The sequence below is a fragment of the Arabidopsis lyrata genome (assembly GCF_000004255.2).
Source record: "Arabidopsis lyrata subsp. lyrata unplaced genomic scaffold ARALYscaffold_4, whole genome shotgun sequence".
NCBI classification, from domain to species: domain Eukaryota; kingdom Viridiplantae; phylum Streptophyta; class Magnoliopsida; order Brassicales; family Brassicaceae; genus Arabidopsis; species Arabidopsis lyrata.
Window position 1 is genome coordinate 4,585,590 of NW_003302552.1, and position 140,881 is coordinate 4,726,470.

At 38.8% G+C, this 140,881-nt stretch overlaps 15 protein-coding genes, 1 long non-coding RNA gene and 2 pseudogenes across 21 annotated transcripts; 13 read left to right on the plus strand and 5 right to left on the minus strand.

Annotated features, from left to right (window-relative positions):
• Positions 1–357: 357 nt before the first annotated feature.
• Positions 358–2,148, plus strand: LOC9314936 (beta-glucosidase 14). Its single transcript, XM_021029551.1, is given in 2 exon segments — positions 358–1,146; positions 1,149–2,148. Coding segments are annotated over 2 exon segments (1,527 nt in total). The 3' UTR covers positions 1,887–2,148.
• Positions 2,149–9,961: 7,813 nt separating this feature from the next.
• On the minus strand, positions 9,962–12,118 carry LOC9314937. Of its 4 annotated transcripts, none has more exons than XM_021028625.1 (4): positions 11,946–12,118; positions 10,698–11,837; positions 10,322–10,619; positions 9,962–10,170 (listed from the first exon to the last, which is right to left on the minus strand). In XM_021028625.1, exons 2-4 carry the CDS (start codon positions 10,728–10,730, stop codon positions 10,028–10,030), a joined length of 474 nt encoding a protein of 157 aa, XP_020884284.1. In that variant the 5' UTR covers positions 10,731–11,837; positions 11,946–12,118; the 3' UTR covers positions 9,962–10,027. The 4 variants fall into 4 exon arrangements, with proteins under 4 accessions (XP_020884284.1, XP_020884283.1, XP_020884285.1 ...); XM_021028624.1 differs by lacking the exon at positions 11,946–12,118 and having other exon boundaries at positions 10,698–11,390; positions 11,481–11,939; XM_021028626.1 differs by lacking the exon at positions 11,946–12,118 and having other exon boundaries at positions 10,334–10,619; positions 10,698–11,939.
• Positions 12,119–12,483: 365 nt separating this feature from the next.
• On the plus strand, positions 12,484–16,398 carry LOC9316759. The gene is made up of 5 exons (XM_021028622.1): positions 12,484–12,725; positions 12,826–14,610; positions 14,958–15,078; positions 15,264–15,323; positions 15,584–16,398. The coding sequence occupies exons 2-5, from the start codon at positions 12,857–12,859 to the stop codon at positions 16,217–16,219; spliced, it is 2,571 nt and encodes an 856-aa protein (XP_020884281.1). The 5' UTR covers positions 12,484–12,725; positions 12,826–12,856; the 3' UTR covers positions 16,220–16,398.
• Positions 16,399–23,986: 7,588 nt separating this feature from the next.
• On the plus strand, positions 23,987–25,422 carry LOC9314938 (GLABROUS1 enhancer-binding protein-like 1). Its single transcript, XM_021028683.1, has 2 exons — positions 23,987–24,368; positions 24,441–25,422. Exons 1-2 carry the CDS (start codon positions 24,126–24,128, stop codon positions 25,230–25,232), a joined length of 1,035 nt encoding a protein of 344 aa, XP_020884342.1. The 5' UTR covers positions 23,987–24,125; the 3' UTR covers positions 25,233–25,422.
• A 25-nt stretch (positions 25,423–25,447) lies between these two features.
• LOC9314939 lies at positions 25,448–27,668 on the minus strand. The gene is made up of 6 exons (XM_021028684.1): positions 27,469–27,668; positions 26,942–27,198; positions 26,595–26,833; positions 26,291–26,482; positions 25,927–26,199; positions 25,448–25,816 (listed from the first exon to the last, which is right to left on the minus strand). Exons 2-6 carry the CDS (start codon positions 26,961–26,963, stop codon positions 25,670–25,672), a joined length of 873 nt encoding a protein of 290 aa, XP_020884343.1. The 5' UTR covers positions 26,964–27,198; positions 27,469–27,668; the 3' UTR covers positions 25,448–25,669.
• Positions 27,669–28,569: 901 nt separating this feature from the next.
• On the plus strand, positions 28,570–39,910 carry LOC110228966 (annotated as a pseudogene).
• Positions 39,911–41,341: 1,431 nt separating this feature from the next.
• On the plus strand, positions 41,342–41,807 carry LOC110229075. Its single transcript, XM_021027908.1, has one exon. The coding sequence runs from the start codon at positions 41,367–41,369 to the stop codon at positions 41,805–41,807; it is 441 nt and encodes a 146-aa protein (XP_020883567.1). The 5' UTR covers positions 41,342–41,366.
• An 18,535-nt stretch (positions 41,808–60,342) lies between these two features.
• Positions 60,343–67,445, minus strand: LOC9316760. Its single transcript, XM_021027909.1, has 7 exons — positions 67,309–67,445; positions 66,715–66,990; positions 66,508–66,532; positions 61,893–61,933; positions 61,600–61,731; positions 60,736–61,408; positions 60,343–60,377 (listed from the first exon to the last, which is right to left on the minus strand). The coding sequence occupies exons 2-7, from the start codon at positions 66,868–66,870 to the stop codon at positions 60,343–60,345; spliced, it is 1,062 nt and encodes a 353-aa protein (XP_020883568.1). The 5' UTR covers positions 66,871–66,990; positions 67,309–67,445.
• Positions 67,446–67,533: 88 nt separating this feature from the next.
• Positions 67,534–70,170, minus strand: LOC9316761 (UPF0725 protein At4g29550). Of its 2 annotated transcripts, XM_021029209.1 has the most exons (7): positions 69,946–70,170; positions 69,686–69,796; positions 69,401–69,605; positions 69,168–69,289; positions 69,000–69,077; positions 68,633–68,892; positions 67,534–68,100 (listed from the first exon to the last, which is right to left on the minus strand). In XM_021029209.1, exons 3-6 carry the CDS (start codon positions 69,480–69,482, stop codon positions 68,635–68,637), a joined length of 540 nt encoding a protein of 179 aa, XP_020884868.1. In that variant the 5' UTR covers positions 69,483–69,605; positions 69,686–69,796; positions 69,946–70,170; the 3' UTR covers positions 67,534–68,100; positions 68,633–68,634. The 2 variants fall into 2 exon arrangements, with proteins under 2 accessions (XP_020884868.1, XP_020884869.1); XM_021029210.1 differs by lacking the exon at positions 67,534–68,100 and having other exon boundaries at positions 68,408–68,892; positions 69,686–70,169.
• Positions 70,171–71,765: 1,595 nt separating this feature from the next.
• LOC9316762 (nudix hydrolase 15, mitochondrial) lies at positions 71,766–77,885 on the plus strand. The gene is made up of 6 exons (XM_021027910.1): positions 71,766–71,868; positions 72,684–72,774; positions 73,399–73,478; positions 73,567–73,709; positions 74,174–74,251; positions 77,406–77,885. The coding sequence occupies exons 1-6, from the start codon at positions 71,766–71,768 to the stop codon at positions 77,868–77,870; spliced, it is 960 nt and encodes a 319-aa protein (XP_020883569.1). The 3' UTR covers positions 77,871–77,885.
• LOC110229517 lies at positions 74,386–75,312 on the plus strand. Its single transcript, XR_002332909.1, has 3 exons — positions 74,386–74,472; positions 74,559–74,740; positions 74,934–75,312. It is a non-coding gene; the product is annotated as an uncharacterized LOC110229517 (long non-coding RNA).
• Positions 77,886–78,331: 446 nt separating the features above from the next.
• LOC110229076 lies at positions 78,332–80,716 on the plus strand. The gene is made up of 11 exons (XM_021027911.1): positions 78,332–78,640; positions 78,733–78,990; positions 79,124–79,246; positions 79,331–79,390; positions 79,469–79,606; positions 79,688–79,777; positions 79,866–80,030; positions 80,111–80,149; positions 80,221–80,311; positions 80,426–80,469; positions 80,627–80,716. Exons 1-11 carry the CDS (start codon positions 78,629–78,631, stop codon positions 80,714–80,716), a joined length of 1,110 nt encoding a protein of 369 aa, XP_020883570.1. The 5' UTR covers positions 78,332–78,628.
• Positions 80,717–80,766: 50 nt separating this feature from the next.
• Positions 80,767–81,949, plus strand: LOC9314940 (UPF0725 protein At4g29550). Its single transcript, XM_002878827.2, has 4 exons — positions 80,767–80,997; positions 81,109–81,230; positions 81,321–81,398; positions 81,506–81,949. The coding sequence occupies exons 1-4, from the start codon at positions 80,916–80,918 to the stop codon at positions 81,761–81,763; spliced, it is 540 nt and encodes a 179-aa protein (XP_002878873.2). The 5' UTR covers positions 80,767–80,915; the 3' UTR covers positions 81,764–81,949.
• Positions 81,950–82,549: 600 nt separating this feature from the next.
• On the plus strand, positions 82,550–83,269 carry LOC9314941 (annotated as a pseudogene).
• A 17,726-nt stretch (positions 83,270–100,995) lies between these two features.
• On the plus strand, positions 100,996–103,823 carry LOC9314942. 2 transcript variants are annotated; one of them, XM_021029796.1, is made up of 6 exons: positions 100,996–101,197; positions 101,689–101,809; positions 101,919–102,555; positions 102,736–103,032; positions 103,119–103,469; positions 103,573–103,823. In XM_021029796.1, the coding sequence occupies exons 3-6, from the start codon at positions 102,292–102,294 to the stop codon at positions 103,807–103,809; spliced, it is 1,149 nt and encodes a 382-aa protein (XP_020885455.1). In that variant the 5' UTR covers positions 100,996–101,197; positions 101,689–101,809; positions 101,919–102,291; the 3' UTR covers positions 103,810–103,823. The 2 variants fall into 2 exon arrangements, with proteins under 2 accessions (XP_020885455.1, XP_020885453.1); XM_021029794.1 differs by having other exon boundaries at positions 101,689–102,555.
• Positions 103,824–103,828: 5 nt separating this feature from the next.
• On the plus strand, positions 103,829–105,604 carry LOC110229485. The gene is made up of 3 exons (XM_021029797.1): positions 103,829–104,562; positions 104,644–104,749; positions 104,954–105,604. Exons 1-3 carry the CDS (start codon positions 104,288–104,290, stop codon positions 105,404–105,406), a joined length of 834 nt encoding a protein of 277 aa, XP_020885456.1. The 5' UTR covers positions 103,829–104,287; the 3' UTR covers positions 105,407–105,604.
• Positions 105,605–108,781: 3,177 nt separating this feature from the next.
• On the minus strand, positions 108,782–120,143 carry LOC9316763. The gene is made up of 23 exons (XM_002880650.2): positions 118,005–120,143; positions 117,589–117,787; positions 117,448–117,507; positions 116,995–117,099; positions 116,628–116,768; positions 116,365–116,427; positions 115,990–116,220; positions 115,820–115,903; positions 114,940–115,097; positions 114,316–114,820; positions 113,813–113,983; positions 113,648–113,707; positions 113,200–113,322; positions 112,625–112,900; positions 112,391–112,456; positions 112,118–112,249; positions 111,097–111,903; positions 110,683–110,963; positions 110,221–110,477; positions 109,871–110,109; positions 109,569–109,760; positions 109,212–109,484; positions 108,782–109,126 (listed from the first exon to the last, which is right to left on the minus strand). The coding sequence occupies exons 1-23, from the start codon at positions 119,837–119,839 to the stop codon at positions 108,980–108,982; spliced, it is 6,405 nt and encodes a 2,134-aa protein (XP_002880696.1). The 5' UTR covers positions 119,840–120,143; the 3' UTR covers positions 108,782–108,979.
• Positions 120,144–127,985: 7,842 nt separating this feature from the next.
• LOC110229077 lies at positions 127,986–128,584 on the plus strand. The gene is made up of 2 exons (XM_021027915.1): positions 127,986–128,135; positions 128,201–128,584. The coding sequence occupies exons 1-2, from the start codon at positions 127,986–127,988 to the stop codon at positions 128,582–128,584; spliced, it is 534 nt and encodes a 177-aa protein (XP_020883574.1).
• Positions 128,585–140,881: the final 12,297 nt, after the last annotated feature.

Genomic DNA, 140,881 nt, shown 5'->3' on the forward strand with positions numbered 1-140,881 from the left:
TTCATAATGATCTTATCTCGTATTTATGATTTAAGTCTTGAGAGAGTTACTTGAAATATTGTGGACATGATTTACAAAATTGTTGTTAAAAATAAATAAATAATCGATACAAGAAAAAAAAGAAAACATTTACAAATGTTTTTCTATTTGTACCCTATTAGAAAGATAACTAGATAAGATCATTTGAATATATAGTACTAATTATGAAGAAGTAAAATTTAAAAGATTTGTTACACTATTTTCTATTTATAGATTCACATACCCAATAAAAAAAACAAATCTCTTGCCTATATAAATCTAAACTTAATTCATTTTCTTACAACAAAACAAGATTCAATTATCAAAAGAAATTTAAGAATGACAAATAAATATTTTTGTTTACTAGTGTTCATTGTCTTGGCTTCCAATGAAGTTGTTGCCAAGAGACACTCTTCAACACCTAAATTAAGAAAATATGATTTCCCAGAAGATTTCATTTTCGGAGCTGCAACCTCTGCGTACCAGGTCGAAGGAGCTGCTCATGAAGATGGTAGAGGACCTAGTATATGGGATACGTTCTCTGAAAAATACCCACAAAAGATAAAAGATGGTAGCAACGGATCTATTGCAGATGACTCTTACCATCTTTACAAGGAAGATGTGGGTTTACTGCATCAAATTGGGTTCAATGCCTATAGATTCTCCATCTCGTGGTCGCGGATTTTGCCTCGTGGGAATCTCAAAGGAGGAATCAACCAAGCTGGTATTGACTATTACAACAACTTGATCAATGAGCTTTTGTCCAAAGGAATTTAGCCTTTCGCCACCATTTTCCATTGGGACACACCACAAGACCTTGAAGATGCTTACGGAGGATTCCGTGGGGCTGAAATTGTGAATGATTTCCGCGATTATGCGGATATTTGTTTCAAGAATTTTGGCGATCGAGTGAAACATTGGATGACATTGAACGAACCATTAACTGTGGTGCAACAAGGATATGTTGCTGGTGTTATGGCTCCAGAAAGGTGTTCAAAATTTACAAACCCTAATTGCACCTCCGGAAATGGAGCCACCGAGCCTTATATCGTTGGTCACAACCTCATTCTTGCTCACGGAGAAGCAGTCAAAGTCTATAGAAAAAAATATAAGGCTACTCAAAAAGGTCAAGTACTCAAGTCGGTATTGCTTTGAATGCAGGTTGGAACTTACCTTATACAGAATCATCTAAGGATAGGTTAGCCGCGGCACGAGCCATGGCTTTCACATTCGACTATTTTATGGAGCCGCTCGTGACCGGTAAATACCCGGTTGACATGGTTAACAACGTAAAAGGCGGTCGCTTACCTACATTTACTACAAAACAATCTAAGATGCTTAAGGGATCATATGATTTCATTGGAATAAATTATTACTCGTCTTCTTATGCAAAAGATGTTCCTTGCTCAAGCGAAAACGTTACAATGTTCTCTGATCCTTGTTCTAGCGTCACAGGGGAAAGAGAAGGAGTTCCCATCGGTCCAAAGGCTGCATCAGATTGGCTTTTGATATATCCAAAGGGAATTCGTGATCTTATCCTCTATGCAAAATACAAGTTCAAGGATCCTGTCATGTACATAACCGAGAACGGGAGAGATGAAGCTAGTACCGGTAAAATCGACCTTAAAGATAGTGAGAGGATCGATTACTACGCTCGACATCTCAAGATGGTTCAAGACGCTATCTCGATTGGAGCCAACGTAAAAGGATTTTTTGCATGGTCTTTGCTAGATAACTTTGAATGGGCATCGGGATACACGGTGCGATTTGGACTTGTTTACGTGGATTTCAACGATGGACGTAAGAGATATCTTAAGAAATCGGCTCACTGGTTCAGACATTTATTGAATGGAAAGAAAAATAATTGATGAGATATGTAGCATTCCATTATGTTATTAACTATCTAGGTTAATACTTACGCAATGCGTGGTTTTAATAACATTTATTGTTGATATACAAATAAGGTTTGATTTGTATTATATCAAACTTAAATCTCAAAATAGCGGTTTCAATATAAATTTGAGTGTGCTAAATGAAATGAAATAGTTTGAATGTTAAACATTTTCAAGCTATATATTTTCTTTCTTGTTTGGGCCTTCTAAAATTAATTAATTAGTGAAATTAGTTGTAATTATTGTTTGTTGTCAATAATGGTAATTTATTAGTAATATAAAAATCCAATATTTTTGAAGAAAATTGATGATATAACACTCTATATTTAATATTAAACAAAAATGGTTAAAATTATATAAATTTAGTTCATATTGGTAATTTGGTATCACTCTAATAGTCTAATTCATTTCAAAATGTTTTTGGTTAGTTAAATATTAAAACAAATTTTCATATTTAATTAACCAGTACAGCGTACCGACATCAGATTTCTTTCGTAACGGAGACGCGCTGGATGAAACCTCAAGTTGGATATAGCAAGTATAACACGAGCTTATCTTTGTAATGACCTTAATCATATTCGAGAAGCTTTTACTCCTACCCCATGCATGTCAGGTTACAACGGAGTTACATTGTTAAGGGCTCTGAGAGCATCTCCAATGGGGGAGCTCTTTCCATGAGCTTTCTCAAATTTTATATTATAAATTTTGAGAAAATGTTAGATGAGAACTTTTGTTTTTTTTTTTAAATTTTTCTGTGTCCATGTTAATCAAGAAGACATTTAACACTAACTAAGTCATAGTTAAGGGTTAAATGTAAGTTGCTTGGGTTACTCGGGTTACAGGTTACATGGGTTACTCGGGTTACATGTTACTTGGGTTACTCGGGTTACTCGGGTTACTCGGGTTACAAGGCTGAATGAGGGTGTTTTTGGTCTTTGTGCACAACCCATCTCAGACCTAGATTATGTTCTCTATATAAACGTGTGTGCCTCCTTGTTGTGTTTCACACATCTTTCATCAATACATTTCTGCTTCTCTCCAATCTTAAATCATGGTTTCATCAATCTTTCCTACTTAAATATTAACATGGTATCAGAGCAAGATCCTCATTCTAAACTCTAAATCCTTTCTATTCTCCTTTCTATTTCTCTTTAAATCTCTGGCCTTGAATCTCTGATTTTCGAATCTCTGTTCATTTGTTCTCTAAACTCAAACCTGTTTCACTAAATCTATTTCTCTTGTATCCGCTGTGCACTCATGGAGAATTTCTCACACTTCAAAAGGATAGTGATTCCGGTTACACTCAACGGTGAAAACTACCTCTTATGGGCTCGCTCGGCGAAGAATAACTTGGGTAGCTGTGGATTATGGAACCACATTGAAGCCATCAAAGGGAAGAAAGATCCCTCGATTGAAATCGAAGAAGAAGACGGAAAAGAAGAGAAAGAACTCACTCCCGAAGAGGAGAAGTGGGCTCAAGAAGACCAAGTAGCGCTTGTGGCCCTTCAAAATTCTCTTGAGACGTCTATACTACAAGCTTACTCCTACTGCGAGAGAGCTAAAGAACTATGGGATACACTCAAGAATGTGTATGGCGATGTCTCAAACTTGACTCGGGTGTTTGAAGTCAAGAGAGCAATCAACAACTTACACATGGAGGATCTCGACTTCAAGAAGTACTTTGGAAAGTACCGATCTCTCCTAGCTGAGCTCGAAATGCTAAGACCTCCAACAATCAAACCAAAAGAGCTAGCCATGAGGCGAGAGCAAGACAATGTTTTTGGCTTGCTTTTAGGTCTAAGTCCAAATCTCAACGGACTAGTTCAACATATCCTAAGAGGAGATGAACTACCAACTCTAGATGGGGCATGTTCCCAAATCCAAAAGGAGATTGGTGGTCTTGGCTTGTTCTACAGGGGAGATCTACCCACGGCCAACAAAGGAACTCTTCAAGGGAAAGAGGAAACACCGGTGGCAAGCAAAGGAGTGTTTAAACCAAATGAAGATCGAAGAAACTTGGTGTGTGAGCATTGTAAACGAAAGGGTCATATTAAAGAAAAATGTTGGATACTTCATCCTCATCTAAAGCCAAGCAAATTCAAGTTCAAGGAACCAAGAGCTCACATGGCCGAAGGTTCTAGCTCGGGTCAAGGGGAGAGTGGTAACAAGGGAGTCTCAGGTCAAGAGCTAGCTTTGGTTCCAACTACACATATCTCTCAAGGAGATATAGTGATGAAAAAGGCGGACTTGGAAGCATTATTTCAAGCCATGGCCTCTAAGCTCAACGCTAATAATGGTATCTCTCTCTATTCTAGTATTTCGAGCACTTCTAATGATCACTATGTTGTTGATTCGGGTGCCTCTCACCATATGGTTAAAAATGCTAAGTTACTTGAGAATATAAAATCCACTAGTGGTCATGTTGCTACCGCCAATGGCAATAGAGTAAACATAGAAGGCATAGGTCAAATTAACTTATTTGATAAGAAATCCGAAGCTTTCTATATGCCCCAATTCACTAGTAAACTCCTTTCGGTGAAAAAGGTAACAAAAGACTTGAATTGTTATGTAAAATTTGGACCTAACGATGTGCATTTTCAGGATATTAAGAGTGGGAAACTACTTGGAAAGGGAGACACTACGGATGATCTTTATATGCTTAAGGCGTATCCATTACAAAGTACTTCAAGTGTTTCGGTCTTAAATCAAGTTCCTTTATCTATGAATGCCACACTAGAAGATTTATGGCATTATCGTTTAGGTCATCCTCATTCGAGGGCTTTAAGTTTAATTTTCCCAAATGTTGTTTTTGATAACTCTAGATGTGAGGCTTGTATCCTTGGCAAACATTGCAAGGCTGTTTTTCCAAACTCTAAAACTATTTATGAAAAATGTTTTGATTTAGTTCATTCGGATGTATGGACCGCACCTTGTATCTCAAGGGACCATAACAAGTATTTTGTGACTTTCATTGATGAAAAATCAAAATATACTTGGCTCACTTTGCTCCCTTCTAAAGACCGTGTACTTGATGCGTTCCAAAACTTCCAAAATCATATAACTAACCAATATAATGCTAAGATCAAAGTGTTTAGGTCGGATAATGGAGGAGAGTATACAAGTCAAGCATTCAAAGATCATCTCACAAGACATGGGATCATTCATCAAACAAGTTGTCCATATACACCACAACAAAATGGTGTGGCCGAGAGGAAGAATCGACATTTGATGGAAGTGGCGAGATCCATGATGTTTCATCATAATGTACCAAAACGTTTTTGGGGAGACGCGGTGTTATCCGCGTGCTATCTAATCAACCGGATCCCTACAAAGATCCTACAAAATGCATCACCATTTGAGGTAATTAATAAGTCTAAGCCTTCTCTAGATCACTTACGTGTTTTTGGGAGTGTTTGCTTTGTTCTAGTTCCCGGAGATCAAAGAAACAAGCTTGAACCGAAAAGCACAAAGTGTATGTTTCTCGGCTACTCTACTACTCAAAAGGGATACAAGTGCTTCAATCCTTCTACAAATAGGATGTTGGTATCAAGAGACGTTAAATTCTTCGAAGAACAAAGCTACTTTGAAACAAAGAGTTGGGACAATGTCAAAGACATCTCGGATAGTCCCTCGGATCGAGCAAAGAGCTTAGAGTTCATCATCCAACATCTTGGTAATCCGGCACCTACGGCTGAAGCGTCTTCTCCCCAACCTGCTCACGGCAGCCCTCAGCATGGTTACAATGATGATATTGTACCTACCGGAAATCAAACACCATCGGGTCCTTCTCAAAGCAATATGACCGGACAAGACTTGGAGAACTCCTCAGACCATGACAATGACAATGAAACTATTCTTCATACAGCTCCGGTTCCCCGACGAAGCACACGCCCTCGCAATCCTCCAGAAATGTGGAGAGACAATCAGTTTCATTACCCGGCTAATCAAGTCACTTACCCCATTCAACAAGTTTGCTCGATTGACCTTCTTCCTGAAGAACATAGAGCTTTTATCAGTAAGCTAGATGTGGAATTCATACCACAAAGCTATGAAGAAGCCAAGGAAAGAAAGGAATGGACTAATGCTGTGGATGATGAGGTTCATGCTATGGTTAGGAATCATACTTGGGATGAAGAAGAGCTTCCACCAGGGAAGAAGTGTGTGAGTTCAAAATGGGTTTTCACCATAAAATATAAGAATGATGGTGAAATTGAGAGATATAAGGCTAGGCTAGTGGCAAGAGGGTTTACTCAGACATATGGTGAAGACTATAGAGAAACTTTTGCGCCAGTAGCTAAGCAACACACAGTCAAGGTTGTTCTTTCTCTAGCGGTGAATTTGGATTGGGAATTGTGGCAGATGGATGTCAAGAACGCTTTTCTTCAGGGGGAGTTAGAAGAAGAAGTGTATATGACACCACCTCCGGGTTTAGAGGATACAGTGGCTCCAGGGAAGGTGTTAAGACTTCGAAAAGCTATCTATGGCCTCAAACAATCCCCAAGAGCTTGGTATCACAAGCTGAGTTCAACCTTGCTTAGAGAAGGTTTCAAAAGGTCACATTCTGATCACATTTTGTTCACTAAACAGGATAATCAAGGAATTGTAGTAGTTTTGATCTATGTTGATGACTTGATTATCTCTGGAAGTAACAAAGCAGGTATCCAAGCTACCAAGTCTTCTTTACACTCTGCTTTTGATATTAAAGATTTGGGTGTTTTGAAGTATTTCTTAGGGATTGAGGTGTGTAGATCCAAGGAGGGACTATTTCTCTCACAAAGGAAATACGCTCTTGATCTTCTAAAACTTACAGGAAAGCTTGGAGCTAAACCAGTAGATACACCACTCGAGCAAGGGTACAAGGTCAATCGAAAGGGGGAAAAAGATGACACTCCTTATCATTGCCCCGAACAATACCGAAGACTCGTGGGTAAGCTTATCTACTTGACATATACTCGACCTGATTTATCTTTTGCTGTGAATCAGGTAGCTCAACACATGCAAGCTCCCACTGTTTATCATTGGAGTTTGGTGGAGAGAATTTTGAGATATATCAAAGGAAGTCCCGGCAAAGGCATATGGATGGGAAGAAACTCTAGCACAGAGATTGTTGGATATTGCGATGCAGATTACAATGGGGATCGCAACACAAGACAATCAACAACTGGTTTTTGTACATTCATTGGTGGGAATCTTGTGACTTGGAAGTCGAAGAAGCAGAAAGTGGTCTCTTGTTCGAGTGCTGAAGCAGAGTATAGAGCTATGAAGAAACTCACAAACGAGTTAACATGGCTAAAGGCTTTGTTAAAGGACTTTGGGATCGAGCAGAAGACTCCAATCACTTTTCATAGTGACAATCAAGCGGCCATCCACATTGCTACCAATCCCGTGTTCCACGAGAGGACCAAGCACATAGAGTCGGATTGCCACAAGACAAGAGAGAAGATAGAAGATGGTACGATTCTCCCTTGTTACACTAAGAGTTCGGACCAATTGGCCGATATCTTTACCAAGGCAGCAAGTAACCAAGTTTGCCAATTTATTCATGGTAAACTTGGTCTTGTAGACCTGACACATCCTTGAAAAATATTCTCCAACTTGTAGGGATAATACTCTTTTTCCCTAAGCTTGGTTTTGTCCCACGTGGTTTTTCAAGCTTAGGTTTTTAATGAGGTTATTCATACAAATGTCAAGTTTATACACAATTGGGCATTGTGGTATAAACTTGAGGGGGAGTGTTAATCAAGAAGACATTTAACACTAACTAAGTCATAGTTAAGGGTTAAATGTAGGTTACTTGGGTTACTCGGGTTACAGGTTACATGGGTTACTCGGGTTACAGGTTACTTGGGTTACTCGGGTTACTCGGGTTACAAGGCTGAATGAGGGTGTTTTTGGTCTTTGTGCACAACCCATCTCAGACCTAGATTATGTTCTCTATATAAACGTGTGTGCCTCCTTGTTGTGTTTCACACATCTTTCATCAATACATTTCTGCTTCTCTCCAATCTTAAATCATGGTTTCATCAATCTTTCCTACTTAAATATTAACAGTCCAATGGTAGGTTCTCTAGTGGGGTTCTTAGAAAAAGAAAAAATTATAAAAAATTGTATATCATAAAAATTAATAATTATAGCAATTCATAAAAAATTAAACACCCATTTGTTGATGCTTAAAAGGTTATATCATTACATGAATATAAACATGAAACATTGAGCATTCCTCTTCTATGATAAATCGACATATAACAATAACCAAGACCAATGATAAACTAGAAACAAGAACAATGGTATATACGAATATAAACATGCATGAAGCATTAATCGTTGACCATTCAACAGCTTAAGTCACTGGAATCATCATCAATGAATACCAAGTGCAAAGAGCCAAACTATAACTACAAGAATGTTGGCCTTGATTCTCTCGGTAACGTCATTTGTGCTTTTTAAACATGTTGTTCGATGAAAAAACATTCTGACGTGGTGGAACCGATTAAAGATGTGAAGACTTAATTATTGGTGAAACCATGTTGTAGTGTCAGCAGCTTGATCAAAGCCAAGAATATTCAGTGGTTTGGTTTCAGTCCCATTCTTGTTTTTCTTTGCCATCTTCAGCAAACACATAAGATAAGTGATAGATTAAGTCTCTATTCTTATGCCAAAAAAAAAGTTTAAGCAGGGTCGTACTCAGAGCCGTGTCTAAGATTACAGACACCAGAGGCGATGTTATAAAAAACCTCAACCCATATAAAATAATTTTTTGAAAAAAAATAATATGTGAGACCAAAGCGGGTTAATAGTCCTCTTATAAATGGGAGATCAAATTAGAGGTGCATGTTAACCATATTTTTTCGAAGGATTTAGGATTTTCTCCAAAACTAAACGCTACCTAGATATATAAAACAAAGTTTATAAACTACTAATCATCATCATTCCAAACAAATTGAGTAAGAAAACCCAAAATGTAGTTATAGTCTCTTTTATAAGTTATAATTATTTATTTATTTTGAAAAACTATAAGTTATAATTTAGTTTGTAAATCATAACTCATAATTACTAATTTAAAACGTAGTCTCATTTTCTTTGTTTATGTTTTATCAAATTTTGTATTAATAAACAAAAAGCACTAAACCAATATGAAAACAAAAGTTAGAAGCTTAGTTGATTTTTTAAAAAAATGGCCGTAGGCCAATGTTTCTATTTTTCCTTCATAGCCACGGGCCTGGTCGTACTTACCTTTTAAAAAATAAGGCACTTGCCTACGACCCCTTATTTGAAACCAAAACTTAGTTCCATTACTATAAAAATCAACTAATGGTTAATGTTTAGAGTTGGATCATTTGCTGAACATTACCCTTTTCAAAAATGTACGAATTTATTTTATGTTTTAGTTCCATATCATATCCTTCATATCTTTTTGTTTTTACATTAGTTACTATATAGAGAGTTCCATAATATATAAAGATATATTAATATATAGTTATGTGATATATAAAAATAATAATGTATGCATATTATTTTAAAAAATTAAAGGATAATTTAGTATACAATTTGTTAATCTTATAAAATTAGACTTCTTCGGAATACATGTCTATTTATATTTTTATATAGTTATATTTATTGTATTTTAAATTGCATAATTCGTAAAAAAAATTTATTAATTTTTTTTTTGTATTTTAGAAAGTCGATTTCGGCCTATTTATTATACAACGGGACGTTACAACATTTTTTTTTTTTGTAGAAACTAAGGCTCTAAATGGTAACCGCTGAATGCGGTTGAATTCGGCTGAATTGCTGAATCTGGCTGAATATATTGGTGATTTTTTGCTGAATGTAGCTGAATAATGTTAAGTTCAAATGGTAACTGCTGAATCTAGCTGAATTTTTGAAAAGTAATAATATAATTAAACTTATAAAAATATTAATTAAAGAAATTTTGGTTGTAAACAATATTAATTAAATAAATATATGCAAATATTTAATTTAAATTTGATATTTTTACTAAAACATAATTATCATACTTTTTAAAAAAAATATATTCGAAATAATTATTATTTGTTTAGTGTTTTCTTAAAATAAACTTCAAAATACATTATTCTGAAATACATATAAGAAACTCACTAATGAAAAGCATCCCATAATTGTTGTTTGATTCCCTCTCGTATTGTTTGCATATGTGCTCCATCTGTTGTTCCCTCTTGTTCATGCAAGAAACTTGCGTCTACATATACTCCACAGTCCTCGTTGGTATGAACTTGTTCTCCTGGGATTGCATTAGTATGCAAAGCATCATCAAAATCAAAATTAGGAATTTGAGAAAGACGAATGAAGTTATGCAACCCAGTAGTGGTTATGATTAATTTGTTTTGTGTCTCGACATCGTATCTTGGAAACTCTGATAATGTTTCTACCACCTCTGTTACCACCTTGCCTTGATCTTCGTTGATGTGTAGGTATCTCAATCGGCATTGACGGTGCAACGAGATGATTTTCTGTCGTTTCCTGTGTTTCTGGTACAGTTTCCGTAAAATTATCTTCATCATCTTCTTCTTCAAACCCTTGTTCTTCTTCATCGTCTTCTTCATCTATCTCATCTATTTGACTAGCTGAAATCATATGATCGTTCACAGCACAATGAGGACCGAATACTTTGTGCATCAAATCTATGCACGGCAAAGGATTTTTTTTTAACCTTGAAGCCCCTAGAGTATCCTGCAACATAGAATTATTATTAAAAAAATAAGAAATTATTATTATTAGTATTGATAAGTCTCCGGTTAAAATCTATACATTTTTTCGATCTTTCCACCATTGTTCATCCATAAGTATTCTTCCTGTGCCCTCTTCAACCACTACCGATAGACCCGTACGACTACGAAGCCTCTTCAATCACTCGACACTCGTGAATCTTGTTTAATTTTTATTTTATTATATGAGTTGTGTACAGAAAAATACAAAATATGTCGGAATATAATTGACTCACTTTGATTGTTTTGTACACAAAAATGATAAGATTCATTGTTTCAATAAAAATCATTCGATGTGGTGGGGACCATGAGTAAAAGACTCAATAATTCCACGTGAATTCCACAAGAATTCCACAAATGCAAATGATGTAGCATTCAATTTTTTCCACAACAATTCCTCAATAAATCAGCTAGTTTTTGTTACCATTTAAGGCCTAAGATTTTTATTTATGGGCTTGCCCCGAAAATGGGCCAAAAGGCCTGAAATTGGCAAAGTTACACAGATACAAAAAGAAGAAAAATTCCGGTGATAGCTCCGGTGAGGGAGATCTGATTTAGGCTGTAGCTGAGAGCAGAGAGAAGACCATTAATTTTGGCTAATACAAAGACCACAACTTTGCGGCTTGTCATTGGGACCGAACATGTTAACCGTACTGGATTATTAGGTTCTTGTCATTGTGCTGTTTCCGATGAGAAGCCTGACCCACCACGGACCTCCCAGAATGGCCCAAACCTCCTACAAATCAGAACCCTATTATTGACTCCCCTACCTAGCAAATCGATAAACACAAATCTAACCCTCAAACTCAAAAGCCGTAACCATTACCCTTCTTCGAGACCAAGCCAATTCAGAACCAGTCCGGTGAAAGCAACAACACGGAAGCTTGTGATGGACGATGGCTCAGAAATCCCTCAAAAGCCGCTACCCGCGAGAGCCAGCTCAGATATGCCGTTAATCACCATGACTAGCAACGTAACCCACCAATCCTCCGACGACTTTCGCCTCAAGCCGCAGCAGCCTTCACTGTAGTTGAGCCTGAGAAGAAATCTTCCGCGGCTCTCCTAGGAGAAGCTTCTCGACCACCGTGAAAGAGCCACAGCTGCGTCGCCGATGGATACCACACCTCGCCGTTACCGGAGAAAGGAGCCGGTCTACCTCTGCTTCACTTAGCCAATTCAGAACCTACAATGAAGATCAAGGAGAACAACTAAACTAGATCTAGATCTGTAATTTAAAGTTTTCTTCAAGAGAGAGGAAAAGGAACAATGTCAAAAGGAACGATTGTCCGACCTCGTTACAATAATTTTGTTGTCAGCATACTGACAATATTGGGGAGAACCAGAAGAACACCAATCCAAATGGACTTTAGCGACCACTGATTAAGTATGGGAAAAATAACTGAACCGAAAGAACTTCACCAAAATTGAATCGAACCGAATCCAAACTGAAATTTTAAAATAAATTTTAGAACCGAAAAATGAAATCAGAATCGAACTAAAATATTTCGGTGTCCGAAATATAATTATATATCCAAAAATTAGTTATTTTTACACCAAATAACTAAAAATACCCGAAATACCAAAATATCCAAAAAATACCTAAAATATTTAAAATATCCGAAAGAAATGATCCGAATGGAACATAAACTTCAGAACCGAAAGTATCAGAATCTGAAATGAACCAAAATTGTTTCGGTTCTTATATAGATACTAAACTATAAAACAAAAAAAAACTGGAATCGAACCAGAACCGATCCGAAGACCCGAACGCCAGGCCTACTAGAGACATTAATAATTGAGTTTAAAATTCAAAATATTGAAAAGCTAATTACGGTTACAAAGCACTTTGTGGCTATTAGAGACACTAATTAATTATATCTCCAGAATTGGCTTTTATAAGTTAATCTAATAAAGTTGTTGATAAAAAAAAAAAAAAAAATTATAGTGTTGACACACATCTCTCTCACATGCCTCTCTAAGTTCCATTTAGGGTTTTCTTCTTCACTATACACTCATGGTCTTCTCTTTCCAATCGCCGCCTCTGATCTCTCTTCCTCGCTTCTCAGATTAGGTAATTCACATTCACTCTTCTCACATTCATCATCTGAATCAATGGTTTAGATGTTGTTATGAAATCTTGACTGAATTTGTTTGTAATTTCCATTTTGCAGCTTTTTGTTTTGTTACATTGATTTGCCTGTTATGTCCAACAATCTCTCGCCTCAGCATTGTTTACAAATGGGTCAATTCATCAATGTTGACACTACTCCAGACCTGACTTCTAATCAGATCTCTGGTGGGAGGCAGGATTTTCATGTAATGTTGCCTAGTGCTGTTGGTTTAGGATCAGTTAATATGGATACAACTCTGTTATCCGGTAAGCGGAAATCTCCGTTGCAGCAATCTGTGCCAAATAAACGGATGGTACTACCTATGGAACATAGACCATGGGCGTCTGCTCCAATGCAGGTGCAGTTATCTTCTGTTTCCCCCAGGACACAGTATTTGCCTGCATCATTTGTTAGTAAGAATAGTTCTGTTTCTTGTAATAAACCCGGTAAGCAAACTGCGGCGAGAAAACAGACTTCGCAGAAACCGATGTTGCTGAAACCTCAGAGTGAATCATCTGGATCTGTTAGGTTTAAAATGAGAGAATCTTTAGCTGGTGCATTGGCAATGGTACAGTGTCATATGGAAGTTCCTAAAGAGTCGAAAAGGTTAGATAGTGAGACTGTAGGTAATCCTCTCGAAGTTCATGTTAGTGAGCCAGTGTCAGCTGCTTCTGGAGTTGATGTGATGGTATCTAATGGGAGCACAGAGATTCTGACCCTCAGTGATCCTAGTACTTTAGAAGGTGTCTCTGTTCAGACTGTGTTACCGGAGATTTTGACTATCACCAAGACAACTGATGCCCAAGAAATTATTGCACAAGAACCTGAGGCTTTAAAACCGTTTGTGCAAGACAATGTTTCATATAGTGACAATGTGTTTTCAAAAGATGATCTTTTGCAAGGGAATGACCTCTCTTGGGCTCTTGAGTCGGATATTGATTTTACTGTCAATTGTCGAAATGATATGATTGGAGCAATGGCTAATGATGGGAGTCAGGAGAAATTGTTACTGGATCCACAAGTTTTGGCATTTGAAATAGAGGCAGAACTGTTTAAGTTATTTGGTGGTGTGAATAAGAAATATAAAGAGAAAGGAAGGTCTCTCTTGTTCAATTTTAAAGATAAGAGTAATCCTAAACTCAGGGAAAAAGTTATGTATGGAGAAATTGCAGCAGAGCGATTGTGTTCCATGTCAGCAGAGGAACTTGCTTCAAAGGAACTAGCCGAGTGGCGACAAGCAAAAGCAGAAGAGATGGCTCAGATGGTTGTTCTGCAGGACACAGAGGTGGATATCAGAAGCCTGGTAAGGAAAACACACAAAGGAGAGTTCCAAGTGGAAGTTGAACCAATGGATAGTGGCTCAGTAGAGGTCTCTGTTGGAATGAGCTCGCTTAATTGGTCTCGACCAAAGAATATCAAGAAGAAAACCCCTTCCATTACTAAAACACTTGGAATCAAGAAGGAATTGAATGTCTCTGATGAGGGCAATGGCGCAATAAATGGAGTCACAATAGATGATGAGATGCAGGCTGCCACTGTATCTCTTCCTTCAATTGTGTCTCTTGATGAATTCATGTCATCCATAGATTCTGAATCTCCGTCTGTGTCAGATAATAATGATGCAGAGACGGTTTTAGTTTGTATATCACCCAAAGAAAGTGCTAATATTGATCTTGGTACATCACCAGTTAAGGCTGAGGATGGTGACATAGTAACGTTAAAGCCTGATTCTGATCTGAAATCTGAAATTATATCTGGTTTCATACCTGATGGTGAACGTGTATGGGAAGGTGCGCTCCAGCTAAGTGCTTCTACTGTGAGCTCTGTCATCGGCATTCTAAGAAGGTTTGTTATAAATGGTTTCATGAGTGGTGGCAAACCTATGTCAGTATTTTTTATTCAGTCTACATTTCCAAATTTGGGTTTGCATGCTTTAAAAGCTTTCTTTATGCTGATTAGTCAAAGACCCTTAACATGTTAATTATTTATAATATTTCAGTGTTTATCAGCTGCATAAGATGTTTTTGAATGGAAATGACTTCGTTAATTACAAGCTTTTCTGAATTTATAAGCTTCTCATTGGTTTCATGCTATCCATAAAATTCATTCGCATTATAGAACGTTTGATTTATGTCAAAGTCTGTACATCTATTGATACCACGTTTACTAATCTGATGTTTACTCTATGACAGTGGTGAAAAGACTACTACTAAAGAGTGGCCTATGTTGCTTGAGATCAAGGGTAGAGTCAGATTAGATGCATTTGAGAAATTTGTTCGAGAGCTCCCAAATTCCAGGAGCCGTGCTGTTATGGTATTATTTAACACTCCTTACTTTTTTCGTTTTCATGCACATTCATGGAAAGCTGTCTGCTTGGTTAAAAAAGAAGTCCCTGTTGTGTCTGATAATTGTTTAGAGTTTACTCTCTGTGTTTTAAGCCCCTGCGAAAACTCGTGTATTAATCATGGGTACTGATAAACCTTGATTTTGTGTTACAGGTTATGACTTTCGTCTGTAGAGAAGAGTGCTCAAAGACAGACCAAGAGATCATTTCCGAGGTATGAGCCGTGGTAGTTAAGTAAGATTCTGAGTAGATGTGTTTGATCCAAATAAACAAATCCGAACCAAAAAGAAAGAAATTAATCGATCAAAAATCAAAATCTTGATATGTTTATATTTGATTAAAAAGTTGAATCTGAACAGAAATGAACCTGTACAACTGTTAGGTTTTAGTTTGGTTCTTATTTTTCAAAAATTAAGGTTATCTAGATGCTGGATTGGTAACGAATTTGGGAAATGTGGTTTTGTTATCACACAGGTGGTGGATTCGTACGCTAAAGATGAGAGGGTGGGTTACGCAGAACCGGCTTCAGGAGTTGAGCTATACCTATGCCCAACCCGTGGGAGAACCCCAGAGATTCTAAACAAGATTGTTCCGAGAAACCAACTCGATTTCTTGAAATCTTTAAATGATGATGGTCTTATAGGTGTTGTTGTATGGAGAAGACGACAATTTAAAAAACCACCACTATCTAACAACTCTCACAAGAACCACCGTGAAATGGGTTCTTCAGTAACCACATATAATATGTCTCGTTACATTAACATGCTACAGGTCAACCATGACGATGGTGATGATGTGCCACCGGGGTTTGGTCCAACGACCATGGCTCGGGATGATGATGATGACTTGCCTGAATTTAACTATTTTTCTGGTGGAGATGTTGTCATGAACCGGATGAGCCGGTCTGTATCTGTGAGAGAGCTTATTCAAAAATATGGAAAATCTGAACCTTTGAGTAACCTAAGTTATAATGATAATGACAATGATATACTACCAGAGTGGCAGGCTCAATCGAACCGGACTCTTGGGGTTAATCATGTAAATGGTGGCTCGATGGTTAGACCATGTAGTGAGTGGTGGTCTCATCAGGATGGCAGAGGAGGATATTAATCGCTCTTTGTTTCATCACCTCAGCAATTTTGTTTTTGTTTTGCTTTTTCTGTAGCAGGCAACATAAATGCTCTTCCAAACTTTTTGATTTTATTTTCTCTCAGGTCATTGAATTTGGCATTTTGTTAGTAAGATGGGCCTTCTCGGCCCGCTAATATATTGCTCATTTGCGTTGTGTATTTCTTTAACAAATATAACTGAAAAAATAACTAACAAAATCAACCTCTATCTATCGATTATAAATGCAGAGAAAGAGGAATGACATAAACGAACAATCATAAAAATGTTCAATAAAAAGAAAAAAAAAATAGAACATAAAAGGATCATAATTTCTTTTTTTTTATAATAACATACCCAAAATATAAAAATATATCCAAAAACTATTAGTAATATTTATATTTATAATAACCAGTACCCCAAATTACATTTTTTTGGGTATTTTAGTTGAATTAGGTGATAATTTGTGTATTTTGAAGACCTTTTATAGATTCGGGTACAAAATACCCACCTGAATTGTACCCGATTTTTTTGGATTTTTACATATTCTCAATACAAACACAAGAATCGATCCTAACTTGAAAAGAACCAAACCGAATCCAAACCAAAGTTTTTAAAAAACCGAACGAGACTTAAATTTTAGGATTCAAAAATCCAAACCCGAATGGATGCGACCAGAATCCGATCCGAATAATCAAATGCTCGGTCCTAATTTTTCCAATTTGAGGCTTCAAATTGTGACAACAGTTTGAGTGATACGGTCAGTGGCGGACCCATGATTTATTTTTACCTGGGCTATAGATTTTTTAAACATGTAAAAGAACAAAAATTACGCAAAAGTGTAAGAAGGTAGAATTGAACTGGAATATAGGGGTGTCATTAATGAGGGAATTACCATTTGTGCGACTATCTCTTTAAGGATTTTTATGCATTGAAATTTATTTGTTGATTTAACCTGGGTCAACTGACCCCCTTTCTCTTTAGTGGGTCCGCAATTGGGTGCGGTCAACTGCAATTTGATGAAAAGAAACGCATCATGTGGAACAAGTGCGGTTAGTGTGAAACAAACGGTCCAGAGTATTATTTGAAGAGAAATTTCTCAAAATATTACACTTTCAAGTTTTGTTGCAAAAGATACCACTATTAGTTAATGTTCCCAAAATACCACTAAAAGTTTTGATTTTCCAAAAATACAAAAATTGATTTTCAATGGATGAGAATTGAAATTTTTTAGCTTTAGGTTGATTAACCTCACTTGTTCTGTATAGTGCATTTTTTTCCAATAAACCGAAATTACCCCGCATCTCACTATTTAATCCGCTTATCTCGCCCCGCTCGATCCACTGTCACCATTCAGAACCTTAATCACCTAATAACATATTATGGGCCTGAATGTAGAACATGTTTCATGTACCTTAAGGTGTGTTTTGCATTTTAGACTTCATTCAATACTAATTAAAATAATAAGTAAAGTGTGGTTAATAGATAATTAAAAACTTATTTGAACCGCCATTGGGAATCGTGCCTGTAAAAGTGAAGAACCACTCCATATTGTGGTTGTGCCTTATTTTCGGTGTGTTTGAGTATGGTTTATTTTATTTACTTATTTGAATATCTAAATAAAATAAGATTAAACCACTGCAGTTACATTTTTTTTTGAATAAAATAAGAGAAAAAAATTAAACCACTGCAGTACAAAAGTACTTACAAATTTAGGCATTGAATAGGAGATACGGTACAAGATGTTTAAGGTGCATAACTAAAAAAATGTTACCATTCATACACATTTTTTATTTTATTTTTAAACTTTTTTGAAAAAGAATTAAAATAAAAATAAAAGACAGAAGTGTGGTTTAATTTTTAACAAACTGCATAGTGCTTTTAGCGTATGTCTATATTGGTGTGGTTAGGATTGTAAAGTCCGGTCCACTTTTTTTTCTTTTTGTTTCTGTTTAAATTCCAAAATATTTGAAGCTTTTTATACAAATAAAAGTTATCAATTTAAACACTTTTATTCAAAAAAAAATGTTTTGATTGTCAAATTTAATAATTATTATACCCGCACTACACTTGTAATATTCACCATTCACATATTACTTCAAACTGTTTGTTTTACAACAACCGCACTTGTTCCGCATTATAGGTCTGAATGGTAACAACGTATTTGGTTGTGCGGAAAAAACGGTTTTATAGTGCGGTACGTACGAGAGAAACGTATTTGCGTGACAAGTGCGGTTAGTACAAAATAAGCGGTACGAAATAAGGTTTGATTGGTGAAAAAACTATTTGCGATACGCATTACCGATTATATATAAATATGTTAGAAATAAATATATTGATAATTACAAATTAGTGTTTTTTGTAATAAAGAAACAATTTCATATATTTATGAATTTAAATATCTAAATTGATCTAAAATAAAAGTTTTTTTTTGACATAATTTTTGCTAAAATTTTAAAAATTTTAATCTTAAAAAAAGCACAACACAATAAAAAAGGGTTAATTTGTGTAGAGACAAAAACGAGGCATCAAATTAGGTAATCGACAATATGAGGTTTTGGTCTTCAACAAAGATAAAAAGGATTGGCAAATGGGTTTGGAGTTCGGAATATTTACGGCAAAACCACTTCTTCGTTTGGCCATGCGCGTGGAGAATCTCTTTTGACTTTAAAGGAAACGAAAAACAAAATTCACAGCTATTAAATGCTCTCCTGTTAAAATGACCTAATAAATAAGCCATTTAGTTTATTGCAAAATCGTAGAACTACCAAAAAGAAAACAAAAACGTATGTTGAGTGTTATGAATATTTATATACATGTAAACATGTATGTAGAGCGTTATTAACATTTATAATGTTATAATGTTATTTTTTGAAAAGTTTAGAAAAGAATGATTTAATTTGTGTTTAAAAGTAGCTCAAGGTCTTGCTCATGATATGAATATTGATCCAATATTTCCACGTAAGCGCCGTGTCTTTAGAAGAAAAACAATTTGATGAGATTGAGCTTGATGAAGAAACATTATCCGTTCAGGATGATTTTAGAGTTAATTATTTTCTTATTGTTGTGGATATGGCAATTGGTTCGGTGAAAAATAGGTTTCAGCAAATGACTACTTTTAAAAGTGTAAATGGGTTTTTGTTTGATTCTTTGAAGTTAAAGTTACTTAATGAAAGTGAATTTAGGGAACATTGCATTAATTTCCAAAAAATATTTTCTCATGGCATTGCATCTTATGTTAATTTAAATGACTTTTATTTTGAATTGAAAGTTTTACAAATGGTTTTACTAGATGTGCCAATGACATCTAATGAAGTGCTTGAATTTGTTGAAAATATAGGACGCTATCGAAATGTTTCAATTGCATATCGACTTTTTTAATTATATCTGTAACTGTAGCATCGGCTGAGAGAAGCTTCTCAAAGTTGAAGCTATTGAAAAATTATATGAGATCTTCAATGTCTCAAGAAAGATTGAACGGTTTAGCTATTTTATATATTGAGAAAAATATGTTAGAAGACATGGATTTGGATACTATTATTCATGATTTTGCATCGACTGAAACTCGTAAAAACCGTTTTATATGATCACTTTCTCTTCTTTTTGGAATGACTACTAGGTTATATCTTTCAGATTAAAAGATTTTATCGGAGAGGAGTGGAGCATGTTAGAGGATGCAAACTTGGAGAAGATCAAGACATGAAATTTACATGCTTTTTTTCTATTGGTGTGTGTTTAAGAGAATTTTTTTGTATCTCGTCGGAGCTGTATATTTAAGCCGGAGCTATATATACATATATATATATATATAGATATTTTAATCAGTTCATGAACTTTATTTTATAATTATATACTAATACTATATATATATATATAGTATATGAAATTAAACAAATTTTTTGTCAAGATAATATAAAAGAATCTTGATTTTGAATATGTTTATTTAGTTATTAATTAAATATCTAATAAATATTTTAATACTATATAATTATTTATGTATATTAATTTATTAAATATTAGTCTGTACCGTTTGTTGTCACTATTCAAAATTTTAATAAATACTTAGTATTTATGAATCATAAATAATATATACAAATGTTTGATCATTAGTTAGAAAATAAATTAATAATTTTAATTGATAATCATATGATATTTTTTAACTATTTTCATTTATAAATATTTATCAAAAATATATTCCACACCGGTTTTTTACATTTTTACCACTCAAACATTTGAACCGCACCGCATGTTGTTTTTTTTACCATTCATATATTGTTCCGCACCACTTGTTATGTAGTAACCGCTCTTGTTATACATAATGTGTTTCTTTGAACCATACCGCAGTAAAACCGTACCGTACCTCTAAAACCGCTTGTCCCGCACCTCCAAACCACTGTCACTATTCAAAGCTTATGGTCTTGATTGGCAACATATATATTGCGGAATTTGAAAAAAAATATTGAAAAACGCATGTGGTCAGCCAATCAGCAAAAGTACTAATAATTTACGCTTTCCAAAAACAAAAAAATATTGCGGATTTAAATATCGATAAATACATTGGACCGTGTTTCTATACGCTGTCAATACTTTACCCTGAGATCCAGTACAAACACGCCGTGGATAATACTAGTTTCTTTTCTAATTAATTTTTATTGTATTTAATATAGTAATTTTTTCTATATATAGCTGTCCTACGAAAGTACATAAGCAAAAGCTACGGAAAAAGTTTCCTAAACTATCTCCTTAGTCCTTTCTAACTATTTCTACATTTAAGATAATTTTTCTGATATTTTTATCACATCATGGTATGAAGAGAACTAACCATTTCTTAAACATTACCACTATTATTGTTTTCTTGTTTATATAGTAATAATTAAATTAAGCATGTATTAATAGTTTAATTAATATATACTTATAGCTAATATATTATAGTTATATTTTACCGCTGTAGAATCTCATATGTTCATCTCATCCATTACATATGTTTTTCTCTATTTTTAGTTTCTAGTAATAGGTTATGTATTTAATTAATTTGTAACTAGATAATTATCGTTAATTATCGTTAATTATCGTTAATTATCATAGTGATCGTTAAGAAAAATATAAATCATGGAATTTGCATGTATTAGTTAAATTAGTATTATTCCTTAATTTGGAATTGGAAATTTCAACTCTTCCTATAGAAACAACAGTGTGCGTAAATTTACTTTTGCTTCTAGTTTTTTTTTTAATAAAAATAGTTATTAAATTTGACATCATAAGTAAAATTGTATTTACGAAATTTGTAGAACAAAGACAAGCACGAAACCAAATTGTGAGATATCATATGTCTCAATTCTATTATGGTCCTCTTCCAAGGAATAAACATGAACTGTTCAACCAATGCCATGTATCTTTACGTTATGTTATATATAATGTTCACATTCAAAAAGGAGTGGTAATGGCTACAGTGGGATTACATAATTTCAATAGAATTTCAAATTTCTCATATGCACATTTCGCAGAAATGACAGAAACAAATATAAACACAACAGGTATTTTGAGCATGACGTATGCAGCAGAGTTAGCAGATGGAGAATATATGACGCAAAACAAGAGACAATATTGTAAATATGTTATTAGAAAATCAAAGTAATAAATAATACTTTTTTAAAATATTATAATTTTTTTATGATTTAACAATATGTATGTTAAAAATCAAACTCTTACTTTTGATAAATTTGTTCATAAATGTATGAAAATATTTCTTTATTAACACCAAACAAATAATAATATACGATTATACTAATTATTAATATAATAATTTTTATTTCAATTTATTTATTATAATATGTAATCTGTATTGTTTTTTTTCTTTTTTACCATTTACACATTTTATAGTGTACCGCAAATAGTTTTTTTTCACTAATCAGACATTATTTTGTACCGCTTTTTCTATTAAAACTGCACTTGTCCCGTAAATACATTTCTTCCGCATGTACCGTAGTTGAACCGTACCGCACTATAAAACTACTTTTTCCGCATAATCAAATACGCTGTTACCATTTGGATCCTATGTGTTTTTCATATAAAAACCGCATCTAAACCGTACCGTACTACTTGAACTGCTTGTCCTGCACCGCCTGATACGCTCTCACTATTTAGAGTCTCAGAGTCTTATTTAAATTTTCATATTTCGATGTAGAATCGTACTTAGGCTCCGAATGGTGACGGCGGTTTAACCGATGCGGGACAAGCGGTTATAAAGTGCGGTATGGTTTTACTGCGGTGCGGTTGAAAGAAACACATCTAGCGGAACAAGTGCAGTTACTGCGAGAAAAGCGGTGCGGGACAATGTATGAATGGTGAAAAAACGATATGCGGTGCGGATATCATAGTTATTAAACTTTGATTAATTATTTTAAAAAATTATAGTTTCAAAAAAAAAATTTTCTTTTCAAAAATGTGTTATTGGGTCAAACTTATTTGTCCAAAAAATATTCATATATTTTTGAATTAAAACAAAATAAAAAATAAAATACCAGTTTTAATATTTTTATTCTAAAAATTAGTTATCTTTTCTTAAATTTTTAATATTTTCTTTAAATCAGTTTTAATTTTAACTTTATATGATTCTTAAATATTGAACACTCACAAAAATTATAAACATCAGATATTTTGTATTTATCTTTCATAAATTATACATACATTTGATCATTAATTAATCACTAAACTAATAATTTTAATTTATAATATCATTAATTTATTTTTATTTATAATATTTATCTAAAATATATATATTGCACCGCTTTTTATATTTTTACTATTCAAACATTTGAACCGCACCACATATTAGTTTTTTCACCATTCATATATTATCCCGCACCGCTTGTTACGAGTAACCACACTTGTTCCGCATAATGCGTTTCTTTGAACCGCACCGCAGTTAAACCGCACCGCACTTCTAAAACCGCTTGTCCCGCACCACTGAAACCGCCGTCACCATGACGATGTATGACCGCACCTTGCGGTTCAGTAAATTCAAGACCAAAAGTGTACCGCACTTCCTTTTTCTTTATTTTTTTTTATTATTTTCTCAAAAATCAAAAGACAAAAATTGTCTTGAATGGTAACAATACACTGCGGTTCTTCCCGTACCACACTTATACGTGTCTCCCATTCATGGTCTTAACATTTACAACTTTAATAAAGACGTACGGTTCAACTGCGGATAAAGTACAGTACAATTTTTAGGGTTCATATAAAATTTTGAAAACTAAATAAACAAAAAATAGATGTCGTCAACGACTATTAACTATTCCGAACGAAATTACCAGCGATCATAGGTCAACCATTGATCATGCTCAAGTTTGACGACTTGAAAGTTTCTTTAGAGAAAATTGATTAGTTGGAGGCTTTAATTGGGAACGGAAAAAGTTGAATGTTTTAATTGGGAAAATTTTTCAATTTAGAAGTTTTATATGGGAACAAAAAAGGTTGGAGGTTTTACTTGGGAAAATGTTTCAATTTGGAGGTTTTTTCTGGGATTTTCTCTTTTAATAATAACGAAATATATGTAAATATTTTCATAAATGTTAGAACCGCATGGCAGTGTCTCCATTCGGAACAGTTTGCTTCAATGCCATGGTAACATAAACTTAAGCAAAGTGAAGACAAGTGTTTTTTAATGCATGTACTTATTGACTTATCAAAAAATTCAGTCATGATATTTTTTTTTACTGGTTCGATTCAGAAATTTGGAAACTATAATTATTTTGCTTTTTTTTTTTTTCTCTCGGGAGTCTCTGTTATAAGATTGGGGTTCGTGAAAATTGGGAAATCATTCACTGGTCAATTTGGTGGATACGATTTCCTGATTTAGGGTTTCTCTGCATGCCCCTAGAATCAGCAGTCTTAAGCAACAATTACCATGGTGTCTCCGAAGCAGCTCGATTTCTCTTCCTCTGGTGGTGCTGGTGACTCCGACGATACCCTCTCCCGTCGAAAATCTCCACGGAATCCTCCCTCAAAGCGTGCTGCTTCCGACGCAGCAGAAGCAGACGAAGAGACTATGAAAGAGAAGAAGAAGAAGAAGATGAGGAAGAAGAAGATATTGGGTCCGCCGTTGATCGTCCGGATCTGGAACGAGGAAGATGAGCTCTCTATCTTAAAGGTAATTCTTAACACTTTCTTCATCTTCTCCATTATACTTTGATTTTCTCAAACCACATTTCAAATTGCTCAGGGATTAGTTGATTACAGAGCTAAGACAGGATTCCAATCCAAAATTGATTGGGATGCGTTTTATCATTTCCTCGGAAGTTCAATCGTTGCGAAATTCTCCAAGGAGCAGGTTTTGAGTAAGATCAGGAAATTGAAAAGGAGATTTCTTGTTCACTGGGAGAAAATCAATGAAGGGAATGATCCCAAGTTTACTAGGTCTAGTGATTCTGAAGCCTTTGGATTTTCTTCAATGATTTGGGGACAAAATGAAGCTGAATTTGGTAATCATGATGGTATGGATAAAGAACACGAGGAACCCGAAAATGGGGCAGCGGAAAACGGGACTGCTCAGAACGAGAGTGGGGAGGAGATGTTGAAGGAGCACGAGGAAACCTTAAATGAGAATGGTGCAGCGAAAATAACAGACAACAACGGGACTTCTCAAATAGCACCGCAGAGCAAGAGTGAGGAGGAGATGTTGAAGGAGCACGAGGAAGTGGTGGCTAATACTGAACCCTTATATGAGAATGGGAGAGCGAAAACAAAGAAGAACGGGACTACTGCTGGAAAGGAGAGTCATGACGATGATGATGAATTACTTGCTGTGCAGGATGCATTTGAGGCTGTGATGTCACAAGGTTTAAGTGATTATCAAAAGAAGTTGCAGCTTGAGAAGCTGATGAACCTTGGAACTGGAAAAAGAAGAGAGTTGAGCGATGAATGGAAAGCGTTATGTGTTGAGGAACGGAAATTGAATATCAAGAAGCTTAGATTTTCTGCCAAGCTTGCAGAGGCTGCAAATTATAACCAATAAGTCGTCGTTGCATTTGGTGTTGTTTAGGTTCTTAGTAGTCATAAGTTTTCGACTGTTCAGTGTAATTGTCTTTGGATGTAGCTTTGTTCGTTTGGTGCCCTACTTGGGAAAGCGTCTGTAAGATATTTTAGTTTTTTCCTTAAGTATCCAGAGCCGCCATGTCTATTGTTGGATATAATAAATTTCATAACTTTCTTGTGGCACCAATCTGTCAATGAAGTGGCAAACCATTTTATATTCCCTAACAAATGGCATTTACAATGTAATTTTTACATTTTTAACCACTGAAAAGGACCAAAGAAGTGAACAAAGAAACACCCTGACCAAATAATCAAATAATTTTTCTTGTTGGTAGTCACCAAACCCTGCAATTTCCACTTCCTTAGCAACGAACGGCTGATCCATATGAATCCGACAGAGGAAGACAAAAAGGCTTTTTAGTCTTGTGATGTAGCAGAGTATTCAAAAAGCAAACGTTTGGAAGGTGCAGATTGCAGGAGGACACGCAAGCGGCTTGTGAGCTGATAGATAAGTGTCCATTGCATCGCCATCTCAGAATCTTTCATCTGTCTTACCACAGAGGCCTGTAGATAAAAGACAGCAAGAACCGGGTGGTGCTTATTCTTCTAATAAGGTTTTGAAAAGAAATGTGGCCATATGGAGAAGAAAGAAGATTTAAATGTTTATGGCTGACCTGAAGACGTTTTCCGAGCTGCACTTCAACTTCCGTTCCAAATGATATGTTGCTTGCCAAAGACTTGAGAGGATCCACAGTTGGATCAACAGAGAGTAAACTTGGGATCTGTGGGGCATACACCAACCTCCATCTCGCCTGACCAAACTCTCCTTTTCCTTCTATCCTTGGCATTATGGTTTCAAGTGTTGCGGTTGCAAGTTTTTTGAAAGCAAGTTGTCCATCTCCTTCTAGTATTGATTCTGCTAATTGGCTCTCAAACACCTTTGCAGCCTGGGAGAGTGAGATTATAAACAGAAAATTTCATCAAGAAGAGAAACGCAACATTTCCAAATTTCAGTTAGCGTTTTGACTTTAAAATTACCTCGGAAGGTGAGAGAGCATCCTGTTCCACAGAACGAGTTGAAGTCACCACAAGTTTTTCCTGCCAATTGCTGGCACGACTTTGGACCCTAAATTGCCATTCTGAACCAACTAAGGCTAAATCTAGCAGAGGGTCTAGTCCATGTTCAGGCTCAAACTTTGCAACGTTGAGATACTCCCTCTTCAGGCGTACCTGTGTTAGAAAACAAAATAGATGATGATTACTCTTGGACAGCCTGGCTTTGCAAGAAATTATTGAATGAATGAGTCACCACAGAAAATCAAAATAGAGATTTAGACAAAACCTGAGTAGCCACAAGATTGACATCTCCATTCTCGAATGTCAGGAAACCCTTTGGTTTGATAAATTTTGGATGAGCCATGCCATCAAGTTCAAGCTCACCACTAACAGCAAAATTAAGAATTAAAGGATACACTATCCTCAGCTCTGGTCCTAAAACAAGTTTCATATCACTCAGACGGATATCCATATTTGGTTTTATTTTCACTTCCTCAATCTCCTTTTCAACAGAATTAGATTTACCTGTTGCGGGCAAAACGAGCAGAGATCATTACAAAGTTTTACTTACAAAGTCCAAATACTATAATAGAAAAAAATCATAGAAATTTTGCTAGTAAATACATAAGTTACCAGTAGACTTGGAGAATTTCATCCCTGAAGAAGCCCGTTCTGTGCCAAAAAATCGAGCAAAATAACGTGAAGAAACTGCTTGATTAATAGCAGGCACCTGGAATCCTATATTGATTGGCTGCCAGTCTATTTAAAGGGGCAGCTCCGCCACCTTATCATGAGGCAGATAAGCTTCTCCTTGGCTTAATTTAATATTTCCTGATATAGTTGGCTGCAACATTGATCCAGTAATTTGCAGCTGAGTATCAACCTGACCACTGATATGGCAACACGATCACTCTCATAAGGAGTCAGAAAATGTAATAAGCTCAGTAACATGAGTGTAGAAGTGAAAAATGGAAGAAACCTAGACGATACAGTATCTCAGCAGGCGGTCTAGAAATATAAAATTAACCAAAACTGATCCACGATAAAGTATGTACCCCTCAAGATATACCAATAGTTAAAGTAAGAAAGATAAATCAAAATTATGTACTAAAAGCTTGAAATGATTGACAGCAGCTTTGATTGCAGTCTGCAGAGTATACCTTAAAAAATTCTTTGCTCGTACTTCTAGAACTTCACATTTGAGCTCTATTCCATCACCAGTAGATGCTTCATTTGATATCAGCATTTCCTTGGAGCCAATTAGCATAAGGAGATATGGCTGTTAACAAAGTCATTCCCCCATCCTTGATGTCTGCCTCCAATCTAACTTCTCCTTCGTCTAAAATATTCGAGTATAAACCCTTGATGTGGATGTCGGATTCACACACTCAAGTATTTTTATTAAGTAGGAAAGATTACTCTTGAGGGACAAAAACGAATATGTAAAAACTTATGAATTGCTACGAAAATTGCTATAGTATTTCTTTCTCTAGAGGAAGATCCCCCTTTTACATGGTCATTGACCTTTATATTTATACATAGAGAAACGACATTAAAATGAATAATTATGTACAATTATTCCCTCTTAAATGTGTCCGTTTTGATCTTTGACTTTAATGCTCAACGTTTGAATTTGAGTTGACTCCGATCTTTATGGGCCTCGCCTTTTGGCCCAAATGTCCTTAGGACCGACTTAACCATGACTTCGTCTCCGGACTCGTGTCGAGGTGTAGTCACTTCGGACTCTCTTCACGTTGACAACCACTCCGACTGTTCTTTTGACTTGTGGGTCTAGTGGGCTTTATCCTTTATGGGTCGTTATCCTGTCTACGTGGCAATCTTTGGTTGGTCTCGGACTTCTGGTGCGGGATCCGACACCAACAATTAGCCCCCCAAGTTCTTCGAAGTGCCATTCCAATTCGGAGGACTTTAAATGCTTGAATGACCAAAGATTGCGCTCGAGAATCTTTCTGATTTCCCGCCGAAAATCTCATCACTCCTTTAATTTCGGCACTAGCCATTTTTATCCGAGTGACATCTGTCATCATTATGACCGTATATTAATTATTTACTATTAAAACGGGAAAAACCTTCCCACTTCCCACACAACTTCCGAGGCGGTTTCATCATTTAGTTTGTGTAAGGTAACTTCTTTTCACCATCATTTTCTTCTTTTACTTTTGTGCTTTAATCAAAACTTCTCTCTACTTTTCTTCGCCGAAACTTTCTTCGCCGAACCTTGAATTTTTCATTTTCCTCCGATGACTTCCGATTCTGAGAGACCTGAATCTCCGTCTTACGATGAGAGGCGTTCTAGTAATGACGAATGCACTCGTCCTAACGATATCGCCGGTCCTCATTACAAATCCACCTGTACTCTTCAATCCCTTGAGCGATTAAAGGGGCTTTGTCAAATTCCTCCTGGAATCATAGCGGAGGCACAAATAGCCGATCCTACGGAATCCCCGGAGAACCACCGTGATGTGTATTTTTTGCGTTTACGAAATTTACTTCAACGGCTGCGGATTGACCTTCCCCATTCCCGAAGCCCTAATTCGATTCCTGGCGGCTCTTGAGATTGCTTTACCTCAACTAACCCCCAATCTCCTCCGAACCATCCTCGGGATTATAACCGTTGCGGCAGAGGCTGGCTACATCATTGGAGTCCCCGAGCTGAATGAACTTCTAAGTGTGAGAAGTTCGTCAAAGAAAACGGGATACTTCTCGGCATACCCAAATGCAAATAGAAACGTCATCTCGCACCTCCCGAACAAGGATGAAAACTGGCACCATCCTTGGTTCCTGATTAAGAAAACTCCTGCTTCGATTGGGAATCTTTCCGATGTACTCCCATCGAAGTGGTCTACGAAGCCTGGTAGAGACTAGGTCGTATATTCCTTTCCTGTTCATTTTATTTTTTTTTACTGACCAAATTCGTTGTTTCACTTCACAGCTCTCATCGCTTCAACTCTCCCGACTGAAGAATTTGTCAAGTTCTTCAAAACAATCCTCGAAGGGGAAACCCTTTGGAATTCTTTCACCCTCGATCGGTTTGTCGAGGCCAACCGAAAACTCAGGATGAGTCCTCCCAATCTACTTCATCGTCTTCCGCCTCCTCCCTCAACTCAGGGAATGTCAGTTCGGGCCCTTACTGCCCAGCGTAAGAAACTCTCTAAGCCGATAGCAGAGGCTTGTGATGAAAACAAGGCGTTCCTTGCGGCCGCCATTGACAAAAAAGATTACAGCAGGACCCTGCTGGTTGATGATAATAGCTCCGAGGGCGCCAGATCCGTTGCTGCTTATAGGCTAACACCTCGTCGTGAACGTCATGACGAACGTTCTCCTCGGAGAGAGCGGTCTCCTCGTCGTGATTCTCCTCGTCCTCCCCGAGACGATTTCAGCAATGAACCACTTAAGAATTTGGTTCGTAGGAAGAGGGACAAGTCGTCCCGTAGTGACTCGTCTCCGCGAAGGGAGAAATCAAGGGCCCGAACTGACCGTTCACCTCGATCATCCCCTCCCACTGAACCAATGGGTCCTCCCCGACTTGTTGACATGTCTTCTTCTTCCCAGCCCGACAGCGAAAAGACTGCTCGGAGTGCATCCCCTAAAAAGGGAGATTCTGAATCTCGAGATGCTTCCTCGAGGTTAAAGCCTGCTCTTGTCCCTCAAGTCAAATCGCTTTCAGGTTTGGTGACTTACACATACTTAAACGTTTTTGTCTCTATTAAGATTCCAATTTTTACAACTCTTCCTTCTTCGCAGCTATGGAGAAAGAAGGCAACGTCTTCCGATGCTTCAAGACCCGATCGGGTTATATCTTGCCAGACTTCGACAAGTGGCGCCCTGCGATTTGCGAACGCTATTTGCTTCACGCTCATCATTCATCTCGGGTTAGTTCCGTTTTTTGTTTTTTTTTTTTTTTTTTTTATGTATTGCTATTCTGCAAACTGACTCGCCATCCCGGGTTTATATATAATGCTAGGCTCACAGCGAACTTAACGACATGATTGAACATTACGAAGGGTTGGTCATTGGACGGGAGAAGGAGATTGACATGTGGAAGAAGAAATTCTCAGCTCTTGAGGCTGAACTCAGTTCTTCTGCCGGCTCCAAGCACGATCTGGAGGACTGATATCTCTGTATTTTACCTCTTTTTAGCACACATTTCTTATGCATTTATCTTAGTTTACTCTCTGTTTCATTGCATTAATAGTCCTTTTTCATAAGATTTTCATCACTTAGTACGATTTGCATTGCATGGCATAGCATGTTGCATATTGGATGAGTTTTAGGTACTTTGGAGCTTATTTGGGACTTGATGGAGCAAGGAGGAACCAACACGACCTTGGAGCTAGACTTGGGATCGAATTGGAGAGGAATGAAGTCGTTCAAGATCACCCAGGAGCAGTCTCGACCTGCAGGCTCTACGACACGTCGAGTAGGACGCCAAGATGCAGACTGGGAGCAGTCTCGACCTGCAGGCTCTACGACACGTCGAGTAGGACGCCAAGAAGCAGACTGGGAGCAGACTCGACCAGACAGACTCGATGACACGTCGAGATGGACGTCAAGGCGCCACCTTTGAAGATCAGACGGTCTCGACGTGGCTGGCTCGACGTCACGTCGAGTTGGCCTCCACCGACTCTCTATTTTGTCCTGTAGCCAATTAGGGCAACCTAGTATTTCCTATAAATAGGGGTACATGCTATTGTCCAGAGGATATTCTCTTTACCCAGCAGATATTCCTTTGTTCTCTCATAAACCCTAGTTTTTGTAATCGTTTTTCCTGTTGATCCTTTGAGTTTTTGGATTTCGTTTCTTCATCAAAGTTGTAGATCTGCCTCTTATCTATAACATACTTGCTTTTTAATGATTTCTGGGTTTGAAACGTTTTCTGGGTTTTTATGCATGATGTTCTTCAGTGTTCTTGAGTAGTGGATTAGGGTTCTTGAGGATGGGATAGATTAGGTGTGGAATCCTTAGTATATTTAGGTGGTTAAGTGTAGAATTGCTTGATTTCCCTTCTGGTTTAGTAGATCTTAATGCTACTTCCTCTCTGATCAATTGGAAGTTGATCTCAGACATTTCCACACCCAAAAGGTGTTTGATGAAATGTCTGAACCAACTATTCCAGAGATTTGCATACTCTAGCCCAAGAGATTGGATGTTTAGAATGCTTATTGACTTTATTAGATTGAATCATAATGCCTGCTAGGTTATATTTCTTCAATGAGAATTGGGTATGAAAGTGATTTAGCTTGAGAATCTCTGTCACGAGAGTGGATTGATTTGTATTCGAATCTATTGTCTAGGGATAGCTTGATTGAGTTTGTTAACCACCTAGCTAGACTAAGGAGACTGCCATAATCGATTACCCCATTCCTCAGGACCTTTTATCTCTATTGATTGTTTAAATCTCGTTTCTGTTAGCTTTTGTGACCATCTCGACCTGTTAGGCCTAGATCGTTTCTCTGCATTGTTAGGTTGCTAGTTTCTTTTCCAAAGCTTATGCATGATAGTTTCTGGTCTTTAGTTTACTTCTTGCTCTTGTTTACTCGCTGTTTAGTTCTCTTTTTACGCTTTCGAATTCGGTATTTGCATGTTAAATTGGTTGCTTAGGATCAATAGAAACACACAAAACCCTTTCACAATTGGCTTGACTTATTTGCTTTCTGTTTCATATCTTGAATGCTTGCAGTCACACTGAGATTGGATTGATAACCTAATATACTACAATGGCATGTGTATTAGGGATTGATACCTGTTAGATAAAGCAAAATCTAACTATCAATTTGGCGCCGTTGCCGGTCTTGTGTTGCATTGTTCCATTTAAGATTTCAGAAACGTTTAAGATCAAGTTCTTTCTTTACCTTGGTTACTAACTCTTCATTTCATCTGCTTGTTTTTGTGCTCCAGGTACCATCTCGACCTCACGTCGAGATTGCCACATCGAGTCTGACCACCCTGCATTGTTAGGTACCATCTCGACCTCACGTCGAGCCTGCACATCGAGACTAACCACTTTGTATGCAAACTCGTTCTAAAGGCTCCAGCAACCTCATCAGCTACAAAGACAACATCAACCAGTTAGCTCGTGAGTTGAAAGAACGTAGAGCCAGAGACGGTTGTGAACTGCACAATCCAGTAGCCATGGAACCACAAGAACAAGACAATCAAGGAGTTGGGATACCAAGGAACATTGGTGCTGGGGATGCACCAAGAAGCCATCAACAGAGACAGGGCATAGTTCCACCTCCTGTCCAGAACAACAATTTCGAGATCAAGAGTGGATTGATCTCAATGATACAAGGAAACAAGTTTCATGGGTTGCCTATGGAGGATCCCTTAGACCACTTGGATAACTTTGACAGGCTCTGCAGCCTCACCAAGATAAATGGTGTTAGTGAAGACGGTTTCAAGCTGCGTCTGTTTCCCTTCTCGCTGGGAGACAAAGCACACCAATGGGAGAAGACACTACCTCCTGACTCCATAACATCTTGGGACGATTGTAAGACGGCCTTCTTGACAAAGTTCTTCTCAAATTCAAGAACTGCAAGGCTAAGGAATGAAATCTCCAGTTTCACCCAGAAACAGTCTGAATCCTTTTGTGAGGCCTGGGAGAGATTCAAAGGCTACACTACACAATGTCCACATCACGGTTTCAAGAAAGCTTCTTTGCTCAGTACACTCTACAGAGGAGCTCTGCCCAAGTTCAGAATGGTCCTGGACACTGCTTCAAATGGGAATTTCTTGAATAAGGATGTTGAAGAAGGTTGGGATTTGGTTGAGAACTTAGCTCAGTCCGACGGTAATTATAATGAAGATTTTGATCGCTCCAACAGAGGTATTGGAGATCCGGATGCAAAGCATACTAAGGAGATGATTCATGCTCTCAACGAAAAGCTGGATAAATTACTGCTTACTCAACAGAAGCCAGTCCACTATATCACTGAAGAAGAGCACTATCAAATCCAAGAGGGGGAGAATACTCAGGCTGCAGAAGTCAGCTATGTTCAGAACCAAGGTGGCTACAACAAGGGCTACAACCCCTACATGCCTGCTCATCCTAATCTATCTTACCGGAGCACGAATGTTGCAAACCCTCAAGATCAGGTTTACCCTCAGCAACAACAGAACCAGTCCAAGCCATTCATACCGTACAATCAAGGCTTTGTCCCAAAGCAGCAGTTTAGTGGCGGTTATCAACAATATAATCCACCACCCGGTTTTGCACAGCAACCCCAGCCAGCTCCACCTGCACAAGATCAAGAGATGAAACAAATGCTTCAGCAGCTTCTACAAGGTCAAGCAGCTGGTGCTATAGCTCTTGATAAGAAAATGGCTGAGATTCACAACAAAGTAGACTGCTCCTTCAATGATCTCAATATCAAGTTTGAGGCTCTAAACTCCAGGTTGAAGTACGTGGAGAGCAAAATTGCTTCTACTTCTGCGCCTACGAATCCAGGGCAACTGCCAGGGAAAGCTATTCAGAATCAGAAAGGTCATGTTAATGCTATTCACCTTCGCAGTGGTCGAGAGCTGCAAACTCGACCTAGCATAGCTCCTGTCACTGAGGACAGTGAGATTCAAGAGGGGGAGGATTTCATTCAGCATGAAACTCAAGTAGAAGACACCACTAAGCTAAACCAAGAGACTGTACCTAGGGATCAAGCTAAGAGTCCCCAAATCGAAAAACCAACTGTTGATAAGAGTAAGAAGAAAGCTTTTATCCCACCACCCTACAAGCCCAAAATACCATTCCCAGGAAGATTCAAGAGGGATATCATTGAGAAGTACAGAGCCATGTTTGCTGAACACATCAAGGAGATTGAATTAAGGATGCCTCTCATTGATGCTTTCATGCTGATTCCGGATTCTCACAAATACTTCAAAGACATGGTAATGGAGAGAATTAAGGAAGTGCAAGGGATGGAGAGTCATGAGTGTAGTGAAATCATCCAAACGAAGGTTATTCCCAAGAAATTAGGAGATCCTGGTTCGTTTACTCTACCTTGCTCTCTAGGCACTTTAGCCTTTAGTAACTGCCTCTGCGATCTAGGTGCTTTTAAAAGTCTCATGCCTCTCTCCGTGGCCAAGAGACTGGGTTTCAGCAAGTATAAACCTTGCAACATCTCCTTGATCCTGGCTGATGAGTCTGTCAGATTTCCTCATGGGTTATTAGAAGATTTGCCTATTAAGATTGGAAATGCTGAAATCCCTACAGACTTCATAGTGCTAGAAATGGATGAACCAAAAGATCCTTTAATCTTAGGAAGGCCCTTCTTAGCCACTGCTGGAGCTGTCATTGATGTTAAGAATGGGAAGATTGATCTTAATCTGGGAAATGATTTCACAATGAAGTTTGACATCAATGATGCCACGAGGAAGCCAACGATTGAAGGACAGACCTTTGTAGTTAAGGTAATGGATTGCCTAGCTGATGAACAGCTAGAGGAGGTTGCTGAGGAAGATCACCAAAAAACTTCTTTGACTAAGAATGGTGAAGCAGGATATCTTCTCACTGAAACCTTGAGATGTGGTAAGTCACTAGACTCACACAAGGAAGTAGCAGGGTCAGAGGTCTTTAAAGGCTTGACTGAGCCAGAAACAGAGGTTAAGATGGCTTATGAAGCAAGCTCAACACATGCTCAACCAACTGACTCGAGTATACATTTGAGCAAGCCTTCAACTAGTCTGGAGAACTCTAGCTCGACCGAACATCGTGATAAGCTGCTAGAGTCTAGCAATTCTACTCCAGATGGCTGGTTAGAACTCAAGGAGAGGTCCAAATGGCAGGATAAAGCCATAAGGGAGCTAACAGGCACTGTGAGAGAGCTGAAGGATCAAATCAAGAAGCTCCATGGGATAGCCAACCAAGTACCACTCCAAATCAAGGACATCCCAAATGATGAAGCGTCTACTCTGGTCAGCGCAAAGGGGAGTGAATTCACTTCAGCATGGTCTATAGAAGAAGACTATCCAGTTGCTCAACAAGAAGCTTACTGTGAGAAAAGGGCTATTGAGTACTCAACTTCAGATTTATCAAGAGAGCCTGCTAAGCCAGATGATTCATCCACCTGCAGGACAGAGGAGACCTCTCAACCTTTTGATTCTTATGACTAATATTTTGCTATGGAAAAGTCAAGCTAAAGACTTTAAACAAGCTCACTTGGGAGGAAGTTCCATGTCTATCCTTGTGAATATTAGTTATTTCCTTGTTATTTTTGATGTTTTTGCTTAAGTGTCTCAGGATAAAGCGTTTTAAGGAAGCCAAGGCGCAAAACAGAATGAGTTGCCTTGTCTCGATGTGCCCTACTCGACTACAAGTCGAGCTTGCCCCTTGGAATGACTCCAAGCAGAAAAATGAAGCCTACTCGACGTACTAGCTCGACCCAACGTCGAGTTAGCCCATGAAGCCCACCAGTACCAGGTCAATCACCTCCTTCTTCACCCATCCATGAGGTAACAACTCCAATTCACCATTGTATATACCGCATTTCATTTTTTGTCTCTGTTGGTTTGCCCTGAGTACTCTCTTCCAAATGCTTGTTACACAGAGGACTGTGTAATTTAAGTTTGGGGGAGGGCTCAGGGAGTATTTGACATTGTGTTTTGTTTTCTTATTTCAAATTTTGCATCATTGCATCTAAGGCATAGAAAAACCATAAAAATTTGAAATTTTTTGAAAATGATTTCACAAAAACAGAGTGTTCATATAGCTTGCATTGTCATTTTAGGATTGTTTTAGTATGCTTTCACTTAGGGCTGTTGCATCATGCATTTGCATTGGAGATTATGATGATTATAACCTTGTAAATATGCTTATTCACTAAGTAGAACTCAGTGCCCTGGTTGTTAGTTCTCTAATGCATAATCGACTGAACTTGAAGTAAGACCGCACCATCTTTTGAATTCAACGCTTGACTTTCTTGTTTTTATTCGAATCTCGCTTTGATCTGATGCCATTCCCTATCTATTTGAACTTGAATTTTGACTTATAATTATCATGCTGTGCATTGTGCTTTGAACTCATGGATACCTTAAAATACTTGGACTTTCTTTTACCTTTTGATCACTCTTGCTAGTCCAAGTAGCTGACTCTCATCTTTGGAGCAGTTATTCCTCACCCTTAGCCTTAACCTTCTTTCAAGCCATTTATCATTTGTGTGTGAATGTGAGGCCTTATTCCGATTGAGCTTGGTAGAAAGTGTTAGGTCTGTAACGACAAGGATAGTATCTCATGTAGTTCTGGTTCACGTTATCTGGACCAGATAGGACTAGGTGGGTGCTTAATTCTGGGTTTGGGTTGTGTTTAAAAGAAAGAAAAGGTTGTGTTCATCATTGAAAGAAAAGAAAAGGGAAAAGAGTCCTAAGGAGAAGTAGCTAAAGTAAGAGAAGTCTAGTAAATAATTTGGGTGTGCTAAAGTAAAGGAAAAAGGGTTCTGTAAATAGCTTAAAGAGTTTGGGCAAAAGCCTTGTGTTTATAAGAAGAATGAAAGGGAACCCTAGTTGTTAAAGAAACCCGATCCGCTAGACAGAGCAGTAAGAAAGCTTCTCCTAGGATAGAAAGCAAAGAAAAGAAAGGAATGATGTGAGTAAAAGTCTGCAAATGTTTGGAGTGCAAAAGGGTAGAGTTAAGTTCATGTTCTGGGATTAGAAATAGGACCTCCATATGGGTTGATATTGGTTACATTCTGGGTAGATGGGGTCTTATCCTTGTATGCATAACTTGATACTCACCTTTAGCATTCTACTAAAGCTCAATCATTCTTGAGAGATCCCTTGTTGTGATTTAAACCAGATCTTTAAGGGACCATCTTTGTCTCTAAAACCTTTACCCTTTAGCCAAATGTGTTCATATCCATTGCATAGTATGATTCACGGTTCCTACTTAATAAATGTTAAAGGGAATGTGCAGATTTGAATGCTTGTTTTGATTAAGGCAGAGGTTAGGTTGAGATGCGAAGGAGATGGCTAATGTTTTTAAGTAGGGATCAGTCAACCTTGCATTCTAGAATTAGCAACCTGGACATTGAGTTCACTTACTCTATATGCATGTTTTGGTTCTGAGTCTCCACTTTCAAACCTCTTCTCCAGCTTGGTTCTATTTGTTTGCTTGAGGGCAAGCAAGAGCTAAGTTTGGGGGAGTTGATATCTCTGTATTTTACCTCTTTTTAGCACACATTTCTTATGCATTTAGCTTAGTTTCCTCTCTGTTTCATTGCATTAATAGTCCTTTTTCATAAGATTTTCATCACTTAGTACGATTTGCATTGCATGGCATAGCATGTTGCATATTGGATGAGTTTTAGGTACTTTGGAGCTTATTTGGGACTTGATGGAGCAAGGAGGAACCAACACGACCTTGGAGCTAGACTTGGGATCGAATTGGAGAGGAATGAAGTCGTTCAAGATCACCCAGGAGCAGTCTCGACCTGCAGGCTCTACGACACGTCGAGTAGGACGCCAAGATGCAGACTGGGAGCAGTCTCGACCTGCAGGCTCTACGACACGTCGAGTAGGACGCCAAGAAGCAGACTGGGAGCAGACTCGACCAGACAGACTCGATGACACGTCGAGATGGACGTCAAGGCGCCACCTTTGAAGATCAGACGGTCTCGACGTGGCTGGCTCGACGTCACGTCGAGTTGGCCTCCACCGACTCTCTATTTTGTCCTGTAGCCAATTAGGGCAACCTTGTATTTCCTATAAATAGGGGTACATGCTATTGTCCAGAGGATATTCCTTTTACCCAGCAGATATTCTTCTTTTCTCTCATAAACCCTAGTTTTTGTAATCGTTTTTCCTGTTGATCCTTTGAGTTTTTGGATTTCGTTTCTTCATCAAAGTTGTAGATCTCCCTCTTATCTATAACATACTTGCTTTTTAATGATTTCTGGGTTTGAAACGTTTTCTGGGTTTTTATGCATGATGTTCTTCAGTGTTCTTGAGTAGTGGATTAGGGTTCTTGAGGATGGGATAGATTAGGTGTGGAATCCTTAGTATATTTAGGTGGTTAAGTGTAGAATTGCTTGATTTCCCTTCTGGTTTAGTAGATCTTAATGCTACTTCCTCTCTGATCAATTGGAAGTTGATCTCAGATATTTTCACACCCAAAAGGTGTTTGATGAAATGTCTGAACCAACTATTCCAGAGATTTGCATACTCTAGCCCAAGAGATTGGATGTTTAGAATGCTTATTGACTTTATTAGATTGAATCATAATGCCTGCTAGGTTATATTTCTTCAATGAGAATTGAGTATGAAAGTGATTTAGCTTGAGAATCTCTGTCACGAGAGTGGATTGATTTGTATTCGAATCTATTGTCTAGGGATAGCTTGATTGAGTTTGTTAACCACCTAGGTAGACTAAGGAGACTGCCATAATCGATTACCCCATTCCTCAGGACCTTTTATCTCTATTGATTGTTTAAATCTCGTTTCTGTTAACTTTTGTGACCATCTCGACCTGTTAGGCCTAGATCGTTTCTCTGCATTGTTAGGTTGCTAGTTTCTTTTCCAAAGCTTATGCATGATAGTTTCTGGTCTTTAGTTTACTTCTTGCTCTTGTTTACTTGCTGTTTAGTTCTCTTTTTACGCTTTCGAATTCGGTATTTGCATGTTAAATTGGTTGCTTAGGATCAATAGAAACACACAAAACCCTTTCACAATTGGCTTGACTTATTTGCTTTCTGTTTCATATCTTGAATGCTTGCAGTCACACTGAGATTGGATTGATAACCTAATATACTACAATGGCATGTGTATTAGGGATTGATGCTTGCAGTCAATTTATCTTTCTTATACTCAGTCATACACACCAGTCTTGTCATATTGGACTCCGCAGATAAAGGGGGAGCTGCAAGACCAGTATGACCGGAATTACAAACTCCAGGATGAACTTTCTGGTGGTCAGGGTAGACTCCATGAATCTGAATCAACCGCCGATACCCTAAACAACCAACTTATCGAGCTTAACGCGAAGTACAAGGCGTTAGCCAAGTTGCGTGATTCCGAGTTGGCAAGGTCAGCATCGAAAGCCAGAAAAGATGTTAAGGGACGCGGGATGGAGTTGATCCAGGGGGCCTTCCGCTTCATTCAAACCGAGAAGGCTAGGTCAGATCTGGAATCAGACGTCAAGGAGCACGAGAGCAATTTGATTCTGTTGGACCAAATCCATGATGCAGATTTCTCCGAGGTGCAAGAGAGGGCCGAACTGTCGACCAATCTTTCTGAAAAGCGGAGTCGTTTGGCAGCTCTTCCCGCTTCGACTTTCAACCCGCAGGACTTTGAGGAATTCTTCACAGAATCTCATCCTATAAGTGAATCGGGTCTAGACTGGGCGGGTAACTTTTGGCTCTTGATACTCATTACCGTTTCTTACCTTGTACCTTTGATTGACTGGAATTATTTTTTCTAGGCTCAAGTGAGACGGAAGACGTTGTCCCACCCGAAGTTCCTGCGGTGCCGGAGGTCACTCCGGAGGATGGTTGTACCGCGGAGGGTGGTCCGGGAGCTTCATCTGATCAAGCGCCAATTAAGGAGGCGAGTGAAACTTTGACAGCTGAGCCGGAGTCCGAGGTGGAGGTCGATCCGTAGTGGCTGTGTCCACTTTAAACTGGGGATTGTCCCATTTAGTTTAAACTTAATTTCGAACTTATTTTTGGCCTAAGGAGGCTTTATCATTTCTTTTGAACAAGATATTTGCCTGAGGAGGCTTTTAAACCTTTCTAGGTTATGACCCAAGGGGGTTTGGTTAAAATTATATGCGGGTTTGCAAAGTCCGCTTTTAACCTTTTGTGGCCTTGTGGTTATGCTTTTGGGATTTTTAGGCTGATCAGACCTTTCCCTTAAGAATGCGAGAACTGAGCTCGGCTTAAAGCGAGTTCCCCACTTCGGGTTTAGTCAACTCGATAAATTTATTGGGCTTGGGCCTTAGAAACTTTTGTAGTTAATGCGACGGTTGCTTTTTCCCTTCTTATTTCTCAAAAGTAGGGAAAACGGCTCGTCTTTAATGCAAAAACTGCCTTTTCTCGATTTTCCAAAAATGGTTTAAACCACTCGGGCACACTACCATTATTGGATTTATGGTTCCAAGACAAACCCTAAATCATTATAAATAAAGGCTTACCTATCTCTAAGATTTATTTAAATACGCTTTTAGAATCTTACTTGTAGAATATTACGAGAATGGAAAACGAAAAAGTAGCCCCCGTTGATCCCGGTAGCCCACTCTTCTTGTCCGGCGACGGCTTTGAACCGGCCGGCGTTCTCTTCCCTCACGCCGTCTTTCACTTTCCTTCAAAGGAGAAAAAAGAGGCTTGCGACTTTATTGACAAGGTTAATATCTGTCGTCTTTGATTAAAAACTTTCTGTTTCTTCTTATTCATTCATCTTTATGCTAGGTTGCCGACAAACACCGTCGCTTGTGTGAAGAGAGGCAGCGGCTAGGCCTTTAAAGGCAAACACTCGAGGCTCGCATCGCTCGGGTGGAGAGGAAAATACGGGCTTTGGAAAGTGACCCCTTTCAATGGGAATGGCGGAACTTTGATTCTGTCGCTGAGATCCCGAAGATGCTTCGGATGTATCTCCGTGCTAAAGGAGTCCCGGGTCCCGTGAATGCCCCGGTCTATACCGTTCCATCTGACAGCGAAGAAGAAGACGAGGAGGAGGCCAGCACCTGTCGGAAACGCGTTCGGGATCATCCCGAAGTGGATGCCAAGAACAAGGCGTCCACTTCAAAGACTAAACCGGCGATGAAGGAGCCTGTTCCTGAGCCTCTTCCATAAATGTCCTCCAACTTCTTCACTTATTTTGAACTCGTAACGGGCTTCGGCCCCTTTTTATTTATGGAAACATTTGCAATTTTCCTTATTTTTCAAATATTCTAGGAGATGCGTCTTTTAATGCAGGATCTGTTCGAGGGCATAAATCTCTCCGCGAATCACTCCATTCCTAGGATAGAATCCGCAGCTAACTTAGGAATATGACATTCCTATAAATTACAGTCTCAGCTTCTCTTTTCTCCTCACCATTCTCTTTCATTTTAACAGACATGGAGTTCAACCTTCGATGTTCAGAATCTATGCCCGACTTCTCCAGGATCGGAATGATAAACGAAGACGTTCCAAATGAGCCAAACAGGCAAACTCCTCCACCTCGCGGCTTCTTCAGATCTCAGATCCGAGCTCCATGTGCTTTGATCAGGGATCTCCCCATTAGAGACCAAGGAACAGCGATGGCATTCATAGAGGCACTCACGCTTCAGCATCGGAAGCTTACATTGGAAAAGAGGAGACTCCGGAAGAGAATTAACCGGATGCAACGCAGGCTTACTACGGTATCAAGAGATCTCCACATCCTTGAATCTCACCCCGGAGAATGGATAGAACTCGGAATCTCTGACTTCGCTCGAATTCCAGACTGCATGTTGTCAATCCTTGACCTTGCTGGCCAAGGAGTCGAAGTGTTCTGTTCGTCAACAAGATCTCCATAATCCGATGTGTACGATGAGGGATATTTTGCCTTATTTGCTTAAATAAACGCTCCTTTTCCAATCTCTTGTATGTTCGCATAGCCGAACTTTATTTGCTTCGCTTGTTCGCACGGTCGAACCTTTTCCTTTAATACAGAAATAAAACAAGATTTTTTATTAATAGCTGAACTCGTTTCCGAGCTGCCTACGTACCCATTTCGGGATCAAGCCACACCGTAGTTCATGTACATAAAAAATGCATGTAGCTTTAAACATAGAACTTCTTTAGGTTGATCACATTCCAAGGTCGCTTGACTGGTATGTCTTCTAAGTCTTTCAGCCTATAAACACCGTTTCGAACCACTTCGGTAACAATATAAGGTCCTTCCCAATTAATACCAAGTTTACCGGCGCCTTCTTCTTTTTTATTGTCAAAAACGCGTCTTAACACATAATCTCCCACGAAGAACGGCCTACTTTTGACTTTAGAGTTGTAATATCGGGCTGCTGCCTGCTGGTAATTCTGAATCCGAATCAAAGATTGATCACGCCTTTCATTTATGGTATCTAGTGAATCATTAAGCATTGCTGAATTTTCTTCCTCGTTTAACGGTGCTTCTGTTCGGCGAAGTCCGGGCACATTAAGTTCAGCTGGTACTACCGCCTCCATGCCATAAACCAAAGAGAATGGAGTTTCCCCTGTAGGTCGCCTAGGGGTTGTACGATAGGCCCACAGGACGGGTTGGAGTTCTTCATACCATCCTCCCTTTAGATGACTTAAGCGTTTCTTGAGATTGCTCAATATCGTCTTGTTCGCGGCTTCAGCTTGACCGTTTCCTTGCGGATATCGTGGAGTAGAATAACTAACTTTGATTCCCCACTCCGCACAAAAGGCATCAAACTCGTGTGAAATGAATTGTGGTCCATTATCAGTAACTATTTCGTACGGAACTCCATGTCGACATATAATGTTTTTCCAAATAAAGGTCTTTACCGCCGAATCCTTGATACCAACATACGCCTCAGCTTCAATCCATTTCGAAAAGTAGTCCGTGAGGACTAAAAGGTATTGTACACCTCGAGTTGATTTGTGCAACGGTCCAATGATGTCCATTGACCACCTCATAAACGGGTATGGGGCTGAAATGGAGGAGAATAATTCCGACGGTTGATGGATCAATGGTGCATGGAGTTGGCAGCGCTTACATCTTTGGGCGAACTTAACACAATCTGTAATCATAGTGGGCCAATAATATCCCATTCTCTTAACTTTAAAAGCCATAGCCCTTCCTGATGAATGACTCCCACATAATCCTTCATGCACTTCGCTCATAATGATTTCGACTTCGGGCCCAAAAATGCATAATAGGTAAGGGTCACTGACACCTCGTCTATACAATGTGTCTTTTGAAAGACAAAATTTCGCGCTAACGATTCTCATTTTTCTGGCTTGCCACTTATTCTTTGGGAGCTCGCCTGTCATAATGTAGTGCTTTATTGGCTCCCTCCAGTCAGCCCCCCAGTCTTTAGCCGGAATTTGGTCAACCTTGTGAAATACTCGTGGCTCTGGCTCGGGATGTTCGTTTGGTTCAAGAACATCCTCCTCGATTAACGGCTCGGTTTCTAATATTGTTTCTGGAATCACATCTTCAGCTAAGACAACGGGTTCCTTGTTAGATGTATTTGATCCCCTTGACTTCCTCCGTTTGTTGGGTGGCGGTTCGATCTCTGGTTCGCCACGGTCGCGTGCCGCTGCTCGAGACCTTGTAACGACGAGGGTTTCTTTGTTGTCTTGAATGCTTCGCTCCGAAATGCATTCCACTGGAATAACTCTTTTCAACTCAGGATCTGATGTTGACGCCAATGCGGCAAGTGCATCCGCAGTTGTATTCTCTCCCCGAGGTATGCGGATTAATTCGAATTTCGAGAAATTTGTAGATAGATCCTTCACCACTTCAAGGTACGCTTCCATTCTTGAGTCTTTGGCTTCATAATCTCCATTAAACTGGTTAACTACTAATTGCGAATCGCAATAAGCCAATATTTCCTTAGCTCCAACTCCTTGTGCCAATCGAAGTCCGGCAATCAGGGCTTTGTATTCTGCCTCGTTATTGGAGGCATTGAATAACAATCGGAACGATTGTTCTAGAATTTCTGATGTTGGAGACTCCAACTTGATTCCCACTCCGGATCCTTGCTTTGTTGAAGACCCATCTACATGTAATTTCCAAGTTTGGTTCTCCCGTTGCTCTATCGTTCCAGGTATTGGTAGCATGGTAGCTCGGTTAAGAAATCTGCTAAAACCTGAGCTTTCATACAGATCCGGCTTTTGAATTCTATATCGTACTCGCTTAACTCCACCGCCCATTTCGCCAAACGTCCGGACTGACTTGGACTATGAAGAATTGTTCGGAGTGGTTGGTTGGTTAATACTTCAACCGGATGGGATTGAAAATATGGGCGGAGCTTCCGAGCCGAAGTTACCACCGCGAGTGCAAGTTTTTCCATCATTGTATATCTGGTTTTCGGATCCGTCATTGACTTGCTTACGTAGTAGATTGGTTTTTGCTCCCCACGGTCTTCCCGAACCAAGACTCCACTAACCGCGTGGTTTGAAACCGACAAGTACAAATAAAGTTTTTCATCCACTTCCGGTTTGGACAGTATAGGTGGAGTGGTTAAGTATGCCTTAAGCTGCCCAAAAGCTTCTTCACACTTCTCATCCCAAAGGAATCCTTTGTTCCCTTTTAGAATTTGGTAGAAAGGTAACGACTTATCTGTCGATCTCGAAATAAAACGATTCAGAGCCGCAATACGCCCAGTCAACCGTTGTACTTCTTTGAAGTTTCTTGGAGATGGCATGTTTAGAAAGGCGTTAATTTGATTTGGATTGGCTTCAATCCCTCTTTCTGTCACGATATAGCCAAGAAATTCTCCGGATGGGACTCCAAATGTGCACTTCGCCAGATACCAAATGATACGATCCTCCGGATGGGACTCCAAATGTGCACTCCGCTCTGATACCAAATGATACGATCCTCCCAAGGATTATGCACTCTAAGGTGGTGAAAGGGATAACTTTGCATCCAAGAGACTGTGAACTCAAAAGGATCAAAGGTTGTGGAGCGAATGGTCGCACAAGAGCTGCGGAAGACTCCTGATTTACCGGTGGATCGATTCTTTGGATATTACACACCAAAGGAGATCGATAACTTGCTGGATATGACGCACCAACAAGGAATGGATAGAGAGATGGATCGAGAGACGCCACAAAGATCTGTGAAAGGATCTATGATAAGTCTGAACAAGCCATGAACATAGATATGACACACCATGAACATGGAGTTCCAAAAATTACAAGATATCACATCTTGAAAGAGAGAAACTTCTCTGATTTTTACTCAACAACAAAACTTACATTTATTCATGAATTAAGCCTCATTATAGAGAGGAGATACAACAATTTCGTCCATAACATGCAGCACAACTTGGAAATAGAAATTCAAACTCTAAAGTGCATGTAAGAGAGAGAAAAACACTTAAATAAATGCTGGTTTGAGGATGGACGAAAATCTCTCTTTTCTTCTTGTTTTTGGGCTGAATCCACTTTGATGGGCTTCTCTGATTGACCAAGATTCCAGAACAATTTGGTTTGTAGCTTAATTCAATCTGGTCTTGTCGGAATCCTTCTTTGAATGGGCGTATGTCTGAATTCGCGTAAGCTGGAGATCACCGATTTTGTAAATTGCATAACTCCTTCATCTGAACTCCGATTGATCTGATTCTTCTTCGAGGAGTTTCGTAATTGAGCTGAGCACATTCTCCAACTGGTTTCATGCATTAATTCGCCGTGGTTGATCAGATAATCTTGATTCAATGACCACATATCCTGCTGCTTCCCATTATCATATCATACTCTCCCTCTTGAAAAAGGATTTGCCCTCAAATCCGGCTACTGTTCTTCTTCTTTTTTTTTTTTTTCTTTTTTTTTTTTTTTTGAGAAAAAGAAAGGAATAAAAATAAAAAAGAAATAGAAGATGAAGAGATGAGGAGATGAATGAAAGAAGATGGAGAGATGAGAAGATGATAGAATGATAGAATGATAGACCGAGCTTAGAGTGTTGCTCTGATACCAAATGATACGATCCTCCCAAGGATTATGCACTCTAAGGTGGTGAAAGGGATAACTTTGCATCCAAGAGACTGTGAACTCAAAAGGATCAAAGGTTGTGGAGCGAATGGTCGCACAAGAGCTGCGGAAGACTCCTGATTTACCGGTGGATCGATTCTTTGGATATTACACACCAAAGGAGATCGATAACTTGCTGGATATGACGCACCAACAAGGAATGGATAGAGAGATGGATCGAGAGACGCCACAAAGATCTGTGAAAGGATCTATGATAAGTCTGAACAAGCCATGAACATAGATATGACACACCATGAACATGGAGTTCCAAAAATTACAAGATATCACATCTTGAAAGAGAGAAACTTCTCTGATTTTTACTCAACAACAAAACTTACTTTTATTCATGAATTAAGCCTCATTATAGAGAGGAGATACAACAATTTCGTCCATAACATGCAGCACAACTTGGAAATAGAAATTCAAACTCTAAAGTGCATGTAAGAGAGAGAAAAACACTTAAATAAATGCTGGTTTGAGGATGGACGAAAATCTCTCTTTTCTTCTTGTTTTTGGGCTGAATCCACTTTGATGGGCTTCTCTGATTGACCAAGATTCCAGAACAATTTGGTTTGTAGCTTAATTCAATCTGGTCTTGTCGGAATCCTTCTTTGAATGGGCGTATGTCTGAATTCGCGTAAGCTGGAGATCACCGATTTTGTAAATTGCATAACTCCTTCATCTGAACTCCGATTGATCTGATTCTTCTTCGAGGAGTTTCGTAATTGAGCTGAGCACATTCTCCAACTGGTTTCATGCATAAATTCGCCGTGGTTGATCAGATAATCTTGATTCAATGACCATATATCCTGCTGCTTCCCATTATCATATCATACTCTCCCTCTTGAAAAAGGATTTGCCCTCAAATCCGGCTACTGTTCTTCTTCTTTTTTTTTTTTTTCTTTTTTTTTTTTTTTTGAGAAAAAGAAAGGAATAAAAATAAAAAAGAAATAGAAGATGAAGAGATGAGGAGATGAATGAAAGAAGATGGAGAGATGAGAAGATGATAGAATGATAGAATGATAGACCGAGCTTAGAGTGTTGCTCTGATACCAAATGATACGATCCTCCCAAGGATTATGCACTCTAAGGTGGTGAAAGGGATAACTTTGCATCCAAGAGACTGTGAACTCAAAAGGATCAAAGGTTGTGGAGCGAATGGTCGCACAAGAGCTGCGGAAGACTCCTGATTTACCGGTGGATCGATTCTTTGGATATTACACACCAAAGGAGATCGATAACTTGCTGGATATGACGCACCAACAAGGAATGGATAGAGAGATGGATCGAGAGACGCCACAAAGATCTGTGAAAGGATCTATGATAAGTCTGAACAAGCCATGAACATAGATATGACACACCATGAACATGGAGTTCCAAAAATTACAAGATATCACATCTTGAAAGAGAGAAACTTCTCTGATTTTTACTCAACAACAAAACTTACTTTTATTCATGAATTAAGCCTCATTATAGAGAGGAGATACAACAATTTCGTCCATAACATGCAGCACAACTTGGAAATAGAAATTCAAACTCTAAAGTGCATGTAAGAGAGAGAAAAACACTTAAATAAATGCTGGTTTGAGGATGGACGAAAATCTCTCTTTTCTTCTTGTTTTTGGGCTGAATCCACTTTGATGGGCTTCTCTGATTGACCAAGATTCCAGAACAATTTGGTTTGTAGCTTAATTCAATCTGGTCTTGTCGGAATCCTTCTTTGAATGGGCGTATGTCTGAATTCGCGTAAGCTGGAGATCACCGATTTTGTAAATTGCATAACTCCTTCATCTGAACTCCGATTGATCTGATTCTTCTTCGAGGAGTTTCGTAATTGAGCTGAGCACATTCTCCAACTGGTTTCATGCATAAATTCGCCGTGGTTGATCAGATAAGCTTGATTCAATGACCACATATCCTGCTGCTTCCCATTATCATATTAGTATATCTGGTTTCCGGATCCGTCATTGACTTGCTTACGTAGTAGATTGGTTTCTGCTCCCCACGGTCTTCCCGAACCAAGACTCCACTAACCGCGTGGTTTGAAACCGACACGTACAAATAAAGTTTTTCATCCACTTCCGGTTTGGACAGTATAGGTGGAGTGGTTAAGTATGCCTTAAGCTGCCCAAAAGCTTCTTCACACTTCTCATCCCAAAGGAATCCTTTGTTCCCTTTTAGAATTTGGTAGAAAGGTAACGACTTATCTGTCGATCTCGAAATAAAACGATTAAGAGCCGCAATACGCCCAGTCAACCGTTGTACTTCTTTGAAGTTTCTTGGAGATGGCATGTTTAGAAAGGCGTTAATTTGATTTGGATTGGCTTCAATCCCTCTTTCTGTCACGATATAGCCAAGAAATTCTCCGGATGGGACTCCAAATGTGCACTTCGCCAGATACCAAATGATACGATCCTCCGGATGGGACTCCAAATGTGCACTCCGCTCTGATACCAAATGATACGATCCTCCCAAGGATTATGCACTCTAAGGTGGTGAAAGGGATAACTTTGCATCCAAGAGACTGTGAACTCAAAAGGATCAAAGGTTGTGGAGCGAATGGTCGCACAAGAGCTGCGGAAGACTCCTGATTTACCGGTGGATCGATTCTTTGGATATTACACACCAAAGGAGATCGATAACTTGCTGGATATGACGCACCAACAAGGAATGGATAGAGAGATGGATCGAGAGACGCCACAAAGATCTGTGAAAGGATCTATGATAAGTCTGAACAAGCCATGAACATAGATATGACACACCATGAACATGGAGTTCCAAAAATTACAAGATATCACATCTTGAAAGAGAGAAACTTCTCTGATTTTTACTCAACAACAAAACTTACTTTTATTCATGAATTAAGCCTCATTATAGAGAGGAGATACAACAATTTCGTCCATAACATGCAGCACAACTTGGAAATAGAAATTCAAACTCTAAAGTGCATGTAAGAGAAAGAAAAACACTTAAATAAATGCTGGTTTGAGGATGGACGAAAATCTCTCTTTTCTTCTTGTTTTTGGGCTGAATCCACTTTGATGGGCTTCTCTGATTGACCAAGATTCCAGAACAATTTGGTTTGTAGCTTAATTCAATCTGGTCTTGTCGGAATCCTTCTTTGAATGGGCGTATGTCTGAATTCGCGTAAGCTGGAGATCACCGATTTTGTAAATTGCATAACTCCTTCATCTGAACTCCGATTGATCTGATTCTTCTTTGAGGAGTTTCGTAATTCAGCTGAGAACATTCTCCAACTGGTTTCATGCATAAATTCGCCGTGGTTGATCAGATAAGCTTGATTCAATGACCACATATCCTGCTGCTTCCCATTATCATATTAGTATATCTGGTTTCCGGATCCGTCATTGACTTGCTTACGTAGTAGATTGGTTTCTGCTCCCCACGGTCTTCCCGAACCAAGACTCCACTAACCGCGTGGTTTGAAACCGACACGTACAAATAAAGTTTTTCATCCACTTCCGGTTTGGACAGTATAGGTGGAGTGGTTAAGTATGCCTTAAGCTGCCCAAAAGCTTCTTCACACTTCTCATCCCAAAGGAATCCTTTGTTCCCTTTTAGAATTTGGTAGAAAGGTAACGACTTATCTGTCGATCTCGAAATAAAACGATTAAGAGCCGCAATACGCCCAGTCAACCGTTGTACTTCTTTGAAGTTTCTTGGAGATGGCATGTTTAGAAAGGCGTTAATTTGATTTGGATTGGCTTCAATCCCTCTTTCTGTCACGATATAGCCAAGAAATTCTCCGGATGGGACTCCAAATGTGCACTTCGCCAGATACCAAATGATACGATCCTCCGGATGGGACTCCAAATGTGCACTCCGCTCTGATACCAAATGATACGATCCTCCCAAGGATTATGCACTCTAAGGTGGTGAAAGGGATAACTTTGCATCCAAGAGACTGTGAGCTCAAAAGGATCAAAGGTTGTGGAGCGAATGGTCGCACAAGAGCTGCGGAAGACTCCTGATTTACCGGTGGATCGATTCTTTGGATATTACACACCAAAGGAGATCGATAACTTGCTGGATATGACGCACCAACAAGGAATGGATAGAGAGATGGATCGAGAGACGCCACAAAGATCTGTGAAAGTTTCTATGATAAGTCTGAACAAGCCATGAACATAGATATGACACACCATGAACATGGAGTTCCAAAAATTACAAGATATCACATCTTGAAAGAGAGAAACTTCTCTGATTTTTACTCAACAACAAAACTTACTTTTATTCATGAATTAAGCCTCATTATAGAGAGGAGATACAACAATTTCGTCCATAACATGCAGCACAACTTGGAAATAGAAATTCAAACTCTAAAGTGCATGTAAGAGAGAGAAAAACACTTAAATAAATGCTGGTTTGAGGATGGACGAAAATCTCTCTTTTCTTCTTGTTTTTGGGCTGAATCCACTTTGATGGGCTTCTCTGATTGACCAAGATTCCAGAACAATTTGGTTTGTAGCTTAATTCAATCTGGTCTTGTCGGAATCCTTCTTTGAATGGGCGTATGTCTGAATTCGCGTAAGCTGGAGATCACCGATTTTGTAAATTGCATAACTCCTTCATCTGAACTCCGATTGATCTGATTCTTCTTCGAGGAGTTTCGTAATTGAGCTGAGCACATTCTCCAACTGGTTTCATGCATAAATTCGCCGTGGTTGATCAGATAAGCTTGATTCAATGACCACATATCCTGCTGCTTCCCATTATCATATTAGTATATCTGGTTTCCGGATCCGTCATTGACTTGCTTACGTAGTAGATTGGTTTCTGCTCCCCACGGTCTTCCCGAACCAAGACTCCACTAACCGCGTGGTTTGAAACCGACACGTACAAATAAAGTTTTTCATCCACTTCCGGTTTGGACAGTATAGGTGGAGTGGTTAACTATGCCTTAAGCTGCCCAAAAGCTTCTTCACACTTCTCATCCCAAAGGAATCCTTTTTTCCCTTTTAGAATTTGGTAGAAAGGTAACGACTTATCTGTCGATCTCGAAATAAAACGATTAAGAGCCGCAATACGCCCAGTCAACCGTTGTACTTCTTTGAAGTTTCTTGGAGATGGCATGTTTAGAAAGGCGTTAATTTGATTTGGATTGGCTTCAATCCCTCTTTCTGTCACGATATAGCCAAGAAATTCTCCGGATGGGACTCCAAATGTGCACTTCGCCAGATACCAAATGATACGATCCTCCGGATGGGACTCCAAATGTGCACTCCGCTCTGATACCAAATGATACGATCCTCCCAAGGATTATGCACTCTAAGGTGGTGAAAGGGATAACTTTGCATCCAAGAGACTGTGAGCTCAAAAGGATCAAAGGTTGTGGAGCGAATGGTCGCACAAGAGCTGCGGAAGACTCCTGATTTACCGGTGGATCGATTCTTTGGATATTACACACCAAAGGAGATCGATAACTTGCTGGATATGACGCACCAACAAGGAATGGATAGAGAGATGGATCGAGAGACGCCACAAAGATCTGTGAAAGGATCTATGATAAGTCTGAACAAGCCATGAACATAGATATGACACACCATGAACATGGAGTTCCAAAAATTACAAGATATCACATCTTGAAAGAGAGAAACTTCTCTGATTTTTACTCAACAACAAAACTTACTTTTATTCATGAATTAAGCCTCATTATAGAGAGGAGATACAACAATTTCGTCCATAACATGCAGCACAACTTGGAAATAGAAATTCAAACTCTAAAGTGCATGTAAGAGAGAGAAAAACACTTAAATAAATGCTGGTTTGAGGATGGACGAAAATCTCTCTTTTCTTCTTGTTTTTGGGCTGAATCCACTTTGATGGGCTTCTCTGATTGACCAAGATTCCAGAACAATTTGGTTTGTAGCTTAATTCAATATGGTCTTGTCGGAATCCTTCTTTGAATGGGCGTATGTCTGAATTCGCGTAAGCTGGAGATCACCGATTTTGTAAATTGCATAACTCCTTCATCTGAACTCCGATTGATCTGATTCTTCTTCGAGGAGTTTCGTAATTCAGCTGAGCACATTCTCCAACTGGTTTCATGCATAAATTCGCCGTGGTTGATCAGATAAGCTTGATTCAATGACCACATATCCTGCTGCTTCCCATTATCATATCATACTCTCCCTCTTGAAAAAGGATTTGCCCTCAAATCCGGCTAAGTTTCTTGGAGATGACATGTTTAGAAAGGCGTTAATTTGATTTGGATTGGCTTCAATCCCTCTTTCTGTCACGATATAGCCAAGAAATTCTCCGGATGGGACTCCAAATGTGCACTTCGCCAGATACCAAATGATACGATCCTCCGACCGAGCTTAGAGTGTTGCTCTGATACCAAATGATACGATCCTCCCAAGGATTATGCACTCTAAGGTGGTGAAAGGGATAACTTTGCATCCAAGAGACTGTGAACTCAAAAGGATCAAAGGTTGTGGAGCGAATGGTCGCACAAGAGCTGCGGAAGACTCCTGATTTACCGGTGGATCGATTCTTTGGATATTACACACCAAAGGAGATCGATAACTTGCTGGATATGACGCACCAACAAGGAATGGATAGAGAGATGGATCGAGAGATGCCACAAAGATCTGTGAAAGGATCTATGATAAGTCTGAACAAGCCATGAACATAGATATGACACACCATGAACATGGAGTTCCAAAAATTACAAGATATCACATCTTGAAAGAGAGAAACTTCTCTGATTTTTACTCAACAACAAAACTTACTTTTATTCATGAATTAAGCCTCATTATAGAGAGGAGATACAACAATTTCGTCCATAACATGCAGCACAACTTGGAAATAGAAATTCAAACTCTAAAGTGCATGTAAGAGAGAGAAAAACACTTAAATAAATGCTGGTTTGAGGATGGACGAAAATCTCTCTTTTCTTCTTGTTTTTGGGCTGAATCCACTTTGATGGGCTTCTCTGATTGACCAAGATTCCAGAACAATTTGGTTTGTAGCTTAATTCAATCTGGTCTTGTCGGAATCCTTCTTTGAATGGGCGTATGTCTGAATTCGCGTAAGCTGGAGATCACCGATTTTGTAAATTGCATAACTCCTTCATCTGAACTCCGATTGATCTGATTCTTCTTTGAGGAGTTTCGTAATTCAGCTGAGAACATTCTCCAACTGGTTTCATGCATAAATTCTCCGTGGTTGATCAGATAAGCTTGATTCAATGACCACATATCCTGCTGCTTCCCATTATCATATTAGTATATCTGGTTTCCGGATCCGTCATTGACTTGCTTACGTAGTAGATTGGTTTCTGCTCCCCACGGTCTTCCCGAACCAAGACTCCACTAACCGCGTGGTTTGAAACCGACACGTACAAATAAAGTTTTTCATCCACTTCCGGTTTGGACAGTATAGGTGGAGTGGTTAAGTATGCCTTAAGCTGCCCAAAAGCTTCTTCACACTTCTGAGTGTTGCTCTGATACCAAATGATACGATCCTCCCAAGGATTATGCACTCTAAGGTGGTGAAAGGGATAACTTTGCATCCAAGAGACTGTGAGCTCAAAAGGATCAAAGGTTGTGGAGCGAATGGTCGCACAAGAGCTGCGGAAGACTCCTGATTTACCGGTGGATCGATTCTTTGGATATTACACACCAAAGGAGATCGATAACTTGCTGGATATGACGCACCAACAAGGAATGGATAGAGAGATGGATCGAGAGACGCCACAAAGATCTGTGAAAGGATCTATGATAAGTCTGAACAAGCCATGAACATAGATATGACACACCATGAACATGGAGTTCCAAAAATTACAAGATATCACATCTTGAAAGAGAGAAACTTCTCTGATTTTTACTCAACAACAAAACTTACTTTTATTCATGAATTAAGCCTCATTATAGAGAGGAGATACAACAATTTCGTCCATAACATGCAGCACAACTTGGAAATAGAAATTCAAACTCTAAAGTGCATGTAAGAGAGAGAAAAACACTTAAATAAATGCTGGTTTGAGGATGGACGAAAATCTCTCTTTTCTTCTTGTTTTTGGGCTGAATCCACTTTGATGGGCTTCTCTGATTGACCAAGATTCCAGAACAATTTGGTTTGTAGCTTAATTCAATCTGGTCTTGTCGGAATCCTTCTTTGAATGGGCGTATGTCTGAATTCGCGTAAGCTGGAGATCACCGATTTTGTAAATTGCATAACTCCTTCATCTGAACTCCGATTGATCTGATTCTTCTTCGAGGAGTTTCGTAATTGAGCTGAGCACATTCTCCAACTGGTTTCATGCATAAATTCGCCGTGGTTGATCAGATAAGCTTGATTCAATGACCACATATCCTGCTGCTTCCCATTATCATATTAGTATATCTGGTTTCCGGATCCGTCATTGACTTGCTTACGTAGTAGATTGGTTTCTGCTCCCCACGGTCTTCCCGAACCAAGACTCCACTAACCGCGTGGTTTGAAACCGACACGTACAAATAAAGTTTTTCATCCACTTCCGGTTTGGACAGTATAGGTGGAGTGGTTAAGTATGCCTTAAGCTGCCCAAAAGCTTCTTCACACTTCTCATCCCAAAGGAATCCTTTGTTCCCTTTTAGAATTTGGTAGAAAGGTAACGACTTATCTGTCGATCTCGAAATAAAACGATTAAGAGCCGCAATACGCCCAGTCAACCGTTGTACTTCTTTGAAGTTTCTTGGAGATGGCATGTTTAGAAAGGCGTTAATTTGATTTGGATTGGCTTCAATCCCTCTTTCTGTCACGATATAGCCAAGAAATTCTCCGGATGGGACTCCAAATGTGCACTTCGCCAGATACCAAATGATACGATCCTCCGGATGGGACTCCAAATGTGCACTCCGCTCTGATACCAAATGATACGATCCTCCCAAGGATTATGCACTCTAAGGTGGTGAAAGGGATAACTTTGCATCCAAGAGACTGTGAACTCAAAAGGATCAAAGGTTGTGGAGCGAATGGTCGCACAAGAGCTGCGGAAGACTCCTGATTTACCGGTGGATCGATTCTTTGGATATTACACACCAAAGGAGATCGATAACTTGCTGGATATGACGCACCAACAAGGAATGGATAGAGAGATGGATCGAGAGACGCCACAAAGATCTGTGAAAGGATCTATGATAAGTCTGAACAAGCCATGAACATAGATATGACACACCATGAACATGGAGTTCCAAAAATTACAAGATATCACATCTTGAAAGAGAGAAACTTCTCTGATTTTTACTCAACAACAAAACTTACTTTTATTCATGAATTAAGCCTCATTATAGAGAGGAGATACAACAATTTCGTCCATAACATGCAGCACAACTTGGAAATAGAAATTCAAACTCTAAAGTGCATGTAAGAGAGAGAAAAACACTTAAATAAATGCTGGTTTGAGGATGGACGAAAATCTCTCTTTTCTTCTTGTTTTTGGGCTGAATCCACTTTGATGGGCTTCTCTGATTGACCAAGATTCCAGAACAATTTGGTTTGTAGCTTAATTCAATCTGGTCTTGTCGGAATCCTTCTTTGAATGGGCGTATGTCTGAATTCGCGTAAGCTGGAGATCACCGATTTTGTAAATTGCATAACTCCTTCATCTGAACTCCGATTGATCTGATTCTTCTTTGAGGAGTTTCGTAATTCAGCTGAGAACATTCTCCAACTGGTTTCATGCATAAATTCGCCGTGGTTGATCAGATAAGCTTGATTCAATGACCACATATCCTGCTGCTTCCCATTATCATATCATACTCTCCCTCTTGAAAAAGGATTTGCCCTCAAATCCGGCTACTGTTCTTCTTCTTTCTTTTTTTTTTCTTTTTTTTTTTTTTTTGAGAAAAAAGAAAGGAATAAAAATAAAAAAGAAATAGAAGATGAAGAGATGAGGAGATGAATGAAAGAAGATGGAGAGATGAGAAGATGATAGAATGATAGAATGATAGACCGAGCTTAGAGTGTTGCTCTGATACCAAATGATACGATCCTCCCAAGGATTATGCACTCTAAGGTGGTGAAAGGGATAACTTTGCATCCAAGAGACTGTGAACTCAAAAGGATCAAAGGTTGTTGAGCGAATGGTCGCACAAGAGCTGCGGAAGACTCCTGATTTACCGGTGGATCGATTCTTTGGATATTACACACCAAAGGAGATCGATAACTTGCTGGATATGACGCACCAACAAGGAATGGATAGAGAGATGGATCGAGAGACGCCACAAAGATCTGTGAAAGGATCTATGATAAGTCTGAACAAGCCATGAACATAGATATGACACACCATGAACATGGAGTTCCAAAAATTACAAGATATCACATCTTGAAAGAGAGAAACTTCTCTGATTTTTACTCAACAACAAAACTTACTTTTATTCATGAATTAAGCCTCATTATATAGAGGAGATACAACAATTTCGTCCATAACATGCAGCACAACTTGGAAATAGAAATTCAAACTCTAAAGTGCATGTAAGAGAGAGAAAAACACTTAAATAAATGCTGGTTTGAGGATGGACGAAAATCTCTCTTTTCTTCTTGTTTTTGGGCTGAATCCACTTTGATGGGCTTCTCTGATTGACCAAGATTCCAGAACAATTTGGTTTGTAGCTTAATTCAATCTGGTCTTGTCGGAATCCTTCTTTGAATGGGCGTATGTCTGAATTCGCGTAAGCTGGAGATCACCGATTTTGTAAATTGCATAACTCCTTCATCTGAACTCCGATTGATCTGATTCTTCTTCGAGGAGTTTCGTAATTCAGCTGAGCACATTCTCCAACTGGTTTCATGCATAAATTCGCCGTGGTTGATCAGATAAGCTTGATTCAATGACCACATATCCTGCTGCTTCCCATTATCATATTAGTATATCTGGTTTCCGGATCCGTCATTGACTTGCTTACGTAGTAGATTGGTTTCTGCTCCCCACGGTCTTCCCGAACCAAGACTCCACTAACCGCGTGGTTTGAAACCGACACGTACAAATAAAGTTTTTCATCCACTTCCGGTTTGGACAGTATAGGTGGAGTGGTTAAGTATGCCTTAAGCTGCCCAAAAGCTTCTTCACACTTCTCATCCCAAAGGAATCCTTTGTTCCCTTTTAGAATTTGGTAGAAAGGTAACGACTTATCTGTCGATCTCGAAATAAAACGATTAAGAGCCGCAATACGCCCAGTCAACCGTTGTACTTCTTTGAAGTTTCTTGGAGATGGCATGTTTAGAAAGGCGTTAATTTGATTTGGATTGGCTTCAATCCCTCTTTCTGTCACGATATAGCCAAGAAATTCTCCGGATGGGACTCCAAATGTGCACTTCGCCAGATACCAAATGATACGATCCTCCGGATGGGACTCCAAATGTGCACTCCGCTCTGATACCAAATGATACGATCCTCCAACATATCATCTATGTAGACTTCCATTGTTCTCCCGAGATGATTATGGAACATTTTGTTAACCAACCGTTGATAAGTTGCTCCTGCATTTTCAAACCAAAAGGCATTACCTTGTAACAATAGATACCCCTATCAGTGATAAATGACGTTTTTTCTTGGTCTTCGGGGTTCATCATTATTTGATTATAACCCGAGAAGGCGTCCATGAATGTTAACAGCTCGTTCCCAGCGGTGGACTCTACAAGTCGATCTATATGTGGGAGCGGGAAACTGTCTTTGGGACATGCTTTATTGAGGTCTGTGAAGTCGATGCAAACCCTATCTTTCCCATTCTTCTTCTTGACAACGATAGTGTTTGCTATCCATTCCGGATATTGCACTTCTCTTATGGACCCTATCTTCAAAAGTTTATCCACTTCGTCATTTACTATTTTTGCTCGTTCCACTCCAAGCTTTCTTCTTTTTTGTTTCACCGGTTTGAAGCTTGGATCCACATTTAGTTCATGACAAATTATACTTGGATTTATGCCAGGCATGTCCGCTGCTGACCATGCAAACGATGTTTTGTTTTTCCTTAAGAGTTCAATCAAAGCTTCTTTTATTTGGCCAGTCAAAGTTGCCCCAATTCGAATTTTCCGGTCCGGCTTGTCTTCTTCCAACACCACTTCGATTACTACATCGTCTTTCTTCTGCCCGCTAGGAAATTTTGTTCTTAGTCCCTCTTTTGCGGGCTTCGTTAATTGCTATTGAATCTTCATACGGTGGCTAGCTAGATAACACGTCCATGAAGCTTCTTGATCTCCCCGAATTGTTTCCACTCCTCTTGATGTTGGAAATTTGATACATTGATGATATGTAGAGGGGACTGCTTTCATTTGATAAATCCAGGGAGTCCCGAGGATGATGTTGTAAGCTGCGGGCTTATCGAAGACAACGAAGTCCACGATCTTCGATACCTTTTTGGCAAGGACCGGTAGCTTGATTGTCCCGAGAGACATGGCTGACTCACTTGTGAATGCAACTAATGGGGACGGAGGCCCCACTATGTCCGCCCGACTAATTCCCATTCTTTCTAAAGTACTTAAAAAGATCAAATCGACCGAACTGCCTGTATCTATAAGGATCCTTGATACTTCGAAGTTGGCAACATCAAGGGTAATGACTAGAGCATCATCATGAGGTCTTTCGAGGTACCGCGTTTCTTCTTCATTAAATGATATTGATGCACCTTGAAAATCGACTTCTTCGTTTAAGCTTGCTTTGAGTAGGACATTTCGTCTATGTTTCTTGATGGAACTTATCGAATCTCCGCAAAATTTGGAACCTCCTAGAATAACATTGATCTTACCCTTAGAATTCCTTGGTTCTTCCTCGTTGGTTAACCTTGGTCTTTTGGAATTTTGATCTTTGGAACTTTCCTTTGCTTCGTGGTATTCCTTCACAAAATCTTTTATATCGAATTTGGAAAGATCTCCACTGGCCCAAAGCTCTGCGAGGTGCCTTTTAAGAACGCTACAATCCTTGGTTAAATGTCCGGTTACTTTATGAATGTCGCAATATAGACTTTCATCACGGACCCAAGTGTTTGATCTTCCTTTCCCTTGGAATTGCTTTCCGACGGTACTGTTGAAGGGTTGCGATCCAAATTTCTTTGGTCCTTTGTTCTCCCTGGGTTCGAACTTTTTGGTAGGGACGGTGATTGCCGGCTTCTCTTGCTTATTTCTTTTGGCAAAACTTTCTTTTTCGTCTTCTACCTCCATCCAGTTGTTTGCGCGGAAGAGTGCATCCTGGATTGTGTCTGGTTTATGAAGTATTAAATCTTCTTTAAATCTTGAATCATGTCGCAATCCTTTTCGTAAGGTAGATAAAGCTGATTGTTGTGAGATTCTTGGGAGCTTTGACAGCACTCCTTTGAACTTGGTGATGAAAACTCGAAGTGATTCATTTGATCCTTGCGATAAGTTCCAAAGATCGGCATCCGAAACGCTTTTATCCATAAGGATGGAATATTGCTTTAAGAATACAGCTGATAGCTCGTCGAAATTGCTGATCGAACCCGGTTCTAATTGGGTGAACCACATTAAAACTTGGCCGCATAGATTTTCCGAAAAAAGCTTGCAGTAACCTGCATCCTCATCAGCTTCATCCAATTCGACTCTTCCAGCAGCGATCAGAAAAGCTGCGAGATAACTCTTTGGATCTTCCAACCCGCTGTAAGGGTCCAACTTGAGTTTTCGGGAATCTTTGATTCTCAAACTCGCGATTCGCGAGATGAAAGGTGTTCGCCTAGCTTCTTCAATGACTCGATTGATGTCTGGCTCCGAACTCGTAGCTTGATGGAACTTTGACTTCATTTCTTTTAGTTCTTGGCTAACCTTCCTCATAGTCTCGAACTGGTCGAGGTTTTCTTGCTCGTATTGATCTGCAAGTTGAACTTCATCTTCGAGCTGTGCCTCTCCATCCGATGGTTGAACTACATTATTAGTAGCACCAGGAGTTGTTTGTCCGCTGGTTTCATTTCGCGCAACGGAACTTGGCGAGTTGAGTATCCTCCTTCGGATTCCCACAGGATTTCCTGCACTTAAAGAGCGAACACGAGTTTGTATAGTATTGACGTTTTGACTAAGAGATACCGGGGACGTTTGCAACGTATCGTCGGCCTTTTCCACATCCGAGAACTTTTGTGATATGTCCGACATGGTTTGCTGCATAGCTTTGAGGGTTTCGGCCAATGATGTCTCAACGGCGTCTCCTCCGGACATTGTTGCTTATCTCGGAAACGTAGTAACGAAAAAATCTGACCACTCAAGAATCCTCTGTCCCCACAGACGGCGCCAAAATGTGGATGTCGGATTCACACACTCAAGTATTTTTATTAAGTAGGAAAGATTACTCTTGAGGGACAAAAACGAATATGTAAAAACTTATGAATTGCTACGAAAATTGCTATAGTATTTCTTTCTCTAGAGGAAGATCTCCCTTTTACATGGCCATTGACCTTTATATTTATACATAGAGAAACGACATTAAAATGAATAATTAAGTACAATTATTCCCTCTTAAATGTATCCGTTTTGATCTTTGACTTTAATGCTCAACGTTTGAATTTGAGTTGACTCCGATCTTTATGGGCATCGCCTTTTGGCCCAAATGTCCTTAGGACCGACTTAACCATGACTTCGTCTCCGGACTCGTGTCGAGGTGTAGTCACTTCGGACTCTCTTCACGTTGACAACCACTCCGACTGTTCTTTTGACTTGTGGGTCTAGTGGGCTTTATCCTTTATGGGTCGTTATCCTGTCTACGTGGCAATCTTTGGTTGGTCTCGGACTTCTGGTGCGGGATCCGACACCAACACTTGAGACTCTCAGCTAGTTGGCTGTCCCATCTCTCTTCGCTCCTATCCCTTGAGGTTCTCTTCTCATCATCTTCCTTTTCTTTTGCCCAACTAGGGATTTTCACTGCACCACCTCTATCTGTTTCGCTGTCTTCTCCCTCAGACAATTTTTTCTGCGAAAAGCTAACAGGAACACTTCCTTGTATATGGACATGACCATTTTGGACAAATGGTTCAAAGTTGGAGTTGAAAAGAAAACGACTGTTAGATGTAAGAGAAGCAAAAACTTCAGCTCGTCCAAGGTCTATACCACCAACAGCACCATCCAATAATCTAACTTGTACATCACATTCTGGTTTTTCAAGACTCCCTCTAAGATCCCCTTCCATGTGCAAAATGCCTTTGATTGGTGACAAGAGTTTCCTCAAAGAGTGAACAAGATCAGTAGCTGATGATTCAACAACCTCAACCAAGGTAGGTATCAAACTAACAGGGAAATTCAGAACAGCAAAATGAAGATTGGTTTTTGGCCCCAATAAGGTCCCATCTGCATGCAGTGTAGCGTTTCCTTTTTGAATAAGCATCTCCTTAAGACGTAAACCATCATCATTGCTATACGAACCAGTAGCCAGAACACGCTGTGTTTTGTAAGTCCCCCACTCCCAATCATCTCCATGGAAGTCAAATTCTGCCTGATATTAGATGTAAGAGGAAAACGTTTAAACAAGACATCACTAGAAATTCTCACGTAATTATACCACTCATAAAAAGACTTTTTTAAGACAATTGCACCCGTCACCTTGGACAAGAAAACTTACGAAAACCAATTTGGAGTCCTTAACCCTTTAATTTTAAAAACGAGATGACAGAGTTATTTATATACCAAAGTGTCTCCATTGCCTCCACCACTAGCATCAAGCGAACCATGCCAATGACCTTTGAGCTCAGCTAAACCTGGAAGACTTAGATCTTCAGGAACGACTTCACTTGGTGGAGTATAATACCCACGTATCTCCTGATTTTAAGGAACCATAAAATTCAGCATAGGAAAAAAACTAAAGGCGACTTAATGGTACCTACTCTGTTTTTTTTGTTTGTATTATAGAATCTGCTTTCTGTGTCAGAAGCCTGTTAGCTACTTCGAATGAAGGAAAGGCATAATATTTGGTGCATTACCTCGAGCAAGTCTCGAAGATTTTCAGCTTGCAGACAGAGATTTTGTTGATGTATTCTTAATGAGTTTTATATCAAGATGAAGAGAAACAGAAAGCGACATTTATAGAAGGCGAAGAGTGAAGATGAAGCTGCTGAAGTAGTCGTTGAACTAGTTCAGAGTAGTACAAGAAGTAGTTCAACAGAATAGAATTACGTGAAGCAAGTATTTGGAAATTGGTAAAGTCGGTCTATGGCGGTTGGCTGTGGATACTAGAAGCTTGGAGAAGATTCTAGAAGACTGAAGAGTTTCCTTTTCATAGGAAGAAATGGAAACATGAAGAGAAAGGACAATTTCCTTATCCTTAAGAAAAAGGAAATTGTCTATTCCTATTAGTGTTAGAATAGGAAATCGGCTTGTTGTATAGCCACGACCTATTTAGTATAAATAGGGGGCTTAGGCTTTAGAAAAGGAGAGCACAAGAGAGAAAGAGAATTCTTAGACATTAAGGTTATGGGGTTTCTTGTGAGAAAGCATAATGCTTAAGAGGGCTAAGGGATTTGTCTTTAGAGAGTTCTAGATCGGGTTGTGATCTAAGAACGAGAGATTGAGAGAATAGAAAATAGTTTAAGGAAGACCTTGTAAACGTATTTTCTATTAATCAAAAGAGTTTTAAGAAGAAATTCTTGTCTCAGCTTGTGACTCAGTTCCTGACTCAGTTTCTGTCTTATATCGTGAGCTAGTTCTCAAGTACTTAATAGCTCTTGCACTTTCAATTGGTATCAGAGCGGTCACTTGTGAGGATTGCATACAGGTGAGATCTTGTGGAGAAGATGGAGAGTTATCATGGACTTGACATCGGATCAAGAGTAATATTGAATGATGGAAACTATGGTTTTTGGAAATCAAGGATGAAGGCGGTTATAAGAGGCATTGATGTCTATGCTTGGAAAGCCATATTGGAAAAGTGGGAAGAACCAAAAATCAAGGATGAATCAGGAGCCGAGGTTGCTAAACCGGAGAAGGACTGGACTAATGATGAATTGAAAAAATCAAAGTACAACGCAAAGGCACTCACCGCTATTCACATTAATGTTGGAAGAAACCAGTTCGAACTAATTCAGGGATGTGAAACAGCAAAAGAAGCTTGGGATATCTTGCAAAATCACTTTGAAGGAACCACAAAGGTGAAGAACTCAAGGAAAGACATGTTGGCCTCAAGATTCGAAAATCTGAAGATGGAAGAACGTGATTCAATTTCTGATTTTAGTTCAAAGATAAGTTCTCTAGCTCAAGAAGCATTGACACTTGGAAAGAAGTACAAAGATAAGAAACTAGTCAAGAAGTTTCTACGATGTTTACCTTCAAGATTCATGGCATACAAAACTGCCTTAAGTGTGTCACATAACACGGAAGACCTTAGCTTTGGAGATGTGGTCGGAATGCTTCAAGCTCATGAGATGGAACTAGAGGGTGTGAAGAAAGTGAAAAATCCAAAGGATTTGGCATTAACTTCTCTTGAAAAGAAAACTCAAAAGGCAGAAGAAGATGATCCTAAAAGTTTGTTGTTTCAAAGACTTGATCAACTATTAAGGAAGGTTGAAGAAGAACAAGGACAGAGGAGGTTCAGCTCAAGCAAAAAATATCCAGAAGAAGGTAAAATTATTAAGAAGGCAAATATGCAATGTCATGAGTGCTTAGGGTATGGACACTTCAAATATGAATGTCCTACATTCAAGAAAAAGGATGTAAAGTGTTTTGGGTGCAAAGGTATTGGACATACTCAGCATGAATGTGTTAGTAATCAGAAAATAAGAAAAGAAAAATCAATACAGAGAATAGACGATGATTCAGAGGAAGAAAGTGATGTTGAAGAAGAAGTAAATCATTTTGTTACACTTTTGGGAAAAGCTGAATTTGAAGGTGGTAAAGAAGTGTTAGGGTCTGAGTCTGAAGAAGAACATGAAGTTGACTTTGCTGAATGTTATAAGGAGGTACATGAGACACTGATTAAGATTGGACAAGAAACTCAAGCCTTAGTAAAAGAAAAGCGTCGTCTTGACGAACTTGTTGAGTTACTACAGAATGAACTGAGGGATAAAACAAAAATCTGTCAAGAAAGTATGAAGGGCAAGCTGACTGTTTCTACAAGAGTAGGAAAATCTAACAGAGGTTTGGGATATACTGGACAAAAAGGATCTCAAACAGGGCAAATCATGTTTGTAGCTGAAAGTGTCTCTCCACCAAATCCAAACAAATATGAAAGTAATGCATCCAAAGGAACTGGATGTTATTTTTGTGGAAAGAATGGGCACATTAAAGCATATTGCTACAGATTCAGAGACAGAATAAGTAGACTCAAACATCAAGGGAAATTTTCCTGGAATGGATTCCGAAGTCAAATATGGGTGAAGAAATCTGATCTTTATCAGATTACATCAGAACATACGTCAGGAAGGATAGAAAGTAAGTCTGGAAAATCAAGAAGTACGTCAAGAAGTGGATATTCTCGTAATATGACTGCAACTGCTACAGAGACTGCAACTGCTACAGAAACTGCAACTGCTACAGAAACTGCAACTGCAGCAGAACCTGCAACAGAACCTACAGCAGAACCTGCAACAGAACCTGCAGTAGAACCTGCAACAGTACCTGCATTAAAACCTGCAGTAGAACTTACATTAAAACCTGCAGCAGAACCTGCATCAGAACGTGCACCAGAACCTCCAACTGTATCAGAACTTGCATCAGAAAGCTGCAACGAGGTAGAGAGTGTCAAGTACAAGATGTTATATGATCAATGGCTTAACCTAGTTGAGGAGAATTCAGTGTTAACAAGGGAAAAACTCAAGATGGAGGCAAAGGTGGCTGAAACACAAAAATATGCAATAAAGATGGAAGAAGAAGCATCACAAGCTAGAGTGCAACTTGAAGAAACTCACAAGAATTTGAGGATGCTTAATAATGGCACTAAGCAGTTGGATCATATTCTAAACATTGGCAAAACTGATCGATATGGTCTTGGATTTAAAGGAAATCTTTCAAAATCAGATACAATGTTTATCTCTGGTGGTTATTAGAGAGAGCTACATCAATGAGGAGAAGAAAGAAGAAGAGAAGATATGATATGCATCATCAAGGACAAAGTATGAAATTTCCGGATTAGTGAAGCAGAAAAACAGTTTCAAGATGCCTAATTCAAGGTAACGTTTGGAGATCTAAAAGTATTCTGATCGAGCTGAAACTTGGTGGCAAGCTTCTTGGTACTACTGTCTTAAAAATCAACGGTGGGATTGAGTTTTTGACGGTGGGTTTGGGTTTTATTCAACCTATTTTGGACAGAAGTCATATGAAGTTTCAGATTTGACCAACTTGACATTTGAAGTAGTTCAGCTGGGATTCATGTGTGTGTCAACCTATGAAAGTGTTTTTAACTTGTGTGTGCTCACAAGCAGGGGGAGAAGAATTTGGCTAAGAGAAAGATGTTGTTTTATGGGGGAGTTTTCATAAGATGGCATATGATTAAGGAGAAGTTTTGAAGATGGTTTTGCTTGTTCTTTGCTAGAACCCTATGTGGCTTGTGTGTAGCTTTATGGGTCTGCTTTACAGATGCTTGTGAGACACACAAAGTTAATAAGGGGGAGATTATTGATGCAGCCAGTTGACACACTCGATGTACCGGTGACAAAGTAGCACATGAAGTGATATAACGAAGCATGATGTTTTATCTCAACATTAAGTATGTGCTTTGGTTCTAAAACTCAGTCATCAAGGGGGAGATTGTTGGTGTTGTGAAGACCGAGTTTTAGAAGTTGCTGAGATCTTTGTTTCAAGGTTGAGAGAGAGTTTGGAGATCATCAAAGTAATAATTGAAGTTAATGATGTGTGAAGCTTGGATTATAAAACTCACTAAGAAAGGGAGAGATTGTTGATGTATTCTTAATGAGTTTTATATCAAGATGAAGAGAAACAGAAAGCGACATTTATTGAAGGCGAAGAGTGAAGATGAAGCTGCTGAAGTAGTCGTTGAACTAGTTCAGAGTAGTACAAGAAGTAGTTCAACAGAATAGAATTACGTGAAGCAAGTATTTGGAAATTGGTAAAGTCGGTCTATGGCGGTTGGCTGTGGATACTAGAAGCTTGGAGAAGATTCTAAAAGACTGAAGAGTTTCCTTTTCATAGGAAGAAATGGAAACATGAAGAGAAAGGACAATTTCCTTATCCTTAAGAAAAAGGAAATTGTCTATTCCTATTAGTGTTAGAATAGGAAATCGGCTTGTTGTATAGCCACGACCTATTTAGTATAAATAGGGGGCTTAGGCTTTAGAAAAGGAGAGCACAAGAGAGAAAGAGAATTCTTAGACATTAAGGTTATGGGGTTTCTTGTGAGAAAGCATAATGCTTAAGAGGGCTAAGGGATTTGTCTTGAGAGAGTTCTAGATCGGGTTGTGATCTAAGAACGAGAGATTGAGAGAATAGAAAATAGTTTAAGGAAGACCTTGTAAACGTATTTTCTATTAATCAAAAGAGTTTTAAGAAGAAATTCTTGTCTCAGCTTGTGACTCAGTTCCTGACTCAGTTTCTGTCTTATATCGTGAGCTAGTTCTCAAGTACTTAATAGCTCTTGCACTTTCAGATTTTGCACGCTTTGAATGAAAAGATCCTGCAATACCAACCAAGAAACCCAAACATCAGAGGCATCCAGCTCAAAGAGGAGATGAGAACATATTTTTGGAGTACACGAACATGAAAATGCTCTTGCAGGTTGTGTTTTTCTTGAACCAACATTTTAGAACATGGCTACTCACAATATAAGCATGTGATTTAGCAATAACATAAGCCAACCTTTGATCTTGAGTGAACAGCTGGATCTGTACTTCTTGAAAGAAGCCTTGCAAGAGGAAGCATCTCAGCAACCTCTGCCTTAGGCACTTCAAGTCTCATTCTCCATCTACCCATGGAGGATATAACACTTCCTAGATGACCAGTCATGGCTCTCATAAAAAAACTGCCAGCTTCCTTCTGACCAAGGTCTCTGTCACGGGAACCCGGCAATACATATTCACCTTGAAGCTCATACCGGCTATTGCTTTGTTCCAGAATAGTTTTCTCAACAGTGATCTCCAGGAAGAAAAATGAAAAGGATAAGCAGAGATACCATCATGCATATTCTCATATTGACTTCACTGCTAAACATACTTATCGATTATTCATTGTTTAATCTCACCATAACCTCTAATCCTCTGGACTACATGAAACTCTTAAAACAAGGTAATAAAACATAGAAATGAAACAGGCTTGATTTATATGGTGGCAAATGATGTACTATGAAATGTGATGAAACTAGACAACAGCGAGATCACTCTCTAGATTTCTTAGAAAACTAAACCAAACGAACAGGAACCTAGAACTCCACTAATTTTTGGCCGAAATACATACCACGTCACCGCTCCATCTGACTGCAACATCTAAAGCTTCACCTAGAACTCCACTAAATTTTGGCCGAATTACAGACAACAGGCCATGTCCTCTTCGCTTCTGAAGATTTAGTTGAATCTCTGCCTGCAAGTAATATGGAAAGTAAGATATTATTGATAATTTTATAAAGAGAGCACTCCCCTGTAGCTTCTGAAAAGCTGATTTTCTAAGTTATAAGCTTCTGAGAAATATTAAACCACATTAGAACTTCCAGTTTCATTATTCTGCTACAACTAACACATAATACTTGCAGGTTGTCATCTTAAGAACGTTTTATTAAGTCTTCATTGACACTGAACATGCAAGAAAATATCCTGAACACACTGAAGCTGATAATACTGACAATAAACTGCTCTATTTGAGACGTGGAGAAGTTGGCAGATTTCATAGAGTGTGAGCCCCGGAAGGATTATTCCGATTGGCTAAAAGGGAGAGAACGGTTTCGTAGTCAAAAGTGGAAGTCGGAGAAGATTGCCCTCCAAAGGTGGAATAAGAAGCAAAAAGCTTGGAGAGTGAACAAAAGAAAGAATGTTTAAAAGCTGACTAAGTGAGTGAATATAATCTTTCGGGTAGTCTAAAGAGTTGCTCACACTTGGATTCAGTGCATCTTGGATTAGCCAAAAGTTCGAAGCGTTCAGTGCGTTTGAAACGCATATAATTAAACTTTACGGAGGCTGCATAAATTCATCTAACAGAACTTGTCTCACAGTTTTTTTTAGCTTCACAATTCAAAGAAAAACAAACATTCGAGGACTTAGTTCGCAATCTTAATTTGGTAATTGCAATTGCAAAAAGCAAAAATATCCAACAGTTAACCCGAACAGAACCAAAGTAGATTTACTGTGAATGAGACCAAAGCATTTAAAGACGATAGCTAAGTCGCAAGGCCATTAGAGCCATTGTAGCATCGCGATTATAGGCCCCATCCCCACGACGTATACCCGTGGTGGCATACGACACGAGTCGTCCAAGCCAACATTGGACACAGTGACCACTGATATGCAAATGTCTCCGTCTCGGACAAAACTGTGATGTATAATCTCAATCAACCATTCAACTGTAAGGAGAAGATGCACTTGTGGGTGTTACTCATAATAATTATGCATTGCAAATAGAAATCCTTCAGTAGAGATTTTAAACATAGACCCCACTCCGTTCTAGTCCAAAGAGTCGAAGACATAAACACAAGCCAAAGACACACAACATCCGTGCATAGATAATAAACACTAACATGATAAAAAGTTTCCAATAGATAGCAGCTGATAGATTATATAGCAGACAAGATCCTCATGTCTCTCTGTCTTCTATTTGTTCCTTAGTGACAGCAACTTCAAGGCTCATGTGCCCTGGTTTCCCATCCATGGTTTTCCTTATTATAGCGTCGTGCTCACCAGCCCAGGGTGTTGAAGGATCAGCAATACACTTGTAACTTATGTAGAAGATTGCATTATCTGCCTTGAGCTTCTCACGGGCCTCTGTTGTGTATTCTTCTAAAGTTTGTACAACAACCTTCTTGATCTCCAAGGGTTTGCAAGCGCTTACACCCTGCAATTACATTTGTGGCAAGCGTAAAGAGGGGAAGAGACAAACAAGTTTCACTTGCTTTTATTTTTTTTGGGAGAGAACAAGAATTGCAACATTCAAGAACTTACACTCTCTGTTTTGGAGTAGAAGGCGACTTCCATGAGCAGTTGCAGCCAGTCATTCTCATGCAGCTCTGATTCTTGCACCTGCGAATGATGATGATCCACAGAAATTTATTAAAACTAGAACAAAAATTCAAAAACTCCAATGTGGACATGAAGGATGTTTCTTATTACCACGTAAACCTTTTTATCGTCACGGACCAAGGCCTCATCAGAAAACCATTTGGGCATCGGACCTTTGTAGGAATCATCTATTGCAGCCATGTCCCAAACTTCATCCACACTCTCGGTACCATCTAAAAAGTGATGTTTATAAACAGTTAGTCCTCTTTTGACAAATTCATCTCCAAAAACAGTAAGTCCCGAATAAAAACTGTTATGCTTATGGAGGTAATATAGATTCTTACGTGTTGCTTTGATTCTGGCGGCTAAGCTCGCCAACGTAAGACCGATACCCCAAGTAAGATACTGATAATCATTGCTTAACATGGTCTGAAAAGAGAAGACCGAGCCGCTGGTCGGAGCCGTTGCCTCGAAAGTTATGTAGTAGTCCTCGTATCTAGTCGAGTGAGTACCACACTTTTCCAAGCGTTTAAACTTATAGTTTGTTCCCTGTCAAAAACGTAAAAACTTATAATTTCTTTTTGACAAAAGACAGAGAGAGAGAGAATAGTGATGATGATGAGAGTTACCTTCTGAAAATTGTGGCAGTGGAGTCCAATCCTAGCAAAAAGGGCGATTTCATAATCATATTGCCAAGTAGACTGAATTTCTTCATAAGATCACCAATCCACATCAAACCCCTAACAAAATTAAACGACGCAGTCAGACTTTGGTCAGAACGGTAAGGCGCTTGTTCCGTGAGACTCTATACCCCTACGACAATCAGATCATCCAAAATCAAAATCACTACAAAACTATAAAGCTAGGAGGAATTTCGGAGAAAATTTACTAGGGCCAATCCGCAACTTCTCAAGGAGCCCCATCTTCGTTGCTGGTTTTCGAAAGTTTCAAGCTTTCGCTTTCGATTATTTTTGATTCTCTCTTGCACTGAAGATGCTTTTGTAATCCCGAGTTCACTTGATTCTTTTTCCGCCATACCCTGCAAGTAGCCAAACCCTTCAAGTCTCTCAAATCTCAATCTCAGACAATAACTTGGTTGCTTTGGGGTAGGCTGGGTATTCGGGCTATCCATTCGGGTTCGGGTAAACCCGAATACCCGGTCTACTAGAATTTGGGGTATGGCGGAAAATAAAACCTAATAGAATTTATAAGGTTTATAAGCCTATTGTAAAAGTTATTGTAAAGTTTTTTAAGGCTGTTATATGGTTTTTATATGGTTTTTGTATGGTTTATTACCTTTTATAATGCTTTTATATTGTTTTTACAAGGTTTTTATATGGTTTAATATCTTTTACAAGAATAATTCTCAGATTCTCGAAATATTAATTTTACAAAAGGTACTTCAATTTTAATAATATAGATAGATATCAATTTTAATACCACGGGATAATTTTTTTTAGTCAATCCTAAATAAATCAATTTGTTTTAATATATTTCTTATTATATTATGATGTGAAGAAAATAATAAAAAGAATAATAATTCGTGTAACGTTTGATTAATGATATTGTATATTTATATTAATATCGATCCAAACCCAACCCGTCATATAACTCCGTAATATTTTAAACTTTTTATCAGTTTAAATATTCATAATATTTTAAATTTTGATAATATGATGTTTCAAAAACGTTTTTAAAAAATCAATTAAAGATAATAGGATAATCATAATTTTAAATCTTGACAAAATCTTTTAAATATCTTCAATATTAACTATAATGTCATTCATTGTAAATAAGTCTCAACTTCAAACATACTCCACAAAAGGTACTTCAATTTTAATAATATAGATATAGATATCAATTTTAATACCGCGGGATAATTTTTTTAGTCAATGTTAAATAAATCAATTTTTTAATATATTTATTATTATAATACTAGAGATTAACCTGCGGTACACCGTGGGACAAATATTTAATTTATAATCACCTAAAATTCATAATTTATAAGTTTGATATTAAAGTTATTTATTTTGTATTAATTTTAGATTTAACCTGCAGTATACCACAGAATAATTATTTTTTCACTCAATCTTAATTAAATCAACTTGTTTTAGTGTTTTTAATATACTATAATATTAGTATTGTTGATAAAAAAAATGACTCGTATTGTAACATTTGATTAATGATATTTTATATTTATGTTAATATCGATCCAAACTCATCCCGCCATATAACCCCGTGATATTAAGAATATATAACCCTGTGATATTTAGAATTTTTTATCAGTTTAAGTATTCATAATATTTTAAACTTTTTAAAAATTTTAAATATATCGATAATAACATTTAAATTTTTTAAAATTTTTAAACTTTATTATATATGGTATAATTAAACAGTTCAATTAAATAACTGAATGAAACTGAGTATCTATATTATTGGAGAATTATAATTTAAAATCTTAACAAAATCTTTTAAATATCTATAATAAAATCTTTTAAATATCTATAATATAAATAAAGGGAGAATTACTCAAAAAACCTGTTTGAGCGACATCTTTACTAGAAAGACCCCCTCTTACTAGAAAGGCCTAAAAAAAGAGTGGAGAAATGACTTCAAAACCTGAGTATTTATTTTATATTTACAACTGATGCCATTTAGAATTAAAAAATTAAAATTATAAAAGTGTTGAAAACCTAAGATGTGCCTTTAATGGCGTCGACAAACTTTCTTGGGACCTTGGCGAGAGCAGATGGACTTCCGTACGGTAGAGATTTCGATACGCATCAACCAACCGACAAATCCGGTTACTCCGGTGACTAGAACTTTTAGGCCCCCACGACACCTAGGACGAGCCGATTTACGGAATTGTTTCTTCCAGTGAGAATCGCCGTATTTCGTGGAAGAATCGTTGAGATTCCGACGGAGGGGTTAAGACCTCCGGGAAACGTCTATCCTCTTGGGTAAGTGCCAAATTTCGTATCTTTTGTTTGAATTTCTCTGTTTGTTGGTACTTTTTACTGACCCATTTGTGGGTTTGTTCTTTCTCCGTTTGATTTCTAGTGGCTTCATTTTGTGTTCCTCTGTTATCCTACAATTCGAATTAGCCAATTGTTTTTACTCTTACAATTTTGAATTCGAATAACCAATTGTTTTTACTACCTGTAGATAGTCAGTTCTTGGGCTGAGATTATAACTAGATAGCTTGATGTCTTTGCAATTGTTGAAGTAGATTTTGGTATCATGTAATGGTGCTTTTTGTTTTTGGAATCATTGGAGCTATCGATATATGAAAGAATTATAATATTAAAAAGAGCTGAATTTTTAAATTTTGCAGGTTTGTAAAACAAGGTTATCAAGTGATTAAGTGAGGTGAAGAAACAAAGAAAGAGTAAATCTTCTAGAAAGGATTCTATATTTAGCCAGGTTTGTAAAACAAGGCTATTATCTCTGTCGTTTTCATTTATTCTACTGATGGATTTCAAGTGCTATTTGTAAATTTCTTATATTGTCGTTAAGGTCTGCTTCTCTGTCTCTCATGTGTGTTCATTCGTTCTGATTTTGTATTTCCTTTGTATGCTTCTGTTTGATTTTGGTGTCTTGATTTCGTGGTATCAGGAGCTTGATGAGATGAAGAGGAGATTGAAGGAGATGCAGGAAGAACCTGCTGCACTGCGGGAGATGAAAGCAAAAGTCGAAAAATAAATGGGAGATGTTCAAGGTCTGTGGCTCTTTCGTTTCTTTGCTCGTGTGTTTTCTAGAAATTCGATATACTGGGACTCTGTTAATTGTCTTAATTCGTTTGATTCATGTTTCTTTTTGGAAATGAGTTCTATTTTAGAATTGAGTTTTAGTAGTTGCAGGTTTCTCTTCTTGACTTGAGTTCAGTTTCAGTTTCAGATTTGACTTTGAGTAGTCGCATGTTTCTTTTTTGGAAATGAGTTGCAGGTCTCTTACTAACTTGAGTTCATTTTCAGATTTGAGTTTAACTAGTTAAGATTATGTTTTATGTTTAGTGATTGTGATATCGTTATCTCCAACGTTAATAATTTATTTGTAACATTGATTTTAATTTGTTGTGCTTGCTTGAAGAATTTAATAAATCCAAGGATAGTAATAAATTTACTATTCTGTTCTTTTTTTAATCCATCTCTGCAATTTCTCATGGAGAAAGCCTCTGTTTCGTATAGAACTTAGGCTTTAAGTTCGTGGATCACTAGGCCAATGTAGAGACTAGTTTACTGACTATTTTTAAGACTTTTTGGTACTTTTCATTTGTGGTTTCTGAAGCCTTATTGGTCGTATTGCTGTTGTTTTTGTTTTTATGGTCCTTGCTCACTTCTAGAGGCGGAAGAGATGCGTGCATACAAGGAGAACACCAGCAAATTGATCTCTCACGTTGGTTTTCAGGAACCTATGGCTCCGGTGAGGTTCATACCTAAGAAAGCGGCTGTCTTTGAGTTCATTTTCAGATTTGAGTTTAACTAGTTAAGATTATGTTTTATGTTTGCAGGAGAAATTTCTTTACCAGGTGGTAAAGCAGAAGAGAATGATAAGGATGATGGGATTACTGCAACTAGAGAGGCAGAGGAAGAGATTGGTTTAGACCCTTCGCTTGTTGATGTTGTTGCTTTCCTCGAACCATTCCTGTCTCAGGTATCAAAAGTCCTCACTGTCCCCTTCTCCTTGCTGCTATTTTTATAACAAATGCATGTTCGTATTAGGAGCCGTGTTTTGTGACACAAGAGTAACGGTTGATTATTAGGCAGATATGCGTTTTCAAGTGTCGAGGCCATATTCAACCAGTGACTGTCTTTAGGCCATTGTGATTTTCATAACTGAATTTTGAATCTTTGTTCGTAGTTCTAATACAATTTTTTCGTGTCCTAGTAGCAGAGTAATGGTAACTGCAGCGGCCCTCTATATTTTTTCTAAGATCCTGAATAAATTTTAGAAGTAGCTGAAGCCTGAATATCCTGCCTTTTAATGTTGGTTTAGTCTCTATGCAATATTTTCCCTGCCCCATACCAAGCTTTCTTTAGCTTTTATGAAGTGAGAGATGCATAGTTCTCCAACTCTGAACAATATTTTGCTTATCTGTGATTCATGTTCCAGTGCAGCATCTGCTTAGAGTAATTCCTGTAATAGGAATATTGTGGGACAGAAAAGCATTCAATCCAACGCCAAGTCCTGCAGAGGTGGAAGCCGTGTTTGATGCACCCTTTGAAATGTTTCTGAAGGTTTCTCTCGTTTCTTTTTATCGAGGATGCTTTATAGTTGCATTCTTTATTTACTCTGAAGCATTGGTGGTTGAAAAATATCTTACACAGGATGAGAACCGGAGATCCGAGGAGATTGATTGGATGGGGGAAAAGCATTTGGTCCACTTCTTTGATCTCCTCACGCTGCAATAATCTAGGTTTAAAGCTTGTCTGTGATGTTTCTTCTTCTTCTGTTTTAATGAATTTTGGGATACATTATGGATCAAATGGTTTCTTGTGATAGTTAACCTGCCACCTCCATTGTAATAGACAACCACATGCATGTAAGCAGCTGTTGGATGTCTGAAAATATAGAAATTATTTAATGAATTTCAGTTACGTAGCGACGTCGTGGTTAGCGAGTCCTCATCTTCAGACTTGTTTTTTGAATTTTAATGGATTGCCTCCAGTATTCAGCTATTGAAGGTGAGTTTTGAACTTTTTCCTATTTTTTTGCGATTTGATACACAAATTGTTACATTTTAGCTAATGAAGTCTGGTTGATACGTTTGATGTGTCAGACAACTATTTTGTGCTTCTGATGGTGGAACGATTGTATATATGTAAGACATTGAAGTAATAATCTTTACTTCTTTTGGCACTGCTTATTCTTGTCCAGGTAGTACCTGTTGTTGATGGAGTGCAGGTGTATTCAATGGTTGAAGCACACAAGCTAGACTTATCCGTTGCACCTGTCTCATCTAGTAGAACAGCCATATCGAGGAAACGTAGAATCTCATGATCTCGTTCTTCTCGCACTTTTCAATATGTCCAAGAGTTGAGAGATTACGTAAGAAAACTAAATCCAAGGGCTTACACGATCCAAGGTATATGTGTGGTGTAAATGCAGTTAATACAGCTATTGACCAGCTAGCTTTGAACAAAAGAATCATGTGATTACTTATGGTAGACCAACACAAAAAAAAGTTTAAGACAATGTGCTGTCGTCACCTTCTCATTTTCTAGTATTTTTTTTGGTAAAAGGATTTTCTAGTATTTTTGTTTTGTTTCGAACAAATTAACCCTTCAATAATTGATCAACAATGCTATTAAACAATAATTGATCAACAAGAGGACTTGTACCACACGGTTTTGTTTCCTATGATAATTTAATTTTATAGAACACTCAGATAACAGATTACTCGAGAAAAATATTATGTACTACTATTGACTAAATTGAAAAACTACAAAAGTATAACTGTGTTAAAAAGATGACGCATACATGGGAAAAGATGGCGCACGTGGGAAAATTATTGAAATTCAATCACCACTTTTGTCCGAAAAGTTTGAATCAGACGAAAAGTGAAGATGGCGATGGCGACAAGATGATTTTAATACGAAGTGCACGTGGAGTAAAAAGACAGCGCATGTAGAGATACACCCTGGTACAATTATGTTTTAATTTAAAATTTGCAACTAAAAAATTTTAAAAATTTAAATAAATCACCAATTTTTATGTTAGTGAATGCAAACATTAAGACATATCATATTTTAACATATATTACTATATTGTTACTTTTATGATTCATGTATAGTAAACATTCATTACACTTTGATTGTTACTTTGTAAATTTTAACCAAGTAATTATGTCAAATATACAAACAACATATTTTACAGATATTGTTATATGAAATTTTAGTAATTGTATTTTTATTACCTAACATCAAAAATACAACTGCAAAAAGTAAATTTAAATTAAAGTACTACTGATTATTAGATTAAAATACCAAAGTACAATTGTGTTCAGAGACATACTACTACCATCTTGAGTACAACTATGTGTAAATTTGACGGCGCCTATGTGAGTAAAAGACGGAGCACGTGGGAAAGACGGCGCACGTGACGGCTGATTTACAGAAAGACGGCGCACGTAACGGCTGAGTTACGGAAAGACGGCGTACGTGACGGCTGAGTTACGGTATACACAAATTTAAAGTTCAAAACTTATATATCCTCGAAATCATAGTTTGAATCATTATTACCCACATACTTTACAACGCTAATAAGTCTGTTAAAACGTGTGTTAAGTTGAAAATTACAAAATTCTGTCATTTTGTGTTGTTATGAAAGAATCTACACAACATATCCCTTATACTTTTAAGTCACTTTGTAAATAATGACCAACTTATGATGAAAAAGTGACGGAAATCAAAGTTTAAAACATATTAATGCATAAAATACTCCGAATTATATGTTAATTGAGCTATATCAACTATACAACTAAATAAACAAATTAAAAGTATATGTGATACTAATTAAACGGAAAACACTATTTGAAATTTTGGTACAACTACTAATACACTTGGTATAACTATCTGTAAATTTAACAGCGTCCATGTGAGTAAAAGACAGCGCACTTGGGAAAGACGGCGCACATGACGGCTGAGTTACGGAAAGACAGCGCACGTGACGGCTGAGTTACGGTATATCCCAAAAAAATGTTTCTCATTTTATATCCCCACGAATTTAAAGTTCAAAACATATATATCCCCGAAATCATAATATCAAAAGTACAACTACAAAAAGTAAATTTCAACTAAGGTACTACTGATATTAGTTTAAAATACAAAAGTACAACTGTGTTCAGACACATACAACTACCATCTTGAGTACAACTCTTTAGAAAATTTGGTAATATTTAACTATTCTTTTCAAACATGTGGTCTTTTTCCAGCAACATGTGTTTGTTTTGCCATGTTCCAATGCAGCATCTGCTTAGAGTAATTCCTGTAATAGGAATATTGTGGGACAGAAAAGCATTCAATCCAACGCCAAGTCCTGCAGAGGTGGAAGCCGTGTTTGTCTTATTTCTATGACTGTAACGTTTTGGTGATGTTAATCTGGATTTTGTTATACTTTTGCTGATTTTGATGATGTTAATTGTCTAGTTTTTGCTTATGTCTTGTTTTTCTCTTGTTTTTGTCTGGTTAATGTCTGGTTTTTGCATAAGTCTGGTTTTTGCTTATGTTTGGTTTTGAGAAGTCTGACTTATCTTTAGCATTGCTTACTAAAGCGTTTTTATTGCTTCTTATGTCTGTTTTTCTGCACCATTTTGTCTGGTTTTTTTAACGTTTCTTTTTGTTGCTTTAGTGTACCATAACAGCTGATAAGGGAAACCCTTTTGGACTTGGAAGACTTAGAGAGACTGTCAACAACAGGAAGAGAAAAGAAAGTTGTGCAAGCTCTTCATCATCCTTGTCAGAGATGCAAGAACAGTTTCAGGCTGCTCGTCGAAAGTTAGCTGAGCAAGACTTAATCAATTCTCAACGTGAGGCGGAGCAACGCATAGCTCAAAGTAGGTTCTCAAGCTTGGAGATGATTGTCTCATACTTGAAGACCAATGATCCCCAATTTGCAGACTTTTTGGCGCGTCAACCACCAATCATCCCACCTGAAACTGACCAGCCACTAGACAAGGCACTGTACCAGCCACTGGACAGGGCACTGCACCAGCCACTGCACAAGGCTCTGCACCAGCCACTGCACAAGGCTCTGCACCAGCCAAAGGATATCCCTTGTTGTTCTTCTCTTTCTTTTGTGCAGCCTGGTAATTAAGTAGTTCATATTTGCACATGGGATACGAGAAAGCCTCTAACCTACTCTAATTCTAGCGCCATGAAAGCTTGTAAAACCATGGTTCGAACAGCTCATGAGGATGATGGTCACTGGACCAAGAGTGAAGAATGCTGTCAAGTTGAGCAGAGTATCTGCTTACTGAATTCAGAACCTCCTATTGATGATATGATAGAGGATGACACCACTTTCCTTTTATATATCTCTATTACATGTATACTCTTATCATTTGTATATAAAATATTTCCAACAATATTCTTTTGTTCTCCATTTTCTTTGAAGGTGTAAAGATTACTTTCTCGGCAGAGAATCTTATAGAAATATAGATGGAAAGTGTTTCTTGATTGTGATTGTTTGTTTGTGTAACGTTTATTTATATGAGATTTGTTTGTGTAACAAGTCCGGGGTGAATACAGCAATTGACCCGATTAGGGGTTGGATTTTTAGGTACTTTACTGCAAGGTTGATGTCAGAAAATATTCGAACATCATTCAACACATGCTTGCATACCTTAACTTCATCGAGTTCCCGAGAGATAAAAAGTTCGTTATTATATTGTTCCACAGACATATGATCGATGTGGCATCCAATACCTTTCCAATCAGCTTCTACTGGAATTCCGTTATTCATTGCAAATACCATAGCTGAATAGGATGAATAACCATAACAGTAATGAGCACCTTTACTATCTTTAAATCTTCCCTGACTTGAAAATGTGAGTCATCACCCCGGACTTGGGTATGATTGAAAATGTGAGTCATTCTGTCTGATAAATTATGTATGTTGTTCTTTTGTTTTACGTTTGAATCTTTTTTAACTAAGATTTTATTTTTCCAATATTCAGGAAATTTACCGTGGGCCTACAAGGGATGATTCCATATTCAAAAGATGGCATTCCGTCTCCATTCGTTCGATAACATTTGTGAATGGGGAAGCAATTGCAGAGTGTAAAAACTCTCATGGTCCTAAGAGAGGAAATCAGGGTTATTTTAAGGCATCCCTGGATGTTATGATAAGTGACGTATATTCAAACGGATCGTTTAAATCTCCAAGTAGATTATTCAGGAATTTTGTCTATGGTGAGGTTAGGAAAGAATATGAGGTATGTTCTTTGTTTTCTTGTGGATTAATAGTTATTAATCATAGTTATTTAATTTTCTTATATCTGATGTTTTGTTTTCTTAAGTAATGTGACAAAAATTAACTTCCTTCTTAATTTTTCTTATTTTCTTTAGAAAGAAGTAGTTGAGTGTATAAGTAAAGAGTCTACATGCCCCACCACTCTCCCGAAAGATACATTACTTCGTATATTTGAAGGGATTTATCATAACACATCGGTTCGTGTGTGTCAATCTGAGGTATGTTTAAAACACTATAATTCTTTTCTATTTGATTATAGTCCTATTGAATGTAACAATTTGCATATTTTTGGGTGATCCAAGGGTAAAGAAGAAGTTATTGGAACCCCGATAGACCGAGCTCTATTTAAATGGGCTATAGAGGTTATTTTTGTAGTTTCATTTCTTTCATTATATCAATATTTGTTGTTTTGTTGTCAACTATTTTTAATGAACCTGCAGCTACAAGCGAAGATGAATATCACTTATAACAAGTCTGACTCTATCACGTTAAAAGGTCCATGTGATAAATGCCTTCCGTGTAAGAAAGGGGTTAAATCAGTGCCGAAAGTTGAAGCCAAAGGCACTGCAGTGGAGGGTGTATGAGTTATAATTTTTTCTATCAACTTCTAGTTATAAGCATTAGTTTCTAACTTCTATTTTGGTCTTTTCATTTCTCAGAAAATTCCCTCTCTAAATGGGGTACGCATCCATTGGAAAGGCAAACCTGAATTCATTCTAGAAAAATGTCTTCTCGATGGTGCTGGAAAGGTTAGCAGCAGTTATTTATTTTTTATTTTCATTTTTTGTATTCATGTATGAAAATCTGTTTGGCAAAACCTAAATTCTGTCATTTCAGGAAAGAATACTTGAAGCTATCAAGAAAATGGCTGCAAAAAATTTAATCTGTATTGCTATTTGCACTAATTCGGAGATGAATCAGTTTGTTCCAGATGAAGATAATCGCAAACAGTGGGAATTAACATGTGATCGTCTTGATTTGTTGGCTGTATTTGGTATTCAGGTTTTTTCCTGAAACTTTATCCTTTATACAATCTTGTAATATTGTTATGCTGACTTAAATATCTTATTGTACTTTTGTAGAGTCCACGTATCTTACCTAAGGATGCTCTTGAAAAGCAGGTATGTAGATATATCTCAATTGTTGTTTATGTTTTGTTTGTTTTTAGTGATATCTAATATTTTCTTGGCAGGCTCCCTTGGATTTCGACGAAGGAGATGATGATCCCAGTTTGGATTATTTGGTTGATTTGGTTGATAGCACAATATGTTCATCAATTTCAAGTAATCAGGGTTTATAAAGATTCAAGTTTCATTATTGTTCAATCACAACAAAAATTTCGTTATATTTCTGTGGAATTTTAAAGTTTTCGATTTTCTTTCCTAATATGTGATTAGGCTTCGAAGAGAATATGGAGGGGACGCCACAGGTTGAGGATGAGGTGAAACATATGTCTCCCTTGTTCCGAGTTTTCTTAAAAACATATGTAGCTCGAGCTGCTGAATTTCTTATTCATAATTGGGATCTCTCTTAGGTGGTTAGTTATTACTTCTCATTGGTTCTAATCAAATCTGATTGCGTGGTTTATTTTCTTTTAGCTTTTTGATCTGGATTGGTCTTCCTATCCGCCTACACTAGTTAAGTCTACTTGGCAATATGATTATGAAATCGCCCTTTTTGCTAGGTAACTCTCATCATCATCACTATTCTCTCTCTCTCTCTCTTTTGTCAAAAAGAAATTATAAGTTTTTACGTTTTTGACAGGGAACAAACTATAAGTTTAAACGCTTGGAAAAGTGTGGTACTCACTCGACTAGATACGAGGACTACTACATAACTTTCGAGGCAACGGCTCCGACCAGCGGCTCGGTCTTCTCTTTTCAGACCATGTTAAGCAATGATTATCAGTATCTTACTTGGGGTATCGGTCTTACGTTGGCGAGCTTAGCCGCCAGAATCAAAGCAACACGTAAGAATCTATATTACCTCCATAAGCATAACAGTTTTTATTCGGGACTTACTGTTTTTGGAGATGAATTTGTCAAAAGAGGACTAACTGTTTATAAACATCACTTTTTAGATGGTACCGAGAGTGTGGATGAAGTTTGGGACATGGCTGCAATAGATGATTCCTACAAAGGTCCGATGCCCAAATGGTTTTCTGATGAGGCCTTGGTCCGTGACGATAAAAAGGTTTACGTGGTAATAAGAAACATCCTTCATGTCCACATTGGAGTTTTTGAATTTTTGTTCTAGTTTTAATAAATTTCTGTGGATCATCATCATTCGCAGGTGCAAGAATCAGAGCTGCATGAGAATGACTGGCTGCAACTGCTCATGGAAGTCGCCTTCTACTCCAAAACAGAGAGTGTAAGTTCTTGAATGTTGCAATTCTTGTTCTCTCCCAAAAAAAATAAAAGCAAGTGAAACTTGTTTGTCTCTTCCCCTCTTTACGCTTGCCACAAATGTAATTGCAGGGTGTAAGCGCTTGCAAACCCTTGGAGATCAAGAAGGTTGTTGTACAAACTTTAGAAGAATACACAACAGAGGCCCGTGAGAAGCTCAAGGCAGATAATGCAATCTTCTACATAAGTTACAAGTGTATTGCTGATCCTTCAACACCCTGGGCTGGTGAGCACGACGCTATAATAAGGAAAACCATGGATGGGAAACCAGGGCACATGAGCCTTGAAGTTGCTGTCACTAAGGAACAAATAGAAGACAGAGAGACATGAGGATCTTGTCTGCTATATAATCTATCAGCTGCTATCTATTGGAAACTTTTTATCATGTTAGTGTTTATTATCTATGCACGGATGTTGTGTGTCTTTGGCTTGTGTTTATGTCTTCGACTCTTTGGACTAGAACGGAGTGGGGTCTATGTTTAAAATCTCTACTGAAGGATTTCTATTTGCAATGCAAAATTATTATGAGTAACACCCACAAGTGCATCTTCTCCTTACAGTTGAATGGTTGATTGAGATTATACATCACAGTTTTGTCCGAGACGGAGACATTTGAGACGGATATTATTATGAGTAATCCCGCAGCCAGGGGAGCCATGTGAAAACCCTTGACAGTAACACTCACACGTTTGTGGAGTAGTTTCTTGTTATTGCTTTTGGTTTAGTTATTCTGAATCATGAGATAACTTAATTTGTGATTTTGCAAGTTAACTTAATTTGTGATTTTGCATATTACTCATTTTTTTTTTTTTTTTTTCATATAGTAACTAAATTTTGTAGTGAATAATTACTTTGAAGTTGAGAAGTAGCTTTTATAAACATTATAATGGAAATTTGGTGTAAGTATGTGTTTTTTTCAAAAGAATTTCATTATTGTGGGATCTCTAACATAAGGTTACATGATCTAGTTCTGTGAGTGATCACAAATTGTAACGATGCATGATGACTTTTGATTGTGTTATTATAATATATGATAATGTTAGCTAGAGAGAGATAATTTATCTAGTGCTACGTTTGCGATGATATATGTCTTGGTTTTAAGGAGATTGAATCTGATTTACATTGCAGATTATTGGTAGAGGGAAGATTAAGCAGAAGATTGTTCATCTTGTGGACGAAGTTCAAAACCTTCTAGAAAATATGGAATCTAGTGACGTTGTTTTGCTTGCTAATTGGAACGATGTTAACTTTGCTTTTAAACTTGCAAGAGAGGCAGAACAGGGAGATATTTGTGTCATATGTAGTGAAGAAACCGTAGCGGAGCGCATGTTCTTTAACGACAAATGCCTTCACCGTCATTGCTTTTCTTGTGTTAAAAATCATGTGAAAGCGAAGCTGGATAGCGGAAATGTGCCCACATGTCTTGTCTATGGATGAAAGTTTGAGATTACCCTTGAAAGTTGTAGTAAGTTTTTGACACCTGAGCTGATAGAGATGTGGAAACAAAAGATGAGAGAGGACTCGATTCCAGCTGAAGAGAGAATCTATTGCCCATATCCAAAATGCTCAATCTTGATGTCTAAAACCGAGCTTTCAAGATCTGCTAATGAAGCCTCAGATCAATCCAATGTTCGGACATGTATCAAGTGTTGTGGACTCTTTTGCATTGATTGCAAAGTACCATCACATTCTGTTTTGTCGTGAGCTGATTACAAGAAACACTTCACCCTGAACTCATTGTTATATATGACTAGTGTTTTGGTTTTTGCAGCTACGACGTGCCCTTGGATGATAAATATCCTTTTTTTCATTGAGGAAGGGAGTGCTGATGATTAGAATGATGACAATTGGGATGACTGATTCTGGAGGTTTAACTGATTCTGGCAATGAAAGAGGCTTTACTCAGAATTATTCAAGAGTTATTAACTTGTTATACTCTTTAATATCTGTTTGGATTAACACAGAGATTAGAGTTGTTTTGGAACACATTCTATTGTTTTGATTTGGCATTTTCCTTGTTTATGACGTTTGAGTGAATGTTTAGATTGAGAATTTTAATGACATTTTTGGCTTTGGAATTATCTCATTATTAGTTTTTTTAGAAAGGGAAATGAAAGACAGAGCAAAGGAAGAAACAAGAGACACACGAGATTTGTAACACGGTTCAACACATCGGTATGATGGAGTCTACGTCCGGGGCCAGATCAATACTGACGATCCACTAAATGAGAAGAAGATTACAACTCAAGAACTATGAGCAAAAAAATAGATGAATGGAGAGAGGAGCTCATCAAGAATCGAATAAAGAATCGATCAAGGAAGAAGAAGCTAAGGGATTTGATTTTTAAACCCCAATTCCGTTTGTAACAGCAAAGTCTCGCTTTGAAGAAGGCGGGATTCGTCTAATGATATGTTTACGCATCAAAAAAAAAAGGCATTGAAGGGTTTAATGTTCATATTGCGGTATACACGAAAGTGTGTAGAAGTCACTGGAGCAAGCGGAGGGTTTGACTTTGAGTCAACAAGCTGAGGCACGTGAGACGTTAGACAAGCGTGTGAGGAAGAGACTTCTACAAGCAAGTATAAGGCTTTGTCTTCTTCTTTCTCATTTTGTATCTTATCCTCTTTCTTGTTGTTGTTGTTGGTTGTAACGGATTGGGAAAAGCTCACGAGTTTCGATCAAGAACAAGGTGACCTAGTGGATTCCGGCCCGACGTACGTAGGCTCCGGTTTGGAGCTGAACTCGTTAAATTCGTGTGTTGCTTCTCCCATTTTCTCTTTCTTTCAAACATACAAACGAATGAATCCAAAGTGAGTTGAGAGCGAGTTTAGATTCGGGTTGATCGCACATGCATATTAAAACGAATTTAAAATCTATATAATAAGAACAATTTGAATTCTATTTTACGGTTAAGTTTTTTTTATCATAATTTTTTTTTTCAAAAAAGATTTTCAACGGTCGCGTTTTTTTCTTTATATCCTAAAATCAATAATATTATTAATTTTCAACATTTAATTGAAATCGTTGCAACATTTAATTTGTTTAATAAGTTTTAACTTATTTTATGAACCGTTGTAACTTTTATTTCATTTAATGAATAATTGCAACATTTGGTATATTTGACATTTACGGTTGTGACTTTAGATATAACTTTAAATAAATTATTTTGTATTACTAAAATAAATCTAAATAAATTGTTACAACTATTTAGTGGAACCATTGATATTGAAAATCACATTTTTGGTATATTTTCTTATAAACTATTTTTTATTACTAAAATATAGTTAAATGAATTATTTTCCTTGTTTATTTACATTTAAACCACTTTACCATTTGGTTTATTTGACGAATTATTACCACTTTTAATTTAATATATAAATCATTGTAACCTTTAATTTATTTGACGAACCATTGCAACTTTTATATATGATATTTATGTTTGCGTCTCTCATTATAACTCTTCATAATTTTTATTTCAAAATTTTTAAATGAAATGTTGCGACTGTTTATTGAACCATTGCAACATACAGTAAAACCTCTACAAATTAATAATGTTGTGTCTACAATATTTTATTAATTTATAGTGATATTAATTTATCTATAAATTAATATTTATTAATTTATCTATAAATTAATATTTATTAATTTATTGGATAAATTAATATTTATTAATTTATTGGATAAATTAATATTTATTCATTTATAGGAATATTTTACAAAATTGAATGATATAACCGATAATTAATAAATTTACTTAAATGATATACATAAATGAAATTTATGATTAGTGGCATTAATTGTTGTATTTAAATCGTCTGTATGACTATCAAAATGAAAATGATGTATATTCAGATTTTGAAAATTTACATAAAATTTTGTTTATTTTTATGGAATATTTATATTGACGATGATAAAAAAAAAAGAGTTTTAAAACACAATATAATATTTTTTATATTAAAAATTAGTGATGAGTTAATTTTAAGAAAAAATTATTTAAAAAACACTTAACCATATATTTGTGGAAGCCCCCTTGGCCCATTGGTTGACCAAGGGTTGATTAATGCTTCTACACCAAAAAGTCTGGGGTTCGAGTCCCATGTATTGCGATTTATTAACAAATTTGCAGATTAATGGAGGCAAGTGTGCAAGAGATCTCCAGCGATGTACAATTATAGCCGTTCGCCAGGATTCTACGCAGAGAAGGAAGTGTAGCCAGGTCGTGGATCATTGAAGGTATTCATCAAGATTACGAAGAAGGAAGTGTAGTCTGTCGTGAATCTAGTAAGGGTCGGAAGGAATTGTCAGTTGTAGAATCGTCTATGTAACAGTTCTCATAATTTGCAATTAATAATAAATCTAGACGACAAAAAAAAAAAAAAAACTATATATTTATATATTATTTTTATGTATATATATATATGTAAATTTACATGATTATTAATTTTTGATATTATTGGGACCATATTTTTACATAGGAGTTTCAAAAAAATTATTATCTTATTATCTTATCGAATTTTGCCAATTTTTACACCGGCCCGACTAATATTTATTAATTTATAGTGATTATTAATTTATAGAGTATTAATTTATAGATGTTTTACTGTATTTGGTTTATTTGACAAAGATGGTCGGGCTCATGACCCTAGTTTATAGAAAAATCAATCGACACCAAAACAAGGGTTACAAATATTAAGGGGATTTTATAGCAAAGCAATTACAATATTTATTTGACAACTTCCCAAGCACGCATTACGGTTGTGGTAAGTTTGGAAGGCTAGAAACGCCAAAGTTTTCGAAAATGTGGATGAGAATCCTCAAGACGTATTACGGTTGGCTGACGCAGAAACGTTAGCATAGAAGCAGGCACATGTGGAGGAGGAGTGCACAGATCCGATTACTTCGAGATCTATGCACTGCCTTGGGCCACGAGCCAATCCACGAGACAGACTAATTAACAAAGTTGCCCTTCTGGTTGCGATGATGACTCAGATAGTTCTGAAGAGGATATGATTGATGGCGGTTACATGCACCGAAGATGGTGATCATTTGTAGTGGCGGATCCAGAAAAATATTTAGTATGGGGCACCATTTATTTTATTTGTTTTTTTCAAAATTATTATTACATCTATGAAAATATAAATTTTGTAATAAAATATATAATTCATCAATTCATATAGTTTGTTTCTTACAACCTATGTAGGTACTAAGGTACATAATGTATATAGATATACAATTTTGTAATACATTTCCATAAAAAAAAACATTTTACAAATATATCACTACATTTACTATTTTAATTAATTAAAGAAATATCAAAACATATTTAGCTGACGGAAAGAAGTTAGAACTAAATGAGGTAATAATTAAATTATTGTTTTAGGTGAAGGAATAAAAAGTGAAAATGTGACACACATGAGATTCGAACCTAGGGACGGGAGTGTTGAATTGTAGGAACACTACCAATAGTAGTACTAGGGGTTATAATTGGTCATTATTACAAACCAAAACTTTATAAATTTAGTGTGGGGCACGTGCCCCACCTTCTAACCACTTGGATCCGCCCCTGATTTGTATCTTCCTTCTTTATGACGTTTGAGTGAACGTTTAGCTTGAGAATTTTAATAACATTTTTGGCTTTTGAATTATATGACGTTATGTTTTTTTAGTATTGTCAACTATATTAGGAACTGTAATATGTGGCTCTGCAAGTACGTATGTTGGTTTATTGCAATTTCATTTTACCCATCTGAATTTCGTCTCTTCAAATTTGTCTCTCCATTTTCTTGCAATTTCATTTTACCCATCTGAATTTTGTCTCTTCAAATTTGTCTCTCCAATTTCAATAACATGCTTTTGAAAGTAATTCTTGTTGTAGACCGCATGGTCGGATGGACTCCATAACCGTGGCCCATACACATGTTCTAGAAGGTCCGGCCCTGCGGTCCGGCCCATCGTGAGAAGACAAGAGGAGGTCTAAGTGTTAATGGTTCATGGGCCTTGTATTCCTAGCCCAATTAGAATTGTAACCTCCTCATGTGTATATATATATGTTGTAACCTCCCTTCATAATCAATAAGAATTCACAAGTTCTATAACACGTTATCAGCACGATAGCCTCTAAATCTCTTAGCTAAAGATCTGACACATAAACCCTAATCTCACGATCTCTCTATCTCTTTCAAACCCCCAAAACGCAAAGAAATCTGCCTCGGAACTTCAAAGAGGTCGTTCTCTCAAATCGTGAGGACCCAGAAAACGAGCAAGATATCAAATCGAAGCCCTCGCCGAGACGAATCCATCAGTGCAAACGGCTTGTCGATCTGACCACCGACGCGCCCTCACGCACAGATACAGTGTGCGCCGATTTGTTTTGAAAACCCTAGCTCGTCCGTCTGTTTGCTTTCTCCTTTGCTCGGCGATTCCTTCCAAGGACCATACGCTCGTGACAAGTTGATAACCAAGGTCTTTAGCTCCCGGTCCTAGTCAGTACAACCCCATAAGGTGAAAGGTAACATCAAAACCCTAAAGCTAAAGAATCAACAATCGAACTTGAAAGTTAAGCAAAGAGAAACTCTAAAAAACGAACCTTGCTTGATAAGCGATTGTTATTTTCTTGGATGATCCAATTGCTTGACTCGTTTAAGTTGCTAGAAAAGTTATTATTGCTTAATCTTAAACTCGCAAATTGAAAACACTAAGCTATGGCCAAAACCTTAAAAGCTAAGAAACCCAAATCGGATCAAATCCGAAATCCCTAAAGTGTAAATCGATTGATTGAGGTTATCATAGGTTGTCTTAGATTGATTGATTGGTTGCATGCTAAATTTATAGAAATCAAAATCCTAAAATCGCATGAACCCTAGAAACCTAGAAAAGGAAGAATCCCATTGTGATGGGAAAATCCTAAAAAACCCTAAATCCTATTCTAAATAGGAAAAGCTTAATCCTAAAGAAAAAGGGGAAACCTAAGTAAGAGAAAAATTCTAAATCCTATTGAAAATAGGAAATTCTAAAAATCCCAAATCCTAATTAAATTAGGAAATTGATAAATCCTATTCAAGATAGGAAATCCTTAAGAAATAGAAAATTTCTTAAATCCTAATTAAAAGGGAAATCTTAAAAATCTTAAATCCTAAAGAAAATAGGAAATCCTTAAAAAGGAAAATTAACCCTAAGCAAAAGAGGAAAAGTTAATCCTAAAAGGATAAGGAAAAGTTAATCCTACGAGAAAGAGGAAATCTAATCCTAAAGAGAAAAGTCAAATCTTTAAAGAAAAAGGAAAATCGATTCATGGTTCGGTCTCAAATACCGCATGACACTAACGATTTGTCCGTGGCATGATTTTGACTCAAAACTTTTCCTTATAGATGTCGAATTACAACTTATATTTTACTGCCCTAAATCTCTGAGGAGATAATTATTTAAAATGGGCAATGGATACTAAGATTATCCTAAAGTCAAAAGGACTTGGTGAATGTATCACATAAGGCAATAATGCCAAAAGAAAAAGATAGATACAAGGCAATATTAATTATTAGCCACCATCTTATTGAGAGTCTAATAATCCAGGACTATAAGTCCGTGGATGAATTTATTGCTAGACGAGAAAAATAATGAGCTATTGCTCTTGAATAGTACAATGAGACCTTCCGGTTCCAGGGCGATACCGGAAGCCCACAAAGCCAAAAAGGCAAAAGAGCCTCAAGAGACCAAAGAAACCAACTACGTCCATAGCGGGTATCACGGCCGTGACCGTGGTAGAGGACGTGGTGGTCGCGGCAACTATAGCTCCAACGGCCAAGGAAACTACCATGGTGGTAGAGGCCGTGGGAACAATGGCCGCGGTAGAGCTCACGGAATATACAAACCGCAACAAAAAGCTAAGTCCACTTGCCATAGATGTGCAATGGGGAACCATTGGGCTAAGATATGTAGGACTCCCAAACATCATTGTGACCTCTATTAAAGAGAGTATAAAAGGGAAGAATCCTAAAGCCCATTTGGTCTATAACGATGGTGAACATGATCAAGATGATCTAATGGAGTATGAAACTCCCGATTGCCTAAAAGAATCAAGTTGATAAATCTGATTTTGACATCATAACCTCTATGTTTTCTTTGCCATTTTATGTGTTCATTGATTGTTATCTCCTTGAATTTATTTTATATTATTTTATGTTTAAAACATGATTCTTGTCCATATAAGAAATGGCCGAGGACAAGAACATACTTGTGGTGGATAGTGGAGCCACACAAAAGACAAGAGATATTTTTCTAAATCTCATAATGAAAATGCCAATATTAGCATCATAGCGGGTATAGCAAGTCTTATTGAGGGCTACGGCCAAACCCATATCTTATTACCAAATGGCACGCATCTTGAAATAAGCGATGCCTTGTATTCACCTAGCTCAAAGAGGAGCTTATTGAGTTTTAAAGATATAAGATTAAATGGTTTCCATATAGAAACAAAGGGTGAAGGGAACAAAGAATCCCTAAATATAAGTGAGATCACCAAAGGACATAAGAAAGTCCTAGAGACTATACCCGCATTATCCACTGGTCTCTACTATGCTAAAATCAATATGATAGAAGCTAATATGGCAATGAACAAAATGCTACAAGAGCATTTCACTTTATGGCATGATCGGCTTGGCCATCCGGGTCATTGTATGATGCGTAAGCTAATAGCTAATTCAAATGGGCACACCCTAAGAGAGAAAAAATTTATCCCAAAGAATCTCATGTGTGAAGCATGTTCACAAGGGAAACTCATTATACGGCCATCACCGGCAAAAGTTAATAAAGAGACCTTAAACTTTCTTAGAATACAAGGGGATATATGTGGACCAATACACCCACCATGTGGGACATTTAGATATTTCATGGTCCTCATTGAAGCATAGACAAGATAGTCGCATGGTTCGGTCTTAAATACCGCATGGACTAGTTTAAAATCGATCGCATGATTCGGTCTTAAATACCGCATGGCCCAGATCATAATGCCGGTGAATTCATGTCCCAAGCGTTTAATGACTACTGTATGTCCATGGGGGTAAGTGTGGAACATCCCATGGCACATGTACATACACAAAACGGATTAGCGGAATCCTTCATTAAACGAATTCAAATGATAGCTCGACCATTACTCATGAGGTCGAAGCTTCCAATAGCCGCTTGGGGACATGCTGTATTACATGCATCAGAGCTTATACGCATAAGGCCATCTAGTGAACATAAATATTCCCCAACACAATTATTAACGGGTCATGAGCCAGACATATCCCATCTAAGGACATTCGGGTGTGCCGTATATGTACCGATAGATCCACCACATAGAACAAAGATGGGACCTCAAAGGAGGATGGGGATATATGTTGGATATGATTCTCCCACCATTATAAAGTATCTAGAGTCAACTACGGGTGATCTAATTAAGGCTAGATACGCGGATTGTCATTTTAATGAATTCGAATTTCCAACTGTAGGTGGAGAGACAAACAAGCTGGGTAAAAATATAAAAGAAATATCATGGAATCAAACATCCTTAATTTGGCAAGATCCTCGGACTCTGATGTGTGATTCAGAGGTCCATAAGATAATAAATTTGTAAAAGCTAGCTAATGAATTGCCAGATTCCTTTGCTGACCCAAAGAAAGTTACTAAAGCGTACACACCAGCTTGTAATGCACCAATACGTATTGATGTCCTAAAGGGAATAAATCAAGTTGCTACAGAGTCTAGACAACGTATAAGACGTGGTAGACCAATAAAGTTCCAAAGATAAAAACCCTCGGAAATTAAAGAAAGGTGCAATAGGAATCTGAGGTTACTAAGGAAACCATCCCAGACATGGAGATAAGGCCGGCCGGCTCTAAGGTACATGTACCATATAATGTAGCTTGGGACGCCAAACTGCAAAGTATTAAAGGTCCTGACCATAATAAATCTCAATCGATTATATCATGTCTGGAACATAATGGAACATATAAGAAATGTCGACATAAGATGATTTTGCATGCAAGGTAGCACTTGAATATATGAATATAAATGAGGATCAGGAGCCCACGTCTATACTAGAGTGCACTCAAAGACATGATTGATTAAAATGGTACAAGACCATAAAACGTGGAGCTAAGAATCATTAAAGAAAAGGAATGAGTTTGGTCCGACCTTAAGGACACCATTCGAAGTAAAACCAGTAGGACGCAAATGGGTCTTTGTGAAGAAGAGAAATGAGAATAATAAAATCGTGAGATATAAGGCACGACTTATAGCACAAGGATTCTCACAAAGACCGGGGATAGATTATGAAAAACATACTCCCCTGTGGTGGATGCTAAGTCTGGCTATATAAAAGACTTGATTTGCGGCTAATGGATGTAATGCCTGCATATTTATATAGGTCCACTGGATAATGAAATAATATATGAGATTACCAGAGGGTATTGAGCTCAAAGATAAAGATAAGAAAGGGTCTCGAGACCAATACTACATAAGGCTGAACAAATCGCTTTATGGACTAAAACAAAGTGGGCGTATGTGGTACAATAGGTTGAGTGAGTACCTAGTCAAAGAAGGCTATAAGAACAACCCCATTAGTCCATGTATATTCATAAAGAAGTTTGCAAACAAAGGATTTGTGATAATAGCAGTATATGTGGATGATTTAAACATCCTGGGAACCTCTGGAGAAATCGCCCAAACAGTTGAATATCTAAAGAGAGAATTCGAAATGAAAGACCTAGGCAAGACAAAATTTTGTTTGGGATTGCAACTTGAGTACATAGATAATGGAATCCTTGTGCATCAAAAGGCATATACAGAAACAGTACTCAAGAGATTTAATATGGACAAGGCCCACCCATTGAGCAGCCCAATGGTGGTGAGAAGCCTAGGATTGGACAGTGATCCATTCGGTCCAAAGAAGGACGAGGAAGAAGTTCTCGGTCTTGAAGTGCCATACCTCAGTGCCATAGGAGCGTTAATGTACTTGGCTAGCCACACTAGACCAGACATATGCTTTGCCGTGAACTTCCTATCGAGATTTAGCTCATGTCTGACCCAAAGGCACTGGAACGGAATTAAACATATATTACGTTACCTACTGATCGTAGGTCAAATAATAAACCTAAATATGCAAACTACCGGATCAAATACGGTAATCAATTGTAGCACTTTAGGGTCGAATCCACAGGGACCGATAAGTTACACTACGAATTTATGGGATTAAAGTTAAGCTAAGACAAAATAAAATAAGATTTTGTTTCTAACAGCCTAACAAGAAATTAAACAAAGCAAATAAATAATAAAAGAATATTAGGCATAGGGAAACCATCCGGGATGTGACAAAACAATTAAATCAATTAACAAGGAATATTAAGATATGTTCTAGAACTCAATTCACAATTATAATGGTAAGTCACTCTCGCACAAATACCTACTTAGCAATACTAAATTAAAGAACCGCTCTCGCGAGAACCCTAAGTAAAGCTAGCATTAAAAACAAGATTGATTTGTTCACAAGATGCCATGGCAAGAACTTTCCTTGCCAAGCCATGGAATCTTGCTCGCCTAATGTTGATTCCAGCAACTAAACACCACTTTCGCACCTAGTTTAATCACCTAAGATCTTAGAACAAGTTAGCTACTCAAGCCCTAAGCATTAAGAACAACATTAGAAGAAGAACTATAAAATAAATTCCCAAACTAACAACCTAATAATCGGTCACATCCCTTCAGAATAACCCTAGCCTAATAAGGAAACTACTTAAGCATAGATACAAGAACAAAGATGAACACAAAAGGAAACATCTTTATTAAAGAATCTAAACTTAAAAAGAAAGCTATAAAATAAAAGAAAACAAAACTAGGGGAGAGCTACAGCTCTCAAAAGAGAGAGCCACTGCACTAAAAAGATGTGTTTTGATACAAGGTCGAGCCCTCCTTATATAGGAAAAGGGGAGAGCAACAAAAGGAAAGAAAATAAATGGAAAACTTGGAGAGGAGGCAAAAAGAGGCGGTGGACCGGTCGATCCATGGGCCGGATCGATCGGTCCTCATCTTCATGGGCTTTGGGCCGAAATCCTCACAGGATCGATCGATCCTAACATTGTACTGGTCGATCCTGACTCCCGTCCACGTCAGCTTTGTCAGCATGTTGACCTGTCTTCAGTAAATCAGCCATAACTCTTGATTGCACCGTTGGATTTCCATGAAACCACTTGGATATGAAAGCTATCTCCCTTGGCTATCTTGTGTCAAAATCTTAGCAAGATCCAACGGTGGGACGCTCTTCTTCTGAGGCCATACTTCTGACGGGTCTTCTGGACTCTGCATCTTTCAATGTATATTTGCATCCAAATTGATCCAAAACTCTTCCTTTTGCAATAAACGCTCTTTAGACCTGTAATACACTAAGTGAAGCATATAGTCCTATATTCTATCTAATATAAGTTAGTTGACTCAATATACAAACCTAAATCCTATATAGAAAACGGTAATTTTGGGACTCATCAATTCCCCCAGACTTGAATCTTTGCTTGTCCTCAAGCAAGAATAATCAGAAACACAAATCTTAAAGGAAAGGTTTGAAAACGGGAACTTACAACTTCTCGAGAATCTTCGTACATCTTCCGTAAATCCATCATTCAAAGGATTGAGCTTACAACATGTATTAACCATTGGCTTAGCAACTCTCCGTACTGATGTCCCGGGATCTCAAGGAAGCTCCAAAATCTCCATTGTTGACTCCCTACATTCATTCTTTACAAGCATGCGGTCTCAACGAGGGAGTATCGATCAAAGATCGCGTAGACGCTTACCTTCCTCTAGCTTCCAAGACATTCTTCTTATGGTTCCTTTCCTCCTCTTCCCTTTTACTCTTTTGAGATCGATTTCTCCCTTCTTTAGGGTATCTTTCTATTTTTTCTATCGATCTCTTTTTCTCTTTAGCCCGGGGTTGGTTTTCATGAGTCCGAAGTATGCAAGGGGGTAACCATGCATCCCTCAGCCCACTTCTTTGTTTACCACATCCCTTTTATTTTATTTCTTTTCTTTTTATTCTTTTTTCTTTTTCAGGAGAAGAGAGGGGAATCCATACTTGTTTTCTTTTCTTTGTTATGCGCGTCTCGGAAAGCTTTGAGTCAGAGGTCGCGTTTGATGTATACCAAGCCCCAAGTTGAGAAGATTAAGTCCAAATTAACGTCTTGTCATGGGTGGAGTCAACGCCAAGTCAATCGGATTTCCAAGAGATAGGGACTTCTGGTGAGTTGTTCGGCTATGGCGTTCCAATCTTCAGCTCTTTAAAAGGATAGTCATGACGGATAGCAGAAGATGTTAGTACGAACACACGATTCACAAAAGAAGTTCCAAGTTCCAAACCATTTTGACTCAATAAAATGACTCAAATAAAAATAAAAATGTTAGTGCAAATGGTCACATTCCTCCCCCAGACTTACTTCACACCGTCCCGGTGTGTAAGAAAAATCCAAAGGAAGAATTGAAACCGACAACAAAAGATAGTTATAATATACATAATAGAAAATCAAAAGCCAAAAGAAAAAGGAAAGAAAAACCAGTGATCAAACGTTTGGTGTGTCGAGACAATGTGGCATGAGTCCTTGTACAGCTCGGAGCAGGGGATCGATCAGTCTTCGCGAGGGACCGGTCGGTCTGGATCTTCTATGGTCTCGGACTTTGTCAATTGCCAGGGGATCGATCGATCTGTCGACAGGATCAATCGGTCTCCAGTGTCTGGAACAAAAAGTTTCGCATCCTCTGCGTTTAGTACATGTTCCTGAAAACACTCAACACCGGACGTGATTTCACCGTAATAAAATCCTAAAACAAAACCAAAAATAAAGAAAAACAAAAGATAAAGAGAAAGTATGTACAAACTCAGTGGGTTGCCTCCCATAAGCGCTTTTTTTTAAAGTCGTTAGCTTGACTGTGGTGTCAGGCAGCAAGTGGTGTGAGAATGAGAGCTCGCCGCAAAACAAGCTTTCTCCTATTGCGAATGCGGAAGTTCGGCGGAAAGATAGACTCCGAGCTCGTGTGGCAAGGTGTGGAAAGCCAAGTATGAGAGCAAAGAGACGGGTCTGTTCAGCTTGAACAGGAGACACTTCAGCTGATGCATCGTCCTCTGGGTCTGTCTCGCGTATCGGTGCTGGTGGTGGAGTGGGCTCGCGTGGAGGTGGAGATGCAACGCAGCAGAGCCATGATGCAATCCGAGTCAGCAATGAGTTCTTCTGCTCGGTCGTATTATAGACCCAATCGCTCAAACTCCAAGTTTGGCTCCTTCGGTGGCTCCATGGCGACGTACTCGCTCATATCGAAGTGCAATGGAGGCAACTGAGAGGAGGAGTAGTGCTGAAACGGTGGTGGCGCGGAAGCAGAAGGTTGAGAAAGGCCAGCCTCATCATGATGGCCGGTACGTGCTACTCTCCGGGTGCCGCTAGTCTTCGGTGTAATCGGTCTCTCGCAAAGCGCCCCAGCAGGCGGATTAAAACCAATGTTCTCGTGGGTCGCGAGAGATGTCAAATCAGTACGAGGGAGACGGATGTACATATAAAGCTCATCATGACCCTGGAAACGGTAGACTAGTGAATGGCAGATAAGGATCTCGCTAGCATACAAGTGCACCCGATCAATGAATCGCGCCGTATTCTCTGGTGGGGGATGTGCGATGGTGAAGTGGCAATGGGTGATGATGGGAGTCACCAAGCTACCAATCAGGATCACCTTCTTCGAGGAGTAAAGTGCATTGTTTTGCACCTGGATGAACTCCGGAACAAGCAACGCGGCAAAGTTGACGCGATGCGTCTATGATACCATTAAATTGGGTCTTCGTGCTCCGCGGAAAACCATAGAGGTTGCATAGCTGGCTAAGCGTGATGGTAAATGGCCGCTTGGCAAGGAAGAAGGAGATGTAATCAGCGGTGGCATCAGGGGGGGGGGTTTCGTCGGATAATGAAGTGCCACCGTAACTAGGAACTCAGCAGCGGCTTCAGGGAATAGAAGCCACCGCTTTGCAGAGAAGCTCTCGAAATCGGCATTGCGCAGGGATGCCTTGACATCATCGAGAATGCCAATGTCACGCAAAACATCGGTTTGCAGAAAACCGAGTAGGCTCGATCTTGCAGGCTCGGAGCACGACGGTGTCATCCTGATCCTTTCTCGTCCACTCTCGCTTTCCAGTAGCTGGTTTCATTCCGCCGTGTTGTCTAGGAGCCATTTCTTGGGTCGGGATCGATCGATCTCTGGTGTAGACCAGTCGATCCCGAGGCTTCTGTTCCTCGATTTAGATTCAGGTCAGACCGATCAGTCGCGTCAGCTGGATCTTCTCGGATCGCTTGTCTCTCTTCCTGACCTTCTCGGATCGCTTCTTAGAAGAATGAGTGTCTCCATCCAGGACTTCGTTGACATCATTCTCATCACCAAGGTCTCCTACCAGCATGACATCCACCGTCTTCAATTGTCTATGGTGAGACAAGAGCCATATCTTATAGCTTCACTGGTATAGGTTTCGTCATCGAAGACTTTCTCATTGATGTTAGAGAAGTCAATCGTCTTATTATGTAGATCAACAATGGCACCCACGGTTGCAAGGAAAGGTCTCCCAAAAATCAAAGGCATAACAGGACCTTTGGTCATCTCAACGACATAAAAATCGGTGGGAACCAAGCAACTTCCAACGCGGACATTAAATTCATGAATGAAGCCATCATGAGTTATGGTGGAAGCATCCGCGAACTTGATAGATACCTGAGAAGCTTTCATATCATTGATCTCCAACTTCTCTGCAATAACCTTAGACATGAGGTTCAAGCTAGATATGGAACCACAGAGGGACTTGCTGAAGACCTCTCCATCAATTGAACATGGGAAAACAAACTTCCCTGGATCTTCCAGCTTCGACACCTTAGTGAGATTCGTGGTGAGAGTATCCCTTTGTTCTCCTTGAAGTAATCGTACGTCTTAGCATCAAGTTGCGTCTTAGAGATACGCGGATAAGGACTCTTGGGCTTGTAGGGAACCACATCAGCTCTAGCAACAACTTGCGTACCAGCATCATTCGAAAACAGATCAAGCACACTCGGATCCGTCATCGGGATCGATCGATCTGTAAGGGGATCGATCGGTCCTATCTCTCTGGTCAGTAAATCATCAGCGTCGAGGAGATCGATCGGTCTAGGAGTTATATCGATCGGTCCTTCGTCGTTTTCGCTCAGGACTCGTGGGTTTGCTGCAGTATGAAGCTTCGCCTTAGCTCCAGCATGAACCGTAATAGCGGACAAGTCAGAGAAGACTCTAGGATCTCCGTTGTTGGCCTAGGCCTTTGAATGTGCAGCATGTGATGGGATCGATCGATCTACAGGATGGATCGATCGGTCTGCGGTACAGATCGGGACTGATTGCTGGATGCGTTGGATCGATCGATCGTTGTGCTGGATCGATCGGTCCTGAGCTTCTGCGAAGGCTTGTACATCGTCAATCTCACTTTGAATCGTGATTGCATTGCAGAACTCTTTAGGATTAGAGCAAGACGCAATCTAAGACATCCTCATGACAAAAGAATCAACACGAGAAGCCAAACTCTCAATTGTTTCATTGAGCTCGATGTACATGCTCTCCATCTTCTCCTTCATGTCTTGCGCCTCCACAAAACATCTCGGGCCTCCACAAAACGTCTTGGCGTCGTCAGACCTGCCCGGCGTCGCAAACTCTTTCTTTCTTCTTTTTTTCGACCTTTCACCTGCAAAAAGAGAAAAACCCTAATTAGTAAACATAATAAAAAATCTTAGACTAAACCCTAATCTTAAACTCGTAGGCAAGCGTTATTGGTCCCCGGCAACGGCGCCAATTTGAACGTAGGTCAAATAATAAACCTAAATATGCAAACTACCGGATCAAATACGGTAATCAATTGTAGCACTTTAGGGTCGAATCCACAGGGACCGATAAGTTACACTACGAATTCATGGGATTAAAGTTAAGCTAAGACAAAATAAAATAAGATTTTGTTTCTAACAGCCTAACAAGAAATTAAACAAAGCAAATAAATAATAAAAGAATATTAGGCATAGGGAAACCATCCGGGATGTGACAAAACAATTAAATCAATTAACAAGGAATATTAAGATATGTTCCAGAACTCAATTCACAATTATAATGGTAAGTCACTCTCGCACAAATACCTACTTAGCAATACTAAATTAAAGAACCGCTCTCGCGAGAACCCTAAGTAAAGCTAGCATTAAAAACAAGATTGATTTGTTCACAAGATGCCATGGCAAGAACTTTCGTTGCCAAGCCATGGAATCTTGCTCGCCTAATGTTGATTCCAGAAACTAAACACCATTTTCGCACCTAGTTTAATCACCTAAGATCTTAGAACAAGTTAGCTACTCAAGCCCTAAGCATTAAGAACAACATTAGAAGAAGAACTATAAAATAAATTCCCAAACTAACAACCTAATAATCGGTCACATCCCTTCAGAATAACCCTAGCCTAATAAGGAAACTACTTAAGCATAGAGACAAGAACAAAGATGAACACAAAAGGAAACATCTTTATTAAAGAATCTAAACTTAAAAAGAAAGCTATAAAATAAAAGAAAACAAAACTAGGGGAGAGCTACAGCTCTCAAAAGAGAGAGCCACTGCTCTAAAAAGATGTGTTTTGATACAAGGTCGAGCCCTCCTTATATAGGAAAAGGGGAGAGCAACAAAAGGAAAGAAAATAAATGGAAAACTTGGAGAGGAGGCAAAAAGAGGCGGTGGACCGGTCGATCCATGGGCCGGATCGATCGGTCCTCATCTTCATGGGCTTTGGGCCGAAATCCTCACAGGATCGATCGATCCTAACATTGTACTGGTCGATCCTGACTCCCGTCCACGTCAGCTTCGTCAGCATGTTGACCTGTCTTCAGTAAATCAGCCATAACTCTTGATTGCACCGTTGGATTTCCATGAAACCACTTGGAGATGAAAGCTAACTCCCTTGGATATCTTGTGTCAGAATCTTAGAAAGATCCAACGGTGGGACGCTCTTCGTCTGAGGCCATACTTCTGACGGGTCTTCTGGACTCTGCATCTTTCAATGTATATTTGCATCCAAATTGATCCAAAACTCTTCCTTTTGCAATAAACGCTCTTTAGACCTGTAATACACTAAGTGAAGCATATAGTCCTATATTCTATCTAATATAAGTTAGTTGACTCAATATACAAACCTAAATCCTATATAGAAAACGGTAATTTTGGGACTCATCACCTACAAGGGACGATTGATTTGGGTCTTTATTATACTAACCTTAACAAAGAAGGTTTAGTTGGTTTTGCTGATGCAGGTTATCTATCAGATCCACATAATGGTAAGTCACAAACAGGTTATGTGTTTACACACGGTGGAACCGCGATTTCGTGGCGATCAATGAAGCAAACGATTGCTGCCACTTCATCTAATCACGCGGAGATATTGGCAATACATGAGGCCAGCCGTGAATGTGTGTGGTTGAGGTCAATGACTCAACACATAAGATCAAATTGTGGAATGGAAGAGGATAAAGGACCAACGGTCATGTACGAGGACAATGCGGCCTGCATAGCACAACTTAAGGAATGTTACATCAAGGGAGATCGGACAAAGCACATTCTACCTAAGTTCTTCTTCACGCATGACCTACAAAAGGATGGTGAAGTTCAAGTGGTGCAAGTTCGTTCAAGTGACAATTCAGCCGATCTCTTCACTAAGGCACTACTAACATCAACACTAAGGAAGCTCACGCATCAAATTGGAATGCGGAGACTTAGAGATTTTCAGAGATGACCAAAATAGGGGGAGTAATGCGTGTTGTACTCTTTTTCCTTCACTATGGTTTTGTCCCAAATGGGTTTTCCTAGTAAGGTTTTAATGAGGCAGCAACCCCCAAGCGCATTACAGAGATCCTTTTGGCATCTACACGGTTATATCATCCAAGGGGGAGTGTTGTAGACCGCATGGTCGGATGGACTCGATAACCGTGGCCCATACACATGTTCTAGAAGGTCCGGCCCAGCGGTCCGGCCCATCGTGAGAAGACAAGAGGAGGTCTAAGTGTTAATGGTTCATGGGCCTTGTATTTCTAGCCCAATTAGAATTGTAACCTCCTCATGTGTATATATATATATATATATATATGTTGTAACCTCCCTTCATAATCAATAAGAATTCACAAGTTCTATAACAATTCTATATTAAAATGATCCATTTTAATTATCAATAACTCTATCAATACACTAATAAAATCCATCATAGTTATCAACAACATATAAAAAAGAAAGATTAACTTAAATGGTGTAGAAAAGTTGGTTTATTGCTAGCGTGGGATACATTTTCTAAAAATAACTCATATGTTTTTCGTCCTTGTAAAATTACTATTAACACCCTTGATTATTTTTTTTTGTTTTAACTATAAAATGATTTAAAAGAAATTAGCATAATCCACGTCATTAATTGTAATCCCACGCCGACAAAAACTTTAATTCTCAAAACAGAGGGAAGGGAAACTCAAGAGTCCATTTTTCGCAACTGTTCACGGCGAGGAAACAAAAAATTCTCTCTTCTCTTTCCGGCGATTTCAAACAGTAAACCCTAAGTCGGCCAAAGTATAGTCTTTTCCGACCGTTTCTCCGTCATATTCGTCTCAATATCAAGGAACTCAAGTGGGTTTCTTCATCTTCCACTGATTCCAAAAAAATCTCTGCTTTCATCACTCTCGGTAAGTTTGAATATCTCTATTTGGTTGAGTTTAAACCGTTATCTGAGGTATATGTAGCTTTTTATCGGTGATTATTACGGCTGATTTCTGCCGTCGTTGTGGCTGATTTGATAGATCTACTGGATTTGGTGTCTAGTTTATTACGACTGAGTTACGGGTTGTGTTAGGGCTAATTTATGGTTTATATTGGTATATATGGCTTTTTATCGGTGATTATTACGGCTGATTTCTGTCGTCATTGTGGCTGATTTGATAGATCTACTGGATCTGGTGTCTGGTTTATTACTACTGAGTTATTTTATATGTCCTGATTTTATAGATGCATCTGTGGCTGAATTTGTTTATGTCTCGGCTGAGTTAATATTTACTATACGTTGAGTTATACTATCCCAATGCATTTGTGACTGAGTTATTATTCATGTTTTTGCTGAGTCATGATTTATACTCTGTTCGATGTAACTATACTCTGTTTGATGTAATCTTCTTATCAGATGGATGAACAAAGGAATTACCCTCCAAGACTGTATGCGGAAGGGCAGTCTAATCTGGATAATAAAGATCTTAACCACAGTGTTCTACTCAGCCATATAGATGCATTCAGACATTCCGTAGGTAAAACTGTGTGGAATGAAATTAAGAAGCACCCAACTGGAATAGCAGCCAAAATCTTTGAGAGAAACATTATATGGTCTGCTAAAACTGTCCACTACCTTCTATGCAGACAGTTAAGAGTAAGGAAGAATGAGGTTTGGTTTCTCATTGGTGGTAAACCTATAAGATTTGGGTTGAATGAGTTTGAGCATGTCACGGGTTTGACCACATATCCGTTGCCTACAGAGCCATTTGACCCTGAAGTTGATTACAAAGCGTTTTTAAGAGAATTGGTGCCTGCTTCTGTAGAAGGAGGTCTCACTGTTGCTCCCACTTTATATGAGCTTCTGGATGGATTAGGTAAATGCCGAGAATGGGCACCACAAGACATTAGACGTAAATGGATGGGGCGGTTGTTCCTAATATCAATTGGTATCCATGGACTTCATCACAACTCTAGAATACCGTTGGAATCTGCTTAAAGGGTTTTTGATGATGAAGCCATGAATAATTATCCATGGGGTCGGGTAGCATTTCAGTCTCTTGTTGGGTCTATCAAGACCATTAGTCCTACCGGAAGGACGTACACCGTCAACGGTCTGGTGTACGTGTTACAAGCATGGGCTTATGAATCTATCACATGCTTTGGAGAACTTTTTGGTAACCCATCCGACGGGGATATGTGTCCTCTGTTGCGATGGAAGGGAAACCGCACACGAAAAGATTTGTGGACGGTCATTGATGAAGAAATCAAAACAAATACATCGGTAAGGTTTTGACTGAGTTATAAATTATTATGAGTAATTGACGGTTGAGTTACTGTTAATTGATAGCAGAGTTATAATTATCTGTGACTGAGTTATGGACCACAAATGACTGAGTTGTGTTTTATTGATGGCTGAGTTATGGTTTACGATGATTATTGTTTATTATATCTGATGTTGTAGGTGCGTGTGGTGCATATGGTTATTAGAAATGATGGAGTGCTATATCCTCCTGAGTGGCCTGATCAACCAGAAGACCAAGAACTTGATAATTTGATCCAAGACTTGTCGAATGGGAGGTTTGTCCCAGGCTTCTGGGATCAGAAGATGCCTGAAAAGATGATTGAGAATAAGAATAAGAAGAAGAAAAAACTAGCTGGTTTGGATGATTCTCATCATATCGCAAAGAAGCATAAAGGCTTGAAGGAGAAGGATGTTGATTTTGATGAATCTGTCGGGAATAAGAATGATGAAGCAAAGGTAATTGATATGGTATATTGTGTTGATTTAATGTTTGGTTAGTTTGGTTAGCTTGGTTATGCGTTTTTTGTGTATATGTGTTGCAGGATTTTAATGAGGAGGCAGATAATGTGTCCCTTAGAAAACTCATTATGGATATGGAGGCTAATTTCAGCTCAAGAATTGATAATCTTGCTACAAGCATGAACGGCATGTCTTCACAGCTAGAGAAGGTGGAGAGTGAATTGACAGAGTTGAACAAGTGGAAAGATTCAAACCTTTTCCGGCTCAAGGATCTGTTGGCTGTTAATTCATCCATACCCGGCGACCCATCCAATGTGGTTAAAAAATCATCTGTACCCGTCGACGCATCCACTCAGGGAAAAGGTCCCGTCGACCCATCCCCGCCTACCTTTCCACCGCCACCTATGAAATCTGCAAGTAGTCATCCTCCTCTGGTAAGCTAACAGTGCCATACCTACGACTGATTTATGATTATATCGGCTGAATTAAAAAGCCATTATGACTGAGTTATCTTATTTTATTTGTAATGTTATACAGGGGAAGAAGGATGACAAAATTCTTGAGAATGTTCAGAAGAACCTGACTACGAATATGGAAGTGGCTGATACTGATAATCTCATTGAGGTGGTTGTTGCGAAAGATGATGGTAAGAAGCATGTTGGTTTTCAGCGGTCTCCTGTAGTTTTGAGGAATAAGAGGACAAATCCAGTAAAGGCCAAAGAGTCCAAAAAAGCAAAAGCACAGGAAAAAAAAAGCAAAAGCAGATGCCAATAAAGCTTTAAAGATAAACAAGCATTGGAGGGGAAACCAGAAAAAAGGGTAGGGGAAGACCTAGAAAGACTGATAATGTGAACAAATTCATTGTCAATCCAGAGCGGAATGAAGAAGAGTTTACATCAGCTGATGATGCGCTGAATAGTTTAGCTGCTGAAGCAGTTTCTGAAAAATTTTGGAAGAAGCTGATGATACGCTGAATAGTTTAGCTGTTGAACCAGTTTCTGAAGCAGTTTCTAAAAAAGCTGATGATGCGCTGAATAATTTAGCTGGTGAATCAGTTTCTACAAAAGATGATGATGATGTAAAAGCTGGTGATGATGCGCATGAGATAATTGATGGAAAACCTGATGGTGATGATGAGCAGAAGAAACTTGATGGAAAAGCTGATGGTGATGATGCGGAGAAGAAACTTGATGGAAAAGACAATAATGATGAAGAAGTACAAGAGTCCACACTTGATGTTCTAGCGGACGACATGAGCATGATACCTGAGTCTGATGTTGATGCGGATGGACAAATAAGGCTTAAATTGATAAGTGATTTCAGGAATAAGAGTGTTAAGTTAAAAGAAAATGGGACTGATATGATTAAACTAAAAGATAAGCCACCAGGTGTTTTTCCTCATATTGGAGATGACGGATTGAAGTGCATGAGGAAGAACTGTGAACCTTTACCTGGAATATATGATCCTATGTCACCTGTTGATCCGGTTAGATTTAAGAAACTGAAGGAACTCGTATCAGGAATGAAGTATGATCTAGTTCATTAATTTGTTAATTACAGCTTCTTGTTAACAATGTTTTAACATATTGACTTGTGTTTGTCTGTCAGGATCAAATTGGGAAAGAAGAATGACGACCCTCGTGAGTTCTATAGGGTCATGATTACCCCGAGAAATATTTGGCCACACACGGAGTATGGATGGCTGGACGAAACTGTAAGTTTTACGGCTGAGTTATTCTATGACTTATTATTCATTATGGCTGAGTTATTCTATGACCTATTATTCATTATGGCTGTGTTATTCTATGACTTATTAGTCATTATGGCTGTGTTATTCTATGACTTTTTAGTCAATTATGGCTGAGTTATTCTATGACTTATTATTCATTTTGGCTGAGTTATGCGTTTTTTCTTTCAGCATATCAATGCCTACATGAGAGTTCTCAGACGTAGGTTGATTACAAAACCATGCCCATATCATAGCGAAGGCATTGCGTTTGTAGATCCGTACTTCTCCACTCATATGATCAGAGATTATCCTCAGTTCAAAATGAGACCTAAGAACTTCAAGTTTAATGGGTTAAACTATGAATCTGTAGTCAGAGGTTTGTATCCCGACGATCAAAAGACTGGTAAGATATGGGCGCTAGATGTTTGGCATGTGTATTTTGTTGTACACACCAGAGGTGATCATTGGTTGGCGCTGGACGTGGACATGATGCGTGGGCACATTGATTGCTACGATAGCATTGTGGGAACAGTGACTGAGGAGAAGAGATTACGAATTCTTGAAACGGTTAAGCCGTTTAGGATAATGATTCCGTACATGCTGAACGATATAATCCATCCCTCCCAACGATCCCCTAGCTAGAAGCAGTTTACTTTCAGATGGAAGAGTCCAAATAATGTGCCTCAAAACGATATACTAGCGGAGGAACCTGAATTTTATAAGGGATTTATTAACTAAGCAGGCAGAGAATATGAAATTTTATGTTTTAATTCTAGGAATGTTTATTTTGTGGACATTTGATATAACTCAGCCATTACGCATTATTAGTAATTCAATTAACTATATAACTCAGCCGTTACGTTAACATAAATCAGGCATGAAGCATTATTAATAAATCAATGAACAATATAACTCAGCCAAAATGAATCTATAATTAGTAGTACATTATTAGTAAACAATATGACTCAGCTGCCATGAGATAAATAAATCAGCCATGAAGCATTATTGATACATCAACAACGGAAATTTGCCGCCAAAACATTAGTTAACAAACTTTGGCGCGAAACAATAAGTTAACAAACGTAACCTTTCGCATTCCTCTCAGTTTTTTTTCTCTATTTATATTAGATAACCCTAAGTTTCATCACATGCATATTCGATCTTATTCACCCTTTCTGTTACATCTTCTTATCGACATGGAAGTTGTTCCTCAAATCAGAAGTCAGTTTCACGGAGATGTTAAAGCGATCATATACGCTGCTGATCGTGAGAATCTCTCCGTTCTAAACCCTGGTGGTGGTTTTGGTTTCAATCTTGACAAAACCTCTGACACGTTTAAAGAGTTCGATTTCAAACTATATTGCGCATTCACAGATATCCTGAGAGACAATTGGGTGCATGCGTGGCCGACTTCTCGCTGCATTCCATTCCATTATAGGAAATAATGGTTTTTAACACTCGCGGTAAGCAAGCACCGATATTTCCCTTGATATTAAGCAGACTAAAATCTTATTTTGACTCTTATGAATAATATATATATATCTTTGATGAGTAGCGTCAATACACGTGGGATCCGAGACATACTTTTACGGTGTGGAAGCAGTTTAATTTGGTGGTTCGAGAAGTATACGGAGTAGAGATTCGTTCGCTCATTTGGAAGAAACGAAATTATGCCGATAAGCCCGACTGGATGAATGAGCAAGTGTGGAAAGATTTCTATTACATTTTTATGAATTTAGGTTATTAAAAAAAAATGAAATTTTATTGTATTTTATTTTCAATTAAATGAATGATATGTCTATATTTTACCCATTTTAAGCATTCATTTGTCATAGTTTTAGTATACCTTCATCGCATATTCGTTGTGTTCTCAGTCCATTTTGCACATTTTGCACACTTAGTAGTATTTGCATTAGTATTGCAAGCATACATGCATTTGGAGTTGTTATTAGGTGTTTTGGAGCTCTCAAAGGCTAAGGAAGGATCTGATGCTATCTCTGGATCTAAACAAGAGGATTGGAAGCATCAAAAAGTGAAGAAGAAGCACTCGACCACCCCACTCGACCGTTGACACCGAGCACTCTATTGGATTCATGACAAGAAATTCAAAGATCGACTTAAATGAAGATCTTATGTTGGGATTTAGCTTCAGAGATCTGCAGAAACGTTGTGGGCAATCGAGTGAGCTTTCTAATGCCAGTAAAATCAGGCCAATCCGATACGCGGTTCAAGAGTTATGGCTAGTTTAGTGAAGCTATATACATCCTGAGCTCGACCCAGCCAGCTCGACCCCGTAGCTCACCAGCTCGATCGAGCTGTCTTCCGTTGGAATTAAGCTTGCGATCTCTTCATCAAACTTGTGGGCAATCGAGTTAGCTTTCCAATGCCTTTGGTTTCAAGTCAATCCGATATGCGGTTCGTGAGTTGTAGCTGTTTTAGTAAAGGTATATATTCGGAGCTCGACCTCACCAGCTCGATCGAGCTGTCTTCCGTTCGGATTCAGCTTCAGAGATCTTCACTGAAGTTGTTGGAAATTGAGTTAGCTTTCCAATGCCATTGGTTTCAAGTCAATCAGATATGTGGTTCGAAAGTTATAACTGTTTTAGTGAAAGTACATACATCTAGAGCTCGTGCTGCATGATCGAATTTGGGACTCGGGTTAGGACAGAGTCATGACCTTAAAACAGAGCTCGACCGAGCTGAAGCAGTGGAGGTCAAGCTGGGAGTCGAGTGCGAGATCGAGCTACGATAAATTTGGAGTCTTGAAGAGGAGCTCGATCGAGCTCATACAGAGGCGTCTGGGCTGGGACAGAGTGATCAACTTGTGCAGAATTCAAGCAAACATGTGCAGACCATAGTAACCAGCTCGATCGAGCTGTCTGAAGCAGAGAAGAGCTCGACCAAACAACTCGAGCTGGGCTTAAACTGACTTAAAATCGTTGACTTTGACTAGGGCTTTCACAAGTTTAGTATAAATATGTCTCATTTGTTTAGACTTGATCATCTTCCTTTTTAGCTATTTTTAGAACTTCTCTCAAGAACAAAAACGTGTCTAAGGCTTTGTAATTCGAATTCTCTTTTAATCTTTTAAGTTTTTATAGTTTTGTATCTCTCTTTTATGCTTTAGTTGTTATAATCTTGTTAATCTCTCTTTAATCTCTTTTCATAATGTTGCTATTTGAATTTTCTGGGTTTGTGTTCTTGAGCTTCATGATTTCTGAGTAGTGTTCTTAGAGTTCTTGAGGTTGGGTGAGATCCATGGAGTTTTCTTAGTCTTTTCTAGGGTTTTGATGTTTAGATCTTCTAGATCCCTTCTGGATTAGTGTTCTTCATGCTAGCTTCTTTCTGATCAACTCAAGCTTGATCCGAGGTATTTCCACCCGAGAGGGCTTGGTGAAATGCCTGATCTAGCTAATACCGGAGATTTGCATATCTAGCCTAAGAGATTAGTTGTCTGGATTGCTTTTTGGCATTGATAGATTGGTTCCTAAAGCCTGCCTTGTTATGTTTCTCTAAAGAGATTTAGGTTTGGAGGTGACTTGGTTTGAGGGTCTCTGTCACGAGAGTGGATTGACCTGTAGTTGAATCTTTCGTCTAGGGATAGCTTTGTTTAAAGTTTTATCGAATTTCTAAGTTAGACTAGGCGACTTCATGGATCATTGATACCCAACCTCACGAGCTCTCTTTTATCATCTGTTGCATCAGTTTATGTTTTGCTTGATTGGGAACCACCTTCCACTTTCCTGCATTGTCGGTCTCGGCAGCCAATTTCCAGCCCTCGCAGTAGGAAGCGACGGAAGAGCTAGATTCGACGGAGCTCGGGAGCTTAATGAAGGAAGGGACACGTGAAGAGATTGTTGGATTAAAGACGGCGAATAAAGCGAGGCTGAAGAAGGAAATTAAGCTGCTACGAGAAAAAGCCATTGGAGAGACTTTTTACTCAATTATTGTAGGGAATGGAACATGCAGAAGTCCCTTTTTCCATGTTTATAACTTTTAGTTGCACCAATCAGTCAATGAAGTGGCAAACCGAACCATTTTATATTTCCCTAAAAAAAGGCATTTACAATGTAATTTTTACATTTTTAACCACTAAAAAGGCCAAAAGAAACAGCCTGACCAAATAATAAAATAATTTATCTTGTCGAAAGTCACCGAACCCTTTAATCCCCAAATGCACTTGAACTTCCTTTGCAACAAACAGGCTTTGAAGGTTTAGTCTTGTGATGTAGCAGAGTATTCAAAAAGCAAACGTTTTGAAGGTGCGGATTGCAGGAGGACACGCAAGCGGCTCGTGAGTTGATAGATCAGTGTCCATTGCATCGCCATTTCAGAATCTTTCATCTGTCTTACCACAGAGGCCTGTAGATAAAAGACAGTAAGAACCGGGTGATGTTTATTTACTTGCCATACGGAGAAGAAAGAAGATTAAATGTATATGCCTGACCTGAAGACGTTTTCCGAGCTGCACTTCAACTTCGGTTCCAAATGAGATGTTGCTTGCCAGAGACTTGAGAGGATCAATAGTTGGATCAACAGAGAGTAAACTTGGGATCTGTGGGGCGTACACCAACCTCCATCTTGCTTGACCAAACTCTCCTTTCCCTTCTATCCTTGGCATTATGGTTTCAAGTGTTGCGGTTGCAAGTTTTTTGAAAGCAAGTTGTCCATCTCCTTCTAATATGGATTCTGCTAATTGGCTCTCGAAAACCTTTGCAGCCTGGATTGTAAACAGAGAATTTCATCAACACGAAAACCGTAACAACATTATTAAATTTAAACTAGCGTTTTGACGTCAAAGTACCTCGGAAGGTGAGAGAGCATCCTGTTCCACAGAACGAGTTGAAGTCACCACAAGTTTTTCCTGCCAATTGCTGGCACGACTTTGGACCCTAAATTGCCATTCTGAACCAACTAAAGCTAAATCTAGCAGAGGATCTAGTCCATGTTCAGGCTCAAATTTTGCAATGTTGAGATGCTCCCTCTTCAGACGTACCTGTGTTTAGAAAACAAAATAGAGGGTAGTTGAGGACAGCCTGTGTGAAGTTTTGCAAGAAGGAATAAATGAGTTCACGACAGAAAATCAAACAGAGATTTAGACAAAACCTGAGTAGCCACAAGATTGACATCTCCATTCTCGAACATCAGGATACCCTTTGGTTTGATATATTTGGGATGAGCCATGCCATCAAGCTCAAGCTCACCACTAACAGCAAAATTAAGAATTAAAGGATACACTATCCTCAACTCTGGTCCTAAAACAAGTTTCATATCACTCAGACGGATATCCATATTTGGTTTCATTTTCACTTCGTCAATCTCCTTTTCAACAGCATTTGATTCACCTGTGGTGGGTCAAACAAGCAGAGATCATTACAAAGTTTTACCTACAAAGTCCAACTACAACTAAAAAAGAAAACGCTCATCGAATTTTTGCTAGTAAAGACAACAGTTACCAGAAGACTGGGAGAATTTCATCCTTGAAGAAGCCGGTTCTGTACCAAAAAATCGAGCAAAATATCGTGAAGCAACTGCTTGATTAATAGCACCACCTGGAATCCTATATTGATTGGCAGCCAATCTATTGAGTGGGGCAGCTCCCCCACCCTTATCATGAGGCAAATAAGCTTCTCCCTGGCTTAATTTAATACTTCCTGATATAGTTGGCTGCAACATTGATCCAGTAATTTGCAGCTGCGTATCAACCTGACCACTATTTTGGAAACACAATCACTTTCATAAGGAATTAGAAAATGTTATAAGCTCAGTAACATGAGTCCAGAAGAAAAGAATTTAAGAAATCTAAACAGATCCAGGATAAAGTAGATACATCAACAGTTCAAGTAAGAAAGCAATTAATCAAAATTATGTACTACAAGCTTGAAATGATTGACAGCAGCGTTGATTGCAGCGTGTACCTTAAGAAATTCTTTGCTCGTACTTCAAGAACTTCACATTTGAGATCTATTCCATCGCCAGTGGCTGCTTCATTTGATCTAAGGGGAAGATTTCCTTTAACAACCAGCTTTCCTCTTCTACTTACTCTGCTTTCCAATGAGCTGATGCACAACCTGTTTGATTTAACATGTAAGGTCCCACCGAAGTTTGTAAGAGGTTTACGGAGCACAGGTGAAGATATAGATGCCCTGTTGAATGAAGCAGACCCATCAAGAACAGGATGCTCCACTGTACCTCCGACCTGCTCAGCAGATAGGGTATACGTAAATGAGTCCGACCTTCTATAATGTTTAAGGACATGAACAGATCAATTAAACTATCTTTTGATGTCAAAATAACTTAACAAGAGTACAAGCTAATATTTTTTGGCCAACCTGAAGCCGGATATCAGCATTGCCTTGTAGCCAATTAGCATAAGGAGATATGGCTGTCAACAATGTCATCCCCCCATCCTTGATGTCTGCCTCCAATCTAACTTCTCCTGCATCTAAAATATTCCAGTTCAAACCTTTGAGACTCTCAGCTAGTTGGCTGTCCCATCCCTCTTCGCCCCTATCCCTTGAGGTTCTCTTCTCATCATCTTCCTTTTCTTTTGCCCAGCTAGGGACTTTTACTGCACCACCTCTATCAGTTTCCCTGTCTTCTCCCTCAGAGATATTTTTCTGCGAAAAGCTAACAGGAACACTTCCTTGTATGTGCACATGACCATTTTGGACAAATGGTTCAAAATTGGAATTGAAAAGAAAGCGACTGTTTGATGTAAGAGAAGCAAAAACTTCAGCTCGTCCAAGGTCTATACCACCAACAGCACCATCCAATAATCTAACTTGTACATCACATTCTGGTTTTTCAAGACTCCCTCTAAGATCTCCCTCCATGTGCAAAATGCCTTTGATTGGTGACAAGAGTTTCCTCAAAGAGTGAACAAGATCAGAAGCTGATGATTCAACAACCTCAATCAGGGTAGGTATCAAACTAACAGGAAAATTTAGAACAGCAAAATGAAGATTTGTTTTTGGCCCCAATAAGGTCCCATCTGCATGCAGTGTAGCGTTTCCTTTTTGAATAAGCATCTCCTTAAGACGTAAACCATCATCATTGCTATATGAACCAGTAGCCAGAACACGCTGTGTTTTGTAAGTCCCCCACTCCCAATCATCACCATGGAAGTCAAATTCGGCCTGATATAGGATGTAAGAGGAAAACGTTATAAACGAGCATCACTAGAAATTCTCACTTAATTATCCAAATCATAAAATTATTATTGTTCAAAAGACAATTGCACCCATCCCGTTGGACTAGAAAGCTTATGAAAACCAATTTGGAGTCTTCTTTAAATGATGAAAATCTTTAACCTTCCATTTTTAAAACGAGATGACAGGGTTATTTTTATACCAAGGTGTCTCCATTGCCTCCACCACTAGCATCCAGCGAACCATGCCAACGACCTTTGAGTTCAGCTAAACCTGGAAGACTTGGATCTTCAAGAACGACTTCACTTGGTGGAGTATAATACCCACGTATCTCCTGATTTCAAGGAACCATGAAATTTAGAATAGGAAAGAAAGAAGACGAGCTTAATGGTATCTACACAGTTTTTTTGGGTCATATTATAGAATCTGCTAATTACTTTCTAATGCAAGAAAGGCACAGTATTTGGTACATTACCTCAAGTAAGTCTCGAAGATTTTCAGCTTGTAGACAGAGATTTTGCACACTTTGAATAAAAAGATCCTGCCATACCAACCAAGAAACCCACATAATCAGAGGCATCCAACTGAAAGAGGAGATGAGAACATATTTTGGAGTACACAAACATACTCATGCATGTTCTCGGACCAACATTTTAGAACATGGCAACTCAAAATATAAGCATGTGATTTAGCAATAACATTAGCCAACCTTTGATCTTGAGTGAACAGCTGGATCTGTACTTCTTGAAAGAAGCCTTGCAAGAGGAAGCATCTCAGCAACCTCTGCCTTAGGCACTTCAAGTCTCATTCTCCATCTTCCCATGGAAGATATAACACTTCCTAGATGACCCGTCATGGCTCTCATTAAGAAACTGCCAGCTTCCTTCTGACCAAAATCTCGGTCACGGGAACCCGGCAATACATATTCACCTTGAAGCTCATACCGGCTATTGCTTTGTTCCAGAATAGTTTTCTCAACTGTGATCTTCAGGAAGAAAGATGAAAAGGATAAGTAGAAATATCATCATGCATCTTTCACTGCTAAAAGTACTTATCAATTATACACTGTTTAATCTCACTATCACCTTTCGTCCGTACAACATGAAACACCTAAAACAAGGTATAAGCATAGAAATGAAAAGGCTTGATTTAGTCATGGTCTTCTATATGGTGGCAAATGATTTACTATGAAATGATTAAACTAGACAACAGCAGTGATCACTCTCTAGATTTTCTAGAAAACTAAACCAAATGAACAGAAACATGTACAGTTATACTACATACCACATCACCGCTCCATCTTACTGCAACATCTAAAGCTTCACCTAGAACCCCGCTAAATTTTGGCCGAATTACAGACAACAGGCCATGTCCCCTTCGCTTCTGAAGATTTAGCTGAATCTCTGCCTGCAAGTAATATGGAAAGTAAGATATTATTGATAAGAAACAACTCCTTAGTAGCTACTGAAAAGCTAATTCTCTAAGTTATTAGCTTCTACCAGCAGCAGTAAACCACATTTGAACTTCCATTATTCTGCTACAACTATCACATAATACTTGTAGGATGTCATCTTACGAACGTTCTATTAAGTGAGCCTATTCTTCGTTGACACAGTTGTGAACACGCAAAAAAACCAACACTGAGAAGACTACCTTTAATAAACTGTTCTATTTCTGAACCTTCACTCAGCACTAGCACAGAATGAGTTACTCGTACAACAAATGTGCTTACCCTTTGAATCACTCCTCTCAGCGAGGCCAACTCTAACTCATCAAGTGGAAAATGGCGTATCTGCGACCAGGTAGGGGGTAAAAATGTAAATTATATGTCGGCGACTCTCGTTTTCTCTTCAGATGATCACATAAAAGCATATATTCACACAATAAAAAGCAATACCTCCAAAGTAGCCGACTGTTGTGGTTGAAAACATGCGTTAGCTCTTAGTTGCCCCTTTTGAAGAGAAAAGGAGAGCAACTTTCCACTTTGTTCATTTTCATCGGAATTAGGCTGTAGAGGACCTATAAAGTCTAGTGTAAGACTTTCATCTGGCCGGCCCGCAGCATCAAGCTAGATATGCGACAATACTAAAAATATTAGTATCAACATCATGGGTTAACCTTTTTCTAACTAAAAATTTGTCCAGAACACTGTATGAGACGTACTGACACAATTTTGACAAGATAGCCTTCATGGCTTTGATAAATTGACAAAAAAAATTAAGAAAAAAGCTTCAACACTTGGAAATCTCATATCAATCACAAATCTATTACTACCAAACAAAAAAGTCAGTTGCAATCACAATTTAGAACCAGCATCACAAAGATAGCTGCTACTAGTGCCTCTTGAATTACTGATACGATGATACAACTCACTGAAGAAGCAAGAAATCATGACATTACCTTAACATGATCACGTGAAACGCTCAAAAGTCCAGATAGTTGAGGGGCCAAAATCAACTGATTCAGCTTGAGACTTGAGATAGAAATTTCACCAACGAGCCTTGAACTTGCAGCTGCATCTTCACATTTGTCTGACTCAACGTCTCCATCTTTTGTAGTGCTGGGTTGTTTTATCTTCCCCAGAAATTTGATCCTTCCTGTTGCTTTTAAATGTGTAGGTCTTGGGGAATCAAATGGATAGGAAGACACCAAGCTGAAAAACTCAAAACCACGCATGCGTAAATCCAAATCAAGCCCCTCAACAACAAACGGCATGGCCTCCCCTTGAGTGAAGTCTTGGTTAGACAAACACTGGTCTCGGTATGTGGTATCTAGTTTTGAGTATAGATCAAAAGAAATGGACGATGAATTAACAATGATATTATCATGTGATATCACAATATCTCCCCGAGCATCCGTTAAGGAGCCATCAGCTTTAGGTGCGGCCCATTTGATGTCAAACCTCCTGCATGCAAAAGTCAGATAGAGCACAATAAGACAAGCACAAACATCAGTGAACACTAAATATAGCCCAAACATCAGTGAACACTAAATATAGCCCAAAAGAATGGCAAGGAACCTTACGGTTTCAAGAGAGCCCCAGAAAGTTTTGTCTCCCCAGTTAAATCACCCAACTTCAGTGACCCGAGATTTAGATATTCAGGCATATAACGATGCAAAACCTTATCAAAAGTTACATTTCCTGAAAAGTTCACATCCAGTGCGGTATCATCTACCTCCCCCTGTAAACGTAGATACCATTTCAGCATCAAAAAGAAAGACAGAAAATGCAAAACGAAAACCAGTACTCTATAACATAGAATTTGCTAACTAAGGGATGACGAAATGAAGACATTTTTTTTGAGATGTTATATATATTGATAGTCCCTCAGATTAACCTTATAAAACAGCATGTCAAAAGTTAGTGAAAATATTATTCACGGAAATGGCAATCAACAGGTTGGGGTAAGATAAAATTGAAACTTCCATGTAACTGGCAAATAGTGCCCAGATGAGATAGGCTGGTATTTGTGAAACATAACCATTTTTCTTCAGTTGACATACCAAGTTGATTATGAACGCATACCCTATGCTCCATTCAAAAGAAAAAAAAAAACGACATAAATCTCAGAAACAGCTACCACTCCTCATGCCTACACAAATTCTACACATGCTTGATGCAGAACACAAAATCACAACCATTTATTTGGATGAAAATGAGGCTTGAGGCACTCAATATATAAACCTAACGGGCTATTCATAAAATCAGTTGGAAAGAGTAAGCATGCATCTGCAGACCCCTAAGGAGAAAACTCAAGATTGAGCCACATATCTTGGTCATATTGCCAAGCCCACTGCTTGGTGTCCCCTTTTCTCTCGCCCAGTCCTCCTCCAATTCGGATATATTAATGATGAAGGTAAATTGCCATATGATTATACAAGTAGGGAAGTACACACAACATACCTCTGGACAGATCCAAGCATTCCCTGCTCCACGAATCTCCCCACCATCAACAAGGGTAGCTCTAATACCATATAAATCAGCAACCTATACATGAAATGGACTAATTTGAAAATATCCGAAAAGGTTATACATAATTCAGGGAAATGGAAGCAGACAAAGAAAACACTTACACAGTTGTCAGTGTTAAATGTGAAATTAGCAGAAAGATAGGAAAATGGAACACGGTCAAATGCTGCAACTGCACCAGCTTCCTTGTTTTTAAGCATTGCCTCATATGCCAACGATGTAGGGAGATCTGGAGACAGATAAGCTATCTTCCTAGAGACCATGCAACTCCCCACAAAAACAGGAGCATCAAGCGGGCCTTGACAGTTGAATACTGCTGTAACAGAACCAGCTAGCTGCAGTCCAAGATGATACAATGAATTGGGACTAATAAAGGAATCACTAAGAAGCAAAAAAATAAGAAAAGAAATGAAAATACATCAAGTGCTAAATAAATGGTGAGCTTTAACAGAACATGTATAAGGCAATATAAATGATACCGGGAAAAACAAGGGCTTCATCTTGAACGTTTTCATCAAAGCATTAACTTCCACATAGGGAACCTGAAACAACATAGTTACAATCAACAGATTTGATGAGAAAACTAGAACAACAAATCAGGTAATAAGGTCATCCAATGTAACAAGATTAATCAACATAAAATCAATTTGTTGTCTATAACTGGTAATCTGACTTAAATAAAAAAAATAAAAAAGAAAAAGAAAAGGACATCTCGATCAAAGGTTCACATAACAAATGTTACCTGACACATCAGATGAAACTCCCCCTCATCAGGATGTATACCGAAATCTCCAGAAGCCTCCAAAGGAACCTTTCCAAACCAACCATTAGCATTATGAAGGAAAATGCGCTGGCCGCGGAAAGACAGGCTGGTCGAGACATCCTGCAAAAACAAAATCAGATTATATTGGGCAAAAGGTAGCCTGAGTCAGCAAGAAAACCTTGAGCTGGCATCCTGTGTTTGTAGCTAAAAGATAACGACAGGAGAAGCATTATAATTAAACAGTCACATGGAAAGGGTAAAACCTTATAGATGTATATTATAGGTCTTCAAACGCACATGAAATATATTATAAAGAGATGAGAAGGCTTAATCAGGAAAGACTTACAGAAAACGAGGAAGGTGCATCATATATTTGGAAGCCTAGTCCTGTGACATCAAGCTGGCCATGAAGGTTTGGAAATATTTCCCCTCTAGACATACACAGATGAACCTGCAATACAATAGACGGCAGTCAGGGAAACAAAACCCAAATGGCAAACCAATATTTATTTCAGAAATTTGCTTTGAACTTTTCAACTTGTAATAGAGAAGAAAGACTCCCAAAACTTGACTTTGAAGTTCTGTCACAAACTACATACATATAGACTCCAACAATAAGGTGTTCTCTAGCCAGCTTGATGACTCTGGAATGACTAAATAGTTTGACGTATTTTAATAGCACATAGAGATATTGTATTAAAAATCCAAAGGTTAAAACAAATCAGAAAATTTTAAAGCTCGTTGAAAATGATAAACATTAATTCACTAAAAGGACACACAGTGGAAATTAGAAAAGCACCTCACCAGTAGCTCTTCCCGTAGACCACTCAATTGGGATCTCTAGAATTCTTTCAAAAATCTGCAGAGATGTAAGAAAGAGATAAGTCAACCATTGCAATTGAAACTAGACATAAGTCATCTATTCCACCTGATACCTTACCGGGACAAAGAAGTTCGCGACCTTTAAATTTGCATGCCAGTTCTGCTCCACAGTATCAACAAAAACATCAACAGACAAAAGCCCACCATCTTCAGATGTTACATCTGATCTCCACATGGTACAGTTTCCACCAAGTTGCACGTAAACACGACCATAGTGATTCTGAAACTTAACATGTCCATGGACGTTCCTCATTTCTCTACATAATAAACGTTGTTATCAAAATCAGTCACTTAAAAAGACCATACTGGTCTCAAAAGATAATATAGGGTTTGATATCCACTTAAACTGATGCTAACAGTAATAATTTGATGCTACAAATTTAGATTATTGAAAGTTGGAGTTGGAGAGTAAAAGAAAGGGCATAGTAGATGGCTGATTTAAACATTACATTTACAAAGATAAATGACCCTCACCTGGGCTCTGTATCGCCATAAGCCAATAGAATAAGTGTCCCACCTTTAAACTGAACAGAGTCAAGCATAACTGGTAGTGTCTTCTCAACATAAACAGCAGGCAGCTTCTCCAGTCCATCACTCAAGTGAAGAGCATTGTCAGCAGCATTCAGATCTGACCCTCCTGTTAGCTTCTTAGACGAACCACTTAGAATATTAAACACCAGTTCCTTCAATTTTATGTTCCATGGCCAAGTAGGACGCCAATGATTTGCTACAGGTTGATGCTCATGCTTTTTGAAAGTGAAGTCACGAGGTTGATTTCGACTTCGATTACCATGTGGAACATCATCACCCACAACCTTTCTAGATATATCCCCTCTCTTACTGCTTAAAGTCTCAGATTCAGTAGAATTCACGATATCTTCAACACATGAGCTTTCTTTAGTTTGTAAGAGTGCACAGAGTCTACCAACAGTCATAAGGAATGGATCACATGATACAGTGAACTTATCTAACGTTGAAGCCTTTTTCTCAGCGATGAACCTTTTCTCCTTATCATATTGATTACTGGTTTCTTTCTCACCTTTGACTAATAGCATATCCAAACTCAACTCATCATAATCTGCGGATGATACTGAAGGCTCGTCAGGCTTTTGTTGTGATAGGCTGTAGAAATACGATAGAGCTGCTGAAGCACTGCGATCAAGAATTCGCTTCTTTGCACTAATATCAGACATTGAATTATTGTGTGATTTTGAATTCCACTTAAATTTGTACTTCCTTGGGACGTTTAACATTTTGGACAAGAACTTGAGCCCTGAACCAGGAATTTTTATGCCAAATGGTTTCTCCAATTCAGCATGCTTCACGTCATAATCAATACCTGGGTCCATGCAATGTTGGTCTGCTGAATGCATCTTTTCATCCATGCAAATAAAGGAGTTGGGATTTGCTATTTCAGTAAAATGCCTATCGTGCTTCACAACATCTTTAACTTGAGAAGAATTCTTACAAGGAACGATATAGCCCATCTCTGCAGCTTTTCTTGCATCATTATCCCTTTCTTCATCCCAACGGATCCCAGCTTCCTCCCTTGAAATTCTCCGAGTTTTGGTGCGAAAATCAATCCCTTCTTCAGAGGACAAATGGCTAGGCAAAGTAGTGTCAGATAAAGGTATCCCTAACCATGTAAAATCTTTCTTTTGTGCAACCAAAACAGTTGGATTACTTAGAATCGCATCAACCACAATCTTTCCCCTCCTAAGACTAGCAAAAGGACGGACACAAAGTTTCATAGTCGGAACTTCACCACACGAAAACTCTTCACCATGAGGACCAATAGAGCTCGCTTCAAGAGTTATACACAATGGTGAAACTCTTCTAACCTTTCCAAAATCAACCTCACGCTGAATAGTCTCACTAAGCACAGAGCAAACTGATGGCAAAAGCTTAGTCTCAACAAAAGCACGAGCCTTATTTTGTCCATACCACACCAACAAGCAAACCCCAGAGATAACAGCAAAGAAAACAGAACACCTCAAGAAAAACAAACCCTCTTCCCAAACAGGAGCCAAAGCCCTAACCAATCCCTTGCTTCGTAAAAAAGGATCTTTCAAACATTTAACCTCCATTCTACTTCTAGAATCAAGAGACTTCCTAAGCAATTGTACATTTTTCCCACAAAACTGAGAAAATTTGGCAACTTTAGCTAACCAATCATTCTGTATCTTCTCCGATGATATACTCTTTCTACGAAACGCCCTTCTAGTAACATTGATTCTCTTCTCTCTGCTAATGAAAGAACTCTGAAGCAGAGGAGTAGAAAGAAAAGGGCTTTGCAATCTCAAGCTCATTATCACGTGCTCATCTGCTGGGGACCAAGAAGTGTGACTCTTAGCCCCCGAAAGCTTCAGACTTTAAGACAACCCACTTCTGAGAATCTTGACATAGATTGAATTGGTTTCTGAATGTGTGGAGAAACTAGGGTTTTTTTTCTAGTTAGAGCAACAAACTCGAATCGATTCTGACTAATCTAGGTCAAGTTTGATTGAGAACGGGAACAAACAGGGATTATCAGTGGTCAAAGAAGAGAATCGAAGAAGCTTACGAGTTCGTTTATGCAGAGGATAGAGAAAGGAAGAAGAAGAAGAAGAAGAAGAAGAAGAAAGAAGCAATCTGCGTATAAAACTTGTGAATGGTTTACAAGTTATAAATGTGGTTCGGTTTAACCGCAATAACCACTCGCAATTTTGATAACCGCGTACCAATATCCTTAAACCGATTCACAAAGAGAACCGATATATCTTTCGGATTACCATATTTATCCGATCCAACTACGAGTATGCCCTTAAATTAATTTAAAAATATTAATTAATCCCTTGGTCTTAAGACTCTTTAACATATATGGTCCGATTCGTTATACAAAGATGTACAAGTTTTATAGAAATAAATTAGAGTGGTAAGTTTTTACAAAATAATACAAAATTGTAAGAAAGAATCGTGCATGAAAGTTATAAAAAAATAATGAGAATAATGCTTTTAGTATTGCTTTTGTGATTGGTACAGTTTTACCAATCAAAACTATAATTTACCAATCATATCGGTACAGTTTTACCAATCAAAACCATAATTTACAGTATACTACTTTTCAAAAATGCTTATTCTCTAAAACTTTTTTTTTTATCAAAGATGCTTCTCAAAATCTAAGATTTATCCAAATAGTAGGTTTATTGGTTGCATGATCGTCATGGTTTTTTGACCTAGTGAGATAAGATGACGGTAACCTTAAACCTTTTGTATAACTAGGTTATTAACCCCCACTACGCGGGGGTTTGTTATTAACAATTGTTTAAATATATTTTTGGGGTTAGTAATAATTTAAGTAGCTATAGATTGACATTAGTAATGCAAACATTTTTTTTTTTTTGGTAAGCGTAATGCAAACATAATATAATGGTTTTTTTCTAACACAAATTATCTTTTATTTATATTTTTAGTATCATTTATATTATTTAAAATTTTGGTTTAATAAGAAAGAAAAGAGTTTATAGGATAAAATTTAGTGTAAAACATATAACAAACATAATGTGTGATTTTCTCTTATTTATTTTATATTATTAAAGATTTTTCTATTAGTAAAGCAATTATATAAAATATTAAAATATTAGTAAAATATATTTGCTATTTAGGCATACATGTATTTCTCTCATCTATTAGTAAAATATATTTGCTATTAATCAAGCAATTATATAGTACTATATTTTTGACTAAAAATCCGGGTTGACACCTCCCTATTTTTACCCTTAACCGCAAGAACTAATTTGATTTTAGTGATAATTCTAGAAATTTTTTGGGTTTGGGAAAACCGCGACGTCTCAAAAAACCCATGTGCCAACCGCTGCAAAAAAAGCAAATCGTGACAAGTGAAATCTAATCAAAGACAAAATTTCGAAAAAGACATATATCTTACCGAGGAATTTTGACTTGGCCGAAAACATGGTGGCCATGTAAAACTCAAAAACATGAGAGACGTATATAAAGAGAAACGTGGCTGCTGATGAGAAGCACTGTTCTTTATCGTTCTCTCAGATCGAATCCGTCAATTTCATACTCATATCTCCATACTATTGCTGAAATCTCAAGCATCTCGCAGTCTCCTATTCCAAATCTTCATCTGCAAATTCTCCGATCGAATCTTTGTTTATGTTCACCTCTCTCGCAATCGCATGTTCCATTATCAGTTTTAAATGGCTATTTATACTTAAAAGCTACTTTAGAATTTAGAAACTTTTCTATTTTCCTTTTTGCTACTAATTATGTGGAATTTTATCTTTTGTTTTAAACTATAATTTCTTTGACGATAGTTAACTTATTTTTTCGTTGTGTTGTTAGTTGAATATATTTCTAATTTTTTTGTTTAGTCGTATTGTTCCTCATCTTTTAGTATAAACTAAAACACAGAAATTCTTATACTAACATTAACATATTTTTCTTGTTTTTAAAAATTTGAAAATTTTCCTTTAAAATATCGTTGAACGATTTAATATAAATGATTTCTTTTTACATTTAATTGTATTTAGAATTTAACATATAATCTCAGAACCATATTAACATATAATCACGTGAATGAGATAATTTTACATTTAAAATTTAGAAAATTGTCATATTATTAGCCATATATTACCACGATTTTGGAATTATAATATTTTAGTTATTGATAATTATGTATAGTTGGGAATGAAATCACTACCTTATAAGTTACAATTACCAATTCTTTTAATATAATAAAGTTAATTGATAATAGGCTTTTACGATCAATTAATCCTAAAACACTATCGTGTCGTTGTAGTATTTTAGGTGTCAATCCAATCAGGTGTGATGCAAACAAATGAGATATGATCAGAAAGCACTAAGTCAAGCCAAGCAGAAAGTGGTTGTTTTTCTAACAGTCCTAGTGATTGATGCAGAAAACAGTAAATTTGCAGAAATGGACTGCTATACTCGATCACACAGTCTCACTGCCAGAAGGGAGGGTGTGATCGAGTAAACCAGTGGTCACAGAGTAAAATTGTTAAAAACTTAAACAGCAGGTAACAAAACAGAAGCAAGTAAGTAGACAGATAAATCAATTGGATAAGAAACTCCTAAGGATGGGGTAATCGAATAGTGTGGACTCCATAATCAATTCAGATGGTTAACAATTCTCAATGAAGATATCCCTAGACAACAGGTTCAACAACAGATTTATTCACTCCCGTGTAACAAATCCTCAAGCAAAGCTAGCCCAGACTAATTCCCATTAACGGAATCTAACTATGCAGGCAATAAGAACTGACTGTTAAAGTCAATAACCGCTCTAAACGACCAATCCCTTGGGATAGAGACGATTATCACTGGAATTAGTAGATCAAGCATTCCATCGGACACCTTCTAGGTGCGGGAATGCTTTTGATCGAATTCCAATTGATCAGAAAGGAATAAGCAGTAAACGCAACTAATCCAGAAGGGATTCAATAAAACTACACTTAACCATCAGAATCGACTAAGGGTCTCACATCTACTCTATCCCATCCTTAGAAATTATAGTCACTACTCAAACAACATACTCAAAGACATAGAAACGATTGATGATTTCATAACTTCAAAGATTAAAGGAAATTGAAACAGAAATGAACAAGGAAATGAAAGCAAAATCTCAATAACTTAGAAGAAACGAAAATACAAAGTTGCAGAAACAAAAGCGGCTACTGAATTCAGAAAACGATACTAGGTTGCGAGTCTAAAAACGTGAATGTCTCAGGGGAAATCCTTAGAGACTTATTTATAACAAAAACGACAAAGATAAGTAAGTGGGCTTCGAGTCCGCTTAACAGGCCCATGGACAATGGAGGTCGAGTATATGGGCTCAAAGTGGGCTTCATGGTCGAGCGTGAATCAAGGCCGCGATCAAGTGGTTCCTCCTCTTCTCTTTCCTATGCTCAGGTTGTTTGGTTGAGTGCGGATTGATCAGAGGATCGAGGTGGTGATCGAGTAGAATGGTTGATGGCATGATCTGGACTGCTTCTTCTCTCTTGTGATCGAGTAGGTTGGTAGACTGTCAGGATGGACTGTCTTCTCTTCTCTGTGATCGAGTATAAGGGTAGTCTGTCAGGATGGACTGCCCTGTGATCGAGTATAAGGGTAGTCTGTCAGGATGGACTGCCCTGTGATCAAGTATAAGGGTAGTTTGGATGGACTACTGAGCTGACTGCTTCCCTCTCTGCTACTGGTGATCGAGTAGAACAGTCCTGATGGTCTGCTGAGCTGACTGCTTCCCTCTCTGCTACTAGTGATCGAGTAGAATGGTCTAAATGTGACTTTTAGCTCTGTTTTTCCTCTTTCGGAACACCAATAGCTCTGAATCACCTGAAACAACTCCAGAATGCAAAATGCATGCAAGACTAATGCTAGACACACCTAAACATGTAAAATGTACAAAATGATAATGAATGCTATGAAAGATGAAAGAAACTAGACTCAAAATGGTGATAAAAGGATGTGTAAAACATGGAAATTATAGACATATCAACTCCCCCAAACTTAGTCTTTACTTGCCCTCAAGCAAACAAGTAAACATAAGATGAAGGAGAGGTTTGAAGGTGGGGATTCAGAACCATGCTTTCAATCTGACTCTTATACTCGACCTACACATGCTTTCAGATCGACCAATCCCTTTAACATTCATTATTTTCGGAACGTGAATCAAGCAATGCACCATCAATGAACTCATTTGGCTTAAGGTGAAGGTTAGGAGACAAAGACAGTCCCTTTAAGGTGGTTCAAGTTTAGTAACAGGGGACTCTCAAAAGAAATGGACTGAGCTTTAGGAGAATGCTAAAGGTAAGACCCAACCTATGCATACAAGAATAGTATCTCATCTACCCAATAACATAAACCGTGTTTACACCAGCAGATGGTACTACCCTCAAGCCCAGAAGATGATCCTAGTTCTACCCTTTGCACTTAAGGCATTTTTATTTTCTCATTTTTATCTTTGATCAAATCAATCTTTCTTTTTCTCTGACTCTGTTCTACGGAGAAGTTTTCTTTTACTTGATGGATCTAGTGGGTTTTGGTTTTCTTTGACAACTATGGCTCTTGTTATCTTCTTATGATAAAGACTTTTCTAGATTTTTGCTTTTGTTACAGAGCCTATTTATTCGACTTTTAGTTCCTCAAAACCCATTACTAGACTAACTTGTTTTTCAACTTCCTTCTCCTAAAAACATCAACCTTTTTCTTCTTTTTCTCATTTACTCGATCCCCACCCAAAAAAAAGACTCCCACCTAGTCCTATCTAGTCTAGAAAACATGGACTAGAATTACATGAGACACTACTCTTGTCGGTTCAAACCTAATACTTTCTACCAAGCTCAATCCTAAAACAGGCCTCACAATCACACACGAGATATTACAGGGCTTAAAAGAAAGTTTTGGTTAAGGGCTAGAGAAACTGCTCCTATGGTGGAAGCAGCTACTTGGGTTAGCAAGGGTGGTGGAAAGTTGAAAGAAAACCCAAGTATGTATATGGTATCCATGAGTTCAAATTTGATGCTAAGACATGATAATTGTAAATCAGGTTCAAGTTCAAATTGATAGGGAATGGTATCAAATCATGACAGTGTGATCGAGTAGAGCATTCAAGACATGGTGCAGTTTTACATCAATTTCATTGACTACGCATCAGACAACTAGCAACGAGGGTATTGAGTCTATCTACTGAACCAACATGATTACAAGGCTATCTCATCATAATCCCCTATGCATATGCAACAATCCTATATGAAACATCCTAGACTCGATCCTAAATGTGATGCAACTAAATGAACACTCTGTTTTTGTGGAATACATTTTCAGAAATTTTTCAAATTTTTATGGTTTTTTCTATGCCTTAGATGAATGTAGACTCAAAAGTATGTACAATGCAAAAATTTGAAAATAAGAACAAAGCAAACACATCAGATACTTCCTGGATCTTCTCCCAAACTTAAATTACACGGTCCCTTGTGTAATGAATGTCTGAAAGAGGATTCAAGAGAGACACAACAAAAATGAAAACAGAAAATGGTATTTACAGTGATGATTGGGTGTGGTACCTCAGTTGAAGGTCATTGTGGAAGTCGGATTCACACACTCAAGTATTTTTATTAATAGGGAAGATTATTCTTGAGGGACAAAAAATAAGAATGTAAAAAGCTTATGAATTGCTACAAAAATTGCTATAGTATTTCTTGCTCGAAGAAAGGATCCCCTTTACATGGCCCTTGGCCTCTTTATTTATACATAGGAAAATGACAATAAAATGAATAATTAAGTACAATTATTCTCTCTTAAATGTGTCCGTTTTGATCTTTGACTTTAATGCTCAACGTTTGAATTTGAGTTGACTCTGATCTTCATGGGCCTCGCCTTTTGGCCCAAACGTCCTTGAACCGACTTAACCATGACTTCGTCTCCGGACTCGTGTCGAGGTGCAGTCACTTCGGATTCTCCTTATGGTGATAACCACTTCGATTGTTCTTTTGGCTCACGGGTCCAATGGGCTTTATCCTTTATGGGCCATTATCTTGACTACGTGGCAATCTTTGGTTGGTTTCGGACTTCTGGTGCGGGATCCGACACCAACAATTAGCCCCCCAAGTTCTTTGAAGTGCAATTCCAATTCGGAGGACTTTAAATGCTTTAATGACCAAAGATTGCGTTCCGAGGAATCTTCTGATTTTTCCCGCCAAGATCCCATCAGTCCTTTAATTTCGGCGCTACCCATATTTAGTCGCGTGACATCTGTCGTCATTATGACCGTATATCGATTATTTACTATTAAAGCGGGAAAAACCTTCCTACTTCTTCCACGATTCCCAAGACGGTTCCATCATTATTACCTAGCTTGCGTGAGGTAACCTTCTTTTTCATTCTTACTTTTACTCTTGTTCTTTGTGGTTAAAACTCCTTCTGCTTCTCTCGCCAAATTTTCTTTTTCCTGAAACTTGAATTTTTCATTCTTCCCAATGACTTCCGATTCCGATAGACCCGAGTCTCCGTCTTTCGATGAGAGGCGTTCTAGTAATGATGAGTGCACCCGCCCTAATGATATTGCCGGTCCGCACTATAGATCCACCTGCACCCTTCGATCCCTTGAACGATTGAAGGAGCTCTGCCGAATCCCACCGGGAATTATGGCGGAGGCGCAGATAGCTGATCCTACGGAGTCCCCAGAAAGCCACCGCGACGGCTACTTCTGTGTATACGAGATCTATTTTAAAGGTTGCGGGCTGACCTTTCCCCTTCCCGAAGCCCTAGTTCGATACCTAGCGGCTTTTGAAATTGCTCTTCCTCAATTAACCCCTAATCTTCTTCGTACTATCCTTGGAATTATAACGATCGCGGTGGAGGCCGGATACGTTATCGGAGTCGCTGAGCTAAATGAGCTTCTAAGCGTGAGAAGTTCATCGAAGAAAACGGGATATTTCTCAGCATATCCAAACGCCAACAGAAACATCATTTCGCATCTTCCGAACAAGGATGAAAATTGGCACCATCCTTGGTTGCAGATTTACTCCCTTCGAAGTGGTCTGCGAAACCTGGTAGAGATTAGGTTGCATATATCTTTCCCGGTTGTTTTATTATCTTTATTGACTAAAACCGTTGTTTCATTTCGCAGCTTTCGTCGCTCCGACTCTCCCATCTGAAGCATTCATTGAATTCTTCAAAACAATTCTCGAAGGGGAAACCCTTTGGAATTCTTTCAGTCTTGAACGATTTTTAGAAGCCAACCACAGGCTCAGGAGCTCCATCTGACCAAACACCAGCCAAGGAGGCGAATGAAACTTCGACTGCCGAGCCGGAGTCCGAGGTGGCTGTCACTCCGTAGTGGTTGCGTCCACTTTAAATTGGGAATTGTCCCATTTATTTTAAAACTTAATTTCGAACTTGTTTTTGCCTAAGGAGGCTTTATTATTTCTTTTGAAAAAGATATTTGCCTGAGGAGGCTTTTAAACCTTTCTAGGTTTTGACCCCAAGGGTGTTTGGTTAAAATTATGTGCGGGTTTGCAAAGTCCGCTTTTAACCTTTTGTGGCCTTGTGGTTATGCTTTCGAGATTTTTAGGCTGATCAGACCTTTCTCTTTAAAATGCGAGAACTGAGCTCGGCTTAACGCGAGTTCCCCACTTCGGGTTTAGTCAACTCGGCAAATTTATTGGGCTTGGGCCTTAGAAACTTTCGTAGTTAATGCGACGGTTGCTCTTTCCCTCTTTATTTCTTGAAAGTAGGAAAAGCGGCTCGTCTTTAATGCAATAATTGCCTTTTCTCGATTTTCCAAAAATGGTTTAAGTTACTTGGGCACGCCATTATTAATGATTTTTCTATTCCAAGACAAACCCTATTCCTGTTATAAATAGGAGATTGTTTGCCTTTAATCTTTTCTCAAGAAACTTCATAATTCATTCAACAAGCACCACATCGATGGATAACGAAAACGTAGTCCCCGTTGATCTCGGCAGCCCGCTTTTTCTGTCCGGCGATGGCTTTGAACCAGCCGGCGTTCTTTTCCCTCACGCCGTCTTTCACTTTCCTGCAAAGGAGAAGAAAGAGGCTTGCGACTTTATCGACAAGGTTAATACCCGTCGTCCTTGATTAAAAACTTTCTGTTTCATTTTATTCACTCATCTTTATGCTAGGTCGCCGACAAACACCGTCGCCTGTGTGAGGAGAGGCAGCGGCTGGGTCTTAAAAGGCAGACACTCGAGGCTTGCATCACTCGGGTGGAGAGGAAGATAAGGGCTCTGGAAAGTGATCCCTTTCAATGGGAATGGCGGAACTTCGATTCTGTTGCTGTGATCCCGAAGATGCTTCAGATGTATCTCCGTGCTAAAGGAGTTCCAGGTCCTGTGAATGCCCCGGTCTATACCGTTCCATCTGATAGCGAGGAAGAAGACGAGGAGGAGGCCAGCACCGGTCGGAAACGCGTTCGGGATCGTCCCGAAGTGGATGCCAAGAACAAGGCGTCCACTTCGAAAGTTAAACCGGTGATGAAGGAGCCTGTTCCTGAGCCTCTTCCTTAAATGTTCCCTAACTCTACTCTTTTTTTTTTTTGAACTCGTAATGGGCTTGTGATTTCCCTTTTTTATTTATGGAAACATTCGCAATTTTCCTTATTCTTCAAAATATTCTCGGAGATTTATCTTTTAATGCAGGATCGGTTTAAGAGCGAAAATCTCTCCGCGAATCACTCCATTCCTAGGATAAAATCCGCGGTTTACTAGGGACATGATGTTCCTATAAATTATAGTCTCAATTCCCTTTACTCCTCACCACTCTTTTTTATTTTAGCAAGTATGGAGTTCAACCTTCGATGTTCAGAATCTATGCCCGACTTCTCCAGGATCGGAATGATAAACGAAGATGTTCTAAATGAGCCAAACAGGCAGCCTCTTCCACCTCGCGGCTTCTTCAGATCTCAGATCCGAGCTCCGTGTGCTTTGATCAGGGATCTCCCAATCAGAGACCAAGGAACAGCGATGGCATTCATAGAGGCACTTGCGCTTCAACATCGGAAGCTTACTTTGGAAAAGAGGAGACTCCGGAAGAGGATTATCCGGATGCAACGCAGGCTTACCACGGTATCGAGAAATCTTCACATCCTTGGCTCTCATCCCGGAGAATGGATCGAGCTCGGAATCTCTGACTTCGCTCAAATTCCGGACTGCATGATGCCAATCCTCGATCTTGCTGGTCAAGGAGTTGAAGTGTTCTGCTCGTCAACAAGTTTTCCCTAATCCGAAGTGTACGATGAGGAACATTCCGTCTTATTTGTTTGAATAAACGCTCTATTTCCAATCTCTTGTATGTTCGCATAGCCGAACTTTTATTTGCTTCACTTGTTCGCTCAGTCGAACCTTTTCCTTTAATAAAGAAATAAAACAAAATTTTTATTAATAGCTGAACTCGTTTTAGAGCTGCCTACGTACCCATTTCGGGATCAAGCCACACCGTAGTTCATGTACATAAAAATGCATGTAGCTTTAAACATAAAACTTCTTTAGGTTGATCACATTCCAAGGTCGCTTGACTGGCCTGTCTTCTAAGTCTTTCAATCTATAAACACCGTTCCGAACCACTTCGGTAATAATGTAAGGTCCTTCCCAATTAATACCGAGTTTACCGGCACCTTCTTCTTTTTTATTGTCAAAGACGCGTCTTAACACATAATCTCCCACGAAGAAAGGCCTACTTTTGACTTTAGAGTTGTAATATCGGGCTGCTGCCTGCTGGTAGTTCTGAATCCGAATCAAAGCTTGATCACGCCTTTCATTTATGGTATCTAGTGAATCATTAAGCATTGCTGAATTTTCTTCCTCATTTAATGGTGCTTCCATTCGGCGAAGTCCGGGCACGTTGAGTTCAGCTGGTACTACTGCCTCCATGCCATAAACCAAAGAGAATGGAGTTTCTCCGGTAGGTCGCCTAGGGGTTGTACGATAGGCCCATAGGACGGGTTGGAGTTCTTCGTACCATCCTCCCTTTAGATGATTCAAACGTTTCTTGAGATTGCTCAGTATCGTCTTGTTCGCGGCTTCAGCTTGACCGTTTCCTTGCGGATATTGTGGAGTAGAGTAACTAACTTTGATTCCCCAGTCCGCACAAAAGGCATCAAACTCTTGTGAAATGAATTGTGGCCCGTTATCAGTGACTATTTCGTACGGAACTCCATGTCGACATATAATATTCTTCCAAATGAAAGTCTTCACCGCCGAATCCTTGATGCCAACATATGCCTCAGCTTCAATCCACTTCGAAAAGTAGTCCGTCAAGACCAAAAGGTATTGTACACCTCGAGTTGACCTGTGCAATGGTCCGATGATGTCCATTGACCATCTCATAAATGGGTATGGGGCGGAGATGGAAGAGAATAACTCCGAAGGTTGATGGATCAATGGTGCATGGAGTTGGCAGCGCTTACATCTTTGGGCGAATTTAACACAATCCGTGATCATAGTGGGCCAGTAGTATCCCATTCTTTTAACTTTAAAAGCCATAGCTCTTCCTGATGAATGACTCCCGCATAACCCTTCATGCACTTCGCTCATGACGATTTCGACTTCGGGCCCAAAATGCATAATAGGTAAGGGTCACTGACACCTCGTCTATATAATGCATCCTTTGATAGACAAAATTTCGCGCTAACGATTTTCATTTTCCTGGCCTGCCACTTATTCTTTGGGAGCTCGCCTGTCATGATGTAGCGCTTTATTGGCTCCCTCCAGTCAGCCCCCCAGTCTTTAGCCAGAATTTGGTCGACCTTGTGAAATACTCGTGGCTCTGGATCGGGATGTACGTTTGGTTCAAGAATATCCTCCTCGATTAATGGCTCGGTCTCTAATATTGTTTCTGGAATCGCATCTTTTGCTAAGACAACGGGTTCCTTGTTAGACGTGTTTGATCCTTTTGATTTCCTCCGTTTGTTGGGTGGCGGTTTGACCTCTGGTTCGCCACGGTCACGTGCCGCTGCTCGAGATCTTGTAACGACGAGGGTTTCCTTGTTGTCTTGAATGCTTCACTCCGAAATGCATTCCACTGGAATAACTCTTTTTAACTCAGGATCTGATGTTGACGCCAAGGCGGCAAGTGCGTCCGCAGTCGTATTCTCTCCCCGAGGTATGCGAATTAATTCGAATTTCGAGAAATTTTTTGATAGATCCTTCATTACTTCGAGGTATGCTTCCATTCTTGAGTCCTTGGCCTCGTAGTCTCCATTAAACTGGTTAACCACTAATTGAGAATCGCAATAAGCGACTATTTCCTTAGCTCCTACTCCTTGTGCCAATCGAAGTCCGGCAATTAGGGCTTCGTATTCTGAAGCATTAAATAATAATCGGAATGATTGTTCTAGAATTTCCGATGTTGGAGATTCCAACTTGATTCCTACTCCGGATCCTTGCTTTGATGAAGACCCATCTACATGTAATTTCCAAGTTTGGTTCTCCGATTGCTCTATCGTTCTAGGTATTGGTAGCTCGGTTAGGAAATCTGCTAAAACCTGAGCTTTCATACTGATCCGGCTTTTGAATTCTATGTCGTACTCGCTCAATTCCACCGCCCATTTCGCCAAACGTCCGGACTGACTTGGACTATGAAGTATTGTTCGGAGTGGCTGGTTGGTTAATACTTCAACCGAATGGGATTGAAAATATGGGCGCAGCCTCCGAGCCGAGGTCACCACCGCGAGTGCGAGTTTTTCCATCATTGTATATCTGGTTTCCGGATCCGTCATTGACTTACTTACGTAGTAAATCGGCTTCTGTTCCCCGCGGTCTTCCCGAACCAAGACTCCACTAACCGCATGGTTTGAAACCGATACGTACAAATAAAGCTTTTCATCCACTTCTGGTTTGGACAATATAAGTTGAGTGATTAAGTATGCCTTAAGCTGCCCAAAAGCTTCTTCACATTTCTCATCCCAAAGAAATCCTTTGTTTCCTTTCAGAATTTGATAGAAGGGCAATGACTTATCTGTTGATCTCGAGATAAAACGATTCAAAGCCGCAATCCGCCCAGTCAAACGTTGTACTTCCTTGAAGTTTCTTGGAAATGGCATGTTTAGAAAGGCGTTAATTAGATTTGGATTGGCCTCAATCCCTCTTTCTGTCACAATATAGCCAAGAAATTCTCCGGATGGGACTCCGAATGTGCACTTTGCCGGGTTCAGCTTCATTTGATATTTATTGAGAATATCAAAACATTCCTCTAAATGCTTAACGTGATCTTCTTTTCTTAACGATTTAACCAACATATCATCTATGTAGACTTCCATTGTCTTCCCGAGATGATTGTGGAACATATTGTTAACCAACCGTTGATAAGTTGCTCTTGCATTTTTCAAACCAAAAGGCATTACCTTGTAACAATAGATACCTCTATCAGTGATAAATGACGTTTTTTCTTGGTCTTCGGGGTTCATCATTATTTGATTATAACCCGAGAAGGCGTCCATGAATGTTAACAGCTCGTTCCCAACGGTGGACTCTACAAGTCGATCTATATGTGGGAGCGGGAAACTGTCTTTGGGACATGCTTTATTGAGGTCTGTGAAGTCGATGCAAACCCTATCTTTTCCATTCTTTTTTTTGACAACGACAGTGTTTGCTACCCATTCCGGGTATTGCACTTCTCTTATGGACCCTATCTTCAAAAGTTTATCTACTTCGTCATTTACTATTTTTGCTCGCTCCACTCCGAGCTTTCTTCTTTTTTGTTTCACCGGCTTGAAGCTCGGATCCACGTTTAGTTCATGACAAATTATACTTGGATCTATGCCAGGCATGTCCGCCGCTGACCACGCAAACGATGTTTTGTTTTTCCTCAAGAGTTCGATCAAAGCTTCTTTTATTTGGCCAGTCAAAGTTGCCCCAATTCGAATTTTCCGGTCCGGTTTGTCTTCTTCCAACACCACTTCGATTACTACATCATCTTTTTTCTGCCCGCTAGGAAATTTTGTTCTTAGTACCTCTTTTACGGGCTTCGTTAATTGCTATTGAATCTTCATACGGTGGCTAGCTAGATAACACGTCCGTGAAGCTTCTTGATCTCCCTGAATTGTTTCCACTCCTCTTGATGTAATTTGATACATTGATGATATGTAGAGGGGACTGCTTTCATTTGATAAATCCAGGGAGTCCCGAGGATGATGTTGTAAGCTGCGGGCTTATCGAAGACAACGAGTCCACGATCTTCGATACCTTTTTGGCAAGGACCGGTAGCTTGATTGTCCCGAGAGACATGGCTGACTCACTTGTGAATGCAACTAATGGAGACGGAGGCCCTACTATGTCCGCCCGACTAATTCCCATTCTTTCTAAAGTACTTAAAAAGATCAAGTCGACCGAACTGCCTGTATCTATAAGGATCCTTGATACTTCAAAGTTGGCAACGTCTAGGGTAATGACTAGAGCATCATCATGAGGTCTTTCGAGGTGCCGCGTTTCTTCTTCATTAAATGATATTGATGCACCTTGAAAATCGACTTCTTCGCTCAAGCTTGCTTTGAGTAGGATATTTCGTCTATGTTTCTTGATGGAACTTATCGAATTTCGACAAAATTTGGAACCTCCTAGAATAACATTGATCTTACCCTTAGAATTCCTTGGTTCTTCCTCGTTGGTTAACCTTGGTCTTTTGGAATTTTGATCTTTGGAATTCTCCTTTGCTTCGTGGTATTCCTTCACAAAATCTTTTATATCGAATTTGGAAAGATCTCCACTGGCCCAAAGCTCTGCGAGGTGCCTTTTAAGAACGCTACAATCCTTGGTTAAATGTCCGGTTACTTTATGAATGTCGCAATATAAACTTTCATCACGGACCCAAGTGTTTGATCTTCCTTTCCCTTGGAATTGCTTTCCTACGGTACTGTTGAAGGGTTGCGACCCAAATTTCTTTGGTCCTTTATTCTCCCTAGGTTCGAACTTCTTGGTAGGGACGGTGATTGCCGGCTTTTCTTGCTTATTTCTTTTGGCAAAATTTTCTTTTTCGTCCTCTACCTCCATCCAGTTGTTTGCGCGGAAGAGTGCATCCTGAATTGTGTCTGGTTTATGAAGTATTAAATCTTCTTTAAACCTTGAATCATGTCGCAATCCCTTTCGTAGGGCGGATAAAGCCGATTGTTGTGAGATTCTTGGGAGCTTTGACAGCACTCCTTTGAATTTGGTGATGAAAACTCGAAGTGACTCATTTGATCCTTGCGATAGGTTCCAAAGATCGGCATCTGAAACGCTTTTATCCATAAGGAAGGAATATTGCTTTAAGAACACAGATGATAGCTCGTTGAAATTACTGATCGAACCCGGCTCTAATTGGATGAACCACATTAGAGCTTGGCCGCATAGATTTTCCGAAAAGAGCTTACAGTAACCTGCATCCTCATCAGCTTCATCCAATTCGACTCTTCCAGCTGCGATCAGAAAAGCTGCGAGATAGCTCTTTGGATCCTCCAATCCGCTGTAAGGGTCCAACTTGAGCTTCCGGGAATCTTTGATTCTCAAACTCGCAATTCGCGAGATGAAAGGTGTTCGCCTAGCTTCTTCAATGACTCGATTGATGTCTGGCTCCGAACTTGTAGCTTGATGGAACTTTGACTTCATTTCTTTTAGTTCCTGGCTAACCTTCCTCATAGTCTAGAACTGGTCGAGGTTTTCCTGCTCGTATTGATCTGCAAGTTGAGCTTCATCTTCGAGTTGTGCCTCTCCATCCAATGGCTGAACTACATTATTAGTAGCACCAGGAGTTGTTTGTCCGCTAGTTTTATTTCGCGCAACGGAACTTGGGGAGTTGAATATCCTCCTTCGGATTCCCACAGGATTTCCTGCACTTAAAGAGCGAACACGAGTTTGTATAGTATTGACGTTTTGACTAAGAGATACCTTGGATGTTTGCAACGTATCGACGGCCTTTTCCACATCCGAGAACTTTTGTGATATGTCCGACATGGTTTGCTGCATAGCTTTGAGGGTTTCGGCCAATGATGTCTCAACGGCGTCTCCTCCGGACATTGCTGCTTATCTCGGGAATGTAGTAAAGAAAAATCTGACCAATCAAGAATCCTCTGTCCCCACAGACGGCGCCAAAATGTGGAAGTCGGATTCACACACTCAAGTATTTTTATTAATAGGGAAGATTATTCTTGAGGGACAAAAAATAAGAATGTAAAAAGCTTATGAATTGCTACAAAAATTGCTATAGTATTTCTTGCTCGAAGAAAGGATCCCCTTTACATGGCCCTTGGCCTCTTTATTTATACATAGGAAAACGACATTAAAATGAATAATTAAGTACAATTATTTTCTCTTAAATGTGTCCGTTTTGATCTTTGACTTTAATGCTCAACGTTTGAATTTGAGTTGACTCTGATCTTCATGGGCCTCGCCTTTTGGCCCAAACGTCCTTGAACCGACTTAACCATGACTTCGTCTCCGGACTCGTGTCGAGGTGCAGTCACTTCGGATTCTCCTTATGGTGATAACCACTTCGATTGTTCTTTTGGCTCACGGGTCCAATGGGCTTTATCCTTTATGGGCCATTATCTTGACTACGTGGCAATCTTTGGTTGGTTTCGGACTTCTGGTGCGGGATCCGACACCAACAGTCATGGAGAGGTAGTCGTCCATCTCCTCTCTGGTGTAATCCCATGGAATGTTGGGACCTTGTTGTTACTCTTCCTCCTCTGTTGCAGGATACTCGATTGCAAGGTCTCCGGGTGCAACAGAAAATTTTCAAATTTTTAGACTCCACTGGGCTGATATACTCGATCCCCATGGCTTTGGTGGAGTAAAATGTTTGAGTTTTTACTCTATCTCCGGGTTGTTTCTCCATTTCTGAGAACCACAAACATAACCAAAACAAATAAAAAATAACAAGGAAAAATTTATTTATAGAGATAGTCATGGGACTTCCTCCCAAGTGAGCTTGTTTTAAGTCTCTAGCTTGACTCCTCACACTTATTAGGCTTAGGGAGGTTTGTGGAGATGAAATGAAGTCTCCTTTTCTTCCTCAGTAGATGGATCATCAAACTCAGTATTCTCTCTTGACAAGTCTGTAACCATGTACTCAATGGCCCTTTCTTCAAAGTAAGCTTCTTTCTGATCAGCCGGATAGTCTTCTTCTATAGACCATTCCAGTGTGAATTCACTTTTCTCTTTGCTAACCAGAGCAATGGCTTCATCATTTGGGACGTCCTTGATATTGAGTGGTCCTTGGTTGGCTTTCCCATGGAGCTCATTGATTTGATCCTTCAGCTCTCTCACAGTGTCTTTTAACTCCCTTATGGCTTTATCCTGCCATTTAGACCTCTCCTTGAGTTTTAACCAGTCATCTGATGCAAAATTACTAGACTTCTGAATGAGCAGTTTTGTCGAGGGTGAGCTTTGTGGACGAGTTAAAGGGTTACTCGAGTAGACGGTCGAGTAAGCTGGTCGAGTATGGTTTGAGCTTACCTCATTTGCTGTAATACTATTTGTTTCTGACGCAATCAAACCCTTAATGACATCTGACCCAGTTGTTGTCTTGCTTGAGTCTAATGAGTTCTCAGACTTCAACGTTTCACCAGGGAGATACCCAGCTTCACCACTCTTGGTCAAAGTAGTTTGAAGGTGATCTTCATCAGCAAGCTCTTCTAGCAGTTCATTAGCTAGTCGATCCATTTCCTCAACCAAGAAGGTTTGTCCTTCTATTGTTGGTTTCTTCATAGCATCATTGATGTCAAACTTCATATTGACATCTTTTCCAAGATTAAGATCAATCTTCCCTTTCTTAACATCTATGACTGCTCCGGCTGTAGCTAAGAAGGGCCTTCATGAGATTAAAGGATCTTTTGGTTCTTCATCCATTTCTAGCACTATGAAGTCTATGGGGACTTCAACATTTCCAATCTTAATAGGAAAATCTTCCAATAACCCATGAGGTAGTCTAACAGACCTATCAGCCAGGATCAAGGAGATGTTGCAAGATTTATACTTGCTGAAACCTAGTCTCTTGCCCACAGAGAGAGGCATGAGACTCACAGATGCACCTAGATCACAGAGGAATTTGCTGAAGGTTAAAGGACCTAGAGTGCAAGGCAAAGTAAAAGAACCAGGATCTCCCAATTTCTTAGGTATGATCTTCTTCTGGATGATTGCACTACACTCGTGACTTAACACCACCATTCTTTGGACTTCTCTGATCCTCTCGATAATCATATTCTTCACGTATTTGTGGGAGTCTAGTATTAGCGCAAGACAGTCAACAAGAGGCATGGTGACTTCAAGATCTTTGAGTTGTTTTTCTAGGAGAGCCTTGTAATTCTGTATCAGAACTTTCTTAAACCGACCAGGAAATGGGAGTGAAGGCTTGTAAGGTGGGGGAACAAAGATATTTTTCTTGGTTTTGGTAGCAGCTGGTTTTTCAACAGATTGAGATGCTGTAGGAGTTGGTGATCGAGTAGATGGATCGAGTATAGGCTCCTCTGGTGATCGAGTAGGTGGATCTGGTATGGGCTCCTCTATTGCCTTTTCAGCTGAATCTTCATTATGACAGAAATCCTCCTCATCTTGAAACACACTGTCCTCAGTGATTGAGTTATGGGCGTGTCGAGTCGGCAGCTCTCGATCATGGCAGATAGTGATGGCGATAGCAGTGGCATACTCTTTGGGGTTCTGAATTGACTTCCCTGGAAGTCCTGTAATCTTGGGAGCAGAGGTTAACCCAGTTTGGCCTTCCATGTATCTGACCTTTGAGGTCAGTGCCTCTACCTTGATGTTGAGATCGTTATAACTGCAGTCTATCTTGTTGTTCATTTCGGCCATCTTCTTTGCGATCTCCATTGAGCCTGTTGCTTGTCCTTGAAGAAGCTGTTAGAGCATTTGCTTCACGTCTGATTCAGGAGCGCTAGAGGTTTTTTGTTGCTGTGGTAGAAACCCAAGTGGTGGATGATGTGGTTGATAACCTCCCTGAAACTGTTGCTTAGGAACAAACCCATGTCCTTGGTTGTATGGCACGAATGGTTTGGGTTAGGTCTGCTGTTGTGGAGGGTAGACTTGATCCTGCGGGTTTACAACATTGGTACTCCTGTAAGAAAGATTGGGATTGTTCTGCTTGAAGTTATTGTAGCCCTTGTTGTAGCCTCCTTGGTTGTGCACATAGCTTACTTCTTCTGACTGGAGAGTCTCCCCATCTTGGACTTGGAACGTCTCATCTTCACAGAGAAAATGGACTTGCTTATGTTGCACAAGAAGTAGTTTGTCCAGCTTGTCATTCATGGCCTTCATGTCTCTCGAGTGCTTCTCCTCTAATTCGGAACTCCCTCTGATGGAGCTGTCATAGTCCTCATTATAGTTGCCATCGGATTGAGCCAAGTTCTCTACCAGCTCCCATCCTTCTTCAACTTCCTTGTTCAGGAAATTCCCGTTTGATGTTGTATCCAGGAGCATCCGGATCTTAGGGAGAACTCCTCTATGGAGAGTACTCAGGAGTGAGGCTTTGGAGAAACCATGGTGAGGACATTGAGTCTGATATCCCTTGAAGCGCTCCCATGCTTCACAGAAAGTCTCAGCATTCTTCTGGGTGAAGCCGGAAATCTCATTTCGGAGTCTGGCAGTCCTGGAGTTGGAGAAGAATTTGGCCAGGAAGGCTTTCTTGCAATCAGTCCAAAATGTCATGGAGCCTTGAGGAATCGATTTTTCCCACTGGTGGGCTTTGTCTCCAAGAGAAAATGGAAACAAATGCAACTTGTAGCCATCCTCACTGACTCCATTGATCTTTGTTAGGCTGCAGAGCCAATCAAACTCGTCCTGATGATCGAGTGGATCCTCCATGGGGAGGCCGTGAAATTTGTTGCCCTGAACCATGGCAATGAGACCACTCTTGATCTCAAAGTTGTTGTTCTGCACTGGTGGAGGCACAATGCCATTGCGCTGATTGTGATTGCGTGGAGCATCGCCTGCACCAATGTTGGTTGGCAAATCTGGGTTTGATCGTCGGCCATAACGTCTGTGCCTATTTGTCCCCTTAACTCACGAGCAATATGGTCGATGTTTTCGTTGAAAAGGAGATTGTGATGTCCTTTAGATCGAGTATGCATGCAACAGGTATCAGCTCAGCTTGAGCAGAGTAATCAGAGATAGTACCTGAAACACAAAAACAGAGAGAAAGACACAGAGTTAGTAACCTTGTAAAAAAAACGAACTTGATCTTAACGTTTCCAAAAATCTCAATTATATCAAAGAAAACACCCAAATGGCAACTGCGCCAAATTGATAATAGGCTTTTACGATCAATTAATCCTAAAACACTATCGTGTCGTTGTAGTATTTTAGGTGTCAATCCAATCAGGTGTGATGCAAACAAATGAGATATGATCAGAAAGCACTAAGTCAAGCCAAGCAGAAAGTGGTTGTTTTTCTAACAGACCTAATGATTGATGCAGAAAACAGTAAATTTGCAGAAATGGACTGCTATACTCGATCACACAGTCTCACTGCCAGAAGGGAGGGTGTGATCGAGTAAACCAGTGGTCACAGAGTAAAATTGTTAAAAACTTAAACAGCAGGTAACAAAACAAAAGCAAGTAAGTAGACAGATAAATCAATTGGATAAGAAACTCCTAAGGATGGGGTAATCGAATAGTGTGGACTCCATAATCAATTCAGATGGTTAACAATTCTCAATGAAGCTATCCCTAGACAACAGGTTCAACAACAGATTTATTCACTCCCATGCAACAAATCCTCAAGCAAAGCTAGCCCAGACTAATTCCCATTAACGGAATCTAACTATGCAGGCAATAAGAACCGACTGTTAAAGTCAATAACCGCTCTAAACGACCAATCCCTTTGGATAGAGACGATTATCACTGGAATTAGTAGATCAAGCATTCCATCGAACACCTTCTGGGTGCGGGAATGCTTTTGATCGAATTCCAGTTGATCAGAAAGGAATAAGCAGTAAACACAACTAATCATGAAGGGATTCAATAAAACTGCACTTAACCATCAGAATCGACTAAGGGTCTCACATCTACTCTATCCCATCCTCAGAAATTTTAGTCACTACTCAGATAACATGTTCAAAGACATAGAAACGATTGATGATTTCATAACTTCAAAGATTAAAGGAAATTGAAACAGAAATGAACAAGGAAATGAAAGCAAAATCTCAATAACTTAGAAGAAACGAAAATACAAAGTTGCAGAAACAAAAGCGGCTACTGAATTCAGAAAACGATACTAGGTTGCGAGTCTAAAAACGTGAATGTCTCAAGGGAAACCCTTAGAGACTTATTTATAACAAAAAAGGCAAAGATAAGTAAGTGGGCTTCGAGTCCGCTTAACAGGCCCATGGACAATGGAGGTCGAGTATATGGGCTCAAAGTGGGCTTCATGGTCGAGCGTGAATCAAAGCCGCGATCAAGTGGTTCCTTCTCTCCTCTTCTCTTTCCTATGCTCAAGTTGTCTGGTTGAGTGCGGATTGATCAGAGGGTCGAGGTGGTGATCGAGTAGAATGGTTGATGGCATGATCTGGACTGCTTCTTCTCTCTTGTGATCGAGTAGGTTGGTAGACTGGCAGGATGGACTGTCTTCTCTTCTCTGTGATCGAGTATAAGGGTAGTCTGTCAGGATGGACTGCCCTATGATCGAGTATAAGGGTAGTCTGTCAGGATGGACTGCCCTGTGATCGAGTATAAGGGTAGTTTGGATGGACTGCTGAGCTGACTGCTTCCCTCTCTGCTACTGGTGATCAAGTAGAACAGTCCTGATGGTCTGCCGAGCTGACTGCTTCCCTCTCTGCTACTGGTGATCGAGTAGAATGGTCTAAATGTGACTTTCAGCTCTGTT

Coding starts and splice junctions, on each gene's coding strand:
- LOC9314939 (XM_021028684.1), bottom strand. CDS start 26,963: ATGAAATTCTCCAAGTCTACTG. Junction 26,834..26,941: donor GAAATTCTCCAAGTCTACTG/GTAACTTATGTA, acceptor TGCCCGCAACAG/GTAAATCTAATTCTGTTGAA. Junction 26,200..26,290: donor ATGCTCTCTCACCTTCCGAG/GTAATTTTAAAG, acceptor TCACTCTCCCAG/GCTGCAAAGGTGTTTGAGAG.
- LOC9314937 (XM_021028625.1), bottom strand. CDS start 10,730: ATGGATGAACAATGGTGGAAAGATCGAAAAAAT. Junction 10,620..10,697: donor GGTGGAAAGATCGAAAAAAT/GTATAGATTTTA, acceptor TCTATGTTGCAG/GATACTCTAGGGGCTTCAAG. Junction 10,171..10,321: donor AAGGCAAGGTGGTAACAGAG/GTGGTAGAAACA, acceptor ATGCAATCCCAG/GAGAACAAGTTCATACCAAC.
- LOC9314942 (XM_021029794.1), top strand. CDS start 102,292: ATGAATAATTATCCATGGGGTCGGGTAGCATTTCAGTCTCTTGTTGGG. Junction 103,033..103,118: donor ATAAGAATGATGAAGCAAAG/GTAATTGATATG, acceptor TATGTGTTGCAG/GATTTTAATGAGGAGGCAGA. Junction 103,470..103,572: donor CAAGTAGTCATCCTCCTCTG/GTAAGCTAACAG, acceptor AATGTTATACAG/GGGAAGAAGGATGACAAAAT.
- LOC9316763 (XM_002880650.2), bottom strand. CDS start 119,839: ATGAGCTTGAGATTGCAAAGCCCTTTTCTTTCTACTCCTCTGCTTCAG. Junction 110,964..111,096: donor ATGCTGATATCCGGCTTCAG/GTTGGCCAAAAA, acceptor TCTGCTGAGCAG/GTCGGAGGTACAGTGGAGCA. Junction 109,761..109,870: donor TCAATCTTGTGGCTACTCAG/GTTTTGTCTAAA, acceptor TTCTAAACACAG/GTACGTCTGAAGAGGGAGCA.
- LOC9314940 (XM_002878827.2), top strand. CDS start 80,916: ATGTTAAGCAATGATTATCAGTATCTTACTTGGGGTATCGGTCTTACG. Junction 80,998..81,108: donor CGCCAGAATCAAAGCAACAC/GTAAGAATCTAT, acceptor ATCACTTTTTAG/ATGGTACCGAGAGTGTGGAT. Junction 81,399..81,505: donor TCTACTCCAAAACAGAGAGT/GTAAGTTCTTGA, acceptor ATGTAATTGCAG/GGTGTAAGCGCTTGCAAACC.
- LOC9316761 (XM_021029209.1), bottom strand. CDS start 69,482: ATGTTAAGCAATGATTATCAGTATCTTACTTGGGGTATCGGTCTTACG. Junction 69,078..69,167: donor ACGATAAAAAGGTTTACGTG/GTAATAAGAAAC, acceptor CATCATTCGCAG/GTGCAAGAATCAGAGCTGCA. Junction 68,893..68,999: donor TCTACTCCAAAACAGAGAGT/GTAAGTTCTTGA, acceptor ATGTAATTGCAG/GGTGTAAGCGCTTGCAAACC.
- LOC9316760 (XM_021027909.1), bottom strand. CDS start 66,870: ATGAGAGCCATGACTGGTCATCTAGGAAGTGTTATATCCTCCATGGGT. Junction 66,533..66,714: donor CTGTTCACTCAAGATCAAAG/GTTGGCTTATGT, acceptor TTGGTATTGCAG/GATCTTTTCATTCAAAGCGT. Junction 61,409..61,599: donor GAGGCAATGGAGACACTTTG/GTATATAAATAA, acceptor ATCTAATATCAG/GCAGAATTTGACTTCCATGG.
- LOC110229075 (XM_021027908.1), top strand. CDS start 41,367: ATGGAGTTCAACCTTCGATGTTCAGAATCTATGCCCGACTTCTCCAGG.
- LOC9314938 (XM_021028683.1), top strand. CDS start 24,126: ATGGTGTCTCCGAAGCAGCTCGATTTCTCTTCCTCTGGTGGTGCTGGT. Junction 24,369..24,440: donor ATGAGCTCTCTATCTTAAAG/GTAATTCTTAAC, acceptor CAAATTGCTCAG/GGATTAGTTGATTACAGAGC.
- LOC110229077 (XM_021027915.1), top strand. CDS start 127,986: ATGGATAACGAAAACGTAGTCCCCGTTGATCTCGGCAGCCCGCTTTTT. Junction 128,136..128,200: donor CTTGCGACTTTATCGACAAG/GTTAATACCCGT, acceptor TCTTTATGCTAG/GTCGCCGACAAACACCGTCG.
- LOC110229485 (XM_021029797.1), top strand. CDS start 104,288: ATGAGCATGATACCTGAGTCTGATGTTGATGCGGATGGACAAATAAGG. Junction 104,563..104,643: donor GAACTCGTATCAGGAATGAA/GTATGATCTAGT, acceptor TTTGTCTGTCAG/GATCAAATTGGGAAAGAAGA. Junction 104,750..104,953: donor ATGGATGGCTGGACGAAACT/GTAAGTTTTACG, acceptor TTTTTCTTTCAG/CATATCAATGCCTACATGAG.
- LOC9316759 (XM_021028622.1), top strand. CDS start 12,857: ATGTCCAACAATCTCTCGCCTCAGCATTGTTTACAAATGGGTCAATTC. Junction 15,079..15,263: donor CCAGGAGCCGTGCTGTTATG/GTATTATTTAAC, acceptor TTTGTGTTACAG/GTTATGACTTTCGTCTGTAG. Junction 15,324..15,583: donor ACCAAGAGATCATTTCCGAG/GTATGAGCCGTG, acceptor GTTATCACACAG/GTGGTGGATTCGTACGCTAA.
- LOC110229076 (XM_021027911.1), top strand. Junction 79,607..79,687: donor AAGGCACTGCAGTGGAGGGT/GTATGAGTTATA, acceptor TTCATTTCTCAG/AAAATTCCCTCTCTAAATGG. Junction 80,031..80,110: donor TGGCTGTATTTGGTATTCAG/GTTTTTTCCTGA, acceptor GTACTTTTGTAG/AGTCCACGTATCTTACCTAA.
- LOC9316762 (XM_021027910.1), top strand. CDS start 71,766: ATGGCGTCGACAAACTTTCTTGGGACCTTGGCGAGAGCAGATGGACTT. Junction 71,869..72,683: donor CGACAAATCCGGTTACTCCG/GTGACTAGAACT, acceptor GAGCTTGATGAG/ATGAAGAGGAGATTGAAGGA. Junction 73,710..74,173: donor TCGAACCATTCCTGTCTCAG/GTATCAAAAGTC, acceptor GTTCCAGTGCAG/CATCTGCTTAGAGTAATTCC.